This window comes from Protopterus annectens, chromosome 9.part0 (genome assembly GCF_019279795.1).
Source record: "Protopterus annectens isolate FY-2018-M chromosome 9.part0, PAN1.0, whole genome shotgun sequence".
Taxonomy (NCBI): Eukaryota; Metazoa; Chordata; order Ceratodontiformes; family Protopteridae; genus Protopterus; species Protopterus annectens.
The window spans coordinates 1,661,607,042-1,661,751,220 of NC_056743.1; positions in this window are offsets into that span (position 1 = coordinate 1,661,607,042).

Genomic DNA, 144,179 nt, shown 5'->3' on the forward strand with positions numbered 1-144,179 from the left:
ACTGGTCAAGCTTATGGGTCTGTAGTTCCATGGATCAGTTGATGGCCCCCCCTTATGCAGAGGGATGACTATCGCAGTCCTGAATTCCTCTAGGACAAAGCCTGTCTGGAGGTTGTTATTATAAAGAGTTTCAAGTGGCCATGATATATTCTGTTTTAGATATTTAAGAAGCATCCTGGAATGTTGTTGGGACCCATGGAGGCTGAGTTTTTGGCTTTAGTGAGGGCTGTTAGGACCTGTTCCCTCATAAGGACTGGTAGGGGGATGGTTGTGGGTATGGTTGTGGGTATTTCTCCTTGTGTGGAAGGCGATGATGGGGGGAGTTTGTACTGAACTTGTCATACAACAGGTATGCTATAGTTTCAGGGTGGATGTTAAATGTTGCTGTTCATGATTTGTTCAGCAAATTGCTGAGCATTTCCTCTGAGTTTACAAATGTAATTAAAAAAAAAGCCTTATGGTTATCTTTTAAGTGGGAGGCTATCTTTGCTTCATTGTTTGCTTTGTCAGTTTTGACTGACTCTAACTTGTTTGTTTAGACTGGTGAGTGTCTTTTTGCACTGTTTTGTTTGTTCCTTCTTGACTTTGGAGAGGATTTTTTTCCTTTTGTTGAATAGCCGGTTTATGCCAGGGATATACCGGGGTGATTTATTTTTCCAATAATCATAAGTTTGACATAAGGATACCACTGCAGAAAACATGTAAAACCACTTTAAATTTTTAAGAGATAATAAAAGTATTTGTGCTGCTTGCTGTTTGCATTAAATATATGTTAGTACTTTAAACCTGCTTGCATATACCTGCATTCATCCATAATGCCTAAACAATTCCAAAATTATGTGGGCAATTATGTTTTTACCTAGTACTTCCCACATACTAACTTTATGAATTTAATGGAAGTGGGCATTATTTAGCAGAAGCTTTTGTATTCATGTACTCTTCACAAATAACCTGCAATCAGTGCATTTGCATATAGGCACAGCAGCACTCTTCATGAATAACCTCTGTAAAAGTGTGAACCTTGTGATTATAAACACGACACCTTATCTCCCCCTTTGCAGCAGGGGTTCATGAAAAATAGAACAGGAAGCTCAGATCTTGTAAGACTATGGGCCGGATTCACGAAGGCTTGCACGGAGTAAGACTCCAGGCAGCCAATATTTCTGCCGAGCGACCCAGAAACAGCCAGCAGGTGCGTGCAGGAGAGCTCCTAAAACGACTCTTGCATGGACAGTGTTAAGTTATGCAAATTACCTCATTTGCTGCTGAAAGCTATGCAAATGAGGTAAATTTGCGATCCAGGAAACACTAAACTGTCAGAGTAAGAGTAGTGTTATTTGTAGAAATGTACTCGGTTGGTAACTGAGTACCGTTCTGCAAATAGCAAAACAGAGCAATGACAGCTCCAAATAAAGGTTGCATCCAGTTGAGGAAGCATGCCAATGGCTAAATATAAGGCCATTGGCATTTATATGTGTTGCAAAATAATAAAAAAATATATTCTTTTCCCCGATCTCTGATGTTTAAGCATAGCGCAGCATCGCACAAATGTGTGGCGCTCTAAACCCCCCCCCCAAAAAAAAATAAAACCAAAAATAGGCATTTTATCACAAATATCCATCTGCCATGCAAGTGAATGGCAGGCTGAAGACAACATGGCTACTGAGCAGTGGTTGCTAAGGGGGGAAGCTCAGTGTGAGAGATGTAACCAAGCATTAGTAGGCAATCATATGCAAATGAGTATAAGGACAGTGAATCCCAATTTTCCCTGCCATGTGAACCATGTCCCTAGAGTGTAAGAGTAGGATTAGGGGAGTAACAGAGTAGTAGATAGGTGACATCATGAGGGGGGTATGCATCAAACACTGTAAGCTTATTGGAGCAGAGTGGCATGTGTTTGCTGTGAGTTACACAGGACTGGAAGAGGCGTGTCTACAGTTGTCTGAACTGAAACCAAGAAACCGAAGGTGTATGCTGTGGCTACCACCAAAGTTTCTTGCAAAGATGCTTACACTGTGTATGCACGTGTGTGCGCGCCTGTACAGCCGTCTAAGCCTGTGTGCGCATGTGTGCACCAGTGTAAGCTTGTGTAAGGCTGTGTAAGCCTGTGTGCATGGATGTGTACCCTCCTAAGCCTGTGTAAGCCTGTGTAAGGCTGTGTGCATGCGTGTGTGCTTGTGTGTGTGTGTTTGCACTTGTTTGCATGGGGCCTCCCCCTGTGGAACCAGAAAAGGGAAAAGTAAGGAAAAGTAGTAGTAGGATGTTAACCAAGGAGAACTAGCAGAGCTGCCGGGTGAAATCAATCAGAATCAGCCAATTACACAGGCAGTACACTAGCCCAGCCCAGCCCAGCACTTAAAACTCTGCAAACAACATTCCCCCATGTTTTACTCAGAAATACTGTAACACTGCAGTATACAAAGAGAAGTGAAAACTTAAAAAGCTTAACTGAGAAAAAAAAATGTTAGGGGCTGCCATTTCTATTATAAGGCAACATGTTCAAGATGCTGAGGGTGGTGCCATTGCGGATGTTGCTGAGCAACCCACAGTGAGGAGATGGAGAAGAGTGTACAGACCCAGGGTAACCTACCAGGGGCTACATGAACTGGAGATTGTGGAGCGCTATAGAGTGGACAGAGAGCTCCTGCAGCAAATTGTTAAGCTGTGCAGGCCACGCCTCACATAGAACCAACAGAGGGGAACCCATCCCAGTGGAAACCAAGGTATGTGTTGGCCTAAGAATACTAGCAACAGGTACCTTCCAGAGACCAACTGGTGATATGATGGGGATTTCACAGGCATCAGCGTCCAGGGTACTGCACCAGTTCCTGAATGCCTTGTCAGCACATGTTGATGATCATGTATATTTCCCTAATTTCCATGAGGTATTGGCCAGCAATATGCGTCTCTTCCAGCAAATAGCAGAATATCCTGAGGTAGTGGGTGTAATTGACTGCACGCACATACACATCAAAGCACCAGCCGGTGAGTGGGGTAGGGCCTACATCAACCGCAAGGGCTTCCACTCCATCAACTGCCAGGTTGTGTGCGATGCCCAGGGCATAATACTGAATGTGTGTGCTGGCTGCCCTGGAAGCTACCACGATTCCCATGTCTGACATCTGATGCAGCTGTACCAGACATTTGCCAATGGGGACATCCCTGATGGTCACCTAGTAGGGGATGCTGGATATGCACTGGAGCCCTTGGCTGATGACACCCATCAGAAATGCACACACACCTGAACAAGAACTCCATAATGAGGTACACGCACAAACACAAAATGTAATTGAGCGTGTGTTTGGGATGCTCAAGTCATGGTTCCGTTGCCTGGACACATCCGGTGGAGCCTTGCAGTACTCACCAACTACATGTACCCAAATTGTCATGGTATGTGCCATGCTACACAATATGATGCTGCAAAACAGGAACAGCATTGGGCAGGGCCAAACAGCCCCCCCCCCCATTGCCAAGGCCTGCACAGGTACAGCGTGACTCAGAGGAGGAACAACCTGAGCCTGCCTCAGTAGGCAGAAGGAGGCATGCCCAGTATGCCTTGGCCTTGGCAAAGAGGCAATGCATAGCACATACACTGGCTCAGTAGGAACCCTAGAAATGATACCTCTCTCTGACTCGCACATAAAATAAAAGAGATGCCTAACTTGACACTTCCTGTTTCCAAACATGTATAGGGAGTGTAGTATGTGCATCCAACATAGGCAGCCCTGCAGCACCACCAGAGGCATGATTGCCATGTTTTAAACAATATAAAGCAGTGTTAAGCAGCATTTACCAATATTTAGTATATGTAAACAAAATTGCCCGTGCTAACTAGTGCAATGTTGGGCAATGTTGAGCAAGGTTGGGCAAAGTCGTGCAAAGTTGAGCAAAGTCAGGTAAACATGCTCATATTTGCTTTACTGTTCCTTAAGCAGTCCGCTCTGCCCAGCATGAAAATAAAAAGCAGTGACAGGGCTCAAACCCAGGACACTGTGCACTATAGTCACAGTACTGAACCACTAAGCCATGACAGCCTTTCAGTGGCACAGACACAGCAGGACAATTGTACAGTAATGCAAACACAAAGAAATGCTGTATCATGTCCCTAAAGAGGCATATGGGTAACCTCCCCTACAGGCCTATGCAGACAGAGAACATCAGGCCAGGTGGTGTGATGTGGGTAGTGTAGGCTATGAAGTTGCAATCTAATATATGTGACATTAGACGCTAGTATCTGTAGCACAGTAGTATGCCTCAAGCCAGTATGATAGGCAACAGTACAGACTGAAATGGTGTACGGTACATAGCAGTGCAGGCATAGCAAATGTGTATAAGTGTCAGGTGAAACCCTCATCCTATGTACACCCACAGTAACAATCAAGTGTGCCCCTGGGTAGAAATGTACATAGAATAGCTGCCCCCCCCTTGTATGTAGTAATGTTGATAAGTCTATGCAAAGTGTCTCATGGAAGCCCTGCAGGCACAGCATGATCCCTGTTGATCTATGACACAAAGGTGAGCCCTGCTGTAAAGATACAGCTTGACTTTCCATACACTTATAGTATACATGTCTATACTGGGAGTGCTCACACACTCCAACAAATGTAGTGGATTTCATTCAGCATCACACTGAAAGGTCATACTGGGCATGCTCACACATGCCAAATATGGAGGTGATAATAAGGGATCTATGGACACATGTGGATAGACATCTCTACTTCCAGAAACACATTCACAAAGTTGTCAGAAAATCATGCTATGTGTTCACACAAACTACCAAGGTCTGTGCATGTAGGTCAAAGGAGGTTCCCAGTACTCATCAGTCATCAGACCCATCAGAGAGTACCACAACACACTTGCGATGAATCAGACTAGGCATGTTCAACAGCCAGAAAGACCACTGAAGTACCCTAACAAGAGGATTACTGGCCTCAAACAGTTTCCCCATGCAACAAGACTGAATGTAACCCAATCTGTACTCTGTTGCATACTGTCTACTCAGGAGATCTCTGCCCAACAGACAGGTCCATGTCATGGCTACACTCAAATCTGTACTGAGTTACAGCTCAATGGTACTAAATATACAGACCCAACTGATATTGCCAACATCTTGGAAGATAGGATCACTGTTAACTGTACCCCCCTCTTACCCATGAAAGAGCACACCTCTATAATGGAAGACTGCAAAGTTGCTGTCATCATGGCTGCACAGGTAAAAAACACTCTCCAAAGCCAGTATCACAGCAGCCATGGGACCAGATAACTTCACAGGCTGTGTTCCACACAAACCACAGAACTAACAGGCACCACACTAACGTACCATATGCAGTCATAGCCTCACCTCATGCTTTGTGCCTGTTGAATAGTGCACAGTGACGGTTATCCCACTACACAAGGGTGGAGACACCACGGACCCCAGGAACTAGTGCTCCATCAGCCTGACAAGCTCACACTCAAGGCCATGGAATGTGTCATCATACAACATATAAACAATTAAATTTGTAATCCCCAAACCCTGGACCACAACCATGTTGGGTTTGTAAAATGCAGATCAGGACACCTAAACCTGATAGATGACACTGAAGCAGTCAACAGAACCATTGACAAGGGTAAGGTGGTTCACACAGCCTATGTTGATCTTGCCACAGCTTATAACACCACCCCGCACTCTGGAAATATAGATAAACCCACTAAACTAGGTATAAATTGCTATGTCACAAGATGGGTTGCCAACAGGCTTACTGACAGAACACACTGTGAAAGTAGCAAACTCAAAGTATGACTTTGGACCAGTGATGAGTGCCTCACTGAGACAGATGGCTGTTGTCAAAGCCATGGGCTCTAGCTCAATGGCAAAAGGTGCATTGTCATCCCCTTTGTTAAAACCTCTGTAGCCAAGAACTACAACATAGGCGGCAGTATACATAACACTGAAAGTGTGACAAGGGACCTTGGATCACAGGTGTACACTGGACACAAGTGTGATAATCACATCCCCACAGTAGTCAAGAAACCCTGCTATGTAGCACACCACATCACAAAATGTGTCTCATGCAGGATAGAAGAGGACATTGTTCCCCACTACTCATCACTCACTAGAACTGTAATAGAGTACAACGCCACTTTTGCAATGTACCTCACAAGACAACTACAACAACTGTAAAGCCTGCAGCAATACCTCATAAAGAGCATTAGCGGCCAAAAATACATGCCATACACAGACCGTCTCAAAATGCTCCATCTGTACTCCCTTGCATATCACCTACTCAGATGTGTTAACTGCCTAACATACAAAGCTATGTCAAATGCAGAGCTGTTGGACATGCTCCATGTAAAACACTCACAATTCCTCTGACCTTCGGACCCCAAACTACAAGTGAAATACAAAAGGAAGGGGTGTACCCATTTACCGTATGGATACCCACACCTTCAGGTTAGTGGCACAGCATGAGACCTTGGAGACCATGCAAGTGCAACTAACATTGGCCAAAGCTGCTCATCAGATTGTAGCCTGCTACAGATCACCTACCTTGTCACAGGAACCTCACTCAGTATTCCTGAGAACAGTGGAAAATATAGAGGTCTTATCATACACCATTATATGAGGTGATTACAACTTCCCAAACAGTGAGTGGGAGAATTACTTGTGTACAACGTCCTTTGCCCAATGTTTCCTAGAGATTAAAAGCTCTAACACCCTGGAACAGCTGGTCACCATGCCCACTAGAGGTGACACCATACTGGACATGATCATCCCCAACATGGGGTACCAGTGTTCCACAATAGAGATAAAGCCCTCACTGTTAATATCAGATCATAAAGTAATCACACTGGACATCCACATCCCGCCCCCTCACCCAGTCAATGAAACCACCGTGAAGACATTTTCAAAAGCAAACTGCACACGTCCCAAGACAAAAGTGGAAAGTTCAAAAGACCTCTTGCTGTAGGATAATGGTATACAATCTGCCGAATCAGTTACAAGTGAATCCTATGAGCATCTACAGGGATGCATGGATCGAGACATCACAAATAAAACCAAGATGCACTTCTCCAAAAATATGAAAACAATCTGGTGGTCGTTGCCCATAAATAAGCAAGACAACAGAAGGAGGAAACTAACACCTGATACAGCCAACTTCACTAAAGGAAAGGCATCACTGATCATTATAAGGAAGAAGCAATGATCGCTCATAAAATAATTCAAGGACACATTCAAAAGACAAATTGCCAAGGACTGTAAGAATGACAACCACAAAGCCTGTGGTAGCTATACCACACATGTAGGTGTCAACTTCCAAATATGCTTTTAGCTACTGACAAATGGCAAAGAATACACTGAATCAACTTTCATTGCCCACATCCTGGGGGACAAGTTCAGTGCAAATTTCCCCCCATCACCCCCAAAATGGCCTGTGTCCATCACAGAAGGATGCAGAGCCCCAGATGTCATGGACATGCAGGTAAGGACAGCCCTCTCCAAAGCCAAGAACACAGCATCAATGGGACTGGATGGTGTCCCAGGCTGCATCTCACACTAGGCTCAAAAGGAACCACACCCTCACCTACATTCACTGGCCAGACTCAATCATACCACAGGGTATGTACCCAAAGAATGGCATACACCAATAGTCATCCAGCCCCACAAAGGGGGTGCCACAACAGAACCTGGAAACCATTGCCCTATACGTCTATTCAGCCTGGTCTACAAAGCTATTGAGCAAATTGTCATGGAACCCATAAACAGTGACATTGGGGACCTCCAGACACTGGACTCTACACAACCCCACTTTGTTAAAGGCAGACCCTGCCTCCTAAACATAGCTGACTTACTACAAACAGTTACCAAGGACATAGATGGACATGAAAGTAGTCCACACAGCCCACCTGGACCTCACTAAGGACTTTTTACACCATTCCCCACTCTGCCATCATGGACACGCTTACCAGCCTGAACATCAACAGCTATGTCACAGGATGTGTGGCCAAGTGGCTCACAGATCAAACACACATGTTCAGAGTTGCAGGTGCCATGTCCGACTCTAAGACAGTCACAAATGGCATCCCAAAGGTCCTGGCCCTGGGACCCCACCTGTTCAGTAGACACTGCTCAGAGGTACAGGCAAGCATGGGAGGAGTATGGCTGAACAGGTTTGCAGATGACTGCTAACTGTGGTCCATAATTGACTCTATGACTGACACACACATCCTCCAGAAGGGGCTTACAGAGACAGATACCTGGTGTCAAAACAATGCCCCAAGAAGAATGGCAAAGAATGCATAGTCATCCCCTTTGGCTAAAACAAAGTGCAAACAAATCACCACATAGGTGGTACTCCAGTATGTATGAAGAAAGTCATGAAGGCCCTGGGAACACAGTTAGATAGTACACTCTTCTTTGATGATCACATGGCCAAAGTGTTTAGACATTCCTTCTATATAGCCCACCCAATGTCACCTAATGTAACCCACTTTGTCTAGTCTGATTATGTCACCAACCTACAAATATACCTGAAAAGTAAAACTCATAGTAATGTGTATAGCGCGTTGTGAAAATGCGTACTCTTGTAGTATCATAAACCAGTTAGGTAGGGGTTTGAATCCAGCACTTAATAAGTGTATGTGTGTGATCTCCTTGCAGAGAAGAAACCTTTTTGGAGAGTAACTCATACACCTTAAAAGTGGTATACTAGTCTTTGTCAGGTCTGATGATGTCACCATCCTTCAAATATACCTGTGGAAAAGAGAGGTTGCAGTAATGTGTATAGTGCATCATGTAAATGCATATTCCTGTAGTATCATAAACCAGTTAGGTAGGGGTTTGAATCCTGTACTTGAACAGTGTGTGTGTGTCTGTTTCTGTGTGATCACCTTGGAGAAAAGCAACCTTTTTGGAGAGTGCTCATACACCTTAAAAGTGGTATACTAATCTTTGTCAGGTCTGATGATGTCACCATCCTTCAAATATACCTGTGGAAAAGTAAACTCACAGTAATGTGTATAGCGTGTTGTGTAAATGCATACTCCAGTAATATCATAGACCAGTTAAGTAGGGGTTTGAATCCTGTGCTTGACACCTATGTTTGTGTGTAATGACCTTCGAGAGGAGAAATATTTTTGTAGAGTAGTAGAACACCTTACAAGTGGTATTCTTATCTTTGTCAAGTCTGATGATGTAACCGTCTTACAAATATACCTTTGGAAAAAAAGACATCCCAGTAATGTGTACTAATCTAGTATCACGAAGTAGTTAGGTAGGTGTTTGAATCCTGCACTTGGTGAGTGTGTGTTCTTTATGTGTGTGGCACTGTTGGTCAATGTGGAGTGGGTTTTGCTTTTACTACTGTATGACATGCCAGTATGCATTGTATATGTGAGGTAGCTGTGTGGCAAATACATATATGTACATGTTACCTCAATTATTGCATGTGTGTGAACCCTGCTTTCTCCAAGGACACAACTGTCATCTTTGTCAGAGTATGCTGCTGCTTCCCAGACCTTAGGTCACATCTGTATGCTTGTGACAAGGCTAGCCACTGCAGTGATCCCTGGCCTAGGTCATCCGTGTCACACACACTCATTACGGTTACTATTGAATTGTGTGAGTGAGGGTTTATGGCCGAGGTATATGTTAGACCTATTGTAACGCAACAAAGTCTGTCAATGATGACTATTCATTATAGGTGTACAACAACCTTTGTGGAGATGCATGCATACCCCTTATTGCTTATGTGATCCACCGAGGTATTTCAAAATACCTTAGGAAATGTGATTTATCAAAGGAGAGATGATGTAACACTTGGTTGCATGTACACATCGGTACCTGTTCATCATGTTGGTGGCTACTACCTATGTGGTACTGTGGGGATACTATGTTCCGTAAAGGTGGATGACTATGCTTAGTTTGGATAATAGCTTTACAGCATGGGTTTGAAAACAGTTATCTGTCTGTATGGTACCCTTGTGGAGGATGTGTGCGTCATCTGGAGAATGCATTATAGGCCACAGTATGCATTACCAGATGTGGACAGACATATCCCTACTGTGATTGCTTGTACCTAAGAGAGCTATATGCCAAACAGGAGTGGTCTCAGTAATGGGTGCATGTGAATACCACTGGTTACTGGCATAGTATAGTACCTGAAGGATGAAAATGTTGCTATGTTTCCTACAGTTGTGTGTCAGTCATGAAGACATCATCTAATGATTGGTTATGGTCAGGCTGTTGAAGTTATGTATACTACCAGAATGCAGAACAATGACAGATAGTAACAGTATCACCCACAGCACAGTGTCAAACCATGTCATACACACATGTGTAGTCAGGTTCCGAAATGTGTGTAGTACAATGCATACTGGCCACCAATAGAAACTATGTAGTGTTACTGTGTAATACAGGGCATGTCACCCTGCCCATGTGTCCACTATGCATGTATATGCAGACAGTGCACCTCCACCATGTTCACAGATGTACACCTGCAAATCTGTGCTACACACATCCCACATATACTGTCCACTCTCTAACACATGCTGCCAATACTACACACATCAGCCAAGTGGCACGTTGGCGGACAATACACTATTTTAACTAACACTGGTGTATACAATACTACAATGACAATCATAGCTTTAATGCATCATGCCTGCTTAGCTACATCTTCAAGCATCTCATTACACTCTACTGCTGACAACATGGTAACATTGCTGTACTGCTATAAAGTCACCCTGTGCATCAGCACCATGGTAGCCTGTTCCTGCATCGATGTTACAGATGACAGGAGGTAGCACAGGTTTCATCATATGCACAGGGTGTGTTGTCGGTTTGCCAGAGGCCTACAGTGAGCCATCCAATCGACATGTGTGTGTGTGTGTGTGTGTGTGTGTGTGTGTGTGTGTGTGTGTGTGTGTGTGTGTGTGTGTGAGGGGCAAGAGTACTGCTATGGGCCAATGTTGATGTAATGTGTGCGGGTATGTGTTAGCCCTAGGTGTCTGGTTCCTGTGTGTGTGTGTGTGTGTGTGTGTGTGTGTGTGTGTGTGTGTGTGTGTGTGTGTGTGTGTGTGTGTCTGCATGCACACAGTTCCACCATGTGGCTGCCATATACGGGTACTTGTGGGACAGCCACAGACTGTACCTGCCAGGCTTTACAGATCACCATCTCTGACCACGGATATGGTACCTGTGCCTGGCAGGGGTGCTACTGACACTATCAGGTACTAAGCCAGACTGGGTACTATCCCCAGAGGTAGATGGATGTACACTGGACCCAGGTCCCTGCTGGGACTGTCCAGAGCCATGTGCACATGGTCTTCTAGGATGTTCTATCGACAGCCCACCCCCAACATTGTTGGGGCTGGTACTGGCACTACGGGAGTGGCTGTGACTTGGACATCTGTGGCGACTGCCAGCTGCTGATGTTGCTGGCATATGTCCACATCGATGACTAAACCATCCCACACTGTCCTGACACATGAACATGACATTGCGGAGGACATCTAATGTCTCTCCCCAATGTCTATCTGTGACCTCAGTGTAATGACAGATGGCACCTGCTAGGTCAAAGATACTGTCAATTACGGTGGTATGTTCCCTCTGTGCCCTTATTCCCTGTCTGGTGTACCGTACCATACGTGCCTGTGCCTCCAAGACAGCCTGGAAGATGCGTGACGTTGTCAGACCTGTGGCAAGTCTGCCAGTGGCATTATGAGCAGCAGTGCTCTGGCGAGAACCCCTGGACATCTGCCTATGTGGTACACTTCCAGACATCTGGGTATGGCTGCTGTGTTGGGATGCATGTGCCATGGATACCACACTCTCCTGGCCAATGCTGACTGTATGCTGTCCCGCAACTAAGGGCATTGGTGATTTATGTATTGGCAGTATGACTGTGTGCATGGATGGGGTGGACACTTGTGTACTGTCGATTGGCGGCCCAATGACAGACCATGGCAAACATGCCTGTGCCTCAACACACCTATCATCATCATCATCACTATTTTGCTCAGTGGCATTGGTTTCCCCGCTGCATTAAACCAGCCCAAAGTCAGCACCTGTGAGAGGAAGACAGGAAACACACTTTACAACCTGTACATGATGTCGGCACACATGCACACATGAACACATGCACGCATGTACACATGCACACATGCACACATGAAAACATGCACACAAATGCACTCCTCACTAAAACAGACACACACACACACACACACACACACACACACACACACACACACACACACACACACACACACACACACACCACCAGCAATACAGAACATACACAATAGTGGGTGATGGTGGGGGTACAGTATCACAAGGCAATCAGTTATATCACACGTGTCAGCATGCTGGACGTGGGTTGCTCAACAGCATGCAGTGCGGGTGTAGACAACCCTTGCTAATAACAGTATACATGGCTTTGATGCATGTGTGTTGTTGTTCAGTGATCAGCCTCACCCTGGAACGCAATGTGTATATGGACACGACATTGCTGTGCAAGTATTAAAATCTGTGCAATGTCTTGTGCACCATCACTCACAGGTATACATACCATAGCTGGATGTGTATCTGTGTGTCACATAGATATCCATTTCTTATTAGTGCATCTGTGTCTTTAGCAGATGATTGTGGACACATGTGTAGCACATGCATGCGATGTATACACACAGGATGAGTTGTGCATGTATACCTGATGGAATACCATTGCTCAACATAGCCATTGTACAGTGGTTATGGTGAGTGTAGGACATATTGTGGATATACCAGTGCCAGCCATGACATGGCATACTCCAACACAACTGCAGCGTTAAACTTCACACATACACAGTGTGTGTCATGTGACCTATACACTCAATAGCATTACATGACATATATGTGTCACTGTACAAATGGTGATTGCTATGCATAATGTGTATCAGTCCATATGTTTGCACACACACAACATTGAGATGCATAGCAGTTAATGCTATGTGTGGTACTGTGGTCACTGTAACTGGATGGGGTGTAGTACCATGAGCCATTATCATGCAGCATCATGTGGTCACTCAAGGCTACTAATGTGTGTCAGACTGGCACATACCATGCTGTACCAGAACTGCAGTACCATGGCTACATTCACCATTTCACAGCCAGTTGTTACATGGATTTGTATGGTGCCCAATAGGGGGCATTGCCACAGCCACATGAGAGGCATCTATCCCTTAGGTATATCATGTGTGCTGTGTGGATGACATTTGGGATACTGGAGGGTGACCTTACAGCAGGTGTCTCAATACGCCATGTGTAGCATGTTAACGTGTACTGTGTATGACAATGTTGTGTATGTTGTGTGCATGTGTATCAACTCTGCCTATCCAATGTCCACTACAGTGTTGCCACAATTGTGTGTATATATATATATATATATATATATATATATATATATATATATATATATATATTTTCCAAATATATTATTTTTCAATATATTTCTTTTTGTCTATATATGTTTTTCAATATATTCTTTTCTTCTTTTTTTTTTCTTTCAATCTATGACTTCTTTCGATATATATATATATATATATATATATATATATGTATATATGTATATATATATATATATATATATATATATATATATATATATATATATTATTATTCTGCAGCTGTTGTCTGCATCTGTCTCTCTCTCTCTCTCTCTCTCTCTCTCTCTCTCTCTCTCCCTCCGTAGCAGCAATGAAATGATTGCATGTGTGGACAGCAAGTACAGCATACTTTTATGGGTATCTGCACATGTGCATGTGATGGCCTCTACACCAACTGGTGGCCACCATTTGGTAATTGCATGCAGCCTGCTGTGTGGTACTTGCAGTACTCAGTGTCATAGCAACCCAATACTATAAATTGCTAAGTCAGGTAGGCGCAGCCCTTTCAGCTTTCCAAAGTGGGGACCATGCTTGTTTGCTGTGGACACCGTTGTGTAAGTCAGAAGGTTGGTATAGTTCTTATGACTGATGCTAGGGGTGTAGCCAGTGATTTGAATGTTGTACTTAGACCTGAATGTTGCCACTTCCAGTACACAGTTGACAGTGTAGATTTGTACTCACCCCTACAAATGCTAACACGAGATACATGGGAGTATGTAGTTCCTTTTCTACTTATACAATTTGCTGCCATATATACGCAGTTATTGAGATGTTTTCATTTGGCACATGAACTGTTTGTGAACTGCTATACTGTGGATATTAATGTTCTCACTTCTGCACAGTTTGTGTTTCTTTTTGTTGATATTAGCACAGGATGCTCATGAAAAGTGGACAATTCCAGTACTGAGTATGCCTACCTACATCCTTACTGGACCTTGAACAAACAGGTATTTTGTACATTTGGGTGGGGATTGTCCTGCTATGATACTGGGTGGGGGTTGTAAAGTGCTGCTGTAACATTATTTACTACTAGAATGTCTGGTTCTATCACAGTCATGTAATGCAATTCCACAAAAACTGCTGGTAAAGTTCCACAAAACAGGTTTTGTGTTATGGCATTCCTATCTTTCCTTTACATTCACTCATTCTGATGCATGATATATATATATTTCAGCAACAACTTGCTGTATAGCTACTGCCAATTAGTGGTACTTCATGCAGTCTAGTGTGTCCAAGGTCCGAGGTTTGAGACTGACAGAGGTATTTTATTTTGCTGCTGAGCAGAACAAGGGCCCTGACATACAGAGTGACTAAGGCACTTTTAAGCAGTTATAAGCAGGTTTGCGCAATGCTCAGCAATACTTAGCTAAGCGAACACTCGCGGAAACCCGCTAACTACTGCTTAAAAGTGCTTACTCCCGCTAACCCCCACGCTCATTTCTTTGAAAGAAAAGAAAATGGGGAGATAGGAAAGTGGTGAAAAAGGGGCACAAAGAGGGAAAGACAGTAGGGAAAACAGCTCAGGATGTGCAGGACGGGTGTAGGGAAGGTCCATAGCTGCCCATTTCTTTAACAGCAACAGCTGTGCATATACTAATAATTTGGATGGAAATTTGAAACCTTCCACTCCTGAGAGAGGGGTGAGGACAACGAAATATGTTGTACTGCCAATTAAATTTCAGTTTATGTGTCCGGCGAACATGTGTGCAAAATGGGTAGCTATGTATGGGGCGTAATTTTTTTGTGGGAGTAGATTGCCCTTTTTTTTTCCAGGTGAGAGTGGAATGTGGGGTAGGGAAAGTAGGTATATTTGGGGAGGTAGGTTGGGGAGGTAAACAGACAAGACAAACAAGACACATACAGGGGCAGAATATGACACATGGGGTGTGTTGACACCATTGACGGGGAAGGGTGTTTGGAAATCGCAAGCCCATGAGCCCACAGATGGCAACAGTGGAACTGAGATCTCCACCCATGGGCAGTCACCACTGCACCTTCACAACCCGGTGGGTGGCTGGGCTGGGGGCTGCGTAGGAGGGGCAAGCTCACCCATGAGTCGCTCCACTTTTGCCTCGAGCTGGCATAGAGGATCATCGACTGAATGCTCAATCTCCCTACGCACCACAGCCCAGACCATTCGTAGGGTGATAGGTGGCCCTCCTCCAGCCACGCTTGCATGGGGGGATGAGCACCATCCCCTGCAGCACTTCCACCCGAAGGTGGCACAGGATCAATGGAGGAGGAGGTCTCGGGCTGGGCACCGGACCTGCTAGTGCCAGGTGCCATCGCCAGCTTAGGTGGGACAGGTGGGTCCGCTGGGACCGGCCATCCCATACATTCTATATTTAGGAGGATTTAATGACAATATGGGTTAGTAATAGCCAACAGCATTCCAATTTAGTTGTAACAGCATACAGTACTATTCCCATTAACCCAACACACCAGAGTTCCAACAGTTGAACAGCAAGTATAACACATGCATATATAGAACAACAGTGGACATTCCAACATCATGCAGGATTGATTGGTGGCAACAGGCCACCAAGATTGTGGTATGTGAACAGGGCTTATGCATCAAAGTAAATGCAGATATTTATAAATCAATAGGACATGTGTCCCAACAAATGTTATGAGATTCAACATACCCATTGAGTTGTGGAATTGCATTGTTTAGGCACATACAGTAGGGTGTAAAATGATACTTCCATTAACAACTTATATATACTTGTAGTTTACACTACATTCCTATTGACTGCAGTTCTATATCCCCTACATGTATTATTACACTCGGCAATGTCTATTAAATTGTAAAATGGGTTTTGCTAGTTCTTGATATACCTGACCTGTATCTGACATACAAACTGTCCTGGATGCAGATGTTTCTGCTACATATTTATATATTTCATTCATGTTTAAATATCTACATGTCTGTATGTGTTCAGGAGACATTATCAGGTATATGTTGACAGCCCCCTACATTTCTAGCAGCACACTGACATTTCTGGGGAACAGAATAACAAGTTACTCATGTGCCAGATTAACCTGTATATGCTGGCCATGACCCGACAGTTGAGGACTGTATATATGCTTAACAGCTACTGACACTCCCTTCATCCACTTTATATGGGCCTACCCATGTGTGGGTTGACTGCGTTTACTACAACAGTACTATTTCTATAATGCAAGGTTACAAAAACATATCGAAGAAAGTGACGCAGACACACTCCAGGAATTATACCTTTATTTATTACATTACACACTTTTCTAGTGGCTCTCTCATTTATTTGATATATCAGTGCATGCAGAGATCTTTTATTCAAGACATATTATACCTTTATTAATGGGTTACAGCACCTTTTCATGCTGTCTCACTTATTTTATATAACAGTACATGAAGAGAAGTTATTCAACACTCATTATACCTTTATTAATAGGTTACAACACTCTTTTCCAGGCTCTCTCACTTCTTTTATATGACAACACATGCAGAATAATTGCTAACCTGCCTGGTGGCGCAGCCTTAGCAGCCTATCTGTATAGGCTTGCTGATTCACAGCATGGACACCTGCAGCTATGAAGTAAATGAAGGGATATTGAGACATACCTATCCATAACATGGACTACTATAGCAATTCTTACATACTTCATTCCATGGCTACATACTCAGTAGTGTGGCATTTTCCATTTGACGGGCCTCCTGTATCCACTGGTTCAGTCGGTCCTCCTTGCGTCTCTTCAGGTCTGAGAAGTGGTGTCTGACCTGCTCACCAGTCCGAGGGATGCCTGTGGCACTGGTGAGATCATGTGCTAGATGGTTCCAGGCTTCCACTTTGTATTCAGTGCCCTGAAAATGGCCCTGCAGGAGTCTTGCATCATGATGATGGAAGAGGAGCCAAACCATTACTTTTGACTCCTCAATGCCCCACCGTTGCGCTCGAAAATGAGAGCCCTCTCCAACACTGGCCATACTGTCTGCAGATTGGAGCTACAACCAGTTATGGCAATTATTCCCACCTATGGAGCTTAAATATGCCTTATTTCCCTTACTTATTTGTGATTGGCCGGTTTTGAAAATTCTCAGCTAAGAGCAGACCTGCTTAGCAATGGGTAAACTTCCATTTATACATATGAGTGTGTTGGAAATGTATCCATATTTAAAGCTGTCATGGTGTAGTGGTTTATTATGGTGCACAGTATCCCGGGTTCGAGGCCTGCCTTTGCTTTTTATTTTACTACTGGCCAGACCGGCTTGGAGGTGTGGTTGTGTTCAGCCGACTTTGCTCACCTTTGCCCAACGTTGCTCGACATTGCTCTACGTTGCTGTACGCTGCCCGACATTGCCCAATGTTGTGCTAGCACCGCGCTAACATGTTTTGTTTGCGCTAGTTGGCATGATGCGCAGCTCCGCGCAAAATTATTGCGCTAGTTAAAGCAGTGCTCAGCTATGAGCAATTGAACTTAACTGTGCTTAATACTAGTAAACTTTGTTTAGTAGTGCTTCACATTGCTTAAGATATGTTACTTATGCATTTATCAGTATGCATGACCATTCCACATTCTTATATATATATATATATATATTAAATATCATTCCCTATCACATAGGCCATATCAATGCATTTTACTGAGATTTAAAAGGTAAATGTCAGGAATTCTATTTATGGACACATTTCCGACAGAAAACAGGTAGGGAAGTGGAGGGACTCGAACCGGGAATGCCTCCTCTTTGTGCGAGGGCTCTACCACTACGCTATTGCTATTTGGCTTAATTTGCATATAAATAGTTTATTATCCTCTTTGATGTCTACACTGCTAACTGTAGCTAAGCAATGGGCAAACCCACACATACACGCGTAAATATGAGCAGCTATATCGTGAATAATAAAAAAAGGAACCCTTACATTTATACTTGTACAGGGATTTAGAATGTGGGGGAGTGTAGTGTTGGGTATGTGGACATTTGAGAGGACTCGCTCATTTCAGTTGACATTTGCAGTTTAGGCACTTGCAGGGGCATGGATATTTGCACTGCTCGGCAGTCTGACATGCTCCCTGCAGTTGTGCACGCTCCGTGTAAGTCTTAGAGTTGTGTCAGTGCGCCCTCATGAATATGCATGATGCACTGACATCATACCCTTACACAGTCGTTTCCTTGTAAGACTTAGTCTTACATGGAGGATTAGTAAATACTGGCCTATGTCTCAATATCCAAAATGGTGTGTCAAACCAATATATGTGGAACAGAAAGTCTAATAGATTATAGGAAGGTATTTGACTTATTTGAATAAGATTTTATATGGGAAGCACTATATTATCTACATTTTGCAAAATAATTAGTTAGAAATTGCAAGCTCCTCTACAAAAAACTTGTAGCATACATCTCTGTGAAAGGAATCATATCAACAGCATATTAACTGCAAAGGGGCATGAGAGAAGATTTGCCCCTTAACCGCCCCCCCCCCCCCACACACACACACACTATTCCAACTGGTAACAGGTCTTTATCCAATTCTTAGCTCTACATTTGAGAGAAGTGGGCATAACACCCCTATACTCAGGACATTAGTGCCATCTTGGATTGCGGATGATTGTTTGGTGTGGATGTCACAGCCTCATCTTAATTATCCAAAGGTCTAGAATGTCTTAAAATACCTGGAACACTACATCGGATTACTGGTAAATGAGGAAAAAAATGAGTCTCTTCTCTTTATCAAAATCAACAAAAGATATGTTATGCTCCCACTCTGACATTAAGCACTTGAAGATCAGTATGATTTGCAGACAGTTGGGAATTCAGATGACATATGACCCAGTTAATACTATATCAGCCAGGTAAAAGCCACTAAACAGCCAAATCAGTAGTAAAATAACCTTTTCACTGTTTCCCAAGAAATTACAAATGATTAAAATGCTACTTCTTTCTAAGATATTTTTTCTTATGAGACACTTTCCCCACACATATTAATTTCCCTACACAGACAAATGGCAAAAGCTATGGGCCCCAGAATGAGTAGGTAGAAGTTATATCACCATGGTATGTTAGATGGAGTTTATCTTCACAACCTGCTGCTGCAGTGACTAAATATTCATATATCTGAACCAGACTTTATCCCAGACCACTGTGGCTTCTCATTGAGTAGGACATGATTAGATTTATTTATAGTGAGACAACCACCCCTATCTCACTCAAAATGTATGACTATGGAGGTCAAATTCATCATTGTGACCTAGTAACAAGACCTGAGGCTCTCTAAATTCTCAACAAAGGATAGCTGCACACTCAAGTCTGCAGAAAGCAATATACTGATTTCCAGGCCAGTATCCTGAAGTTGTAATGAGATATGCCCATTCTCATCCAAATTGCTTTCCACTCTGCTGTAAATTTTTTGAGAGCCTTCACATGCCATGATTGCAATGGCGATATCTGCAACAATAACAATAACGGTAGCTGTCAACAACAGTAATGGCACATGTAGGTCATGGAACCAAGTAAATTCACAACCTTACTGTTTTTTGGTATCTTGCTCATGAAATTCATGAACAAAAATGACAGGAAAATCTGTGATGGAGGACATCACTCAGGCTGAACAAATAAATTTGACAATACCTATCATGCAGACCCAACTCATTTTACTGATATATAAGTTTCAAAATGATGTTTCAGTGAATGCATACATTCATGAATGATGTAATATGCTTTAATTACAGTGACAATGCTTAGCACAGCTGTGGATCTGAGTATTGAATACATCACAATGTACAAACACACACACACACACACACACACACACACACACACACACACACACACACACACACACACACACACACAGGCAGTCACACTTATTTGAAGGGTGAAGCAGACTTTTCTCCCAGCATATTACTGCTACTCCTGGATCATGCCCAATACATTTTCTATGAAGTCACTAAAATCAATGTAGTGCATTCTGCTGAAAGTATAAAACACATAAGAATAATTACAGGTGCACTATTAAAGTCTAGTGCTACCTGAAGCCAGAAGGCACATATATTTAATATGTTTACTAACATTTGTCATTTTTATTGATCCATCCAGTTGTAGTTACAGGTATCCCATGGGTGTAGGTACGCTATGACTATCTCTGTAATTGATACAGGCATCGGTGTATATAGTACTTCTTTGCTTCTGTAAAAAATGTTTTCTAGCTGTGGTGAATATGCTTCATAGACTACTAATGGCTGTACAAGCTTCTCTTGTCTTTTGTCAGAAGGTTATGTGCTGCTTTACAAAATCCCTCCCTTGTTTCTTTTGTGAATACTGCTGTTGGGGCCAGATGTGAACTCATTAATGATTTTAAAACCGTATATGTACAGAGGATGCATGCTCTTCAGTCAGACTTTAGCAGGAAGGATCAACTTAAATCCTTACTTAAGATTTTACTTTTTTTAGAGCCAGTACAGAAATGCACTGTCAGCTTCTTTTATACCTCCACATAAGTCTGACCTATTTCATTCTCCTGAGCAGTCAAGTCTGACTACTTTTTAATTCAATATTTTTGTGACAGAAAATATTTACTTGTGTCAATCTGTTTCCTCATCTTAAAAACAAAATCCCAATGCTATTCTAAAATAAGGTTCAAATGGCACCCAAATAAATGTTTGGAAGGCAAAAGAATTCTGAAACATATTGCACTTGACTCATACTTTGTTGTCTGGCTAGCTGCTGTTAAGTGATTTGCTCTAAAACATTATGCCTGCTATTTCTGCTTTTATTTTTACCAAAGCCTGTTTTCTCTTGCATGCATTCATTCAGATGTCAAAGATCATACTGTGAGATCAGGTAAACGTCTGCTTTCATTGTAGATTATGACTATAACAATGGCACTAAATGCATGCAGGGAATATTTTTACTTTCTTGATTTGTACTATTGTCCTCTTTTGTTTTTGGCTTAGTCTGCCTCTTCTTTCATTGAAAGAGTTTTTAATATATTTATTAACTATTTGTTGATGGCATTAGTCTCAATAAGCCGTCAGACTCTTTTAAGGGAGACACATGGTGGTATTCGTACTGCTCAGGTGGAATTTGAACAAGGCATGGGGAACTTCCCTTGCTATTTTCTGTAAGTGCAGTGGGATTATTTACATTTACCTCAGCTAACTCAAACTCAGGCAGAATGAACCTTGAGTTAATATTTTGTCATGGCACACTCAAGAATTTAGCACTGCACAATGGTGCAGTGGTGTTGGTAATGAAAACATTAATCCAATCACGAGTGGTGGAATAGAGCACACAGCCTAATGATCTTTCAGCACCAGAGATAAGTGTTTGACTTGTCAAGATGGGGACACTTAATCCTTTCCTAATACACAATAGAAATTCAGTTACTTTCAATGTTTGTCTTTTCGACTTTTTCCCGGTTAGGAGTCGCCACAGGGGAACTCCGGTCCGCTAATGATTTGCAGTAGATTTTTATGGTGCCGAGTTGCCAGCCCGACACCCAACCTTCAGCAAAGGCACACCCATTTATGCATGTCTTTCGAATGCCACTCGACCACGGGGAGGACATGCAGACTCCACACAGAAGGCACTCCAACCATGAATCAAACAGGAGAACCTCTTGCTGTGAGGCAACAATGCTACCGCTGCACCACCACGGCTAAAGTCAATTCCTGTGCTACCTAGGTGCATAGGTACATAGGTTAGCACTGCCCTAACTGCCCTTGCCCACCATTTTAAGCCTAGTCTATTATCCCAATGTGTGCTTAAAATTAACCTAATTTGAGTTCAGATTCACTTAGCCCTTTTCACTATCTATATTTATATGTTGCTCCTGAAAATTATTAGCTCAAAACATAGATATTTGGATGGGACCCATGTGCTGGGATAAAGAATTTAGTTGCTGCCTCTGTCCATCAGTAAGACATGAGGGAATCTTCAGGTAAATTGACTATTTCCTATCTACTGATCCAAGTTACACTTGAATGTTGACAGGGATGAATGATTTGCTTTATGTGGATGAGGAGTCTGTTCTAGAGCAGTGGTATCCTATGCAAAATATAAGTTCCCCCAAGACTGTTCTGTTAATGTAGCAGAAGAGCTTTAGGTCCCTTGATGGAGTATTTCTGATACCATTTGACTAGCATTTGACTAGCAGATGTGAAATAACTCCATCATTAATGCTAGACACACATCTCTTAGCAGTCGGTAAAAGACTGAACATAGCAATAAGTCTTTGAGACAGTGCATGTAGGACATGCTGTTTATGCCTTGTAATTGTTTTGTAAGGAAGCTCTTTGGGTGTTCCAGCTGCTGCATGTGCCTGAACAAATACATGCAAAAAGGGGCATTATACTCAATGACTGGCCTAATGAGGACTGAGTAAAGAGGAGGGCAATGGCATCCATGGATCTAGAAAGAGTCCCCTTGCTTATGAGCTGCACATTATAGGACATCATTACCACAGTGTACACTTACTGGTCAAAAGTTGTTCAAAGTCCACATAAGTTTCCAAATCCTGTACTACTGGGTCAATTCCTTTGAGCGTGTTGTCAATATGGTAGGTCCCCTGGGGAGTCGACTTTCCAAAGGATACAATAATGCATTTTTTTTTTTACATTTAGCTTTAGTCCATGAGTCTCGCATAAGTAATTTGTTTGGGACAAACTATCCTGTAAGATCCAACAAAAAACTTGACAGAAATCCAAAAATCCGCTAACTGTCCTGTACTCTTTTATTCGGGAAACCACAACAGTTAAGCGCTTTCGTCAGCAACCACAGGCTGACTTCATCAGAACTTGTTCAGATAGATCACCCACATTGTTCAGACTGAGAAAGCTGCTAAGGTAGAGATTCAAAAGCTGCCAAGTTTTGAGTACAGGACTGTTAGCATTTTTTTGGATTTCTGTCAAGTTTTTTATTGGTTCTTGGTTTCGTGTTTGTTATTATACTGTAAGATGTCTGAGTCTTTTGGGGAACTGATGACTGCTCTTTGCTTGCAGTCATCTGCAAACTTAGTTATAGGGAGCCCTTTGATATTGGCTTTTACTTCTGAAAAGTAGATGCTGAATATAAGAGGTCCCAGCATTGAACCTGGAGGACTCCATTGGTGATTTTTTTTTTTTTTTTGTGGAAGGAGCCACCCCATTTTGATCTTCTGTGTCTAGCTATATGGCAATCCAGCATGAGATGAAGGAATTTATTCCTAGTTTAATAAGATGTTATACTATGCCTGATTGATGAATATGTTAAAGGCCTTGGTCGCGTTGAGGTACTGCATGTTGTGTGGATCATTTTATCTTCATTTGTTGCTTTGGTCACCCTTTCAAAAAAAGTCCACCAGGTTGCATATGAATGACTTGCCTCTGACGAGTGAAACTGATATGGATCTCATGTTTATTGATTAACTCCATGATAAATTCATGATAGTTCTTTCCATGGCTTTACATATGAGGCAAACGCATGGGTATGCAATTACCTAGGTCCATGAAAGGTCCTCCCTTATGCTGGGGAATAACTGTTTTTATTCTCCATTCACAAAACCTGCATGTAAGTTAAAGCTGTATGGTGCTGTTAGGATTGCTGTTAAATGATACCTCTTGCTATTCAAGATGCATCTAGGGATATTGCCAGGACACATTGATGCAGTATGTTTTCTGTTTGATAGTGCTTTCAGGACTTGGTCTTGTGTGATTGCTGGTGATGACTTGGTTTCAGATATTTCATGTGCGATAGACTGGGGGAGATGTGTAAACCTTGAGCTGAATTTATCAGCCAGAGGGTTAGATATATATTCAGCTTCAGTGTAGATAACAGCTTTTAAAATCAGCACAGTGCACTGTTGCATTGTCCTCAAAGACTATCTATAAAAAAGGTTTTGTAATTGTCTTTTGCTTGGGTAGCTATTTTTACCTCAAACTTGGCTTTGGAAGAATTAATTAAACACCTGAACGGCTTGTTTACATTACTGAGAAAGGTTCTATTATTGTTTGTATTTCTGTTTTTACTTTTAGCTAATAATCTCTTCCTTGTATTATAAAGTTTATTTAACCCAGGAGTGGGCAAGTGGCGTGCTGTGATCCCACTTCATAAAGTGTTCCACAGACCCTGGAAATTACCGCCCCATTAGCTTGACAAGCCTTATCTGCAAAGCCATGGAGAGGATCATAATGGAACTCATAAATAAAGACATAGGGAACTTGCAGACTTTGGATCCAACCCAGTTTGGCTTTGTCAAAGGCAGATCCTGCCTCTTAAACTTGGTTGACTTTTTCGAGACAGTCACCAAGGCCATTGATGAGGGAAAGGCAGTCCATACAGCCTACCTCGACCTGGCAAGGCCTTGACACAATACCCCACTCAGGTATCATCGAAAACTCATCAGCTTGAATGTAAACCCATACATCACAAGATGGGTTGCAAACTAGCTAAGCGACAGAACCCACAGGGTCAGAGTTGCTGGAGACATGTCAGACTCAAAGCCTGTCACAAGTGGTGTCCCACAGGCTCAGTCCTGGGTCCACTCTTGTTCGGCATCTACTTTTCTGAAGTACAAGCAAACACAGGAGGGTTATGGCTGACAAAGTTTGCAGATGACTGCAACTAGGGCATAGTCGAAACACATCTGACACAGATATCCTCCAGAAGGGCCTCACAGAAACGGATAACTGGTGCCAGAGCCATGGCCTGAAGTTAAACGCCAAAATGCATAGTCATACCCTTCGGGAAAAACAAGGTTACCCCTAGCTACCATATAGGTGACAATCCACTGAGCACAGAAAAGTCATCAGGGATCTGGGGACCCAAGTTGACAGTAGTCTTTCGTTTGACACTCATGTTGCTAAAGTAGTTAGGAAAACCTTCTATATCGCCCACCTGATCATGAAGGGATTCACATCTAGATCAAGGGGTCATCGCCCCTGTACTCATCACTCATTAGACCTATGATTGAGTACAATGCCCCGCTCGAATGTATCTGACCAGACACCTGATGCAGCTTGAAAGGCCCCAAAGTTCCTCACCAAAAGGATAAAGGGTCTCAAAATATGTCTTATGCTGCCCGACTGAAAGTACTCCAGCTTTATTCAGTCTCATACCGCTTGCTCAGAGGTCACCTGTGCCTGACATATAAGGCCATGTCAAACCCAGATTTGATGAATATGCTTCACCTCAAAAAATCTAGATCCCTCAGAACCACAAGGGCGGGAGACTTAAACCTTGACACGGTTATAAATAGAATGTGCTGGAGGGACAGATTCATCACCCAGAGACTCCCTATGCTGTGGAACAAAATCCGGTACATGTGAGGCAGAGCACCTCGCTGGCCTTGTTCAAGAGGAATCTTGACCAATGGATGGGAGATCGCAGATATATCCCAGGGATTACTTCAGTGTCACTGCTTGACAGAGGCACAGAAAAATGATAGGCATAGTTTTTATTCAAACTAAAGGGGTGGCGAAAGCCACATAACTATGGGCTAGGCTTATAAATGCCCTTGGGCAGATAGCCTAGTATGAACCTATGAACCTATGAACCTATAATATTAAAGTTCCACTGAGTTGTTTATATATGTAGTATGCCTTTTGCTTGTTTATACCTGGTATACCAGCATCTATGCAGCTATGTACATGTTGGTACATGCTTGTATAGTTCAGTGCTGTTTGTTTCAACATACATAGTAGAGTTAACTAGGTTTGGTGGGGAGTTGAAGCTTGCCACTGTATCACTTAGGAGTAAACAGTTTGCAATGGAAAAAAAGGATGGTGCAGTGGTGCAGCGGTAGTGATGCTGCATCACAGCATGAGGCTTGATTCTCAGGTGGAATGTCTTCTGTGTGGAGTCTGCAAGTCCTCCCTGCATCTGTGTGGGTTTCCTCTGGGTGCTCTTGTTTCCTCCCATGTTACAAAGAGATGCATTTGGAATGTTTCTCCCTGGGCCTCTGCTGAAAATTGGCTTCATTCCATGTTGGACTTTCCTGGTAAATAAATATTTAAAGGAACATGGGTTGAAAGTGGTCCCTGGATTCCATTTTATTTTGAAAGAAACAGCTTTAAGATCAGACCTAAGGACACGCTCTAAGATGTTATTCCCTCTAGTGGTACCCTGACTAGTTGTTTCAGGGCATTTGGATTGACAAAAGTCCAGGAATCCCTGTGCTTGTGCACTAGTGGTGGTGAAGGCTTCCCAGTCTGTAGTTGGATAGTTTAGAATACCCATGAAAATGGTATTAGATTTCAAAGTGGGTAACTCTAGTTCTTGTATGTATACACTGTGGCATTCATGAGTCAGACAAGAAGTTCTATAAGTAGCTAATATAAGGTACTGGACCTATCGCTAACTAATATATGATACAGGACCTTTCTGATGGTGATTTGGATATGAAGAAGCTGTGGTAGATCATGGTGCTAAGCAGCCCTGATGTGAGTCTCTTCTGGATGAAGACTGAGACACCTGCAACTTTTTTCCATCTTCTGCAGTGGCTGGTCTAAAAATGTGTAAGGCTTTACAGCCAGAGTACTCCCTCCCATTTTAAACCATGCCTCAGACAATACACAGATGACTACTTCCTCCAGGGTGAGGAGGGCTTGTATGGTGTGGTGTTTTTGTTTAGGCTCCCATTATTGATCATTGGTCAGTAGCACCTTCATATTTACCATTGCTTGTGTCATTATATTGTTAAGTATATCTAGTCGATACTGTGATAAAAAGGCAATATGGAGATTGAATGAGGTCTTTGCCAGTATTAAAGCATAGAGGGAGCAGGTGCAGGCTATCCCTGATCATGTCCTCCCAGGCTGACAAATACTGGACCCTTTTCTAATCACACCAAAAACAAAGCCATTTATTGAAGTGAATAATGTTTTGCTCATATTGTATCATCATCCTTGGAGAAGGTAGAATACCACTCGATGTTAGAATAATACCTACCTGGGAGACATAGTCTGAGAGTTCCATCATGCATCTCAGAAAAGGACTGTTGGCTAGTTTACCTTCAAGTATCTATGCACCAATATCTACTGCAAAAAGTAAATCTGTGAAAAGAAAGCATAAGATTTTTAAAAAGTGCATGCCTTTCAGCAAGAGACATTGCACATCTGAAACTGTAGTAGCCAGATATTAGAGAAGAGATTTGCTGTAAGCATTAAGGTAACTATATGAAAACTTGGTGGAGTGCTATCACTATGCCCCATAGAGCAAACAGTTAAAATTATTTCATTTCACCTCCACGCATATTAATTGCATTCATTACAATAATGTACTAGAAGCATTTATCTAATGCATCTCATTTCAGATTTACAATATAAAAGTTTAAGGTCTCATTCCAAGTAAAAGTATCATTCATTATTTGTCAAAGTAAAATGCTCTTAAATTGATTTCTCTAGTTATTCTACCAGACGGCAGTGAAATTAGTGTCTAAGACATCAAACCTATGAAACAAATGCTTGAACATTGGTTTTAAGCCTTGCATAGCAAGTTATAAAATCTTATAAATATTCTTATTAAATCATACTTATATTAATCTTCTTTAATGTCTCCTTTCTCAGAATGATAATGCCTTATGTGCTTAATAATATCCCTATCTTGTCTATATAGCAACTAATAGACTTGGTTTGGTCCAGTGGCTAAAATATTTACAAGAAATATGTTCATTTAGTTGTGACCTTCTGTTTACCTTTATGATTATACTCTAAAACAATTATTTTTCCATCCTGAAAACTGTAAGTTCATTCTGATTAATTTGTAATGAGTGTCAGAGCATACACAGTACATGTTTATACACACACACACACACACACACACACACACACACACACACACACACACACACACCACCCTTCTTGGTCTTACTCTGTTGTAATAAACACCTTTGTGTCCTTCTTGCTGTCTTTATATGTTTCTAGGTTATAAATAAGCTTGCAGTTTAAGAAGCCATACAAAAACTTATCCACCTCTCCTGGTGTTGGTGGTTGAGTAAGAGTGTCTCCCCAGTTAAGTAGATTGTAGCATACTAAAATTAGAATAGACTGAAAAAACAGACACGTTTGTTCATAGTAGAGCACAAATGGTTGTCTATTAATTCAATTATTGCTTTGTAGAATCTGAAATACATTAGTAGAGTTAAATGCTTTAGCATCTTAAGTTTGCATTTCTGCAAAACATTTAAATGCATTGGTACTTTAGTGTTTTATTCACTGCAGCTAAATTTTCATTCCAGGGGTGAATCATTCATATCTGGTGCTTTGTTTCTCTCTGAGATTAACCTCAGCGGCCAGCTACAGGCAGTCTTTACTAATTGTTCCTTATATTATACTCTTTTGTACATTTTTTATCACTGGATTTATATTCTTGTCATTATCAGAAAGGCTGCTTCTGTTCCTTATTCTGTCAGATATGTTGGAAACAAACACTATGAATGATACTACACCCATAACTCACGCTTGTTGTGCTGAACTATCAATTTCTCTTATTCTGACAGTTTGTTCCTTATCATTATGTGCTGTTGTTAACCATGCATAAATCCAGATCACCATTCTTGGTCCTAAGCCTCACTGCTCCAGTTTTCATATCAGCTGTAGCTTTGAGAGTAAGACAGAGGTCTTGATGATGTCCAGGCAAACTTAATCTTTTAGTACTTCGGTCAGTCTTACCTAACCTTCTCATAAAACAGTATCAACTAAGAATGACAGATCATTCTACTCATCAGACCAAGATGATTACTGTTCTTCCTTACCTTCTCTGCACACTCCCAATTGAAGGTAACACATGTGTTGTCCTCCATTCCCTGTGAATCTTACCTTTGAATGGCAACCTTTTGAGGATTTCTGTCAGGGAATCTGAGAGCTCACTAGTGATATACCTGTAGACTTTGGCAACTCCCATGTTTCTTGCACTTTGCAATCCTTCCTTAATTACTCTCACAATGGCAAGAGCAAGGATACATTTATGAAAACCTGATTCAAAGGCTTGGTCTATGCCTTTCCTTCATTTCTCTCATTGCAGGCTTTATTCCTAAAGGTGGGGATTCAAATATGGCAGTGATCCTGGCTGATCCTTATTGTTCCAGACAAATTCATCTCTCAGAATTGTAACAGTTTATTTAGCCATTCCATTTGGATTGCAGTATCACAAAGTCTTGTTCACTCACCCAGATATCTACTTCTTTAGTCTGACAGTTTGACTACTGCAGTTCTACTAGGTACTACAGTGAAATAATTTTTAGTTACTGTGGGCTCTGTCATCTCTTCTTCATAATGGCCTGCCATTAAGAAAATTTTTAGGGACAAAATGAAAAGTTGTTCTATATGGGCTTCTGCCAGGGATATACATCCTTTTCCTCATAAATGTTTGTGGTCTTTCATTATCTCTCTGAACTCTTTTTTTCTGCATTATATTCTGTTCCCATGCCTGGAGATTATCTAGCTACTTCCATTACTGCCCATTCATTCTCCATCACTGAGGCAAGAGCTGTTTATGGTACAGTGATCATCCAGGCAGCAATGAGTGGTATTTTCTTTTTCTGACCTATCCCCTTCTCTTGTTCTTAGCAGATGGTATGAGAGCATGTTTTCCCTTGTGAATGTGCAAATTCCGACCTGGAATCCATAAAGGCAAATACAAAGGCATGAGTTGACAGAGCCAAACATACATCCATGGCATCTTCTTTCTTCCTTCCTTCCTTCCTTCCTTCCTTCCTTCCTTCCTTTCTTCCTTTCCAGGAGGTATTAGTACTGCAGCAGGCTGCACTACTTATCTTCCTACAGGAGCTGGCATTGGCCAACTACTTCTACCCTCGCTTAGCAAGCTTCTCCAGAGCCCAGGCAAATAATTAATCTTGGGTCATCTGTGTCATAATATGGAACTCCTCACTCTGTACCATGGAGCTAGGCCTTCTCCCTGAACATTTTAATTGTGGGTGTAGTTATTTCTGCATAGAAGTCCATTTATCTGTTATTCATAAGTTTCATGTAAATCATGACTTATAGGTCTTAGCTACACTAAGTCTATATGTGCTTTCTTGATGGTAGTTTCTTCCTTCAGTGTCCAATTAGGGATCCAGCCCCCACCGCCAGAGATATACAATTTGTACATAAAAAAAAAAAAAACAAACAAAAAAATTTCTTCTCTCTCTGTTTGAACTTATTGTTTTAGCAGAAGTATAATCTCTTAGAAGTCATTATTTCTAGTGACATTTTACTTTGTTAGTCAAATTCCGCATACGTGATGTGCCTGTTATGATGTCTTTGTTTAAGTTTTGTAAAGAAGGAATTTCAGAGTGCATACCTACCCTTACTTAATGAATAAGCTGAGTATAGAGACAACTCAGGTACAGTGCAGAAATGATAATACCAATAATAAAAGATAATGTGTTTCTTCAGGACTATCCACAAATAAGTAAAAAAAATGAGTCTATCTTATCAGTTCATTTAGTTGGAGTTCTATACTATGATGTCCAAAATGCATGGTTGTTCTAGATAACATGGCATCTGTGAGAAGAACTCTGGCGGAAGGTATCATTCTGCCATTCCTTATCACTATATTCTGTATTTTCAGTACATTTCCAATAGTCCAAATCTTTATTGTTTTAATTATCTTGCTACCACTCTCCCCAATCATATGTAACTGCTGGACAGATAGTGCTAAAAATCCTTATTTGGGTAATCATCAAGCAGCCAAAAATATCCTAGCAGAGGACACCTGCATTCACAGCCAGAATTTTATCAGTTTCCCAAAATACAATAGAGACATCTTAGCACATAACACTACAATGACACTACAAAATGTATTATTCGTACCAGCCTCCTGCAGGATGTCCTTTGGGACTCCTAACCTCCCTGCATTGAGGAGGTTTTTAAATGGTGCATCTGCTTTCTAGGCAGGTTTGAATGGTTTAGCTCCAAAAAGAAAATTTAAGTTAAGGAAATAGTCTCAGCCCTTATGTGCAGGCAAGTTCAATGACTTAAAGGAGAGACCCAAAATAATTTAAAAGACCAGCAGAAAATGTGCCAAATTATGATATCACATGTCTTACAAATACATTGGACAGTCAAAAACATATGTATTGCTCCTATTAGAATTACATTAAATAATTGATTCACCTCCTAAGTAAGCTCATAAAAAAAAAAAAAAGAAAAAAAAAACAACCCTGTCTACCCTGTCTAAAAGGTAAAAATAACCAACGACACTCTTACAAAAAAACGAACCACAAAATACACAAACTGGCTGAAGATAAATCCTTTTTACTTCCAATAAAGAAACAAAGTGTCCAGAATTTAAAATGACACACAAACAAATTGAATAATCCAGTAAGGTAAGCGCTTTCATTTGGCGGTTGCCAAACTTTTTCAAACAAGTAGTCGTCATTTCCTGTTGGATAAATAACAATGTTCTGATGATGTAATACATTGTATTTCCCTTAAACTGTAAAGAAACAATGTATCTTATAAAGAATATTATCAGTAAAAACTATCAGAACATTGTAACAATCATCAGTTAATCGATATGCCCAACCTGTTGAAACGCTCTCAAAACATAAACATTTAAAACCTTTGAATTTATATACATGTTCAATAATCAATACATTTCAAGTAACAATATATTATGTTGTCAAAGTCTGGAAAGCAACCCACTACTACCCAAACTGTAAAAGGTTTTACCCAACGCGTGTTTATGCATTAAACCAAATAGTAACCAGATGAAACAGATGAAATACAGTTATATATAGTGTCGCTTATTTAACCATTTACTTTCCTGCATAAAAAAGCACATCATTTTACCAAATCGCTCCTATTTCTATTTAATAATAAAATCCTCGAATAATATATTCTGAAAGGTCTTACTAGCCTACCTATGAAAAACTGAACTAGATTTTAAATTAATAAAAGTAGATAAGGAAGACAAAATTATAAAAAAGACAAACTTATGTGGTTGAGAACCCAACCATATAAGATAAGGTGTTGTTAGTAATTATTAGTGTGTGCAGTATTGTATATTAATTCATTAAACCTTATGTCTTACATTGTTAATCAATTGATAACCAATATAAAATATATATAAAATATCAAATATTAAATATTATTGGTTGTAGAGATATCTATAAAGTGCAACGTGCATGGTAAACAACAATCAACTTTAATATATGAATGAATTACCATTGTAATCAAATGTATTCTACTAAAACAGTGAATACTATATAGTGGTGACAAATAATAAAAATAGTAATGATAATAGTGATGAATAATAAATTAAATCGACAGTAATTGTAACATTATAAATATGTAATAAATATACCCTAATGTATAAATAATAAAATGCTGACTAAATTCATGATGATCTTTTAGAAACAAATGCTTTTCCTCCACTCCGGAGTTCGGAAACACTGTAATAACGTCAACAAACAGCCCAACAACAGAATCAGATGAGAACTTGTGGGCCACAGAATCAATCATATGCACGAGGATCCTTTTCCAGGGGGAGGAACAATTATCACAGGGGCCAGTGGAGAGGACATTAAAGTCTGTAACATTACCATCAAGTTGCCCTGTCATTTATACCAACAATACTAATGACTTCCAAGTGTACAATTACTCTTATTATGACTTTGACAAATGTATATTGTTTGAAAAATATGTATTAGTAATATGCATGCTTAGTGCATTCGAGGTTTAAAAGGGTTAATACATTTATTCTGTTCACACTGCATGAATCTGCACAACTACTAGAGACATTCCAATCCTGTTTATGTCATGAAAATATGCGCAGCTATGATCTGCTTATGCCATGGAAATTAACAAGAAGCATTTGATTTCTGCTAATGTCATGAAAATAATAAGTGTTTCATTTCTACTAGTGTCATGAGACTTAACAAAGAGTTTTTGATTTTCTGCTTATGCCATGAGAAAGTACACAGTGCTGAAGCTATTGATAATGAAACCAAAGGCTGCTTGAAAGTATAAACCGTAGTCAGCATTACTTGTACCTAAGCTAGAAATGTACCTTGAATCTAGGCAAAATGTAACACATATATATTAGAACTGCACAATTGAAGAATTGAAAGATTGTGGTGGGCTAAAAATAAGCCCCAAGGTCAGGTTGTTTTTCTCAAATGTTTTTGTAAATCAACAATAATCCAGTCATGTCAGCAGAAAACCTAAGTAACATTTTCTATGTAACACATAGTGAGTTTTAAATCTGAACATGTCAGCAGGAAATCTAAGTAACATTTTCTGTAGAGTAATACAGAAAGCTGTGTCTAACTACGTCAACAATAGAATAGTAACATTTCATAGAAATGTATAAAAGTAGCATACTGCTCACTAGTAATTTAGACAAATCATTCTGCCTGCATGCTTTGTCTCCTTGCTGCAAGTTAATAAAGGGTGCCATACTTAAACTTACGTGAATTGGTCTTTGAAGTTTTTTCCTTTGATAGATTGGTCTTTCGGACTGGAACCCTCTCTTCACCTCGGATCAGATGGGCCAGGTGGTTGAAACCGTACGGGGAAGAAACCAAATTGGTTCTTCTTATTTAAAAAAGCCCTCAGACTGAATTGTCGTACAAAAGAGGCCATTCACTTTCTGATCTGCGACTGAAGGACGGGTCTCCGCGAATCAGGTGATCAATCACGTAGGCTCAGGTTAGGTGAATCTACTTTCCTCTGTTTTCTGTTTTAGATCAGGGACCAGATTTGTATTGTTTTTGTCAAGACTGTATTTTTGCTTACAAGTCAGGGACAGAAAAGATTACTGTCTTGTCATAGATGAGGAGAAACAGAATAAGTAGGCAGTCATTCTGAAGAGACTATAACAAAATCCATGGTACCACATTAAAAATAAGAGAAGTTACGTAAGGATCAAAAGGGTAGAACAAAATGGGTAATAATTGCACAAAAAGACCCCAAAATCCACCGTTAACAGAAGACGCAAAATACATGCAGTCGCAGTGTGCCGACAATATTAAATATTATTCAAAATGGGTTAATAAATATGAATTTGACGGAAAATTAGAAAAATCCTCACTTATCAAACTTGTCAAACAGCTCAAAACTGATTCCAAAGGTCGGGTAAAAAAGCAACGCAAATTAGGAATTCCTCAGGCACACAAGTGGATTGAGGAAGTAAACCGTAGGGAACAAAAGAACAACAATTCAAAAACAATGTTTTTAGACAAGGAGGACAATAACTTAGTAATAGCATCGGCCTCTCTGCCTCCCTTACCAGAATATGAAGCAAGTGAACAGGTTAGTCCACCCCCATGATATCTTGTTGTCACTGAAAATAGAGACATTGTAAAAGTAAAACCATTTATTAGAGATCCCATCGGGACCAGGTCTCGAACAAGGGCAGGTAACTCAAATGAAGGCATTGAGTTATATCAAATGGTTAAGAATTCACGATCTATGAGTGAAGAAGAAATATGTCCACTTATAGAAGTACCCAACCCTCAGGCAGGTCAGGACAATCAGGACCCAACTATTTTAGTGTATAGACCTTGGACTCAGGAAGATATCCGGAAAGCCACTGAGAGAATTCCCCATCCAAAAGTTAATTTTAGAAAATTCTCAGAAGATTTGCAAGGAATGAGGCTGAGTTATAACTTAAATGGAGAAGAGGTAGAAAAAGTAGTTAGACAAATTGTGGGGACAGATTGGCACATGATTAGTGGCAACTGGAATCCCCGTGACGCTGCACAAAGACCCCTCCCACATAGCAGCACAGAATTAGACAGAGTAAAAGGTCTTACAGACCGCATTTCTGAAAAATGGAAGCCTAGGGCAGACTGGAGTTGCATTAATCAATGCATCTAACAAGAAGGTGAAACAATTGACCAGTATTATGCCAGATTATTAGAATGTTTTAATAACCACTGTGGAATGCAGGTTCCTGAAGGTCAAACATAAGATTCCCCATATGAACAGCAGTTAAAGAATGCATTTTTAAAGGGCAGTATTGCACCTATAAGCAGTTTTATTACAAAACACATGGTAGACCATCATACAAGCAGTTACAGTCATTACTTGAATATGCTAGGCATGCCGAAAGGCATTTTAATAGCAAAAAGAAAAAGAAAGCTCAAGTATTTTCTGTAGAAGATGGAGCAGAAGTTTATGTAGTACAGTCCGGGAAAAAGGGCAAGAAAAACACACAGGGAAACAAACAATCTGATCAATGATCAGAGGACTTTGAAGGGCGAAAGAAAAGGGGTGAATGTTTCAACTGCAATAAAAAGGGACACTTGGCAAAGGATTGCAGGAAAAACAAGAAGGCAACAACGGAAGACAAGGAGGGTGAGGACTGACTATATGGTAGTCAGGAATCACTAGAAGGGGATAGCGAAGAAAGGACAAATGAGAATGTGATAGAGGGAGTAGAGGATGTGACAGAAGAAATAGAGGAAGTGCAAGAAGTTAGTGACAGTGAAGAAAATGAAATATTAGACCTAGCTTTATTGAGCTTGGAGCTCTATTTAGCAGAAACAAAACCAGAAGTTACACTCTTGGTAGAAGGGAGGGAAGTCAAATTCTTGTGTGACTCAGGGGCATCACGAACCCTGATACATCCCTCCAAACTGCCAGAAAACACAGAGTCACCTGATTACATACTGGTAAAAGCAGCTAATGGACAGCTGTATCGGGATCCCCTCTCCCATAACATTGCAATAACTGATCCTGTTTCAGGATTGACTCAGAAAAGCAAAATTGTTGTTTCTGCAAAATGCCCAGTAAACCTCTTGGGCAGAGACCTCATGCAGCTATTTGGAATAGCAGTAGTCCAAACCATGCTAGTCCTAACCATGTTAATGGAAGCACAGTGACAAATTGATACCTTTACAGTGCAATCAGAGGGTGAAATGTTTTATTGGTACAGCCAGGACTTGGTTACGACTGTTCCAGGGACTGTGACTGAAGAATTAATGAATGTAGCCATCAGCAAGTTCCCCTCCATTGACATTGATAAGCAACACCTGTTGCACTGTACCCTGTATTATTGTAACACACCAGGACCTGGTAAGGAATATGAGCAAGAATTGTTTAAAAATCATGCAAACAGATTGATATTACGTAACCTGTACTGGGACACAGAAGGGAACAGTGTAGCCAGCTGTTCATTGCCCCAGGAGTTCTTTACACTTTATAAATCTAATCGATTACCACATGTTAGCTTAACCAAGAACAAAAACATAGAATGGGCAGACCTAGGAGAAAAAGTCACGAGATGGGAGAAACAGACACAATTAGAACTGTCAGAACAGGGAATACAAATACAGAAGTTGAAATGGATAATGCAGACCCACCCAGCCGTACATTTGCAGTCTAGCAAGGACAGCTGATTAGCACTCCTATTAAAGGAGGAAGAGAATGCCTTACAGAATATACCAGAGACTCTCTGGTCAACAGGAAAATCAGATGTAGGACTTATTCATACAGCAGGACCAGTAACTATCACGCCAAAGTCAGTATTCAGACCACAAAAAAGACAGTATCCCTTAAGAAAAGATGCAGAGGCAGGGATAAAGCCTATTATAGCAGCCTTACTTAAAGGGGGAATACTGGTAGAATCTCCCGATTCACCATGTAATACACCCTTATTTCCAGTTAAAAAAGCAAATGGAGAATGGCTTATGGTCCAAGATTTACAAGCTGTAAATGATGCAGTAATACCAAGGGCACCTACGGTGCCAGACCCACACACCCTGTTGAATGATTTAAAACCTCAACAGAAGTATTTTTCTGTAGTAGACAGCAATGCATTCTTTTCGATACCGATACTCCCTGACAGCCAGTATTGGTTTGCATTCACATTTCAGGGGAAAAGGAATACATATACGCGACTACCACAGGGGTATTGTGAAAGTCCAACAATATTCTCACAAGAAATGGCAAGCAACTTGGCGGGATTTACCCCACCAAGAGGCAGTCAGATTTTACTTTATGTTGATGACATCTTGCTGGCGGCCCCCACCCAGCAAGATTGTAGAGAAGATACCATAGCACTATTACGATTCTTAGCCACTGAAGGACATAAGGTAAACAAAAATAAACTGCAGCTTTGGAAAAAACAAGTCAAATACCTGGGATATGTAATATCCAAGGAAGGTAGAACATTAGATGAGGACAGAAAAATAGCAATATTACAAGCACCAAAACCCACTACCAAGAAGGAAATGATGTCCTTCCTGAGTACAACTAATTTTTGCCGGAGCTGGATTCCAAACTATGCCTTGGAATCTGCACCTCTGACTGACCTGATATATAAAAAGCCTATGGCAGCACAGGATTTGTTACAATGGACACCAGAGGCAGATTCTATTTTCTGCAAACTGAAACAGTTAATAGCGTCCTCATTAGTTCTAGGATTACCAAACTACCATAAACGTTTTTTCCAAACTGTAGATTGTAAGCAAGGTTATATGACATCAGTGTTAACACAACAGCATGGGGACAAGCAAAGCCCCATTGCTTACTATTCATCACAACTAGACCCAGTGGCACGGTCCTTACCCCACTGTGTACAAGCAGTAGTTGCAGCTGCAATGACAGTACAGGCTGAGGCCTCAGTAGTTTTATTCCACCCTCTCACTTTGAGAGTGCCTCATGCAGCCGCAATTATTTTACTGCAAGAGCAGGTGGCATATCTTTCCCCTGCTAGGCATCTTTCCTGTATGACTATATTGTTGAGCCAACCTCACATGACAATTGAACGATGTACGACTTTGAACCCTTCTACCTTGCTCCCAACCCCTGCAGATGGCACACCACACCGCTGCCTGCAGGTAATTGAGCAAAAGACACTACCTAGAAAAGATCTCATGGATGTCCCCTTGGATGATGCCAAGGTGACATGCTACGTGGATTGCTCGTGCAAAAGGGGTCCTGTGGGACAGAACCTAGTAGGATAAGCAGTAGTTTCTGACACTGAGATTACAGAAGCAAAACCTTTACCACACAACTTATCTGCACAGTCAGCAGAATTGATTGCCTTGACATGGGCATGTACCTTAGCAAAGGGTAAATGTGTAAATATTTTTACTGACAGCCAGTACGCTTTTTCTACTATACATGTTTTTGCGCAACAGTGGAAAAACCGAGGAATGATAACATCTACTGGCAAACCTATCAATCATGCACAGTTTATTTTAGATCTTTTAGAATCTATTCAGTTACCTCAGAAAGTAGCTATTGTAAATGCACAGCTCACGCCAAGCAACAAGATAGGATTTCAAAAGGTAATGCAAGAGCTGATACAGCTGCAAAACAAGCAGCTTCAGAAGTATTTCTTTTAAATGAGGAACTACAACCCTCTGAGATTTTAGGCTTAGAAATGTTAAAAACAATGCAGACACTCACTACGCAAGCTGAAAAACAAAGATGGGTAAAACGAGGAGCAATTCTCAAAAGGGGGCTGTACATCTCTAAAGAAGGGAAACCGATACTACCATCTAATTTGTTTAGATATGCAGCTTTGTTGAGCCATGGGTAGTGCCATATCTCAACAGGGGGGATGGTACAGCTGGTGAACCAGGTGTTCACAACGTACAGATTTACAAACTACTCTAAAAAATTTTGTTTGATGTGCCAAATTTGTAACAAACATCATGCGCAAGGGGTGTTAAAGCCCAAGCAAGGGAGTTTCCCTACACCACCATATCCATTTCACACTATCTGTATGGCTTTCATAGAATTGAACAAATGTGAAAATAAGAAGTATTGTCTTGTCATTGTAGATATGTTTTCCAGATGGGTGGAAGCCTTTCCAACATAAAATCCAGATGCAGCCAAGGTAGCAAAAGTACTTGTCAAAAAAATCATCCCTAGATTCGGCATTCCGGAAAGGATCTACAGTGACAACGGTACACATTTTGTAAACCAAACCATACAGCAGTTAAGTAAGCATTTCGGTATTTCTTTAAAAAATCGTTGTGCATACCATCTGCAATCTGCAGGGCTAGTTGAGAGGCATAATGGTATATTAAAGAATAAATTAAGAAAGTTAATAGCTGAGACAGGGGAGAATTGGTTGTATTGTTTACCCCTGGCACTGTTGAGCATGAGAACTGTTCCAACTGCAAAAGGATTGACTCCTTTTGAGAAACTATTTGGAAGGGTTTATTATACACCCCAGTGGAAACTTCTCATGTCCTCAGACTAGGAAGCCGATTATACACTAGCTGAATATATGAGAAAAGTCATGAATTCTAAACATCTGTTGCAGTCAAATTCTGTTTCAGATAAAGAACAAACCGAAACATCGGAAGTGGCAGTGATCCCCGGGGAGTGGGTGTGGGTGAAGAATATAAAGAAGAAAAGCTAGTCATCACCAAGGTGGGAAGATCCATACCAGGTGCTTCTTTTGACACCCACTGCAGTCAAGATAGAGCGAGCTTCGTGGATCCACCTGATGCACTGCAAACTAGTTAAGAACTTTGAACTGGACAAAAATCTTACCTCTCCATCAGGGCCCTCAGCACAAATTCTGGCTACAAAGGGGGGTCATATCAATAGGACTGATCTGTCTCAACCCCAGTGAAGAAACCATCAGTGCTAAAGGTCCTTTTAGGGCAGAGAGTAAGAACGCATGCCTGAAATAAAGATGACAGGATCCAGTAAGATCCAGATGTACCTATTCGGAAGAGTCTGAGAAAACAGGAATGCAGAACAACAGTTTTCTCAGAAGTATTGCATAATCATCCTGTTGACTGTACTAGTGACAATAATCTTTTTGTTGTGGCCATTCCTTTTCCCCAGCCACACAAACTGAACTGAATAAACGTGGAGAGTTGCATGTAGAGTGGCACCCAGACTTCAACGCTTACCAGGCAATCAAATATGTGTATGCTGAGACCTTCAATGTTTCGAATTGCTGGATTTGCACAGCTTTGCCAACAGCATACGGGGGGCTGTTGTTAACTTCAGTCCCCCTAGGAGCCAACAAGACCTGGGAAAATTTAGTCTATGATACATCAGATGTTACATCACAAGATAAAGTAGCATTGCACTTGTCTGTTTGACAGAAGGGGACTGTGTGTTTTTACAAAAATGATACAGTTCAGGTGGGTTGGAACAATTGCAATGTGACTGTTCCCTATAGATGCTACAATAAAACTGATAACACAGGTTCCTATTGCAACACAAGCTATGATTCATTTTTTGAACTGATGCATAGGACAACTGATGAAGTAAAACATAATGCTGATCTTTGTAAACAACTGATTATAGTTGACAAAAAAAATGTTTCATCCAGAGCCAGGACATAGTAAAGTTACTACCAAAGTAGAAGACTGTTATTTTGTATGTGGTAGGAAAGTATACAAGTGGTTACCTGAGAATTGGTCCGGCAGTTGTTATTTGGGGTACCTGGTTCCGGCCATACGACACACAGCAGTTTTACCTCAGGGGAAAATTCAAAATGTTCGACGAGAAATCAAGAAACCTGTCAACCCAGTGGGGCAAATCAATGTGGGCAGGAAAAACCATCATGCTGTGAGCCTAGAGAAAAATGGACTGTCACATATGGACTTGGGTGATACCATCATCTCATGGGCAGGTGTACTGCCAGCATATGGAGCAACGAAATCAATCTGGGAACTGAGAAAACTGTCTAAACTTCTTGAATTAATGAGCAATGCAACCTTTTCCGCTCTAGAATTGGTGACTGATGAACTGACTGCCATGAGAACTGTAGTGCTTCAAAACCGCATGGCTCTTGACTTCACCCTAGCAGTGAGAGTAGGTACTTGAGTGTTGTTCGTATATTCCTGACCACAAACACAAGATAGACTATCACCTTGAGGTAATTCAGCAGGTGTCAGCTATGACCAAGCCAGGACCAAATCCATTGACAGACTTTTTCCAGAGATTGTTTGAGGGGTGGGGCAGTATCCTAATGAACATTCTGATTGCCATCTGTGTAGGAATGATCCTGCTGGTGGTATGTGTGTACTGCTGCATCCCCTGCATGAAAAGACTGATTAAAGACTTTATAGACATGTCAGTTTCAGAAACCTTATACCAAGGTGCTGAACTTGAAGAATTGTTGAAAAATTGAAAATGCTTTCATAAGTTTAAACTGAATGACTCTCTTAACTGCAAATCCTGAGTAGGAAGAGGTTAGGGGAAGAAAAAAACTGTTTATGCTTATTTTGAAAGTAGAATAAAAGTATTAAAAGGGGGGAAATGTTAGAAAAATATGTATTAGTAATATGCATGCTTAGTGCATTCGAGGTTTAAAAGGGTTAATACATTTATTCTGTTCACACTGCATGAATCTGCAGAGACATTCCAATCCAGTTTATATCATGAAAATATGTGCAGCTATGATCTGCTTATGCCATGGAAATTAACAAGAAGCATTTGATTTCTGCTAATGTCATGAAAATAATAAGTGTTTCATTTCTACTAGTGTCATGAGACTTAACAAAGAGTTATTGATTTTCTGCTTATGCCATGAGAAAGTACACAGTGCTGAAGCTATTGAAAATGAAAACAAAGGCTGCTTGAAAGTATAAACCGTAGTCAGCATTACTTGTACCTAAGCTAGAAATGTACCTTGAATCTAGGCAAAATGTAACACATATATATTAGAACTGCACAAATGAAGAATTGAAAGATAGTGGTGGGCTAAAAATAAGCCCCAAGGCCAGGTTGTTTTTCTCAAATGTTTTTGTAAATCAACAATAATCCAGTCATGTCAGCAGGAAATCTAAGTAACATTTTCTATGTAACACATAGTGAGTTTTAAATCTGAACATGTCAGCAGGAAATCTAAGTAACATTTTCTGTAGAGTAATACAGAAAGCTGTGTCTAACTACGTCAACAATAGAATAGTAACATTTCATAGAAATGTATAAAAGTAGCATACTGCTCACTAGTAATTTAGACAAATTATTCTGCCTGCATGCTTTGTCTCCTTGCTGCAAGTTAATAAAGGGTGCCATGCTTGAACCTTACGTGAATTGGTCTTTGAAGTTTTTTCCTTTGACATATATGTGACTTGTTGTCACGAGGGCTAACATTTATTCCTAACAAGAAAATTAATATTGTGGATTCTATTATAGATCTAAAAATTTTTGTATGGAAACTAAACTTAAGCCTTTTATTTCAAAATACAGAACAAGTAATGAAGCCTTTTTACATGTCTAGCTCTTATAACACCCCATTGCATCCGACCTTGGAAATTTTTGAAAGGATATGTGAATTAGATTTCCGTGCACTTGATTCTTCAGGAATAAGAAATAATAAAAAATATAATACAACTAAACAAGAAAATGAAACATTAAATATGTTAATGGAAACAAGAAGTATTAGACTTATAAAGCCAGATAAGGGAGGGGGTATAACTATATTCAATATTGAAGATTATAATACTAAATGGAAACTATATTAAATAGTAATACATATATAAAAAGCTCTATCAATGAATTAAATGGAGCATACAGATGTAGAAGGGGTACCCTGTATGACTTGTTCATTGAAGGAGACATTGATATAGATGCATTTAACTTTATGAATGTTAGTTACCCAAGGACTCCAACTATGCTTGGAGTCCCAAAAGTGCATAAAAAATTGAATACACCTCCTTTTAGACCCATTGTGGATGCACAGGGTTTGATTACTAACACAATAGCAAAATTTATTGATAATAAATTAAAATCATTTACACAGGCAGAACAACATCTATTAAAAGATTATTGGGATATTCTGTTCACAATAGGGACTATGACTTACAATGAAAATTATATATTTTTAACCATAGATGTCAAAGACTTGTATTCTGTTATACCACATCAGTGGGGAATGGACTGGGTAAATTTATATTTGATGGAAAAGGGACTAACTCAAAATATTATCAATTTATTTGATCAATTATTTGATATTATTTTAAAGAATAATTTTATACTTTTTAACAACAATTTATATTTACAAAAAGAAGGTGTAGCTATGGGGTCTCCTTGTGGAGGCCTCTATGCTAATATAGTAATGTGTGTATGGGAGAAAAAATATATTTTTAAGTCACCATTTTTTAGTTATTGCAAAATTTACTTGCGGTTTTTAGATGATATATTTATTTTGTGGAGTGGAGAGGAAAAAATAATTGATGAATTCTTAAATTATATTAAAACAACTACCTAATTTTTAAAATTTACAGCTGTAAGAAATAAAAATTCAATAGCTTATTTAGACGTATTATTAGAAAGAGATCACAATAATAAGAGATATACATCAAAAATATTTTGAAAAGAGACTTATAGTAATAGTTTTTTACATTTCGATAGTTGTCATCCCTACACCCAAAAGAAAGCTGTTTTAAAAAGCCAATTTGTTAGAGTAGCAAGAATAGTTAGTAATAGGGATGACTTCATATCTGAATACTTAAATTTAAGCGAGATGTTTAAATGTAGAGGGTACCCCAACAATTTGGTAGATAATGTCATGTTTGAAGTAATAACGAAATGTGATAATTTACATTTTAAGCATCTATTAAATTATGAACTTACTGTAACTAAAGATCCAATTTTAAGAACTGCAGTACTTGGTGAGGCAAATATTTTGGGAGTGAGTGAATCACAGTTGAATATCCCACGTTCAGAGAACTACTTCTCACATAATGTTATAAATGCACAAGCAAATAGTGAGAAGAAAAGGTTTAGTAAAAGTTTCATCAATACTTTCAACACTGACAGCATTTCTATTTGTGAAATTTTTATGAAAAATTGGCAACTTTTAACAGCTGATTTGTCATTACACTACCATTTTGACTACACCCCACCAATAGTGTACAAAAAAGTTAAAATTTAAAAAAGTGTTTGGAAAGTACACAAATTACTAAATATGGGAGAATGCACAAATGTGGTAGGTGTAAATATTGCTGTTATGTGTTGGAAACTACTACTATAACAATTAATGGCGTGAACATTAGAATAAAGGAAAAAGCTAGTTGCATTAGTGAAAAAATTGTATATTGTGCCATATGTTGTGCCTGTAAGGGGTTTTATGTAGGAAAAACTGAAAGGAAATTAAAAGACCGTATGGGCGAACATATTAGAGCTATACGTGATTGTAATGAAACTAATGCTCTAGCGAAACATATTAATACACATACATCACATTCCTTTAAGTTTATTGTTCTTGATGTATTAAACTTGGATGCTAGGGGAGGTGTGTGGCAACCTTCTTTAGAAAAATTAGAATTATAATGGCAAATTAAATTAAATGCACACAATTGGCCAGGATTAAATGATGACATTTCAATTGCCAGCATCCGAAAATTAAAAACTCTAGAAAGATAAAAAACTTTTTTGTTCACACCTTTACTTCGAGGTATTACTGTATTCTAATTGTATTCTAACTTATTATATTTTTAACAATACTTACAGCAGTTAAATTACATACAATACTTTGTTAGCTAGCTATAAGCATTAAGCATATATTATACAACTTAATTTAAAAATAAAATATTATATACATTAATCGTGAATTTAATCAGCATTTTATTATTTATACATTAGGGTATATTTATTACATATTTATAATGTTACAATTACTGTCGATTTAATTTATTATTCATCACTATTATCATTATTATTTTTATTATTTGTCACCACTATACAGTATTCACTGCTTTAGTAGAATACATTTAATTACAATGGTAATTCATTCATATATTAAAGTTGATTGTTGTTTACCATGCACGTTGCAGTTTATAGATATCTCTACAACCAATAATATTTAATATTTTATATTTTATATATATTTTATGTTGGTTATCAATTGATTAACAATGTAAGACATAAGGTTTAATGAATTAATATACAATACCACACACACTAATAATTACTAACAACACCTTATCTTGTACGGTTGGGTTCTCAACCATATAAGTTTGTGTTTTTTTTATAATTTTGTCTTCCTTATCTACTTTTATTAATTTAAACTCTAGTTCCGTTTTCCATAGGTAGGCTAGTAAGACCTTTCAGAATATATTATTTGAGGATTTTATTATTAAATAGAAATAAGAGTGATTTGGTAAAATTATGTGCTTTTTTATGCAGGAAAGTAAATGGTTAAATAAGCGACACTACATATAACTGTATTTCATCTGTTTCATCTGGATACTATTTGGTTTAATGCATAAACATCCGTTGGGTAAAACCTTTTACGGTTTGGGTAGTAGTGGGTTGCTTTCCAGACTTTGACAACATAATATATTGTTACTTGAAATGTATTGATTATTGAACATGTATATAAATTCAAAGGTTTTAAATGTTTATGTTTTGAAAGCATTTCAACAGGTTGGGCATATCGATTAACTGATGATTGCTACAATGTTCTGATAGTTTTTACTGATAATATTCTTTACAAGATACATTGTTTCTTTACAGTTTAAGGGAAATACAATGTATTACATCATCAGAACATTGTTATTTATCCAACAGGAAATGACGACTACTTGTTTGAAAAAGTTTGGCAACCGCCGAATGAAAGCGCTTACCTTACTTGATTATTCAATTTGTTTGTGTGTCATTTTAAATTCTGAACACTTTGTTTCTTTATTGGAAGTAAAAAGGATTTATCTTCAGCCAGTTTGTGCATTTTGTGGTTCCTTTATTGGTTTTACCAGTACTCTTACAAAAAAGACCAACCATTCATCCCTCTGTGGCCATCACTGCTGGAATGGAAATTTTACAATGACAAAAAGTTACTGTTGAAAAGTGTGCATGTTAATTGGATAAAACAATTAGCATGACCATTGTAAATCCAGCCATAACCAAAGGAACTTCCGTTAAGTACAATTCCATAACCAAAGTACCACAAAGGAAAAACAGAGCAAGCAAAATAAATCCTTGCAGCTATAGCTACTAAAAATCTAAGCTATCACAGTCAAGCTCTCTGTATTGCTAAGCCGAGAAAATGAGACTGAAAAGCAGTGCAGGAAACACAAAATATACCTATATCTTCTAGGACATACAGCATTGCCCCTCCCTCCCCATCACAACAATGTCTAAAGCTTAAAGAAACATTGAAAAATCCTTTTTGAGCATTTCAGGACTGAGCAAATGCCATAACATAATCACCTTAATCCATGCACTATCCTCCTTCCTTGCAGAAAAAAAAACATGCCAGAAACTGCATTTTGCTGATGACAGTAAACACATGTTGGAATTATGCACACTATGTTAGTGATATGTCCACTAGTGAATAAAAGACAAAGAGAGAAATTAAAATGCTAGTCAGGCAAAGACATTATTTAAAAAGGAACTACATTTATTTCTTAAATACTATCTTTGTATAGTAGCAATGACTGATGTTTGGGTGTGATTAATACAGGGTTTACTTGTGATTAGCTGACTGAGTGTTCAGACAAAGTCAGCCATGGATAAGCACAGCATTACCCACACCCAAATATAAGTCAGTACTAAATGTCTGAATATTTTGTTGTATATATTCTTACATTTAATGACAAGATATCACATTTCTAATTCTAGTGCTTCACTCTACCTCACCTAATTATGTTTTAAATCAACATGTCAGTTAACAATAAAACTAATTAATAAGCCAAGAAAATGATGTTGAACCCTGATAATATGGAGTTCTTTTGTTGGAGAGATGACTATGGAAGCAAATAATTCAGTGGGAAGTAACAACTTTGCAGTAAATGTAGAATACCAACGTGTTAAATGCCCCTACTAAGAGTCCTGCCATAGTGAGAAAACATTCAGTCCTAAGGGAGTTGATACATCTGAAATAATGAATGTGGGCTACAAGAACCAGGTACTCTGAATGAGAAACTAGAAGCCAGTCTACACAGCCTGAAGTTGGTCCATGAGAATCAGTGCTCAAATCCATTCACACATAAAACAAACAAACAAATAAATATATAAATAAATAGTCATATAGATAGATAGATAGACATCTGGATCAATTAATTAAATAAAAACACAACTGAGTCCTTTGTGTTAGAAATGGGCCCACACTTTTTTATAGAAAACTACTATTTTCTCTGATGCAACGGGTTTGCAATAACTTAGATTTAATAGAAACATCCTTAGTTATTACCCCTTGTTTGGTACAGCATGCATTACCTTGCATTATATGTAGCATATTCTGTTAAATTAACTTATCAAATCTTGAAACAGATACCACAGTGGAAGTGGAATACTCCAATGACGAATTGTCATTTTGGTGCTGGACAACTAAGTACAGAAGTGTGTGCAGTCACAGTTCATTAATGGGGATTATAAACACAAGATGAGCTGAAATAAACATTTCCTGAATGACTGCTGAGATATTTAATGTCACAGCCTGATGCAAAAAAGGTAAGACATTTTACTTAGTTAAGATATCACTTTTTTGAGGGGCATTCACAATGGTTGCAAAGTTAAATGCCACAACCCTTTCAGCCGTATGGAACTTGAGGATCAAACAATTAGTGTCCCATACCACTAACAAGGACACCTTATTGGCATAATATTCAAAAATATAGCTCTGATGTGTTTATTTATTTACTTATTTTATTTTACATTTGTTAACCGAGGGTGTCTGACTGAGCCGAAAAGGTCCTTTTTCAGCAGAGGCCTGGGGAGAAAAGCTCCACATAGAAAAATTACAGATACATTTAGTTATTTAGGCATGATCAGTATACACACAGATTACAAAAGGCATGTTTTTACAGTGGTATGCAGGACATCAACAGTTACAGTGGAGAGAACAAACAACAAAATATTAATTTAAAAATAAAGGTAATTAATAGATTTGTGGTGTACAGCTGAAATTTAGAACATAGGTAGAATACATATATGGTACACAGGTACAGTACATACATTGTAGATTAGCCAGTATTTGTGAGTAAGCTTGAAAATTATTATCAAGTACTCTAGGTTTAGTATGTGTACCTTATCTGCTTTCACTAGCCTGTGGAGCAATCATGGCACTGCCAACTCTGCTTGAGATGTTACCTGATGAGGTCTTTAAAGGAGGATTTGGACAATGTGTTTTGAATGCTAGTGAGGACAGAGTTCCATTTTTTAGCCACTGAACTACTATATAGTGCATCTCCAAAGCTATTGTAGCTGTTGGTGACTTCTAGTAGTAGTTTTCTTGATGATCTAAGAAGCCTTTTGGCTGAGTGATGCTGTACTAGGTTTTTGAGGGCAGAAGACTTATTGGGGAGGTAATAGATCAAATGAAAGAGACAGAGCTGATTGTAGCCTAGGAGGTTGTGTAGTTCAAGCCAGTGGAGCTGTCTCAAAGCAGTGCAGTGATGAGTTCTATTTAAGCAATTTGCAGTAAAGCAGGCAATTCTGTTACAGCAGGCTTCCATTTTGCTTAGTTCAGTTTTGTTGCGATTAATCAGAATGGGAGATGCATAGAGTAGGGTGGATAGAAGATGGGAGTGAGCAATGGCTGATCTTGTGTTGTTGGTAAGAAATGGTTTGATACGGTAGAGTGATCCCAGTTTGGCATGTACTTTTTTAATAGTTACGTTGAGATGACTATCAAATTTTAGGTGGGAGTCTATGGTTATTCCCAATAGCTTAGCCTGTGCCACTGGAGTGATTGGAGTAGCATTTGTGGAGTAGATAGTGAACTGACTGTTATCAGTGTTTTTGTTAGAACTGGTTATAATCATAAACTGAGTTTTCTTTGGATTGAGGATAAGTTGGGCTTTGGTCAGGTAGTTTTCAACATCGGAGAATGCTGGTTGAGCTGTTTGCATGAGGGTGGGAATGTTTTGTGTAGCCCAGATTAAGGTAGTGTCATCTGCATACTGAATGATAGATGCATGCTGTGTGGAGGTATGGAGGTCATTTGTGAAGATTGTGAATAGTAGTGGTCCTAAGATAGAACCCTGTGGGACTCCTACAGTTATGGGCAGCTGATGAGAGAGAGAATTTTCCCATTTCACAGCTTGGTACCTGTCAGTTAAGTAGCTTTGGAACCAGGTAAGAGTGGAAGTTGTGAGGAAATTTTTCATCAGAAACTCCATGAACCATTAACTACTGTCAATGCTCTCGTGTCTAACAGCTTTGTGGCTTATTTGCGTATTAAGTTAATGAGAAACGTATGCAGTTATACAATAAAGTTAATGGAAGGTCACAATGCTTGCCGTTTGAGGTGTTATTAACTTATAATATAAGTTAATAAACTAGATCATTTCTGCTCATCATTTCCAAGAGTCTCACAATTGCATGGACCTTTTTCAGGGGCAACACCAAAGACATTGCCTGGAAAAAAGTTACATCAGGTGTGACATCCTAAGTATGGATAAACGTAGCTGGAAAATTAGTATATCACGCAATGTGAACTGCCGTGATTCACTATTTTGCTTAAACAAATTTTGAATCTGACTCCTCATTCTTGTTCTGCTGCTCTGAGCATCCAGAAGTTTCTATGGTAAGGAGTATTGCTGTTATCTTCAAGTCTGAATTACATGTGAAAGATTTGAAACAACATTAAACACAGAACCCAAGACACTTAAGCAGAGAGATAAAGTTATAATGAAAGCAATTCTTCAGATTTTACCTCACTTGAAGTATGTCTAGTGGACTACAGCAGTGAGATAGAAGCCAAAGCCTGGGATTTATTGCTTGTGATGCTTTTGGGCATACCAGCTAAAGAGAGGTAAAATTCAACAATTCTTTAGACAGTGGCCGAACCAGATAAGTAATTAAATAGTTTTGTTTATCTTCAGTCTGCTGAAACCCATGATTTTCTATTTTGTTGTATAGGTATATAGCTGTTTGCATGTTGACCCTTATTTTGAGAAAATGGGGATAGGTTATTAGTATAAAAAGGTATCTGTGTAGACATGAAGACAACTCAGCTGTCTGTATTTGTCTTTTGAAAAGTGGCTGTTTTTAATTATTGCAACTATACAGATCTTTAACTGTTGGCTTTGCTAGGGGTAAACATTAATTGAATTCTTGTTTTTCCAGGTTACCCTGGCTGGTGGCATTGTGCTACCTAGAAGTCACTATCCCCACCTGGAAAACATTGTTTGACTGTAGTGTCTGTGTGTGTATGTGTGTGTGTGTGTGTGTGTGTGTGTGTGTGTGTGTGTGTGTGTGTGTGTGTGTGTGTGTGTGTGTGTTATTAACATAACATTGAAAACCTTTCAGCTGTAAGCCAAATGGGTTAACTTTTTGGAAGGCAAGGATGTTAAGTCTACTCTGCAGTTGGTCAGTTTAATGTTTAAACTGAAAAGGTATTCAAAGCCAAACTTACAGAAAGTCCAAAGGAAAACACGAACATGTTGGTCCAACCTATCATCACAAAGTTTACTCAACAAGTTTAGCGCTCTCATTTCATAAATGTTATAGAAGTCTTTAGAACTGAAAGTTACATCCCTGAAAATCAGGGACAGTTGAGGCATATTTATCTCTTGCATTCTAAAAAACTCTAAAAATTCTTCTTGTTATAAAAAATATTCATCACCATGCATGCATAATTAATAATTTATATAAGAGTTTGAGCTGAAGTCAAGTGGAAGTAGAAGACAGTGAAGTATGTCCTTAGAATTGGTGACAGACTCAGTGAAAAGCTAAGGCAGTCTTCATGATCTAAGCCTACATTCCATAACAGGGCTGTGAAGGTTATGAAAATAGAGAATTCAGGAAGCATTGTGAGACAAAATGGGTTTGTCTTAATAATGGGGTACCTGAATGCTCATACTGAAACAAACACACAGACAGAGCAGTCTATGAGGATTACTTGAATCCACATGATTACAGCTTTAGGAGTAATGGTGGAGATGCTGTTTGCAACTTTCATTTAGTCTTAATGATGGCCAGCACATTGCTAGCCTAGAGAGACTGTCCCAAAATCACCGATATGATGTTGACCTGCGACTCAGATAGACTTCCCCTTGGTACAGAAAGGGCATTTGAGGTCAAGACAGAGAGTGCAAAATCATCTGCAGAGAAACAGGTGACCCCTTCCATATACTACAGCTGTCCACAGTCAGCTATAAGTAGCAGTGAAAGAAGGATCAAAGTTAACCAGAGAGTAATCCAAATGAAAAGCCATTAGATTTCTTCTTATATTAAGACACACCAAAACCTCTCTAACGCCTTGGCTTAACAGCCTTCCAGGAGATAATACAAACAGAGACAAACATCTCTTATAAAGATGCATCAATTACATTAAAAGTCATCAATAAAACAATTAACCAATTTTATCAACACTTTATAATAAAAACTTCCAGTTACATTCCTGATTTATTCCACCAGGAGTTAAAGTATTATACTTTAAAATAAAAACTGCTTCTTTAGACAGTAATCTATTTTTTAAACAAATAATGTTTATTGCTGAAACTTGTTCCAAGATACTGCCTTTTAAACCTTCACATGACCCGCCATGTATTTCATTAAAATGAGTGGCTACAGGGCTTTCTAATTTTTTATTCTTAATATCATGAATATGCTCTTGTAGCCTAACCTTGAAAGACCTCTTACTTTCACCAATATAAAATAAATTACATGGGCATTTAAGAGCATAAATAATACCCACTGTATTACAAGTATACTCTGTTACTGGTCTATATTTTATACCATTAATTTTATCAAAATATTTCACTATAAATGGACAAACAGAACAATTTCCACATGCCCAGGTACCATCCCTACTAATTTCATGACTTATATTAATATTTGGTAAAGAGAAACTAGCATGAACTAACATATCTTTTAGATTACGACCTCTCTTAAAAGAAATCAAAGGTGAATGCCATACATTATTCAATTTGTATCTTCCTTCTCTCAAAAATGACCAATAACATTTTATAACTGCTATAATATCATCAGAGAGTACATTATATGATGTGACAAAATAAATTTTATTATACATTTGATTTGATTTTTCATGAAATGAACTACTATTTTATTGATTCTTGTTTTTAATATCCATTTCTGGCCAACATAATTTTTCTAAGGCTTTTCTAATTACTTCTATAGTATACCCCTTATTTTTAAACATCCGGCAGGAATTTAGAATTTCTCTCTCTAAGATATCAGACTCATTACAAAGCATGCTGACTCTTAGTAATTCCCCGTATGATAAAGAATTCATAATATGTGTCGGGTGGCAACTATGTCCATCCAGGAAATGTTCACCATCATCAAATTTTCTATGTATCCTAGTATTAATTTTTCTTAGTTCTACATTTCCTTTTAATATTAAATCTAGAAAAATAACTGAATTTCCACTTTGTAAACCTTCAAATTTCAAACCTAGTGGATTAGAATTCAACAAATTCACAAAAGTAATTATAAATTCCCTACCTCCTTTACATAAAAAAAATTAAATCATCTATGAAATAATGAGTCACATATTTCTTAAAAAAAATCTAACCTATACAAAAAAGTGACTTAAAAATAACCCATAACCAGATTGGCATACATGGGGGCAAATGGTACCCCCATAGCTGTGCCTTGTATTTGTTGGTATATTACCTGATTAAACTCAAAATAATTATTAACTAAACTAAAATAAATAAATTCTATAATGTAATTTGACATAGGACTATTTCCCAAAAAGAATTCAAGAGCTTTTAAACCTATACAATGTCTAATACTTAACCAGAGACTAGACTGAAAAACTTGAAGATGAATGGAATGAAATCAGAGCATTTCAAGGAAATATTCATGGCTCTAGCACCTCACGAAGAAAATGCAATAGCAGTTGAACCAGAATGGCAGCATCTCAAAGCATCATTTGTATAGATGATGCAGTCAAGCCAGATATGTACATAAGGTACATAAGGAGAACTTCTGCTGGGATAGAGAGTTCCAAGAAGCTATCCAAAGAAAGAAGGGGTGCAGGAAGAAGTGGAGGGTAGAAAAGATAGATCACAAATGGCAACACCAATAACATGCACACTGACTTTCCCACTATATTTTATCACAGAACTAATTTTATCTTGATTATTAATTCATTTTCTACACAGTTTTCTCACATTGCTTTGTAGAGCTTACCCTCAATCCCCTCAGAGGAGGGGATAAAAAACATAGACAAACAACTACAGGTCATAGGACACCAAGACCAAACTCTTGTCACTTCACTGACCTACGTGCCCTAGAGTTGCAATTTAAGACAAGTTACACATCAAATGAATTGTAACATAGGTTTCCCTACCCCCCAGAATATTTAACAATTGCAAACTAAAGTATTCATATGCACAAAGAGTTTCTTCTTCAGAAACAATATCCGCCTGCATAGTACTCCCATCCTAATTTAGAAAAAAGTCTCCAGAAAGTTTTACACATCATTAGAGATAGACTGCTAAATACTGAACACACTCAAATCTATGATGCTGAAATTGTTATTTATTAATTACAAATGCATAATAACATACTAAAGTGAGTAAATCCATTCACCCACAACCCCTTTTTCCCATTTTAAACATGAGGTTGGGGTGTCACTTCAACAGTGACAATAATATAGAGCCAACAATCACACCTCTGGGTGGAATGCCTTGACTTGACTGTTCTTCCATACTATGCATACATACATGCATTCACATCAACAGCCAATTTACAGTTTCCAAAGTCCAAACAATATCTTTAAAACATATCGATGGGTGAATTTTACCTGAATATGGTGCAGTTGCTCCTCAAATGCAAAGCTGCAGCAACTTAAATGGTATAGATCACCCAGTAAAATAGTCAACAGAATCTACCTTCGCCATGTATTACCTAACATGTCACAAAGATGGCAACAATTTTACCTAATTCATTAAATGCGCACTGGTTAGAGATAATAGTCACACCTTTTAACTTACTTAGGAAACCTCCACAGATTATTGCAGGGGGTACAATGTCTAAAAGCAAGAAATTAATCATATACATTGTGCTGCAGACCATTAACTGGTCATCCTTATTTGTGAAAACAAATCCTAACAGTGTTTGTTTTACTTTATGACCCAGCTGTCAAAATACATGATACACTTTTCCCACATACTGACAGATAAATATGGGGAAACAAATATGATCCTGGATAGTTAAAGATAAAAAAAAGGTCTAATCAACAGCAAGCAAATGAAAGAGTATAATCATCTCTGGCAAATCTTAGGCCATCATACAAGCAATGGATATCCATTCCAATTCTCTGGAGTCTTCTATATTTAAAGGGCCGGATTCACGAAACCTCCGAGTAAGACTTAATATGTCTTACTAGGAGGCTGCAGTTGAATGGTATGACGTCAGCATGCCATGAATATTCATGAGGGCATGCTGACTCATCCGTAACTCTTACATGGACTGAGTAGGCAAGCAGGGGGCGTGTCCGACTGCCGAGCAATCTAAAAGTCCACACCCCTGCAAGGTTTTAAAAAGCATAATGTCAACAGACAAGAGCGAGTCCGCTCAAATGTACATGCACCCAACACCACACTCCCTGACACCGTAAACCCCCGTCAGAGTTATAAAACGGAAAAAATTATTATTATTTTTTAAATCCATGATATAGCTGCCCGTATTTGCGCTTGTTTGCATGGGTGTGCCCATTGGTTAACCACAGTTAGCAATTGTGACATTGAAGAGCATATAAGAACTACTTATGCAAATTAATCCAAATAGCAATAGCGTAATGGTAGAGCATATGCACAAAGAGAAGGCATTCGAGTCCCAGCACTCCCCTTCTTATTTATGTTTTAAATCAGTATTTGAAATAATACCAGACAAATATGCTTAAAATTTTATTAAAAGCAGTGACATGGCCAATGTATCAGCGAACGAAATATATATTTTTAAAAGACCCAGATATATAATAGCCTGCTGTTAAGCAACGTTTTACACTGCTAAACAGAGGTGTCCATAGTTTAATAGCGCTATACCCATCTAAACAGAGGTGCCCATAGTTTAATAGTGCTTTATCCAACTAAACAGACTTACCCATAGTTTAATAGCGCTTCACCCAGCTAAACAGAGTTGCCCATAGTGTAATAGCGCTTTACCCAGCTAAACAGAGTTGCCCATAGGGTAATAGCACTTTATCCAGTGCAATAGACTTGCCCAACATTTAAAAATGCTTTACCCAGTGCAATGTGTTTGTGCAGACGTGCGCACCGTGTCAACCAGGGCACCATAGGGCACAGGGGAGCAACGTAGAGCTAAGTTGCTCGAATGCAGCCACACCCCCTAGCCTGTCTAGACAGTATTAAAATAAAAGAATAACAAGGTTTGAAACCAGGACCCTTTGTATCATAAGCAAAGTACAGAACCACTAAGCCATGACAACATAGGGGAAACAGCCACTATTAATATACATAAACATAGGACTGGTAGTTTAACCATTACTAAGCAGGTCTGCAGTCAGCCGAGAACTTTACAAAATGGCCAATCACAAAAAAGTGTGGGAAATGCAGCATATTTAAGCCCCACAGGCGGGAATACATGCCGTAACTGATTGTAGCTCACACCTGCGGTCAGAATGTCTGGTGTTGGAGAGGGAGTGCACTTCCGAATGCAGAGATGGGGCACCGAGGAGTCCAAATACATGGTTTGGCTCCTAGTCCACCATCACGCGGCAAGACTCCTGCAGGGCCAGTTCCAAGGGATGGAGTACTAGGCAGAGGCTTGGAACTGGTTAGCGCGTGACCTCACCAGTGCCACAGGCATTCCCCGGACTGGTGAGCAGGTCCGTCACCACCATGTGGACCTGAAGAGATGAAAGGAGGACCGCCTGAACCATTTGATACAGGAGGCCCGTGGGTTGTGGGATGCCCCACAACTGAGTATGTAGCCATGGAATGCAGTATGTAAGGATTTAAAATGGAGTATGTATAATGGATAGGAATGTCTCAATATCCCTTCATTTACTTTACAGCTGCAGATGATCGTGTTACGAATCAGCAAGCCTATGAAGATAGACTGCTAAGGCTGCGCCGCCAGGCAGGTTAGTGATTATTCTGCATGTATTGTTATATAAAATATGGGAGAGAACATGAAAGAAAGTGTTGTAGTCCAATAATACAGCCATAAAATGGACTGAATAAGTCCTCTGCATGTACTGTCAGATAAAAATGTTAGAGAGGCAGAAAAAGAGTGTAGTAACCCATTATGAAAGGTAAAAAATGTCTGGAATAATATCTCTGCAGGCACTGTCATATAAAATAATATGAGAGTGAGCCTGAAAAAAGAGTGTTCTAACCTATTAATAAAGGTATAATATGTCGTGAACATGTCTGCCATATATACCGTTAAAACAAATAAAGGAGTGAGCCTGTGGAAAAGTGTGTAATGTCATTAATAAAGGTCTAAAACCCAGAGTGTGTCTGTTTCACTTAGTATGAAATGTTGTACCCTTGCATTATACAAATAGTAATGTGTTAGAAAGTGCTGGCAACCCAGAGTTCTGCAGTCCCATCTAAAGTGGGTGATGGAAGTGCTAGTAGCTGTGAAGTAAATATACAGTCCTCAACAGTCAGTTACTGGCTGGCATGCATAAGTAAATCTGGCACATGAGTAGCATGCTAATATGTTCCCCAGAGATGTAAGTGTGCTTCAATAAATGCAGGGTTCTGTACAATGTGAAGTGAAAATGTCATGTGAAAACATCCAGATATGTAGATAAAGAAATATAAATGCAACCATGAAATATGTAGCAGTAACATCTGCATCCTGGACAGTTAGCATGTGAGATATAGGTCAAGTATAGATTGAACTAGCCAAACCCACTACACAACCTAATGCATGGTGGCAAGTGTAATAATACATGTAGGGAATATAAACCTGCAGTCACTAGGAATGTAGTGTAGAGTAAAAGTTAATGGAGGTTTTTTCTACACCCTGCTGTTTGTGCATAAACCATGCAATTCCACACCTCAATGGGTATGTGTAATCTTAAATATTTGTTGGGATATATGTCCAATTGTTCTATAAATATTTGCACTCATGTTGATACATGTGCCCTGTTCAAACACCACGTTCATGGTGGCCTGTTGCTACCAATCATCCCTGCCTGCGGTTGGAATAACCACTGTTGTTCAATATATGCATTTGTTATGTTTGCTTTTCAACTGTTGGAACTGTGGTGTGTTGGGTTAATGGGAATATTACTGCATGCTGTTACAACTAATCTGGAATGCTGTTGTTTATGTTGTAATGAAACACACCTAATCACAAAACGTATGGGAAGGCCGGTCCCAGCGGACCCACCTGTTCCTCCTCAGTTGGCGAGTGCACCTGGCACCAGTGGCTCTGGTGCCCAGCCTGGATTCCCCTCTTCCATTGGTCCTGTGCCACCTTCGGGTGGAAGCGCTGCAGGGGATGTGGCTCATCCCCCCGTGCAAGTGTGGGTGGAGAAGGGCCACCTGTCTCCCTTTGAAGGGTCCGGGCTGTGGTGCATAGGGAGATCCAATGCTCAGTCGCTGATCCCCTATGCCAGCTTGAGAGGCGAGCGTAGCGCGTCTCTCGGGTGAGCCTGCCTGTCCTACTCAGCCCCCAGCAGAGCCACCCTCGGGGCTGTGAAGGTGCAGTGGTGACTGCCTATGGGTGGTGATCTCAGTTCCACTGTTACCATCTGTGGGATCATGGGCTTGCGATTTCCAAACATCCTTCCCCTTTAATTGTGTTCACCCACCCCATGTGTCAAACTCCACCCCTGTATGCATCTTGTTTGTCTTGTCTGTTTACCTCCCCAAACTACCTCCCCAAATATACCTACTTCCTCTACCTCACATTCCACTCTCACCTGAAAAAAAAAAAAAAGGGCAATCTGTTCCCACAAAAAAATTACTCCCCATATATAGCTGCCCAATTCACACACATGTCCACTGGACATGTAAACTGATAATTCTAATTGGCAGTACAACATATTTTGTTGTCCTCACCCCTCTCTCAGGGCTGGAAGGTTTCAAATTTCACACCAAATTTCATACATATGCACAGCTGTTGCTGGTAAAGAAATGGGCAACTATGGACCTTCCCTACACCCATCCTGCACACCCCAAGCTGGTTTCCCTACTGTCTTTCCCTCTTTGTGCCCCCTTTTTCACCACTTTCCTATCTCCCCATTTTCTTTTCTTTAAAAGAAATTAGCGCGGGGGTTAGCGGGAGTAAACACTTTTAAGCAGTAGTAAGCGGGATTAAGCGAGTGTGCGCATGTGTGCACTTAGCTAAGCTTATCTAAGCATCGTGCAAACCCACGCAAACCAGCGTACAACTGCTTAAAAGTGCCTTAGTCACTCTGTATGACAAGGCCCTTGTACTGCTCAGCAGCAAAATAAAAAACCTTGTCAGTCTCGAACCCAGGACCTTGGACTCACCAGTCTGCATGAAGTACCACTACACCACATCAGATATACAATAACTTAGTGTTGAAAGCAATTTATCATGCATTACCATGAGTGAATGTAAAGGGAAAATAGCAATGGCATATCACAAATCTTGTTCTGTGGGCCTTAACCAGCAGGTGTTGTTGAATTGCATGACATGACTGTGAAAAGAGAATCAGCCATGCTAGTAGGGAATAAGGCTACAGTAGCAGCTTACAAACCCCACACAGTATCAGGGCAGGATAAACACTGGCATATTTGCATAGGTCACAGGCCAGACCTCCCAACAGTAACTGCTGTACAGTGATGACCCTGATTTGTAAACAAATGTTAGCTTGTGCCCCTCTGACTCCCTGTGAAATGTACGCACACTAGGCAGAAAGGTGTTGAATCTCACTTAATAACAAATGTCAATAAGTGTGAGTAGACACCGCTTGCATGTCAGAAAAGGTGTAGTAATAGAAATGCTCTGAATCACCCAAAGTCTGAACTGCAAAATGTCTGAACTATATGACAGGTGTATCCCAGTTATATGTACCTTTCCCTGAGGCTGTTCAAATATATACATGAGAGTATCTGAGGCCTGGAAGAGTCAGAAACACACAGGCATATCAGCTTGTCTGCTGTTACACATTCTGCAAATAGCTGTAGAATGAATCCCACAAACATGCCCATATGTAGAAGTACATAGCAAAGTAAATAGCAATGGATGTAGCCATGTACTGCTAGCAACCACCTGTGGCAATGTCATTGTCCAGGTGCTGAAAAGACTGATGTGGTGCACAGTCAAAGAATACTAGGCTGACCTCTGTCTACCATCTGGATATGACCACAGGTGGGAGCTACTCAGACAGACTACAAGCCTTCATAGACTTACAGGTACACAGCAACTCTGCATGTTCAGTAAGATAAACATCACACGATAATAAATAATGTACACTGCAGTTCTGCACCCCTACCTAAAGGTACTATATACCCGTGTGGTCAGGCACAGCCAAGGGTGTAGGTAGGCATACACAGTACAGAAATATGGCCAGTCGTCCTGAGCAGACTATGCTAATGCCAACACAAACCACAAACTGTTCAGATGTGAGTAACATACTAATGACAGTATAGTAGTTCACAAACAGTGCATGTGCCTGATATTCATAACTGGTAGTACAACATACTTAGATGTCCTCACCACTCTCTCAGGGGTGGAAGGTTTCAAATGTCCCACCTAATGTGTTGCACATGCACAGCTGTTGCTAGTAAAGAAAAGGCCAGCTATGGACCTTCTCCACACCCATCGTGCATAGCCCAAGCTAGTTTTCCTACTATCTTCCCCTCTTTTAGCACCCTTTATCACCACATTCCTATCTCCCCATTTACTTTTCTGTCAAAGACATGAGCGTGGGGGTTAGCGGGAGTGAGCACTTGTAAACAGTAGTAAGCGGGTTTGCACCAGTGTGCGCATGTGTGCGCCTAGCTTAGCATTGCTAAGATATGATAAGCTACGCCAAGCTTAGCTAACTATTGCTAACATAAAATAAGCTAAGCTAAGCTTAGCTTAGCATTGCTAACATAAAATAAGCTAAGCAAAGCTTAACTTAGTATTGCTAAAATACACTAAGCTAAGCTAAGCGGTGCTTAGCATCACTAAGCATCACGCAAACCCGTGCCAACTCGCTTACAACTGCTTAAAAGTGCCTTTGTCACTCTGTATGACAAGGCCCTTGTATTGCTCAGCAGCAAAATAAAATACCCTTCTCAGTCTCAAACCCCACAACTTGGACTCACCAGTCTGCATGATGTACCACTAAACCACAGCAGATATCCAATAGCTTGGTGCTGAAAGAAATATAACATGCATTACAAGGAGTGAATGTAAAGGGAAAATAGGAAAGCCATAGGAATACATTGCAATAAAGAAATATGACATGCATTACAAGGAGTGAATGTAAAGGGAAAATAGGAAAGCCATAGGAATACATTGCAATAAAGAAATATAACATGCATTACAAGGAGTGAATGTAAAGGGAAAAGAGGAAAGCCATAGGAATACATTGCAATAACTACTGTTGTATGCCAGTTAATTCCCTAATTCCAAAAGAAAGTACATACTCCCATGTATCCAGTGTTAGCATTAGGAGGTGTGAGTAAACTTACACACTGAGAAGAGTGTACTGGAAGAAGCAACAGTCAGGTTTCAGTACAACATGCATTTCACTGGCTACAACCCAGCTTCAGATATGACATATACCAACCTTCTGACTGACACAACAGTGTCCACAGCAAACAAGCATGATCCCCACCTTGCAAAACTGACAGGCCTATGCCTACCTAACCTATCATTTTATAGCAGTGTCCTGAAATCACAGTGAGAACTGCAATTACCACACAGCAGGCTGCATGCAAATACTAAATGGTGGGCATCAATTGGTGCAGAAGGCATCACATGCACATGTGCAGATACCTACAAAAGCAGCCTGTACTTGCTGTCCACACATGCAATAATATCATTGCAGCAACTGGAGAGAGAGAGAGTGAGCGAGAGAGACAGACAGACAGACAAACAAATAAACAAACAGAGGCAGTTGGAGACCAACCCAAAAAATAACAACAAACAGAGGCAGTTGGAGACACCAACCCAAAAAAAAAAAAAAAAACAGGCGGTTGGAGACACCAACCAAAACAAAAGAAAAACAACAAACAGAGGCAGTTGGAGACACCAACCAAACAAAAAAAAAAAGAAAAAAACAAACACAGGCAGTGGAAGACACCAACCTAAACAAATAAAAAAAAAAAAAAAACATCAACAGGTACAACAGACTGAGGAGAGAAATATAAAGGTAAGGTATGTACCACAGATGTATTTGCTGGCATCTGAATGATGTGTCTGAAGGGTACTCTACATTCTGTGAACACTCCTTATGTGGAAGCAGTCCGTATCTATATGTATATGCAGATGTGCATAGGGCAAGGGACATACTCCAACTGTTAGTGAAGGCTGGACATATATATGTATTTGAAGGTTGCTATGTGCACATATCTATGTAGGTTGTAGTGTGTGGCATTGAAAACAGCAAGCAGTGCAGGTATATGTCATGTGGTGGTTAAATGCTGTGGGACTGAGTTACAGCCATTGAGGTCTGCTACAGCTATACGGCCTGAGGACAGCGAAATGCATTCTGCACAACACTGTACAATATTATTACATAATTGTATGTCTCACAACTGTTCCACAATTGATATTCCCACAATGAAAGGTGGACAGTATATGTGCATATATGTGCATGTATATGTACAGCAGTGGCTATTTACAAGTATGTGTATATATATATATATATATATATATATATATATATATATATATATATATATATATATATATATATATATATATATATATATATATATATATATATATATATATATATATATATATATATATACATATACATATATATATATATGTGTGTGTGTGTGTGTGTGTGTGTATATATATATATATATATATATATATATATATATATACATATATATATATATATATATATATATATATATATATATGTATACAGTGGAGGAACTGCTGCTAAGTGTGGTGGCTCCTGGCCTACAGCAACAACAACATCAAACATGTGTCGTCATGGAGGCTGGAGCCACTCAGCATGGTGACAAGAACCATGCAGGTAACATGCCCTAGCTGTAGACTACTGTTACCTGTATTGTTGGAATATGCATGTGTGAGATGTGTACTGTGTTTAGCAATTGTGCTGCCTATTGTGTGCAATACTGATAATTTGAATAGTATCTGTACACCTATGCCTGTTGTTCTACTGTAGTTTAGCACACTCACAGTAGCAATGCCACAGTTGTGGCCACTGACAAACTGTGTCATATTCTTGCAGGTCCCTCTGCTGTATCAGCAGGGCAACATTACATGCTGGTGAGTGTGTTAACACTTTAAACTTGGTATTGAACTGTGCATGTCATAGGTGAGGTGTAGGCCATGTACACATAACACACCTATGCATAATGCATGCTGTGCATGTTTGCTGTGAGACGTGAAACATCTCAGTAATGTCAGTAGCTGCCTCAATCACATGCAATACACAGAGCATCAGACACAAATGTGGCAACACTGTACTGCACATTGGATAGGCATAGTTGACACACATGTACACAACATAACATGTTTGTCATACGCAGTACACCTCAACATGCTACACATAGTGTAACCAGACACCCGCTGCCAGGTCACACTTCAATATCCCACATGTCATCCACACACCACACATACTAGACCTGAGGGGTAGGGGCCTAGCATTGGGCTGTGCAACACTCCTCAACACATAACACATCCATGTTAGGCAATGCTCTTTATTGGACACCTCACACACCCAACAACAGCACTGCGGTTCAGGCACAGTATGCTAGGCGGTGGTCTAGCACACTTTAGTGGCCTTGAGTGACCACATGATGCATAATGATGATGGCTACTGGTACTACACCCCATACTGTTACAATGGCCATGTCCAGGATTGGTACCCCATCACGTGTACATGCACCACTCATCCCGTGTGTGTACATAGCATGTATGTGCTACACCTGTGTCCACAATTATCTGCTACAGACACAGACACTGCAATCAGTCATGGAAATACATGTGACACACAGATAACACATGCAGCCATGGTATGTATACCTGTGTGTGATGGTGCACAGGACATTGCAAAGCTTAAAATACTTGCACAGAAATGTCATGTCCTTGTACACATTGTGTTATAGGGTGTAGGCAATTACTAAACATGTACCCACATACACCACAGCCATGTACACTGTCATTAACTATGGCTGTCTACACTCACACTGCATGGACTTGATCAACAATTATTAGGCATGCTGACACGTGTGCATGAATGTTTGCCTTGTTATACTGTCACCCACCTTCAATCAGTATTGAGTATGATTTGGATTTCTGTTGTGTGTGTGTATCTGCTGTAGTCAGGAGTGTGCATGTGTTCCTGTGTTCTTGTGTGCATGTGTTCCTGTATGCATGTGTTCCTGTGTGCCTGTGTGCCTGTGTGCATGTGTTCATGTGTTCAAGTGTGCGTGTGTGCATGTGTGCATGCGTGCATGTGTGCATGTGTGCATGTGCAGGCCGTAACGTGTGTTTCCTGTCTTCCTCTCACAGGTGCTGAGGTAGGGCTTGGCAAAAGCAGGAGGTGACCTGAAGCCACTGCCACGGATAGTGGTGATGATGACACGTATTTTGGCACAGGGAGATTTGACAGGGTCTGTCTTTGGTCCACCAGTCAACAGTACACAGCGTTCTACCCCATCTATGTGCACACTCATACTGCCATTACATCCCCGACCACCAATGGCCATAGGGGAGGGACAGCATACAGTTGGCATTGACCAGGAGAGTGTGGTACCCATGGCATGTGCATCCCCTCACAGCAGCCATAGCCATAGATCTGGAATAGTACCACATAGGCGGAGGTCCAGGGGTTCTCGGGGGAGCACCACTGGACGTATTGCCCCTGTCAGGCGTACCCTCACAGGTCTTATGACAACCACTATGTTCTGGGCTGTAATGCAGGCTCAGGCACATATGGAATGGTACAGCAGGCAGGGACTTAGGGCACAGTGGGCACATAATACCACTATCAATGACAGCATCCGTGACCTTGCCGGTGCCATCCGGACATACACCGAGGTCATTGACAGACATTGGGGGGAGACAATAGATGCCCTCCACAACATGTCTTCCTCAAGCCAGGACCGTGCGGGACAGTTGTGACGTCAACGCAGACGCATGCCAGCAACAGCAACAATTGGCAGTGGTCGTGGATGGCCCACAGCTCACAGCTGCTCACGTAGTGGCAGTACCAGCCACAGCAATGCTGGGGCTGGCCTGTCCATTGTCCATCCCAGTAGACCACGTGCACATGGCTCTGGCCAGTCCCAGCAGGGACATGGGTCCAGTCATCATACCTCTACCTCTGATGACACTACCCAGTCAGGGTTGGTACCCGATACCATCCATAGCACCCCTGCCAGGCACAGGTACTGTGTCCGTGGCCGGAGACAGTGATCTGTACAGCCAAGCAGGTACAGTCAGTGGCTGTCCCACAAACCACCGTATATGTCAGCCACATGGTGGAGCTGTGTGCATGCAGACACACACACATTAAGCAAACAACTAGGGCTCACACATACACATACACATTACATCAACATTGGCCCATGCTCTACTGTTGTCCCACACACACACACACACACAGACATGTTGATTGGATGGGTCAATGTCAGGCTCTGGCAAACAACAAAACACCCTGTGCATATGATGATACCTGTGCCGCCTCCTGTCATCTGCATTATCAATGGAGGGACAGGCTAACAAGGTGCTGATGCACAGGGTGACACTAGAGCAGTGTAGCAATAATAGTGAGTTGTCAACAAGGAAGTCTAACTACATTCTTGTAGGTATATCTGAGCAGACATTATGCATCAAAGCTCTGATTGTCAATGTAGCATTGTTTACACCACTGTTAGGTCTGAGTATGTATTATCCACCCATGTGCCACTTGGCTGATGTGTGATGTGTTGCCAGCATGTGTTAGCGAGTGGACAGTACGTGTGTGATGTGTGCAGAACAGATTAGCAAGTGTACATCTGTGAACATGGTGGGTGCGCACTGTCTGGATGTAAGTGCATAGTGGACACATGGGACATATGGCATACCCTGTCCTACACATTATTAACATCCCATTGCATCTTTCAATGGCCAGTATGCATTCTACTACAGTTATGTACTAACATGGGTAGATGTGTGTATGACATGGGTTGACACTATGCTGCGGGTGATACCATTAATATCAGTCAATGATTTGCAGTCTGGTAGTATACACAACCTCAACAGCATGACTATAAGCAATCATTGGATGATGTCCTGACAAATGACACACAGTAGTAGGGAACCCAGTATCAATTGGATCCTTCTGGTGCTACACTATAACACTAACCAGTGGTGATGACCACCACCCATTACTGTGACCACACCTGTGTGTCATATAGCCCACTTAGGTACATGCAGACACACTAGGGATGTGTCCATCCAAATCTGGGAATGCATGGAATGGCCTACAATGCATTCCCTGGATGGGACGCATACCCTACACAAGGGTATCATACAGACAGATACCTGCTGTGTGATACATGCTGTATTGCAGTAAGCTGACTATGGCATAGTCATCCTCATGTACTATGCATACTATCCCGTCAGTACCACAATGGTGGTAGCCCTCAACATGTATGTCGGGTACCAGTGTGTACATGCAGACCCATGTTATGTCATGTGTCCCTTGGTATCCACATATCCATAGGTATTGTGGAGTCCGAAGGTGTATCACAGACATTAGAGGCCTGAATGCATATTCACAAGGCAGTCGTACACCTATAAAGACTTTGTGTATGACCATGTCTGACATATACCCTCACTCACACTACTCTTAAGTAACAGTCATGGGTGTGTGTGCCACAGATGACCTTGGCCACAGAACACGACAGTGGATGGCCATGCCACATACATACATATGTGACTTACGATCTGAGTAGCAGCGGCACAACCTGTCAATGGAAACAAATGTATTCATGTAGCATTCAGGCTTCACATCTATGTAGTGATTGAGGGGACATGTACACATATGTATTTACCACACAGATACCTGATGTCTGCAATGCACTTGCTGTTGTCATCATACTATGTCATACCATAGTAAAAGCAAAACCCACCCCCTGTTGGCCAACTGTGACACACACACAGACAGCATTCGTAGGATTCAAACCCCTACTTAACTACATTATGATACTAGGGAAAGACACATTAACACTGCGTGCTATTTGCTTTACTGGCTGGTTCCCCTTTTCCTGCTGTATTTGTAAGATGGTGACATCATCAGACTTTCCAAAGGGGAATGCACCTCTTTCAGTGTGTTTTCACAGTCTCCAAAAAGGGTACTCTTTTCAAAGACAATTGCACACACTCACAGTTTGCAGGATTCAAACCCCTACCTAACTATGGTTATGATACTAAAGAGAGACAAACCAACACGGTGGGCTATTTACTTTACTGACTGGTTTTCCTTCTCCTGCAGTATTTGTAGGATGGTGACATCATCAGACTTTCCAAAGAGGAATGCACCTCTTTTAGTGTGTTTTCACAGTCTCCAAAAAGGGCACTCCTTTCAAAGACAATTGCACACATACACACAACCCCCCCCCACACACACACACTGTTATGTTACGATACTAGAAAGTGACACATTAACATGGCGCACGATTTGCTATACTGGATGGCTTTTCTTCTCCTGCTGTATTTGTAGGATGATGACATCATCAGACTTTCCAAAGAGGAATGTACCTCTTTTAGTGTGTTTTCACAGTCTCCAAAAAGGGCACTTCTTTGAAAGACAATTGCACACATACTCTCACTGTTTGCAGGATTCAAACCCCTACCTAGCTACGTATGATACTAGAGAAAGATGCACTAACACGGCGCGCTATTCGCTTTACTGACGGGTTGTCCTTCTCCTGCAGTATTTGTAGGATGATGACATCATCAGACTTTTTATTTTTATTATTTATTTTATTTGCAGTTGGTTTACCAGGATAGTCCATTGGGCCAAAATGAACCCGTTTTCAATGGAGTCCTCGGGAGAAAAGCTCCAAAACAATCTAGGTTACGGTAGGTTATTAATGATAATTATACAAAAATTAAGATCCACTTAAACAATTTCAAATAGTACAGGAACATTAGGTGTAATACAGACTTGTGATGAAACTTACAGATGATACAGACTAACAAGAGGAATATTGCAATGTAAATACTGAGAAGTCATTGTGTATTAGGAAGCATACACATTAAGAGGTGCAGCCTAGTGCATTTTTTGGAAATACCATAGGAATAATAATAATAAAGTATGAGTTGGGGGAAAATAATAAGGAAAATTTCTGGTGTAAACAGGGGAAAGGAGGAAGATGGACATTAGCAGTGTTAGTTATGTGGGGTGGGAACAAGAGCATTCCCACTGGGATACAAGATGTGAATGAAGAGATTTTTTGAAAATAAAATGGTTACAGGTTGTGCGAATGGGCGGTGGTAGGGAGTTCCAGAAGCGTGCTAGGCCATAGGACAGAAGATTTTCACCTGGGGGACAAGTTGGTTTGTAGACTTCTAGTAGATTTTGATTGTTGGACCTTAATACTCTATCAGGTAGGTGCATTTTAAAAGCAGTAGAAAGGGAGGGACAGAGGGAGGGGTTAAAAATGAGCTTGTGTGCAAGACTTAGTTGAGTATAGGTTAGGTGACTGGGTAGTTTTAGCCATTTTAGTTTTTGGAGAGAGGAACAGTGGTGGGTGGAGGACTTGTGGCTGGTAGAGAATTTGGTGATTTTGTTGTAGCAAAAGGAAAGTTGTGTTTTTAGAGAGGACTGTAGATTACTTAGGAGTGGAGCTCCATAGAGAAGGGAAGGGATAAGAAAAGAAGTAGAAAGAGTGATTTTAGTGGCAGGTGTAAGGTAATGGTTTTGTCGGTAGAGAGTACCTAGTTTTTGATGTTTTTTTTTATATTTAGTTGTAGGTGGGAGTTGAATTTGAGCTGGCTATCAATTTGGACCCCAAGTAACTTGGTCTCTGACACCAGTTCCAGAGGTGAGTTGTTTTGACTAGTAATAAAGAATGTGTTTATATCGAAAGAAGTGACTTTAGAGGGGGTAAATAACATTAATTTGGTTTTAGAGGCATTGAGTACTAAGTGATTACTTTTCATCCATTGCTCAGTGGTTGAAAAGGCATCTTGAGTAAGCTTTAGGAGTGTGGGGATGGATGTGGCAGAGCAGATAATAGTTAAATCATCTGCATATTGGATGATGTTTGAGAATGGGATAGAGTTGCAGAAATCATTTATAAATATATTAAAGAGAAGGGGACCCAGTATGGAGCCTTGGGGAACTCCGGTAAGGGTATTAAGAAATGAGGAGGGGGCCTTTTTCCATTTTACTACTTGATATCTATTGGATAGGTAACTGGAGAACCAGTTTAAAGAGGAGGGAGATAGGTTAAGTTTTGAGAGTTTATTTAAAAGCAGGCTGTGTGAGATAGTGTCAAAGGCCTTAGAGAGGTCAAGTAGTAGGGTAGAAAGAATTTGGCCAGAGTCGCGGGCTTTATTTGCAGTTTCAAGGAAGGAGAGGAGGGCTGTCATAGTGCTATGATTCGGTCTGAATCCATGTTGTGTGGGAGTTAGTAGGTGATTATCTAAGAGATGTGGTAGGAGTTGAAGTTGGATACACTTTTCTAGGAGTTTGGAGATGGGAGACAGGATAGCGATGGGGTGGAAATTAGTAACATTGTTATTGTTGCCACCTTTGTTTAAAGGCATGATAAAGGCCTTTTTCCAGATTTGGGGTACTATACATTCTTGGATAGAGCGGTTGATTAGAATGCTAATGAGGTAGGCAATTGCTTCAGCAGCTATGCTGAGAAAGTAAGAAGGGATGTTATCAGGAGCATTAGTGCATGGCTTCAGTTTCAGAAGGAGTTTCTTTATAGTAGAAGTGGGTATAGTTTTTAATGAGAATAGAGGGGAGTGGGAAGAGGGGCTATTAAGGGGTGATGAAGATGTTGAGGAAGTCAGAGTATGAGAAGAGGTGGAGGGTAGAGAGTTACTAGATGGTAATGAGGGATTGGTAGCAGTACAGGGTAGAGTGTTGGTAGGGGAGGGTGGTGGTGTGTTGGAGAATGTGGTGGTGTTAGAGAATGTTGAGGTTAATTTGGAAATAGATTCAATGAAAAAAGAGTTAAATTGGGTAGCTAAGTCTAAATCAGGAGCATTAGGGTCTGGGGTGGGGGTGTCTGGTTTGCTGGGGTTAAGGAGAGTAGAGATACCTTTCCAGAATTTCTGAGGATTTGTTTTATTATTATTTTGGAGTATGGAGAAATAATTTTGTCGATCAGAGATGATGAGCTTTTTTACTTTATTTCAAAGTGTTTTGTATTCATTATGGACTATGGGACTCCTGTTTTTTCTGGTAATGTGCCCAGACTTTATCTCTGTGCCGCATGGTTGATAGTGTGTTTTTAGTAAGCCAAGGGGCAGTTTTAATTTTTATTCTCTTTGTCCTTAAGGAAGCATGGGAGTCTAGTAGTTTCAAGAATATTGAGTTGAAGTGGGCAACTGCGTTATCTAGAGATAATGTTTTAGACAATTCCAGTTTATTGCTTTTAGAGAGTTTGAAAAGGTTGTTGGGTTAAAGTTTTTTTGGTTACGGATAGCAATATAATTATGGGTTTGATGTAGAATTTGGGGGAGTCAATGAGTGAAGATGGGTATGTGGTCACAAAGGGGATCGGGAAGAGTGCCACTGTCAGAGAAATAACGGGGGATGAGAGACTAGAATCCAATACAGAATACTGCCGCTAGAGAGGTTTTTTGAGGGGCGTGTTGCAGAGTTGATTAGCTGTGAAAAATTGTAGAGGTTGATGTTAAGAGGGTTTGTAGAAGACTGAATGGAGGCCCAGTTAATACTCATGTCCCCTAAGATTATTGTTTCATTGCTAATGTTATTGGAGAGCCAGGAGAGGATATCTTCAAGTGTAGAAATATTATCCCCTGGAGGGATGTAGAGGGAAGTTATACATATGTGTTTGTTAACTTGAAGTAGTGTGATGAGTAGTTCAGCGTTGTTAAAGTGTGGAATAGGTTTATTATAGGGAGTAACTGATAAGGAGGATGAGTATAGGAGAGCTACTCCTCCCCCTTTTTTGTGGGACCTGTCTTTTCTAATGATAGAATAGTTTGGTGGAATTATTTCAGAGTCTTTTATATGGGGTTTTAACCATGTTTCATAGATGGATAGGATGTCAGGTTTATTATGTATGAGCCAGGCATGGAGGTTTGGGACTTTGTTTACTATACTTTGGGAGTTTAAAGAAGTAAGTAATACGGACTTGTCTGTAGTGGATGTGGTGGGGGGGGCAGGGTTGGGATGGATATCACCTGATAATAGAGTGGTTATCAGATGTAGGATTGGGTTGGATAGGTAACTGGACAGTTTAGTAAATAGATTGGGTTCTATTATGATTCTGAAGGATTTACTAGTTACTATGGGGGTAGAATGATTTAGAGAAGTGATAAGTTTGTATGGGAAGAATAGGAGTTTTTTTATAGGATATAGATGGGGAGAAATAGGAGTGTGTGAGTATGAGAGAGGGGAATTAAGATAGCTGGCTATATGGAAGGATTGTGAGTGGTAGGAGTTAATGGGTTGGGTGAGGTAGTAAAGATAGGATAAATTAAGAAGTAGTAGTAGTAAAAAGGAGATGAATGAGGGTTTTGAGAGCATGATGAAATGGGTTTACTTAGAGGTGCAGTGTTGTTGTTGAATTATATATGGATATAGGTTTATAGGTTCATACTAGGCTATCTGCCCTAGGGCATTTATAAGCCTAGCCAGAGTATGTTTGGCTTTCACCACCCATTTTAAATTAATTTTGCTATGCCCTTTCTCGAGGTTAGTATACTGTGCCTCTGTCTAACAGTGACACAGAAGTGATACCCGGGGTAAACCTACGATCTCCCATCCACTCATCAAGATTCCTCTTGAAGAGAGTCAATGAGGGACTTTGCCTAACCTGGACTGGGATTTTATTCCAGAGTGAATGGAGCCTCTGGGTTATGAATCTGTCCCTCCAGCATGTCCTATTTATTTCAGTGCTGAGGTTCAAGTCTCTCGAGCGTGTAGCTCGATGGGATTTGGATTTTTTTAGGTGCAGCATGTCCCTTAATTCCGGGTTGGACATGCCTTTATACGTCAGGCACAGGTCGCCTCTGAGCAGGCGGTATGCCACTGAGTAGAGCTGGAGTTTCTTTAACCGGGCAGCATATGGCATCTGTTTGAGCCATTTGATCCTCTTAGTGAGGTACTTTTGGGGTCTTTCCAGTTGCTGCAGGTGTTTGGTAAGGTACATCCCAAAAGGGGCCTTGTACTCGATTATGGGCCTGATGAGGGATGAGTAAAGAGGCACGATGACCTCCCCTAATCTAGATGTGAATCCCTTCATGATTAGGTGGGCTATATAAAATGTTTTTCTAACCACTTTGGCCACGTGGTTGTCAAATGAGATTGCTATCAACTTGGGTCCCCAGGTCCCTAATGACTTATTCTGTATTTAATGGATTACCACCTATGTGGTAATTTGTGGGCACTTTGTTTTTGCCAAAGGGGATGACTATACACTTTTTGGCGTTTCGCTTGAGGCCATGGCTCTGGCACCAGTTGTCTGTTTCTATGAGGCCCTTTTGGAGGATGCTTGTGTCGGCTGGAGAGTCGATTATGGCACCCAGTTTGCAGTCATCTGCGAACTTGGTCAGCCACAGTCCTTCTGTGTTGGTCTGTACCTCCGAGAAATATATACCGAACAAGAGAGGTCCCAGGACTGAGCCTTGTGAGACGCCACTTGTAACTGGTTTGGAGTCTGACATGGCTCCAGCAATTCTAATCATGTGGGTTCTGTCCTTGAGCCAGTTTGCAACCCATCTAGTGACACAGGGGTTTATATTTAAGCTGGTGAGCTTATCTATAATGCCAGAGTGGGGTATTGTATTGAAGGCTTTTCTTGAGGTCCAGGTAGGCTGTGTGGACCACCTTCCCTTCGTCAATGGCCTTGGTGACTGTTTCAAAGAAGTCGACCAGGTTTAAGAGGCAGGATCTGCCCTTAACAAAGCCGAACTGGGTAGGATCCAGTGTCTGTAGGTCCCCAATATCTTTATTTATGAGGTCCATGATGATCCTTTCCATAGCTTTGGAGACCAAGCTAGTCAGGCTTATGGGGCAATAGTTTCCAGGGTCTGTTGAGGCACCACCTTTGTGGAGAGGGGCCACTGTTGCTGTACGCCACTCTTTGGGTACATATCCTGTAGTAAGGCTGAGATTGAACAGTAGTTTTATGTTTGGGTTTAGCTCTTCTTGGAGTTCATGTAGGATGCAGCCCGGGGCACCGTCTGGTCCCATTGATGCTGTGTTTTTTGCTTTGGAGAGGGCGGCTCTTACCTGAGCATCTGAGATGTCAGGGGGCAGCACTCTGCTGGGATAGATGTTTGCCCTTTTGGTGGAGGGGGGAGTTTGCCCTGAACCTGTCAGCTAGGATGTTGGCAATGTCTGTGGGTTCGGTGTATTTTTTGACATTTTGGACTAATTCTGAGCATATCTGGGAATTCCCACCCAGGTTCCTAACATAACTAAAGAAAGCCTTGTGATTATCCTTAGTGTCCTGTGCAATTTTTCTCTCGAAGCTGGCCTTAGACGATTTTATGAGTGCCCTTAATTTTTTGCTAATACTGATCAGAGATGCCTTCACTTTTTGGGATTTTGCTCTATCATGTAGTAGCTTCCTCCTTCTATTGTACAGTTTGTTTATGGCTGGGGTCCACGAGACAGGACGTCTGCCTTTGGAGGATTGGGTCTTGGTTTTATTTGGGATTGCATGATCCATGCATTCCTGAAGGTGTTCATAGAATGCATGTATAAAGGATTCTGCGGTCTGGGACGTATTTTCCACAGGCCCGGGGGCTTTGAAGGATTCCACCTCAGTTTTGAGGAGTGTGAAATTTGCTTTAGAGAAGTTTTTTACTGTGGTTTTCTGGGCAGGGGGTGGGGTCAGGATGTGAATATCCAGTGAGATCAGTTTATGGTCTGATCTTACCAGTGAGGGATACACTTCTGGTCTGGAGCATAGAGTCCCCATGTTGGTGATGATCAGGTCCAGTATGTTTTCCCCTCTTGTGGGAGTGGTAACAAGTTGTTCCATAGCATTTGAGTTTATGAATTCTAGGAACCTTTGGGCTAGGGTGTTGGAACTAGAGTAATGCTCCCATTCTATGTTTGGGTAGTTGAAGTCGCCCAATATAATGGTGTTTGGAGAGACCTTCATATTTTCCAGTGTTCTCAGGAAGGCCGAGTGGGGTTCCTGGGTTTGGGAGGGTGGTCTGTAGCAGGCTATAAACTGGAAGACAGTTTTACCCACTGTTAGTTGCACATGGATAGTTTCTGATGCTTCGTGCTTTGCCACCAACCTGGAGGTGTGGGTATCTTTGATGAATATCGATACTCCCCCTTTTTTTGTGATTTGGTCCAAGTTTTGGGGCCAAAAAGCATAGTATGAGGTATAACCTGGTAGTGCTGGGGTGCTCTCGGGAGCCCTGAACCAGGTTTCTGTTACTGCACAGATATCAATGTTCTCCATGCTAAGGAGAGTTTCAAGTGCATGCATCTTGAGGTTTAGACTTCTGGTGTTGAGTACCATTACTCTTAGTTTCTTATCCCTTGTGATACCTATGGAGGTGGGTTTGTCTTTTGAGCCTTGCCTAAAAAAGGCACTATGGGGGTAGCAAGAGCCTTTGCCAATATCTGAAAGCCCAGGGGTGACAGGTGCAAGCTGTCCCTAGCGAAGCATCGTGGCTTGTCGAGCATATCATCCCAGGCTGACAAGCATTGGATCCCCTTTGAATGACACCAGTACTTAAGCCAATTGTTGAAATTGATCTTCTTGTCTTCATATTGTGGCATCATTCTTATTGAGGGTAAGATGCTACTCAAGGTCAGGGTCATACCAGCCTGGGCTACATGCTCAGAGAGTTCCTCTATGCCTCTTTTCATGTAGTCCAGGGAGGTACGTCTCAGGTCATTCACACCAGCATGGACAATGACTGAGTCATATTTGTACTTGCCTTGGAGTGACCTGAGTGCTTGTGTTATGTGGCGGATCCTAGCGCCCGACAGGCTGCTCACTGTGACCTTCTCCTTGTTCAGCCTGGTGAGCGGGACGTCAGTGTGCCTGATGATAGAGTCACCTATTACAAGTGTATCAGGTGTGTTATTTAGCCTTAAGGGCTGTGACTGTTCGGCACACTGGCTTTGTGAGATATGTGTTGCATGTGTTTTGTTTTGGGGTAGCGGTTGCTTGGGTGTCTGCTTTGGAGGTCTCTGCTGCTTAGGCAGATCTTTATTTAGAGCCCCCGAGTATGTTTTTGTGTGACTATGTGTTTGATTTGCTGTCGTGGTAGGTCTATGTGAGACTGGAATTGTAGTGAGTGTGGTTTCCTTCTCCTCCTGACTGGTTATGCCAATACTGAGTTGAGAGAGCTTAGCCACCAGTTTGGCTATATGGTTGCATCTCTCACATGTGTTGGAATTTGTTGGGAGGAGAAGAGGGTTGTCTGGGTACATGAGGCAGTTGTAAAATTGCCTCAAGATTCCCAGGTTCACCAGCTGGACCGGAGAGGAGATTGACAACTGACCTTTGGACATGCTAGATTAATATTGGGAATTCCTTTATAATTGAAAACAAGGGCCAACAGGGAGTGAGGGTGTAGTGCTTTTAATTTTTAGTGCTGACTTATATAATTGCTTTAGTGAGCAAGTGCCAGGTAACTTAAGTGCAATGTGTTACAGGTAACTTAAATGCAAAAATGAAAAACAGTAACTTTCTTTCAAGTGAAACGAGGAAATAAGTACAGTAAGCAATGCAAATATCACTAGGGATCCACAGAAGCACTGAGAAGCCGCGTTTTAGGTGGAATTAGCATTCCAGGGAAATAACAAGCAAACAAACAACAAGCATACAAACAAAGCTAGATTCAGCAGGCCTGGATCTAGTCTATGCTACAGCAAACAAGGTGTACCAATTTCAGTAAGAAACAGTTCAAATATGCAGGCACTATAAACCTTTAACCGGAAATTCCCAGCTCAGAAGGGCAGAGTCCAGCCTCTCCTCCCACAAGAGTGCAGACCACAAACCTTCTTAATGTAAAATAACTGGCTTGAAGCCCAAGTGCATAAACCAGAACTAATACACTTTAGGAATAACAGACACTTAGCTCTCAATCAGCAGTTCCCAACTTAGAAGGATGAAAGCTACCTGTCCTGCCACTACAGTGCATGCCACAAACCTTCCTAATGTAAAACAACTGGTCTGAAGCCCAAGTGCTTAATCCAAAACACTTAGAATGTTAGCTACACTTTAATCAAGTTACTACCAAGCAGTAATAAATACAATTGAATACTTTAAAGAATGCCTGGATTAGTGCTCAAGTTATACAAACAAAGCTAGATTCAGCAGGCCTGGATCTAGTCTATGCTACAGCAAACAAGGTGTACCAATTTCAGTAAGAAACAGTTCAAATATGCATGCACTATAAGCCTTTAACCAGAAATTCCCAGCTCAGAAGGGCAGAGACCAGCCTCTCCTCCCACAAGAGTGCAGACCACAAACCGTCTTAATGTAAAATAACTGGCCTGAAAGCCCAAGTGCTTAAACCAGAATTAATACACTTTTAGAATAACAGACACTGAGCCCTCAATCAGCATTTCCCAACTTAGAAGGATGTAAGCTACCTGTTCTGCCACTACAGTGCAGACTACAAACCCTCTAAATGTAAAACAACTGGTCTGAAGCCCAAATGTTGAAACTAAAAGGATTAGAATGAGTTACACCAAGCAGTAATAAATACAATTGAGTACTTTTAAGATGACGCAAAAGCAAAATAAAGTAGGAAGAAACACAAGTACAGTAAAAGCAGATGAATTTTTTTTTTCAGAAAAGTAGCAAAAGCAGTAGTAAATACAATTCTCATGCAGTGCAAGCTGGCACACTTGAATATGTAGCAATATTAGTCCACACACAGTTTGAAAAAAATGTAATTAAATTAAAAAGGACTAAAAGCAAGTGCAGAAAGGGTTAATTAGGTAGAATGCGGTAAAGAGATGGGCCTGGGGGAGTGTCTTAGATCAAATCTACAGTGGGGCGGGCACTGCAAAAGCCACTAAATTTAAACTGCAACCAAGAACTGGGAGGGGAGGTGGGGAAAAGCAGTTTCAACACAGATGTGAGGAATGTGCAAATTATAAAGCCAAAAAATATATACTGTTCTCTCTCTCTCTCTCTATATATATATATATATATATATATATATATATATATATATATATACAACAGATATCTAAGCAAACAATTTAGCTCTATAATACAGAATAATACAGAAAAGTATACTCAGCTCTATATATTTGCAGACAGTTCTGTAAGGCTGTCTCTCAAACTAAGGTTCCAGTTTGAATGCAGATTGTTAATTAACAGGACACACAACACTAGCTCAATTATATAGCTGAAGACAAGGCAGGAAATGAGGGGGGGTGGGGAAAAAGTTTCAACACAGAGTTGAGGAATGTGCAAATTATCAAGTCAAAAAATATATACTCTTCTCTCTCTCTCTCTCTCTCTATATATATATATATATATATATATATATATATATATATATATACAACAGATATCTAAGCAAACAATTTAGATCTATAATACAGAATAATACAGAAAAGTATACTCAGCTCTATATATTTGCAGATAGTTCTGTAAGGCTGTCTCTCAAACTAAGGTTCCAGTTTGAATGCAGATTGTTAATTAACAGGACACACAACACTAGCTCAATTATATAGCTGAAGACAAGGCAGGAAATGAGGGGGGGAGTTTCAACACAGATGTGAGGAATGTGCAAATTATAAAGCCAAAAATATATACTGTTCTCTCTCTCTCTCTCTATATATATATATATATATATATATATATATATACAACAGATATCTAAGCAAACAATTTAGCTCTATAATACAGAATAATACAGAAAAGTATACTCAGCTATATATATTTGCAGATAGTTCTGTAAGGCTGTCTCTCAAACTAAGGTTCCAGTTTGAATGCAGATTGTTAATATAAGACAGAAATATGTATAGAGGAGCTGGTAAGTATCTAAATAGTGGTGAAGGAGTGGAGAGTATATTATGTTTGGAGAGGGCGTGGTTTGGGAGTGGGTGTTGAGAGAAAATGGAAACCTATTGGCTAGGAGAGATAATCTTGGGGAGGAGAATGAAGTTAAATTTGGGAAGGATAGGGAGTGGGTGTTTCCCAAGTATTGAAGAATAATTGGCCTAGAATGGCAGTGGGTGTGGTTTTGGAGGAATAAAGGTAGAGGTTGTGGGGCGGGTGAGTTTTGGGGGCAGGGTAGGGGAGTGGAGTGAGCCCGCAGGGTGAACGGAGCAGGTGGAACCAAGGAGGGCAGGGGAAGATCGAGAACCTATCAGTGGAGTGATGTTTGCAGAAGGGTAAGTTTGCAGAGGGTGAGTAGAGGAGACCTGGAAGTAGTAGGTTAGAGTGGGCTGTAAGTCTTTAGGAGAAAGAGTGAGAAAAAGAAATGTTAGAGCTTAGAGAGAATACAATAAGTGAGTGAATTGAAGTCTATATTAGTGGGGAGAGGATGCCATCCAGTGGACAAATGCTGAAGTGCACCTTGGCCCACCAAGGCAATCTCTGGATTAAATTGGACTAAGGGAGAAGGGAGTAACTCAGGGAACTAGATGAGGGGGAAGAACTGAGATACAGAAATAAGAGGGATTTAGGTTGCTGGCTTTCCTGGCAAGGAGTGTATTGAAATAGTTGGCAGGGCTTAAAAAGTATAGTAGGTTAAGGCTTAACAGCAGATGCACATACTTCCTTAGATTCTTCTGGGAGAAGCTTAGATCAGTTTCCAAAAAGGGGAAGAGGCAGCAGAGTTGTTATGATAGCTTGAGCAATTGGATGAGCTTGTATAATTTAGTTAGGTCTAGGTGTCCACCCAGGTGTAGTCACAGGGGATAATTCAAGGCAAAAAAGCTGGAGAACAGGAGAGAAAGTTGAGAGAGAAATAGTACTTTAGTAATAAAGAAAAACACCTTATCTCCTAGTAGCAGAAATAGACAGGTATCAAACATGTATTAAAAGCAAAAAATCAACAAAGTTCAAATAGCAATGAGTTGAAAATAAAATCCCTTTGCCTAATAGTTTGTTTCAATTAAAAGCAGCTGTTGAGAATCTATCAGGACAAATAGTTTACCTAATAGTTTGTTTCAATTAAAAGCAACTGTTGAGAATTTAACAGGACGAATATAAGCTTCTACTCACTTATCTAAAATACATTAGCAAAGAAAAGGTATTGCATTCATTTAACAAAAGGTATTGCATTCATTTAACAAAAGGTATTGCATTCATTTAACAGACTACATATAAGGCAGATTGTTAAACATACGCCGCTAATATAGATTTATAATGTGATGGAAGTTGGTGTTAGCAGAGTACATTTGAAGCAGTTCAAAGCATCTTAAACACTCAGTTTACCAATAAGCACTACCGAATAGGCAGTGCTCATTTAAAATAGTACAAAAGCATTTTATAACAGTCAGTTTTACAATTAGAAACTACTAAAAAATAGACAGGGCAATGTCACAGTACACTGTGCCCTACAGCAACATCTAGCTAAGCATTTGAGAATATAGCACCTCTCTGAGTAATACGCATGTAGAAGTTGGCATATTACAAAAAAAATGTAGAAAAAGACTTTCCAAAGAGGAATGTACCTCCTTTACTGAGTTTTCCCAGTCTTCAAAAAGGAAACATCTCTTAAAGGAAACTGCACGCATACACACACTTTGCAGGATTAAAACCCCTACGTAACTATGTTATGATACTAGAGAAAGCCGCACTAACACGGTGCAATATTTGCTTTACTGGCTGGTTTCTCTTCTCCTGCAGTATTTGTGGGATGGTGTCATCATCAGACTTTCCAAAGAGGAATGTACCTCTTTAGTGTGTTTTCACAGTCTCCAAAAAGGGCACTCCTTTCAAAGACAATTGTACACACACACACTGTTTGCAGGATTCAAACCCCTACCAACCTATGTTATAATACTAGAGAGAAATGCACTAACACGGCATGCTATTTACTTTACTAGCTGGGTTCTCTTCTCCTGTAGTATTTGTAGGATGGTGACATCATCAGACTTTTCAAAGAGGAATGTACCTCCTTTACTGAGTTTTCCCAGTCTCCAAAAAGGGAACATCTCTCAAAGGAAACTGCACACATACACCCCCCCCCCCACACACACACACTTTGCAAGATTCAACCCCCTACCTAACTATGTTATGATACTGGAAAGAGACGCATTAACATGGCACGCTATTTGCTTTACTGGGTGGTTTCCCTTCTCCTGCTGTATTTATAGGATGGTGACATCATCAGACTGGACATGGTGATGTGTGTAAACTTTGTTTTATGCCATTCCAGGAATGGTCCATGTGGGTCAGCAGGTGTCAACAGCTTGAACATGACCTCAGTATCCTTACCTTGTGTGATCTATCTGTGGACACATTGACATTCCGTCATATGTCAACACATATTTATGCACAGCTTCTTGGTTTTGTGGATAATACATGTGTCTGGGATGTTGATAAAGGGCTATTCAAAGTCTATGTGACACATGTGTAAATGTGTTCATTGATGTATGTCCTGGGTGGCTGCCTTGCAAACAGTCTAGCATGTTTAGGAACCATGATCTGCACATGAACATACCACATTTGGTAGGGTTGTGTGTGTGTCAGCCTCCAATAGCTCTGTTTATGACTACAACCATGATGGACTCCATGACCAAGCAGATCAGACCTCATAGGCATACTGGGCTTGACTTCCCATAGTGTGTTGTGCACCAACACTTGTGGGGAGTGCCATATGTAGCTGTGACACATTCAACGGTTCCACATCCTGTGTAGGGGGTGCAGCTCCACTTACTGTTCAGGTGCATGATCTGTTTGTTCTGTAGTTTGTGCATGACACATATTGGGAATCAATGTATTCCACCTGCTGCCATGCTTTTGGCAGTGGGGGTAGCTGATCATCCATTCTACATGTGATATCTCCTGGTATGATGATGTGGACTATTGTCGGTGGGGGATGGGCATGTACATATGGGCCTGTCTGTCATGATGTCGGCATTGACACTCAGGTACAGTTGGCCCTGACTCAGGACATATATGTGTGTACATTGATATTTATGACATAGCTGAAGGAGGTGTCATGATTCAGTCTGAACTCCTTCTCAGCTCCTCTTTACAAAACATTAACGAACATGAGCACTAATCCCTGTTATTCTCTTTTACATGCTTAACACCCTACTGATCCTTTGTGATCAGGCTACAGAGTATGTCATGATAATATCCTGGCATGTCCAGGGGTCGGTTTTGTGTGTACTCTTCAGTCCAGCTGGTGGATATTGTGATATTGACACAAGGTCACATCTGCCTCATGTACGCAGACAACCCTCTCCTCCTCCCGACAAACTCAGATGTATGTGTGAGATGCACCTATATAGACATACAGGGAGCTGAACTCTCTTGACCTATGACTGGCACAGTCTATCAGGTGGTGAAGGTAACCACACACACACCACATATCAGTCTCACATATCCTCTAGCAACAGCACTCAAACCACATTAGCACACATTGACATACTCGGATGCTGCAAATGTACTCTACTTAAGCAGCAGAGACCTCCAAAGCAGACATAAACACACCTGCTACCCCACTACAATACCCACATATCACTAAGTTCACAATGTCAGTGTGCCACACAGTCACTGCCCTTCGGGCTAAACAACACACCTAATACACTTGTAATAGGCAACAGTTATGTTCCAGACACACTGACTTACCACTCACCAGTCCTGACAAGGGAATAGTTACTTTGGGCTGTCTGTTGGGTGCCAGGATCTGCCACATAACACAGGCAGTCAGGTCACTCCAAAGCAAGTACAAGACTGGCACCATCATTGTCCATGCTGGTGTGTGTAACCTCAGACATTACTCCCTGGATCATGTGACATGATACATGGAGGTACACTGTGATCATGTAGCCCAGGCCAGTATGACCCTGACCTTGTCTAGCATCTTACACCCACCAATTATGATGTCACAGTATACGGACACACATAGCACATTTAACAGTTGGCTAACAAATTTGTTTCATTCATAGGGGATACAGTGTCTGTCAGCATATGGTGACATGCTCAACATGCCACGTTGCTTCACTATGGACAGCTTGCACCTGTCACCCTTGGACTTTGGTATGCTGGCTAAGGCTCTTGCTACCACCAGAGTGCCTTTTTTAAGCAGGGCTCAGAAGACAAACCCACCTCCATAGACATTACATGTTAAATGAAACTAAGGGTAATGCTGCTCAACAACAGCTGTGTTAACCTCATATTGTGGCCACTCAGGACTCTCCTCAGTATGGAGGAGAGCAATATCTGTGCACTGACAGACACCTGGTTCAGGCTCGCTTATGCACACCAGCACTACCAGGTTATGTTTCATACCATGCTGTCTGACAACAAGACTTGGAACAGACAACACAACTAGGGGGATTATCCATATACATCACAGATACACACACCTCCAGGTTAGTAGCACTGCACAAAGCATCACAGACCATACATATACAACTACCATTGTGCAATACTGCCTTTCAGTTTGTTGCCTGCTACAGAACACACTCCCAAACTCAGGAACCACACTCGGCTTTTGTGGGAACTCTGGAGAATATGAAGGTCTCCACAGACACCATTATATTGTGTGACTTCATATACACACATATTGACTGGAGATACTACTCAAACCCCGACAACCTCAACCAACAGTCACTACAATTTGTGGACTCATATGCTTTGGCACAACAAGTCAGCACAGCCACAAGGGGGGATACATATTGGACCTGCTCATCACCAACATGGGGACTCTATGTTCCACACCAGCGATATACCCCTCATTGGTAAGGTCAGAACATACATGTATCTCACAGAACATACATATACCCTTCACACACCCATCCTGGGTAATCTTGGTGAACTTCTCATGAGCCAACATCTCACTTCACCGAAGCAAGGTGGTATCCTTCAGAGATCCTGAGACATTGGCATATACGGCTCACACTGCTGCATCCTTTACATACACATTCTATGGACACCTAGTGGACTGCATGGATTGTGCTATCCCAAATAACAACAAGAACCACTACTACAATGGCAGGGGACCTGTCTGGTAGACCCCAGCCATTAATAAGCTGTAGAACATCAGGAGGACGCTACTACATGATAGAGCACAATCCCAGACTGGGAAGGCATCTGTGATCTGTACTAGCAGACAGCTACAATCACTCATGGACTTTTATAAGTGCCACTTCTACCAGACAATTGCACCTGACACCTAGGACTATCACACGGCCTTCTTCAGTTATGTCAGGAACCTGGGTGGACACTCACTGATATGCTGTGAGTTACTGCATACTGAATAAACCTACCCTGAACCCACTGGCTTTGCCTACATCCTGGCAAACAGGTTCAGTGCAGATGTCTCCCACCCATCCCCCCTAAGGAGCAATTATCCATCCCAACAGAGTTGAACCTCCCTGACATCACACAGTAACAGGTGAGTGCTGCCCTCCCCACAGCATACATCACAGTATCAATGTGACCAGATGGTGTCCCAGCCTGCATCATACACGAGCATCATGACAAACGTAACCCTCACATTGCATCACTGTTCAATTTCAGAGTTACCACAGGATATGTACCCAAGGAATGACGTACTGGGATAGTGGTCCTGCTCCACAGAGTTGGTGCTTCAACGGACCACAGACAATATTGCCTATAAGCCTATGTAGCCTGTTCTGCAAAGCTATGGAGTATATTGTCATAGGACTCCTACACATAGACATCAGGAACCTACAGACACTGTGTCCTACTCATTTCAGCATTGTTGTGGGCAGATCTTGCCTCTTGAACCTGTAGGTATTCTTTAAATGGCTAACAGGTCCATCGACATAGGGATGGCTATCCACACAGCCTACCTGAACCTTGCAAAACCATTCAACACAATAACCCACTGGGCCATTATGCATAGGCTCACCAGCATCAATTTGGACACATATTTCACACAATGGATTGATACCTAGATCAGGGATAGCACCCACATGGTCAGGATTGCAGGTGCCATGTCTGACTATACACCAGTTACACATGGCATCCCACACAGCTTGGTCCTGGGATCTCTCTTGTTCAGTATATATTTGTCTTACGTACAAGCTAACACAGGGGGAATATGGCTGAACATGTTTGCACTTGACTACAAACTGGGTGCCATGATCATCTCTCCAGCTGCCACATGCATACTCAATCAGGGTCTCTCAGAGATGGATGACTGGTGCCTGAGCCATGGCCTACAGCTAAATGCCATTAGTTGCATAGTCATCCCCTTTGTGAGTAACAACATGCCCACACATTACCACATAGGTAGTACTCCATTACATATGGTAGGAGTTGTTAGGGGTTTGGGGACATCACATTTTCGTACTGTCGCATTTAACATTCACGTTACCAAGATGGTTGGACACACCTTCTATGTGTGCCACCTTATCTCATATGGTTTCACATCTAGATCGAGTGAGGTCATTGTGTCCCTATACTCATCACATCCATGCTTTGTTACAATGCCACTTTTGGGGTGTACCTTTCCTGACACCTGCTGCAACTGTACTGGCCATGGACTGTCCTCACCAAACAGATCTAGGGACTCACACAGATGCCCTGCATAGTTCAGATGCAGTAACTCCAGCTCTACTCAGTCACTTACCACCTACTCAGATATGATGTGTGCCTGTTGTTTACAGCTATACCCAAACCAGAATTACTGGACATGCTCCACCTCAGGATATCCAACTCCCTTGGAGCTACACACTGCAGGGACATATACCTCAGCACAGATGTTAATAGGACATTGTGGAAGGACAGATCCTTCTCCCAGAGGCTCCACTCACTACAGAATGTAATCCCAGTTTCACATAGGCAGTGCCACCCTCTGACCACCTACTGGAGACATCTTGACGACTGTATGGGTGATTGTATATTTATCCCTGGGATATCGTCTGTGTCCCTGCTAGACAGAGGCACACTAGCATAAACGTACATGGGCTATCTTGTCTGACCTACTATTCACACACACAGTGTAGTAATCTGACAGGGTTGTGAATGCCAAACACACTCTGGCTAGGCTTGTACATGCCTTTGGGCAGATAGCCTAGTATCGACCTCTGAACCTATGCTAATGTTCAAGATGCACAATGTTTATTGCTGATACTGTTTGCAGGTCTTTATCATCTTTGCTTTACCAGTTTCCATGAAGAACTTCAGTATCTGCAGAACATATTTGATTAAGACAGGGTTCCACTATATTATAGATGTGTCTGTTGTCATATAACTGTGTGCACAGGGTAGATTGCTGTATATTGACAGGTTCCTGGGTTAGCACATGCAACTACCAGATATGCGTGGCCCACTGCTGTACTCAGACATGGCGTTAGTGTGTGAGCATGCCCAGTTCTGACATTACATGTTTTGTTGCCTGACATTTGTCTCATTTATTCAAGTGTGTGAGCATGCCCAGTGTGACCCTTCAGTATGTTGCTATCTGAGGTCCACTACATTTGTTGATGTGTGTGAACATGACCAATATTAGCATTTATACTGTGTGTGTTGGAAGTCAGGTTCTGTTCTCACTGCAGGACTCACCTTTGTGTCTTATCTCAACAAGGATTATGCTGTGCCTGCAGGGTTTCCATGGAATACTTTGCATAGACTTATCAACATTCCGTCATACAGGTGGACCACTGCAATACTGTCATGGTTTAGTGGTCCAGTACTTTGGCTATAGTGCACAGTATCCTGGGTTCGAGGCCCATCACTGATTTATATTTTCATACTGAGCAGACCACACTGCTTAAGGGCCTGTTAAGCAAATCTGAGTATGCTGGCTTTTGTTAAGCTATGCCCTACTTAGACCATGCTTGTCCGACATTGCTCAATATTCACCAACATTGCTGGACGTTGCCCAATATTACTGAACATTGACCACAGTTGTGCTAGTTGGAATGTGGGATTTTGTTTGCATATACTACATGGTGGTAATTGCTGTTTAGCACTGCTTTATATTGCTTAACACATGGCATTCATGCCTTAGGTGGTGCTGCAGGGCTGCCTATGTCGGATGCACATACTACACTCCCTGCACATGTTTGGAAGCAGGTAGTGTCAACTTAGGCATCCCTATTACTTTATGTGTGAGTCGGAGAGGGGTATCATTTCCAGAGTTCCTACTGAGCCAGTGTATGTGCTATGTGTTGCCTCTTTGCCAAGGCCAAAGCATACAAGGCATGCCTCCTTCAGCCTACTTGGGCAGGCTCAGGTTGTTCCTCCTCCGAGTCCCGCTCTGCCTGTGATGGCCTTGGCAATGGTGGGGGGCTGTTTGGCCCAGGGCTATGCTGGTACTGCTGCAGCTGTTTTCGCAGGATCATATTATGTAGCATAGCACATACCATGACAATTTGGGTACATGTAGTTGGTGAGTACTGCAAGGCTCCACAAGATGTGTCCAGGCACCAGAACCATGACTTAAGCAGCCCAAACACATGCTCTATTACATTACGTGTTTGTGCATGTGCCTCATTATGGCATTCCTGTTCAGGTGTGTGTGTGTTTCTGATGGGTGTCATCAGCCACGGCTCCAGTGCATAGCCAGCATCCCCCACTAGGTGACCATGTGGGATGTCCCCATTGGCAAATGTATGGTACAGCTGCGTCAGATGCCAGATATGGGAATCATGGTAGCTTCCAGGGCAGCCTGCACACACATTCAGTATTATGCCCTGGGCATTACACACAACCTGGCAGTTGATGGAGGGGAAGCCCTTGTGGTTGAAGTAGACCCTACTCTGCTTACCGGCTGGTGCTTTGATGCATATGTGCGTGCAGTCTATTGCACCCACTACCTCAGGGTATTCCGCTATTTGCTGGAAGAGAAGCATATTGCTGGCCAATACCTCACGGGAATTGGGGAAATATACATGATCACCGACATGCGCTGACATGGCATCCAGGAACTGGTGTAGTACCCTGGATGCTGATGCCTGTGATATCCCCATCATATCACCAGTTGGTCATTGGAAGGTACCTGTTGCTAATATACTTAGGCCAACACATACCTTGGTTTCCACTGGGATGGGTTCCCCTCTGTTGGTTCTGTGTGTGAGGCGTGGCCTGCACAGCTCAACAATTTGCTGCTGGAGGTCTCTGTCCACTCTATAGCACTCCACTATCTCCAGCTCATGTAGCCCCTGGTAAGTTAACCTGGGCCTGCACACTCTTCTCCGTCTCCTCACTGTGGGTTGTCCAGCAGCATTTCCATTGTCACCACCCTCAGCATGTTGCATATTTCGCCTTATAACAGCAATGTCAGCCCCTAACATGTCTTTGTCTCAGTAAAGCTTTTTCAGTTTTCGCTTCTATTAGCTTACTGCAGTGTCCCTTGTGAGAAACATAATGGACTGTTGTTTGCAGAGTTTTAAGTGCTAGGCTGGGCTGGGCTAGTGTACTGCCTGTGTAATTGCCTGATTCTGATTGTTTTCACCTGCTAGCTCTGCTAGTACTCCCTGGTAGCTTCCTACTATCTGTTGTGCTTCCTTTTTCCTTTCTGTTTCTTTAGGGGGGAGCGCCGCGCACACAAGCGCAAACACTCGCACAGCAGCTAACACGCATGCACACATGCTTACATGGACTAAAACTTGCTTATTCATGTTAAAACATGCGCACACCAGCGCAAACGCACTTACAACTCTTTACACAGCCTTATACATGCTTACTCCAGCTTAAACGCACGCACTCATGCTTACACGCGCGCACTCTGTCTTACTCTGGTTTATGCTCGCATGCACGCTCAGCAAGAAACTTTGGTGTTATCCATGGTATACCCCTTCCATTTTTTGGCTTTCCCTAACCTACTTGTTGACACACCTCTTTCCATGATGTCTAAATGACAGCGGACACATGCCACTCTGCTCCATTGAGCTTCACTTCTTTCATACATACCCCCCTCGTGATGTCACCTATCTTCTACTCTGGTACTCCCCATATCCTACTCCTGCACTCCACTGACTGTGCTCATTTGCTATGTAAACTAGTGATTCACTATCCTAACACTCATTTACATAGGATTGCCTACTAATGCTTGGTTACATGTCTTAGACTGAGCTTCCCCCCTTAGCAACCTCTACTCGGTGGCCATCTTGTCTTCAGCCTGCCATTCCCTTGCATTGTACATTACCACTTTCAATAAAATCCACATTTGTGGGTTTTAATTTGTAGTATTCTGGTTTTTAGAGCACAGCCCATTTGCGCGGCGCTGTGCTATGCTTAAACATCGGAAATCGGCAAAAAAATTATTTTTATTTTAATTTTGCATCAGGGAACATTTCCAATGGCCGTATATTTGGCCATTGGCATGCTTCCTGCACTGGATGCAACCTTTATTTGGAGCTGTCACGGCTCCGTTTTGCTATTTGCAGAACGGTACTCAGTTGTCAACTGAGTACATTTCTGCAAATAACACTTCTCTTACTCGGACAGGTTTGGGTTTCCTGAATCACAAATCTACCTCATTTGCATGCCTTTCACCTGCAATTGAGGTGATTTGCATGTCCCAGCCCTGTCCGTGTAAGAGCCATTTAAGGAGCTCTCTTACACGCCCCTACAGGTTATTCCTGGATCGCTCGTCGGACATGATGTCTGCATGGAGTCTTACTCTACTCTTAGACTCCGTGCAAGCCATCGTGAATCCGGCCCAGAGTCTATGTCCTTATTGGTATTTATTGCACTTAAACCAAAACCAAAAAGCTGCTTCCATTAGTAGGCAACAAAGTAATCATGTTCATGGTAGTTGCATCTCCTTGTCTATCATTTATTGTGTGCTTCTATTAGTAGGCCACAAAGTAAGCATGTTTGTAGTAGTTCCATCTCCTTGTCTGTCATTTATTGTGTGCTTCTATTAGTAGGCCACAAAGTAGGCATGTTTGTAGTAGTTCCATCTCCTTGTCTGTCATTTATTGTGTGCTTCTATTAGTAGGCCACAAAGTAAGCATGTTTGTAGTAGTTCCATCTCCTTGTCTGTCATTTATTGTGTGCTTCTATTAGTAGGCCACAAAGAAAGCATGTTTGTAGTAGTTCCATCTCCTTGTCTGTCATTTATTGTGTGCCGTATATGGAGTGATACTCTTATACTTCAAATCTGGAAAAGGAAAACTTTGTCCAGCACCTTTTTGATATATGAAAAGTGCTTAGTAATGTCTTGTGAAGAGCCCTTTGGCACTATTAAGCTCTAGTCTTTTGCCGGGACATTAACAGCAGCCAGTGCTGGTCACCAGAGATCAACAGCAAAACGTGAAAACAGTTTAAATGTTGTTATTACACTTTGATGTCACACATAAATGTGGTAGGGAGAAATGTTTAACAACTGCTTTTAAGGACATTTATATTCATTAGATGGATACTTAGGGTGGTATTCATAATCCCAAGGTTCACATCTGAGTGATATTTATTTCCAAAGAGCACCACTACACCTTTATGCAAATACAGTATCACAGGTTATTTGCACAGATCATGCAAATGTGAAAGATTTTTTTATAAAAAACATCCAATTTCATGAAATGCATGAAGATGATGATGTGAATCCTTAAGGATGTGTGATATACTATGTGAAAACCTAAGTGCTCTTTTAATTTTGTACGTATTTGGGTATTATAGATGAATGCGGCTATATGCAAGCAAATTATAAATATTTAAGGCAAGTGGCATGCAACACAGCTATTTAAATTAATTTTAAAAAATATAAATGTGCTTTCCTTATGGGTATCCTTATGTGGAGACCCTGATTGGTTCTTTAAAACAGTGGAAAGGGAAATACAGGAAAGACTGGGATAGGATAGCCTTAAAGAGATAAAGACCAAAGGGACACAACAAGAGGGTTGTACTGGATGACATGGGAGAGGAGCAGTACTATATTTTTGGTGGACAATAGACCCACCTATTTTTCTCTTCCTTTCTTTTTTTTTTTTGATGTAACAGGGCATTTTTGATAGAAAGTAGTATAGAGGGTGCAGGAGGGAGGATGGAGGCCTATGGTGACACAATGGTTGGTGCTGGCATTACAACAAGTATTGAGCCAGCTGAAGAGCCTCCTGGGCTGATTGAAGATGTCTCTCTTACCTGCTCCACAATATCCTCAACCATGGCCTGAAGCCCAAGTTCTGTGTGATTTATTAGGTTGCACTCTGCCTTCAGGACTGTTACCACTTCCCCCATCCCTGTGAGGATGTCAACAGATGATCAGAGAGTGAATGTCCTCTGACCTGGGAGAAACATGTTTGGGCTGCTCCTAGGGATTCTGGTCCTGGGGAAAATTGATTAGAAATGTAAAGAAAAAGATAAAAATGAAAGACAGCATAATCCATAATTAAAATAAGAAAATGAGAGAGGAAGTATAGAAAAACATGCAAGAAATTAAGACAATAAACTGACTTGTAATACATCAGTGCAAACTTTATTAACATCAATTTCTAATTTTTATTATTTTTTTTATTCAGAAAAAGTATTTTGTGAAATGGTACTGGAAAACTGTGAACAACCAGTGCAATGATATCAAGTGGTGGTGAGTTTTACATTTGTAGTCTGCTGATACTAAGGAGATACACTGGTATAACATAAGAAATGGGAACACATTTGAAATAGTTTACTGTAATGAATTGTGCTGCAGTTGTATACTGAAAGCAGATTACTTCTTGTATTATATGTGTGTATAAATGATATCTGGGTTATATTTACAGCATAAATTTAAATAATCAGTTACTATTCAACACTTTTCTTTGGGGAATGAAACATTTTTTATTTCAAAAACATGTTTGCATACTTGAGCATTCTTGGCCAGTCTCTTATGGCAACTTTGTTCCTCTCTCTGGTTATATGAAATGTCATCTTATGCTATATATAGAAGATACAGAGGATGGTTGCTTACCTATAACAGATTTGTATTCAAATCTCTCTTACATGATCATGTTTAATAAAAAGCAGAGCACAACATTTTTCTTGTGCTGAATATGTTTGCTTATTTTGTATGCATTTGTTGTGAATTTCTCTCTCTTATATGCTTATATTTACTAAGCAGGAATGCAGCAAAGCACAACTTCATAAGGTATTTCTACTGAATCCATCAGTAATACTATATATGCCTTGTTTACTGCAAGTTAAACTACACAATATCCTGACTTCCTTTAAAATGTTGTATTTGTTTGATGTTTGTGTACAGCTTGTCTCTTTTGGGGATGGGTACTTTCTTCTACTTTTGCAAGTATTCCACTGAAATCACTGCATTACATTATGCTATGCAGATCTTACCTGGATTTCTAAGTCAGATCATGTAAAGATTCTGTAATCAACCTACTTTTAAATTATGAAAGAAAGGCATTGAGCAGTCCATTTCTCATCAGTCCCTGTGCTGATTATTCACTTGCTACTTTAACCCCTACCCCTACCTCCTCCCTGCACAGAGTATGGTGACTAACTGAGATCAGCCATCTTGTACACGCAGTTAACACTTCAGAAGAACTGACTGCCTTATACAATTAATAAATAAAAAAGTTAACGTTTTTTCAACAACAACTATGAAAAATGAAAAAAGAAAAAATTTACTATGGCCAGGATTCCAAAGAATGAACTCAGGCAATCAAAAGTTCATAGGTTGGTACTAGGCTATTGGCCCTATACAAGCTTAGCCATAACAATTCCATGGCTATTTCTTCCCATACTATTTACTTCCCTGGACCTCTGTCTAGCAGGGTGACTGACATGATCTCTGGGATGAATTTCCTTTCTCCCATCCAATCATCAAGTTTCCTTTTGAAGAGGGCCAAAGAGGCGGTCTGCTTGACAGGTATAGGCAGTCAATTCCAGAGTCTGGGGAGTCTCTGGGCCAGGAACCTATTCCTCCAGCATGTTTTGTTTATTGTGATGACAAGGTTTAGATCCCTGGAGCATGTGGCTCTGAGGGATTGGGATTTCTTTAAGTGTAGCATGTCCAACAGCTCTGGGTTTGACATGACCTTGTATGTTAAGCAGAGATCGCCTCTGAGTAAACGATATGCAACAGAGTATAGCTGGAGTTTTTTAAGGCGGTCAGCATAAGCCATCTGCTTTAGACCTGTGATTTTTTTAGTGAGGTATTTCTGCAGCCTTTCCAGTTGCTGCAGGTATCTTGAGAGGTACACACCAATAATCTAATTTAATCCAGCAGGTTAACAAATATGATCATGAACAAACATAAACAAAAAACTCTAAAAACACTCAATAAACTGTGTTACGAATGAAGCGCTTTCATCCACTCCCACTGTGGACCTCATCAGAATACGTAGCACATAACTAGTTATTTGAATATTACTTTTTGGTGCCAATGGGCTAATTCATTTACTCCACACATTTAAAGCTGTACACTCCCTTTGTGATATTATAAGCAACTATATAATGCTACCAATACAGTGTATGCATGCTTATGCACTGGAACAGGATTAAACAATTATTTATATAAAAAGTTATTTATATAAAAAAATAAATGACTAAATAAAAATATTCATACAGATTTACCTCATACCCTAGCTAACAAAATGGGATTAACAGGAATATTGTCATTTAGACCCTGAGAGGTTGTGGCATCAAGCAACAATTGCCACTTTACCTTCTTCTGGCCCAATATAGCCCTAATATTACCACCTCTAGGATTTGCCCTAACTTGTTCTAAAATACCAAATTTAAAGTTGTGGCTATTCCCCCACTTCTCAACATGCCTATATAAGGCATTGTTTTTATCCTTTTTCCTAATCCTATATAAATGGTCATAAATACTATTTTTAAGACATCTGTCAGATTTTCCCACATAGTATCCAGAACACACTGTACATTTGGCTAAGTATATCACATGTTTAGTGTTACAATTCCCTGATTTGAATATTACCATGGTTTTATTATTGTCTCCCAAAATGAACTTATCATCTTCTAATATTGTGTGGCGTTGCCCACATGCCCTACACTTACTGGTATGACCTTTTGTGCTATTCATCCTAGTGATTTCCCCACGATTTTCTAGGCTGTTCTACAAATTCCACCCGGTCATGTATAGAAAAACTGGTGCCTCACTGACAACTTGTGTGATACCCTCATCTACCGTTAGAATATTCCAGTTATGCATAATAACTTTTTTAACTTGATTAACATATTGTATTTTAATATACAAGCACGGTTAAATTGCGTTTCAGCACCAACAGATATAGAAAAAGGGGGTGGATTCTGTGCCATCCCTGTCCCTAATAAAGGTTTGTATTTACAGCCCCATTCCCTTATAACATAACTGGTAATGTCATTAATTAATGCTTTAGGGTATCCCTGTATTTAAACATACATCCTATAAAATTAATCTCCTGCACCATATCTTCATATAGTGAAGTCATTCTGGCAGCTCTAATATACTGCCCTTTTAGTATATTTATCAATTGACTTCTTGGATGATTACTTAAAAATTCTAAATAGGATTTACTAAATGTATCCCTCCTATGAATACATGATTTAAACCCAGTAGGTGTGTTGCTGACAAAAGTATCTAGATAAGCTATACCTTCAGTGTTATAATTGAATGTAAATTTCAAATATGTACTTGCATTGTTCAAATACAATAAATTGCTTGAATTTGTCCAGAGTCGTTCCATAATATGAATATATCATCCAAAAAAATGAGTGTAGTATTGAATACTACCAGAAAACTTGCTTTTGAACACATAATTATCTTCCCGATCAACCATGACCAGGTTGGCAAAGAAGGGGGTGCAAGCAGTCCCCATCGCTACCCCTCTGGTCTGCCTATAATGTTCTCCTTCATAGAAGATATAATTGTGTTCCAATACAATAGACATACATTCTAGTATGAGACTAACTCTGTCCCACTCCATACCGGCATACTTCCTTATGCTGTTGCAAAAAGCATCCAAACTCTCTTGCTTCGGTATGCATTAAAAAAGGTCAATCACATCAATAGTGATATATATATATATATATATATATATATATATATATATATATATATGTATATATATATATATATATATATATATATATATATATATATATAAGTTCCCTTTCCATATATTAGGTGTTAATCTACTCAAAAAATTCCAGAAATCATTTATTATATGTGGGACTCTATCGTATACATGCTTCAACCACCTATCAATCACTACACCTATAGGGAAAGTCTTTGACTGGTTGCTTGAAACTATAGGTCAGAAGGGAGGATTTTTTATAGTTTTATGAATCTTTGGGATGCCTACTGTAGTGGCTATTGTGGGAAACTCAACTTTCAATATATATATATATATATATATATATATATATATATATATATATATATATATATATCTGCTAATTCTGTTCTCCAAATAAATTTTTTCCAAATGCATATCTATGCACCTATACACAATATGTATCTCGTTAATAGATACTACTATATAATTTCCAGTCTGATGTAATATTTCATACATTTTGTTCACATACTCCAGAGAGTCATAAATTATCACTCATCTGCCCTTATCAGGCTTCATGACCCTGATGTTATGGTCAGATTGTATTTGCTGTAAAACTTCAGTTTCTTCAACGGTCAAGTTGCTTCTAACTTTTGTACCCTTGAAATTATGTTGCAATTTGTATATTCCCTTAGTGACTACTTTTTCATATGTAACAATGCTGGGGTGAGTAGGGGGAACAAATGTACTTTTTTAAGTGTCTCACTACTATAGTGAGGTGTCTTGTCATTGAAAAATACAGCTAAATTAAGTTTTCTCAAAAAAAGCTTAAATTCTATTAAGTTGTTCACTAAATTAAATTGTGTCTTGGGTATGTATTTCATGCCTCTGGACAACAACCTAAAGTGCTGATGTTCCAGCTTGAAACTGGTGTAGTTATAGATGTTAAAATTACCTAAACTGTAGACTACTCCATCAGTAACCTTAATTACCGATGCTGCACTTTCCTTCACCTGGACTACTTCCATTGTCCTCTCTGCTCGACCCACTTTTGATTTGTTCTGTTCCAATATGGTCTGTGAGAACTTCCTGGTCCCTGTTCCAATCCTTTTTTGACTGGGAAAAATGCTGATGTAACAAATCCTTCCGAAAGTTTGGTCTATAATACTCTGTTCTAATGCTGTTGTCAGAATTAAATGGAGGGCACCCATCATCTTACACTTTGTGGTAATATTCTTGTTTGCGTGTATTCCCCCTAACAATTTCCCTCCATCCATATAGCCTGTGAAGTCTGTATTGCTCCAAGTCCCTCTGTAATTTTTTACATTTCTTCTTATAAATTTTTCAGACTTACTATCAGCAATATCAAACTGCTTATTATATAATTTATGCCATTAAAAATAACAAATCATTAACTATAGCAACATTCAATTTTTCGACTTCATCTAATAAATAACACAATTTTTGATCATTGTATTTTATAACTAACTTCATATATTCAAAACCAAAATTATCAAACAATGCATTAAATTCATTGCGAGTCTGTTCATTTATGTTAATACGTATTGGCACTTTAAAAAATTTAAAACCTACTGGTACAATTTTAATTTGCAAACATTTGTTTAAATAAGCATTGTCCAATTTGATGCCTATAATAACTCACAATTTCTTCCCAATGGAGTAAATTAGTTCCGTTATGGTTATTCCCCTCAGTACCATTGTAGGAGTCAGTCTGGACAACACCATTATCATTGTGCACATTAAATTCATAATTGGAATTAAGAAAGTCATTTAAATTACGATTGCTTGAAAATTATTCGCAGAGTTAACTGTATTAATCCCACTAGGTACACCTCTCCCAACAGTACCTGTCTGAGCCACTGCTGTAGAATAAGTCTGTGTAGGTATGGCTCGTTTGGGCTTAGCCCCTTCTCTTAAATACTCCTCCTCCAGATTGCTGTGCAGAGAAAAATTAAACATAAATTCCTTGTCGGTTCCTTTACTTATGCCGCAGTATCGTTGAAAGCATTCACTCTATTACCTTCCACTTGGCCATTAGGAATCTCTGATTGATTGTCGGTGCCTGCAGATGTACGTGCTAATGTCTGAGGGTGAGGCACGCCCCCTGTATTGCCTTTTGGTTGGGAGAATAGCTCGAACAATCTGGTCAATTCTCCTTTTAATATCACTACTTCTGAATGAAGTCTCTGCATGTCATCTCTCCTCACCAAAGAGAAGATGGATGGTATATCATCTAAGGAATCCATGAGGCCAAAACAACCAAAAAATTAAAAAAGTTAACGTTTTTCCAACAACAAATATGAAAAATGAAAAAAGAAAAATATTACTATGGCCAGGATTCCAAAGAATGAACTTAGGCAATCAAAAGTTCATAAAAATTTAATCCAGCAGTTTACAAATACGATCATGAACAAACATAAATAAAAAACTCTAAAAACACTGAATACACTGTGCTACGGATTAAGCAATTTCATCCACTCCCATTGTGGACTTCATCAGAATACGTAGCACATCAATCTAGATATTTAAATATCACTTTTTGGTGCCAATGGGCTAATGCATTTATTCCATACATTTAAAGCTGCACACTCACTTTGTGATATTATATGCAACTATATAATACTACTAATACATTGTATGCATGCTTATGCATTGTGACAAGATTAAACAATTATTTATATAAAAAGTTATTTATATAAAAAAATGACTAAATAAAAATATTCATACAGATTTACCTTATACCCTAGCTAATAAAATGGGATTAAAAGGAATATTGTCATTTAGACCGGGAGCGGTTGTGACATCAAGCAACAATTGCCACTCTACCTCCTTCTGGCCCAATATAGCCCTAATATTACCACCTCAAGGATTTGTCCTAACTTGTTATAAAATACCAAATTTAAAGTTGTGGCTATTCCCCCACTTCTCAAAATGCATATATAAGGCATTGTTTTTATCCTTTTTCCTAATCCTATATAAATGGTCATAAATACTATTTTTAAGACATCTGTCAGATTTCCCCACATAGCATCCAGAACACACTGTGCATTTGGGTAAGTATATCACATGTTTAGTGTTACAATTCCCTGATTTGAATATTACCATGGTTTTATTATTGTCTCCCAAAATGAACTTATCATCTTTTAATATTGTGTGGCGTTGCCCACATGCCCTACACTTACTGGTATGACCTTTTGTGCTATTCATCCTAGTGATTTCCCCACGATTTTCTAGGCTGTTCTTCAAATTCCACCCGGTCATGTATAGAAAAACTGGTGCCTCACCTACAACTTGTGTGATACCTTCATCTGCCGTTAGAATATTCCAATTATATATAATAACTTTTTTTAACTTGATTAACATAGGGACTGTATTCTAATATACAAGCATGGTTAAATTGAGTTTCACCACAAACAGGTATAGAAAAAGGGGGTCGATTTTATGCCAACCCTGTCCCTAATAATGGTTTGCATTTACAGCCCCATTCCCTTATAACAAAACTGGTAATGTCATTAATTAATGCTTTAGAGTATACCCGTTCTTTAAACATACATCCTTTAAAATTAATCTCACGCACCATATCTTCATATTGTGAAGTAAGTCTGGCAGCTCTAATACACCGCCCTTTTACTATATTTTTCACTTGACTTCTTGGGTGATTACTTAAAAATTCTAAATAGGCGTTACTAAATGTATCCTTCCTATGAAAAGCATGACTTAAACCTGGTAGGTGTGTTGCTGACAAAAGTTTCTAGTTTCCTTGAAAGTATCCTTGAAATTATGAAGTAATTTATATATTTCATGCTTGAGTGGGAAGATAATTATGTGTTCAAAAGCGAGTTTTTTGGTAGTATTCGATACTACACTCATTTTTTGGATGATATATTCATATTATGGGAAGACTCTTTGGATAAATTCAAGCAATCTATTGAATATTTGAACAACACAAGTACATATTTGAAATTTACATTCAATTATAACACTGAAGGTATAGCTTATCTAAATACTTTTGTCAACAACACACCTACTGGGTTTAAGTCATGTATTCATAGGAAGGATACATTTAGTAATGCCTATTTAGAATTTTCAAATAATCATCCAAGAAATCAAGTGAAAAATATACTAAAAGGGCAGTGTATTAGAGCTGCCAGAATGACTTCACAATATGAAGATATGCTGCAGGAGATTAATTTTATAGAATGTATGTTTAAAGAACAGGAATACCCTAAAGCATTAATTAATGACAATACCAGTTATGTTATAAGGGAATGGGGCTGTAAATACAAACCTTTATTAGGGACAGGGCTGGCACAGAATCCACCCCCTTTTTATATACCTGTTGGTGGTGAAACGCAATTTAGCCATGCTTGTATATTAGAATACAGTCCCTATGTTAATCAAGTTAAAAAAGTTATTATGCATAACTGGAATATTCTAATGGCAGATGAGGGTATCACACAAGTTGTAGGTGAGGCATCAGTTTTTGTATTCAAGACCTGGTGGAAATCACTAGGATGAATAGCACAAAAGGTCATTCCAGGAAGTGTGGGGCATGTGGGCAATGCCACGCAATATTAGAAGATGATAAGTTAGTTTTGGGAGACATTAATAAAACCATGGTAATATTCAAATCAGGGAATTGTAACACTAAACATGTGATATACTTACCCAAATGCACAGTGTGTTCTGGATACTATGTGGACAAAATCTGACAGATGTCTTAAAAATAGAATTTATGACCATTTATATAGGATTAGGAAAAAGGATAAAAACAATGCCTTATATATGCATGTTGAGAAGTGGGGGAATAGCCACAACTTTAAATTTGGTATTTTAGAACAAGTTAGGGCAAATTCTAGAGGTGGTAATATTAGGGCTATATTAGGACAGAAGGACGTAAAGTGGCAATTGTTGCTTGATGCCACAACCCCTCAGGGTCTAAATGACAATATTACTGTTAAGCCCATTTTGTTAGCAAGGGTATGAGGTAAATCTGTATGAATATTTTTATTTAGTCATTTTTTTTATATAAATAACTTTTTATATAAATAATTGTTTAATCTTGTCACAATGCATAAGCATGTATACAGTGTATTAGTAGTATTATATAGTTGCATATAATATCACAAAGTGAGTGTACAACTTTAAATGTGTGGAGTAAATGCATTAGCCCATTGGTGCCAAAAAGTGATATTTAAATATCTAGACTGATATGCTACGTATTCTGATGAAGTCCACAATGGAAGTGGATGAAAGTGCTTAATCCGTAGCACAGTGTATTCAGTGTTTTTGGAGTTTTTCATTTATGTTTGTTCGTGATCATATTTGTTAACCTGCTAGATTAAATTTTTCTGAACTTTTGATTGCCTGAGTTCATTCTTTGGAATCCTGGCCATAATAACGTTTTTCATTTTTCGTTTTTCATAGTTGCCTTATGCAATTATCATATTACAAGTAGTTTGAAACCTACGCAAAGCAAAGCATTTTTTAAGACTGTTTGCCTGTTGTAGAAATAATTAATAAACCAATACTTATTTTATATAAAATTTTGTGGAAATGCAAATAAATTCTTGTGTGTGTGTGTGTGTGTGTGTGTGTGTGTGTGTGTGTGTGTGTGTATGTGTGCATGTAGTTCAGCATATTTACACTTTTTATATGTATACTTATATATTTTTACTCATGCATATACATTTGCTTTCATACACATAAGCTTGTCTGTACATAAGCATGCCATATTTGTACAAAGATGCAAAGCTGTTTTCAGATATGATTTTATGCTACTCATACCTTTGGATTACATATAAGTACATATTTGCATTTATATTTACATTTCTTATTGCATTTAGCTGGATTTTTTTCAGTATTTGTCAAGCTTGCTTTTAAAACCTGTTTTTGGCAAGATTTTAAAAAAAAGTGTCAAAATACTTATTGTAGAACTGTGGCCTTCATGCTCTTACCTGATCTACTGACTCAGCCAGCTGGTCAGGCCTGCACCTTTGCAGGTCTTTGTACCACTGTTGGCACTGGGGACCAGGGTGGTTGATCACTATCAGGGATGGCAAGTGCTCACCCAGCTCTTGCCTTATTCCTCTCTGTGTCAGGTACTGTTCTACAGTCTTGCTCAAGTACAACTTGTGCTAAAGGTAGAGCATGATTTTGGTCTCCTTATCAGATCCGCTTGGAGCTCAGCATCATGTCTTTGCAAGTGCTGCCATCCTTTGAAGTGCCTTTACCATTGTGAAGAATATAAGTACAGAAGTTGGTTTACAGGGTTGGAAACATATGGCAAGTTTGTTTTTTTAGATTGCTTGCTATGGAAATGAAAATCAGTTATAATTCATTAAATTTACATGTGCTTATCTTTGCTTATTTTTACTTCTATGCAGTAACATACTGTACCTCTTAACCTCTTAGAGCAAGAAATCTGGTCAAAGCCATCAATAAAAGTGGGGCAAAGGCCCAAATATAGTGATACTTTTTAAATATTGCTCTTGCAGACTTAAAAAGTTGATAAAATAACAGGTTTTGCATTAGCATTAATTTTTTGAAGGGTATGAAGTCTTAAACTCAAATGTCTGTCATTATTTTCTAACTTCAGTCTTTGATGATTTGCCACTAATCTGCCAGAAAACCACAATTTTATGAAAAATGGACCCAAAATATGAAGCAAAAATCTGGACATTCTGGGAAAATCTGTACAGTTGAGAGGTATGTCCAGTAATGTTGTAATCTTTATTTGTACAATTGACTTTAAGGTCATGCATTATATAAGTCTGCTGTCTAAGTATTATATCAGTAAATAATGCTTTCTTTCTTACTTTAGATATAAATATTCCAGTCAGTGTCACTTTGCTATAATATAAACTACTGAATGCTTTGAGGTGATAAGGTATGTCACAATATGCAGGGTAGGCATGACATGGGCTTCACAATTATATAACCTAAATGTTATTCACACCATTTTACCCTTTCTGTGCATAGGAAAAGGTGAGATATATTAGGCTTGTTTATGCATTCTCAAAACTATCTTGGCTCAACACTGGTCAGCACAACTCGTTCAAATCAACCTAAGGTTTCTTAACTTGAATCTGTTGACAAACACTGATGTATTACTGTAATTCACAGAGATAAGCATAACTCAGCCTAATTTGCACATAAAATGTGTAAATGAGTCCAATTTTACATAATTAAGTTTAATACCACCATATTTAGTTGCAATCATTTGAGTTAGAAGGCAAATGTATTGGGATAGCACAGAATTCAAAAAGTAAGATATAAAGAGCAATATGGTTGGTGTCATTTATAAGTGGGAATTCATAACAGTAGTACTGGAAATGTATGGGGAAGTACTACTGAAGGCAAAGAAAAAGATAAATTATTGCATTTTTTATTTTTTACTTTTGCATGCTGTTTTAGGTTAGTGAATGACACAGCAGCAGGGATCCAGAGAAAGGGCCATTTTTAGGAGAGCTGTATCCTCATGACATCCCTTAAGGCATATGACAGATGCCTTTTTGGAAAAGGGAGACTCAAACAAACAGAGAAGGCTGAGGTCTGGAATAAAGTAATTATGGATTTAAATGCTGCTTGCATAGTGCAAGAGTAGGGGCAGTGATATGGTGGCATGTGCTAAAGCAGAGGCAAGGCAGAGTGCTATTGCCCATAGCACCACTGTGGGGGGGGGGCTACAACACTCATTCCTGTAACATCTGGTGAGGAATACCTCCTCTCCATTCAGGGGATGACTGTGAAACAGATGATGATGATGATGATGACACAGACATAATCAGAGGTGTTGTGGATTCTTGCTGTTACCCATGTCTGAACATCTGCTCTAGAAGGTTGGTTTGACCAGTGAACGTATTTACTTACAAAGACTACTTAGACTGCTCTAGTGAAATGATAATATATAAAATACAACAATTACTCTTAACAAGTGAACCCTCCGCTTCTGCAAGTTGACTAGAGTTTGCATGGTTATTGACCTCTACACCTTATTTCGCTGCATATCATAGTGTACTCCAGTATCTGAGTATTAATGCAAGCAATTCACTGGATTAGCAGCAGAAATGAACAGTAGTTTAACTATACTAGTACATTTAAAGGATATCAGCAGCAGAATAGCTGATGACAATAATATAGTCATATTTACAAGACAGCCTGAGTAAGGAGGCACAAAGCCATCAAGTTTAAATGCAAGATCTCACACCCACACACACACACACACACACACACACACACACACACACACACACACACACACACACACACACACACACACACACACACACACACACACACACACACACACACACACACACACACACACACACACACACACACACACACACACACACTATAACTCTACAGGATGTGACACTGGATCACATAGTCAAGTACATTGTGACATTATGTTACAGGTCTTAGGGAAAGAAAACCCATTTCTTTCATTATTAAATTCTCCAGACCTACAGGAACACCTATATGATGGCAGAAACTCAGTAGAAACAGTGTCCACTCTCACACCTTTACAAAGGAGTGCAATCCACAGGCATATGTCACAGTTACCTCATGAAATATGTAAAACATTGACTCCCCAGCAACAAATGTGCCATGACATTGTTAAGGAGTTGCAGCAGTACATGGAAATGGTAGAGAGTAGAAATAATGCCATAATCATATTGATCCATATTATGATGGCACATCAAGCATCTATGTATGCCTCCATTTTTAATACTAGTGAGGATTTACCAAACACAAATAGGAGCCTGTTTTAGATGGGAAAGAGGACAGGGTACTGTCATGCAACTTTGGGGGCATATCACATTCCAAAAAGTGCTTCTAAAGATGGTAGTGGAAATGGTAGGGGGGAACAAACAAGCAGACTTCATGTAGGCCAGATCAGCATTCAACTACACATAGCAGAATGTTTCATTCATGGTCTTTGTCCCACAGTACTGTGAGATCAGTGCCTATAGGATCACCTTCATCAAGTAGGCCACGGCACTGCAGCAAGTCACAGCCCAGCTTGCGTGATAGCCCCTCTTTAAGATCACTTGCACCTTCACTTACCCTATATTTACAAGATGTCATGTATGATACATTTATCCTGAACCTGTTGTGTCTCAGGCTAGACATGTCAGGTACTTGAAATATGAAACAAAGCATTTGACTACCACACCATTCAATATACGGATGTCAATGTTTAACTTTAAAGCCAATATGTTAAAAAATAAACAAATAACTGTAGAATAAGAGGGTGTACAATGTAACCCATTATAAATAGATGTTGCACATTCATATATTTCATTTCAATAATGGTGATGCATACAATTAAAGAAAATAATCTGGAAATAAAGGTGAATGATTTAACGTACAAAGTGCAATGCTTAACATTATTAGGGACTCATCTATTATCAAGAGTTTCACTTTAGCAATGGTAAAGATAACCATACCTTTCAACTGTGCAGATTTTCACAGAATGTCAAGATTTTTTGCTTCATACTTTTTTTCTTCTTCTCATAAAACTGTGATTTTTCTGGAAAATCATTGACAAATCATTGAGGCTTGAAGTTAGAAAATAATGACAGATATTTGAGTTTCAGACTTAAATACCTTCAGAAAATTCATGCGGAAGCAAAATCCGTTATTTTATCAACATTCTAAATTTGTAAGAGAAATATTTAAAAAGTGTCCCTATTTGTGTGCCTTTGCCCCCCATTATTTATGCCTTTGTCCAGATGTCTTTGCCTAAGTGGTTGAGAGGTATGAAGCTGACAGTTACACAGAACATGCAAATGTTGCAGACTATTAAGAGAACAACACACACCTAAAAAGTACATGAGTATTATCCTGCTATCTACGCTAACATGGCTACCGCTTCACCCTCAGCACAAATGATGGTTTCTGTTTCTGAGGGCACAACTTGCTGTGTATGACATAATGAATTAATCTGAAGAAAGAACAATGAATCATTTCTAATATGTCATACTTAAAGCTGAGGAAACATTTCGTAATAAAAAAGCTACTGATACATTTTCCATTTTAGTGCAAGGTATGAGCTCATCTTAAATGGAATTTTAGAGATTGTAATACCTACAGTTTGGAGAAGTCCAAACAGTCAGTTTTGAAAATAACAATAAAAATCTTCTTACTAATAAAATGACCAATTGGCATCCTACCACACAGGAAGGGGCAGCAGAGTGAAATGGTGTGCCAGATACGGGGATCATGGACACTGCCAGCTTGTCAGACCCATTGGGGTGCACCCTATGCATTACACACTACCTGGCAGCTGATGGAATATTAACCCTTCCTATTGTGGTACCTGTCCCCCACATGGACCTGATCAAGCCTTAATGCAATCTATTGTGTTGAGCTCCTTAGGGAAATGTGCCACCCCACAAAAGGCTTGGTGAATCGCAAACAGGCAGGAAGACGGCTTATTAGCATAAGAGCTTTTATATCATTTCTCATTTCCATCTCATTATTACTTCATTTGCATAAGTTTATTTGCAGTATACTGTGCTAGCATAAAAGGCTTTTAAGAATCATGCTGATTGCCTTAACATGGTTGCATAATGATTATAAATGCCACCCTTCACTTCTGGTCATTGTGTGACATTGTTAGGTGTTTTTGTGATTTTTAAAGCTGTAAAACACTTTGCAATCCTATGACGAGGCCTGTCAGATCATAAATCAGTTATTATTTTATTTATTTATTTATTAAGAACTAATTTCCAGTAGAGGCTCAGGTAGAAAACTCCATATACATTGAAATATAGCACAACACAAAAAGAAAAAACATAGTGTAAATGGAAGAAGTTGAATGGGGGTCAGCTTCCCCCGGTACAAAGTGTTAGGGAGTGTGATCAGAAAATGCTGAGTGAGTGCAGTGCATTACCAGCATTCAGAAAGAAATACCAGCATTGCATTTGGGACCAAAACTGTAACACTTAGCCAACCTACCAATCCCCCAAAGACAAACTCAAATACCTTGTCTACCCCAATACTGCATTTAGCCTTATTTATGAATCCTGCCACCAATACCTCCTTGGCCAGACTAAAACAAAGCAAGACATGATTCTACAATTATTGTCAAAAGGGCTTACATGATCTGTGCTTGCTTTTTTATACTCCCTAGTTGATGTCTCAATGTCCTGTCCTCTCGAGGCCCTTCTCTGGCCTAATTGACATCTCAGCCTTGGCCTGGATATGGTCCCACTGCTTCTAGGTTTCTGTTCCACTCACTCCCCAAGAAGAAGAATGGGAACCGGGTAAATTAGTCTGTTACCAGACTACTCTACAATTGATTTTCTAAATTCAGAAAACACATGAAAATACATCAGCTTCCTATCACCCTCTGAACTATAACCTGTCTTGTCTTGAAATGGAATCTTGTATCTGTGACTGGTTTACTACAGTGACACCTCTAAGCAATATTAATGATTTTTGTAAGCAATATTAGGTTCTCCAATATAGTTTCACCACTTCAGTAACTTTTCTTTTCATCTAATCACTGGGTGAAGAAATATTTGTGACTGACTGTTTGAGTGTCTGCGCCTTTTGTACACATTTTTGTTAAACACTAGAAAAGACATTGGTAGTTACCATGCATTTTCAAAGTTGGCTATAAAAAATGTTGGTTATGCATCATGTGTATTGCCCATCCAGTCTGTTTGTCTGCCTCTTTCTCTTTCACAGTTAATTGTGCTTTCTCTTTTGTTAATTCTTTGTTTCACAAGCTCTAGCACTAACTTTGTCCCTTTCACTTCCTTCATGCTCAGTATTCTAATGTATCTAATAATATTAGCCTTCCTATATCTTACGGTATAGGCAAGTTATTTAATATAAAAATCTGCATGATTTAATGTAAAGATGTATGTTTCTTAAGTGAAAGTATATTGCACCTTTAATAATGTAGCATTACATTAAATGAAACTGTATTTTCTAAGCAACACAATCTGAACAGTTATCTTCATAAAATTCCAGTCTTAATGCTTCTGTAAAAAGTACTTACATGTCAAATTCCAAGTAATTTATTATGCTTATCTCTGACTCACATTCTCACAGCCTCCATAGACTCATACCAGGATTCTAGCAAGCAAATTTCATATTGTACTCACAAGATCTTAATGCTACCCCCTCTTGGACACCTATCACTTAAAAATGGACACATCTCACAAAAATGTTGCCCCCCAAGCACTTAATAAACATAAGTAACATTTTCAGCTGTTCCCCCTAAAACTATTAAAAATATTGTTTTTACATTAGCAATATTGTATCTATTGTTAAAGGCATTCAGTTAGACAGTTGTAGACATAATGTGACCTGAAAAAAGGCATGTTGATTTGATCTCCGAAAAAAATGTACTCAGTAGATTACAAACAGTATGCCTGGTTACACCCTTGACTCAAACTGGTAGTAAACACCAGAAAACAAATTTTGGAAAATTCTGAAAAAAAAACATTGTTTTGGTAGCAGATATCGTCAACTATGCACCACTTTTGGGAAGCTATATTTTATACACTTCTTCCACTTATATGACTAAGTCAAAGGCCACCTCAACTTATAAGATAAAGTATATCCTTTGCTGTCATCATCTCAAAGAAATCATTTCTTCTGAAAAGAAAAGGAAACTTCCCAGACTAGCTTTTAGTGAATACTGTCACAACATAAGTCATGCATACCACTTCTTAATTATTTTTCCCACTCTTGCAGCAGGCCATCACCTGCCCACAGCTAATCACCTTGCTCACTTGGTTTACTGAACCCAACATAGCCGCTCCAGGGCTCAACTCAATTTTAGTTAGGGTTTGGTGAGAAAATCAGTGACACAGATATGTTTTGCAGGATGCCAGGGAGTGTGCCTTGACAGCTCCATAATCACTGTCCTCAGGAGGTACATGCATACTTCTGTGCATGGGTAGCCTCCCAGCTAATTGGCTTACCACTCATGTAGCATAGAGCTAGCTAGGCCCATATGCTGCAAATTGCAGTGATTCTTTAGACTGTGTTCCTTCCCCACAATGGGTGAGACAACACCAGCCACTCACTTCCACACTTCCCCTGAAGCCTCTCCACACATGCCACTAATCAAGGTCATCTGGGGAGGAATAAGGATGTAATCCTTCTGCTCTACTTGATCTACCCATTCTTAATTGTTGTAACTTTTCAACAATAAAATGCTTACAGCTTAGATGATTTACAGTTAGACAACGTTATTGTTATATACACCCTGCAAATGAAAAATATTAGAAATGTCAGTAGAAGTAGTTGCTCACAGAAGTTAAATATTTCATCATTATGATTTGTTACACAGTATGATATAGTTTTTTACCAACTTCTATGGCTTCTAGAATCTGAAATGACATCCCATTAAAGGGATAGAACAATTGAAAGTAAAAATGACAAAGACTAGGGTGCATAGCAAGGACTTTTGGGATTGCACACTATGTTTTGTAATGTAGCTCTGCCCACCATAAGTGCATGGTGCACCACTACCCCCATACCCAGCATTGTTCTGGACAGATTCAGTATTGAACAAATGTCTTCAAATGATACACTTAAATAATAACAGTTTTATCTAATCTTCTAATTTGAACAAAAATTGTTAACAAAATATATTGCAGTGTTAAAGTTTGCACTGCATTTTATTTTTTTTGTCTATTTAGTTATTTCATTGAATATTGTGATCTGTGTCTCTCTGTAGCTATTTATTTTTTCTGTTTAATAGTTTCATAGAACACTGTGGTCTTCCCTGTCTCTGCAGTTAGTTTCCCACCTGCCCTCCCTGTCCTTGTTGTGATATTAATCTTGGTGGCTTTGGAATTGCCCACCCCTCCTGTAAATTTGTGTTTGGGTCTATCTCATTTGCTCACTCAGCCGAGTACAGTGAGATCATACTTTGATTTCAGACACTCCTACCAGTCCCATCTGTTCAGCTCTGTCCCAGCTTTATTTCAGTGTAGTGTCACTAGATCATTTTACCTAATACAGAGAGAACATTTATGAAGGGCAAGCCACTTAGGTCCTTAATTTTGAATTATCTTCTGTTTCTCCTTTCTCCCTTCCCACTTTCAAGAAAAAAAAATTCTAAGCGTGTTTCCTTTCCTGTAACTAGTCTAGTCCAGATACAGATTTGCTGTAACCAGGACTGTTTGTAAGCTTCTCAGCCCCCAAAGCCTTTCTGTGTTGGAGGGAAGCCTTTTAGCTTTTCAGTGGAAGTGGTAAGCACGAGGTAGCCTATCTACTACAAGAGTGGTTTCTAGCTCAGAAGTTGTAGTTTATTGGCCATTTTGGCGTTTTTTCCATCTCTTTCAATGTTTTGGTTTAAAAGCCTGAGTTTGCGCTTGTTTCCCACCTTGTCTGTAGCTAGTCTAGGCCAGATACAGATTTGCTGCATCCAAGACTGTTTGTAAGCTTCTGAGCCCCCAAGCCTTTCTGTATTGGAGGGAAGCATTCTAGCTTATCAGTGGGAGTGGTAAGCACTAGGTAACCTATCTACCACAAGATCCAGGTAAAGATTCTTAGTTTTAGCATTCAAATTTTCTTATTCGTGCTCAGCACTTGTCAGAACTTGTAAGCACTAAATAAGCTACAAATTACTACAGCACTCAATCTTCCTCTTTACCTATAGGAAAACAGTTTTTGTACTTACTTTCCTCACTTGCTTAGACAAAAACAGCTCTTACACTCACTTTCCTCACTCATACATAGGAAAGTAGTTTTTTATTCAGGCATGTCCAAGGGTCAGCTCCCAGTGTTCTTTCCTGTCTATCTGATGAATCTGGGCACCTTGGAGCAATGCAGCAATTGCCTCATGTACACAGACAACTCTCCTCCTACCACAGAACTCCACAGCCTGTGAGAGATGCACTTATCTAGCCAAACTAGAGGTAAAGCTCTCTTTAACCAAGACTGAACTTGACAGTCAAGAGGAGAAGGTAAACACTTGCACTACACCACACTCATCACATAGTCCCACTAAACCTACACCACCAAAATCCACACATAGAAACAGAAAATCATTTGCAGATGCTCTCAGTAATAATCTGCTCAAGCAACAAAGACCTCCAAAGCAGAAATGCAAGCAATCTCCACCCCCCAACACAACCCAAATGACACATAGCCCACAGACTCAGTGTGCCAATAAACCTCAGCCTATAAGGCAAAACAATGTACTCAGCACACTAGTCATAGGTGACTCTATAGTCAGGCACAATGATGTACCACTCACCAGGCTAAACAAGGATAAGGTCACTGTCAGCTGCCTGTCAGGTGCCAGGATCCACCAAATAATCCATGCATTTAGGTCACTCCACAACAAGTACAAATATAACTCTGTCATTGTCCATGTTGGTGTGAATGACCTGAGATGTACCTCCCTGGACTACATGAAAAGAGACATGGAAGAGATCTCTGATATTGTAGCCCAGGCAGGTATGACGCTAGCCCTAAGAAGCATCCTGCCATCGCCCAGAATGATACCACAATGCAAGGACAAAATGATTGACTTCAACAATTGGCTAAGCTTCTGGTGTCATTCTAAGGGGATCCAGTATCTGTCTGCCTGGGATGGCAGGGATGACAGACCATGATGCTTTGCCAAAGATGGCCTGCACCTGTCACCTCTGGGATTCTGGATACTGGCTAAGGGTCTTTCCGCCCCTATAGTGCCTTTTTTAGGCAAGGTTCAAATGACAAATTCACCACCATAACAGGAACAGGCAAGCAAAAACTGAGGGTAATGCTACTCAGTGCTAGAAGTCTAAATCTCAAAATGCACTCACTCAAGGCACTCCTTAAAATTGAGAACATTGATATCTGTGCAGTGACTGAGACCTGGTTCAAGGCTCTAGAGAGCACCCCTACATTACCAGGCTATAAAACATACCACACTTTTTGGCCATCTAACCTGGACCAGAACACCAAAGGCTGAGGTGTGTCCATATCCATTAAGGATATCCAGACTGCCAGGCTAATTGTGCAGCATAATGCATCCGAGGTTATCCAAGTGCAACTAACTCTGGGCAAAACTGCAATCCAAATTGTAGCTTGCTACAGATCCCCCACCATGCCTCAGAATTCCCACTCCTCTTTTCTTGATATACTGGAAAATATTAGGGTTCAACCAAACACCCTAATAATGGGTGATTTCAACAACCCCACCATTAACTGAGAAAACTACTCATATACCAACTCCTTCACTCAACGCTTTCTGGAATTCATAAATTCCAATGTCCTGAATCAACTTATCTACACCCCCACCAGGGGCAACAATATCCTAGACCTAGTCATTACCAACATGAGTGACTGGTGTTTCACACCTGAAGTCAACTCCTCGTTGGTCAGATCCAACCATAAGCTAATCACCCTAGATATCCACATGCTGCACCCACCCACCATTAAGGAAACCATGGTAAAAAATTTCTCCAAAGCCAACTTCATGCTTCTTAAGACAGAAGTGGTGAACTTCCTGATACCCATGCAGATGGACAAAACAGTTACGACTGCTGAATCTTACATAAATACACTCTATAAGCACTTACACGAGTGCATGGATCATGCTATCCCAAACTGAACCAATATGCTATCCTCCAAAAAAGGAAGCCAATCTGGTGGTCCCCTGCCATAAACAAACTCTACAACAGAAGAAAGAAACTGTTGCAAAATACAGTAAAATCCCATGAGTGGAGGAGCTCCCTGGTCAGCCTCAGTAAGAAGATGAAATCCCTTATAAGATCCTCCAAAGCTAGCTATAAGAACAAAATCACCACTGATTCTAAAGGCAACCACAAAGCATTTTACAACTATGTCAAGAATCTCAATGGCAACACCCAGATCTGCTCTGTGTTACAGCACAATGGCATGAAAATTACAGAACCAACTGATATTGCCAACATCCTGGCATATAGATTAATTGCTAACTTTACCCCCTCTCACCCCCTAAATGCCCCATATCTATACAGGTAAAATGCAGAATCCCTGTAATCACATGTATGCAGGTAAATGCTGCACTCTCTAAAACCAAAAAACACAGCATCCATGGGACCAGACAACATCCCAGGCTGCGGTTTACATGAGCTTCAGAACAAACTGGCTCCCCACCTAAGCACCATGTTCACATCAGGCTTTGTGCCCACTGAATGGCACACAGCAACAGTTATCTCACTCCACAAAGGGGGAGCCACCACTGATCCTGGGAACTATCACCCTATTAGCCTGATGCATCTGGTATGCAAGGCCATGGAACGTATCATCATGGAACTCATAAACAAACACATTGGTAACCTCCAAACTCTGGACCCCACCCAATTTGGATTTGTGAAAGGCAGATCATGTCTTCTGAACATGATCAACTTCTTTGGGGCAGTCACCAAAGCCATAGAAGAGGGTAAGGTGGTTCACACAGCCTATCTTGACCTCGCCAAGGCTTTCGACATCATCACCTATTCTGGAATTATAGCTAAACTCACTAAATTAGGTATAAATCCCTAGGTCACAAGATGGGTTGCCAACTGGCTCACTGACAGAACCCACACTGTAAAAGTTGCAGACTCCAAATCTGACTTCAAACCAGTGACAAGTGGAGTACCACAGGGTTCAGTCCTGGGACCTCTGCTGTTTGGTATCGACTTAAGTACAGGCTAACACAGAGGGCCTCTGGCTAATGAAGTTCGCAGATGACTACAAACTAGGAGCCAAAGTCGAGTCCCCAAATGATGTGGACATTCTACAGAAGGGCCTCACTGAGACAGATGCCTGGTGTCAGAGGCATGGCCTCAAGCTCAGTGCCAAAAAGTGCATTGTCATCCCCTTTGGTAAGAACTCTGTACCAATGAAGTACCACACAAACGGCAGTCTACATATCACCGAATCTATAATAAGAGACCTTGGGACCCAGGTGGACAGTAGTCTCTCCTTTGATAATTACATCACCACAATAGTCAGAAAATCCTTCTATGTGGTACACCTCATCACAAAAGCGTTCTCATCCAGGAAAAAAGAGGTCATTGTTCCCCTCTACTCGGCACTCATTAGACCCATTATAGAGTACTATGCCCCTTTTGGAATGTACCTCACAAGACATCTGCAGCAGCTGGAAAGGCCACAGAAGTACCTCACAAAGAGGAATACAGGCCTCAAACAGATGCCCTACACTGACTGTCTCAAAAAACTCCAGCTTTACTCAATAGCATATCACCTACTCCAAGGAGATGTCTGCCTAACATATAAAGCTATGGTAAATCCAGAACTGTTGGACATGCTACACCTAAAGAAATACCAATCCCTCTGAGCTACACGCTCTAGGGACCTCAACCTTGTCACCACAATAAACAGGACATGCTGGAGGGATAGATTCCTGTCCCAGATACTTCCTATACTCTGGAACAAGTTACCTATCTATGTCAAGCAAAGTTCTTCATTAGCACTCTTGATGTGTGGATGGGAAATAGGAAATACACTCCGGGGATCACTTCTGTGGATCTGCTCAACAGGAACACAGGAAATTAACTTTCTTGGGAGGCATAAGCCAGGGGACCTTGCTGGTTAGGCTTACTTAGGCCCTTGGGTCAATAGCCTAGTACCTATCTATGAACCTATGAACCTATAAACCATGACAAGACTTTTTTGTTTTTTAATTCTACACATTTTACAGCACAAAATTGTTAGTTCTAAACAATATATATATATATATATATATATATATATATATATATATATATATATATATACACACACACCATGGTATATCATATTATTGCCTACTCCTTTGCAATTTTGAAAATTCTTAGCAATAAAAAAGGCAGAAATTACATGAAACCCAAAATGTCTACAACTAAAATACACACAGTATAATAAAATTCTATGTGAAGTGATACAATCCTCTTAATAAAACACCAAACTTGTTTGGGAAGGGCTTTCCCCATACCTTCATATTATTATTATTATTATACTAAAGACCAAAGTTGCATAATGTTCATGAAAGCATCACTTTCACTTTGATAACATCACCTCAGCGTGTATAACATAATAGTCTTCTGTCTGCACTGTATCTACATAGTTCAAAACCATACTGGTTTATGCACATTTACACATCACAATTGCTTTACATTTGTATCCAAACATTTTTCCACTCTCAGTTACAATCGACAGACCGCATTCTTGTTAAGTCCCCAGGCAATCGCAGAACATTATATATACCAGAAGCTTATCAGATGCTAAGGAACATGAACTCTGGGCATTAATCCAGGGAACTGACTTGCCCTCGATTTACCAAGATGGCTACATAACAACTATAATCACTCACTTTACGTCAATCCTCTTTGTTATTGCCAATAAACTCTACCACCTGGTGTATATTATTCTTAGTGATCATTGCTGCCCCTGGGCTATTTGTAGCCTAAAAAGAGACAAAGAATGGCATACTTGGAAAAGGACCAACAATTCAACAGATCATTGTATTTTTTACACTACTAAGGTAGAAATAGAAACCTGAAATTAAGCAAGATAAATCTACTTACTTTAGAACTAAACTGGATTAAGTGTCTTCATACCTCTGCCAAAGAAAAAAAAGTGACACGGTAAAAGATATCACATATTCAAAACAGCACTCCTCAGAAGTAGTCAGTCCATTAGCCCCATTCTGATGCCTCAAATGAGATAATTCTTAATAAATTCTTCTATGTGTGACATACCAGTCACATTTACTTCACAATCTTTAACTCTTAAAACTTACACTAATGTCCTTACCATTTTATTTTTGTGTTATACTTGAACATCAAGTTAGGGAACTTCTGAAAAAATATGACAAAAAATCCCATCCAAATCCTAACTTTATGCCATCACCAACTATACTTTATGTAGCTGCTTCAGTCTCATCCAGAGTTCTAACTACATTTCCAGTCCATCCCTTACTACAGGAATTGCCTCACACCAGTAGAGACTTCACTGACGATTTCAATCCACAAATGCTCTGCTTAACAGAATCACCAAGTTTTTTGTTCCATATCTATCCTTTACCCTTTGACCAAACTGTAGAGAAACTACTACACACAGATTAATGAACACATATGGACTCTTGACCTTGTCACAAAGTGGATTATATGTAGGCGATGTTACTCTTAACAGCCTTATACTCAGTAACAGAATAAGATTCACTCTAGAACTCAAAATAATAATATGCCATGTGGAATCATTATTGAATGTAAGCTAGAGAGTGTCAGTCATAAAATACTACCGTTCAAACTCAAATGTCACTGCAAAAGTATTAACATGAGTTAATAGTAACCTACCAAGTATATATTTTAGAATACAGTGGTAGGATACACTTTGTGGTTCTGGGATTGTCAGTGTTGCAGTTCCTCAGGTATAAGTATTAAGTCCGCTGTTATTCATTCTGTTTATTAACAGCATCACTCATGAGACTCCTAAAGATGCTGCAGTCCTGTATGCAGATAATATTTTTCTACACGGAGAGGGCCTCACTACCCAATATGTGGTGAATCATCTACAAAATAATTTTACTTCCATGTGTCACTGGTTCAGCAAGAATAGTTTTGCAAAGAAAGCCACACTGCTTTTTGGGTCTCAGCGGGAGTTTAAAGATGACTGATGTATCTAATATTTACACATAACAGACAAAAGACTATTCTAGTTATAAGCTATAAACACTTAGGAATTGTCTCAGATCTCATGTTAATATTCACAAAAAGTCTGTTATTTTCCTGTGGTATTGCCACCTGACAATAAAAGCTAGGCATGGTATGGTCTTAATGTACTTAGCCTTCATGTAGAATATACCCATCCCTTAATACTTTTAAATTCCAGTACAAACACCTCACCTATCCGAACTACCATCAACAAAATTTTCAGAGTTATAAATCTTTGCCATAGATACAAGCACCATTGTGTCACCATGGAAAAAAAAGCTAAATGACCGTCTCTATCCTCAAGAACCATTTTGCTGTTGTTAACATTTATATTTATGCTTGCTTACATCCACTTTGTATTTCCATCTCAAATAAGCTTTAGACCAGTACCTTATCTAATAATGTAAAGGGACAATAGCAACAAAGCATTAAACCAGTTCTGCCCTCAGTTTGGAAACTCATTGCTGAAATGCTTTGATAAGTTAGTTCCAACCAAATGGAATACCTTGCATTTGGGATTTCATTATTTAGGAAGGGACTAGTTAATCATCTAAAAAATTACAAATGCTGTTGCTTTAGAGACAATAGCACACAGAAGTATAATCTTTAGCTAGCACAATGCATTCCACTGCTAAACATTCCTAGTTATCCACATCTCCTGCAACACTGAAAAAGCAGACCTCTTCTTTCATACTGATATAGATACTTAAATAAGTGAATGAATAAGTCTGAATCCACTTTTTTTTTAATTCTGTACAAGATATTTACTTTGTCTGTTTACAAGTCTCATGAAAGTTAAGTCACTGATCCTGTTATGAAAGATTTCACTAGTTACATGAATATTAAACATTTGAAAGACTACCTGCATTTTTGTCTGCTATCACATTGACTCTGAATGTATAGCATTAAAGTCATTTGCCTTTAGCATGAGTTGTGGCTAGAAAAGGTCTGCTGATCAATCATCTATGTGATGAACAAATTAAAAAAAGTCACTTAACACTCCTTCAAAGAAATGCATATGTCACATTATTCTGATACATTCATTGCGGTACTCCATTCATTTAAATTCTGATTTAGTGGTGTGTGATCTGTGGGTTATAATTCTTTGAATTTGTTATCCATGAATTGCTGTAGCCACATAAATAAATACTGCAAATCTATTTTACTATGTTAAAATTTTAGAGGAAATCATTTCACAGGACAGATCCTCAATAAGAAATATTCAACCTCAGAAATCTACTTGTGAGATTAACATTCAGTAAGTTTCATCATACTCAGATGTTCTTTTGTGCACTGCCACTATAATTGTGCAATGCACCATTTAGCACTCATGTCACTGGATCTTCCCTGACAAATAATATCATGCCATAAGGTGGCATTACTTGTTTGATGGCCCCTTAACACAGAAGCTGCTACATCTCAAAAAAAAGGATGCTGCAAATTTGCTGAATAAGTGATTCACACAGTCAGCCAAGAGTCACAGAAGCAGTCCTCATGAAAATGTTAAGTTCCTGCTCTAAATTTAAGTGTTACATGGGGTGGTTGCTTTTCAGTTGATAGTACTGTCAACAAGCCTGGTAACTGAAAGAGGTATAGTATAGACATAATGCCAGGCATTCATTTATGTACAGAACATTTATCAATAGATTATTTGATTAAATTACAAATTGAAGAAAAAATAAAACAGGTAATCTGATGATACCCATAAAAGGTATTTCATTGTTAGTAAGTCCATACAATGACCTGAAGCCTGACCCTCTGTTTCTAAAATCGTGTTTTCTATGAATGTTTTTTTTTTATTACCTTTTTAGACTCCCCTTATCATTTTTTCACAATGGCAGCTCAAGATTACAACTCTGCCAAATGTATGGATGTGACGTTAACAAAAACATCATACAGTATTGCAGAAGCCGATTTCAGCTTTCAGGTTACATAAAGTCCTTTATGAAGTGTGTCTGATTTCTACTGAAAACCATCTTGCAGACATTTTGGACTGTGTATTCTGCAGATATATTTTTTTTTCAAAAAAAAAAAACAAAGCTATCATGGCCAAGAGTAATGCTCTAATGTATCTGACACATAGCAAAGGCAGACTGTAAGGTAGCAGCCTATTATAAATTGTATCATGAAGAGTCCTTTCTCTGAGGATGGGATGTCACAGTGGGAGGCCTATTAATGTAAGAGCCTTTTTCTACCACTTTTACTCAGCTGACAGTAGTTCATAATCTCTGTTCGATTTATAATAAATCTTTGTGTTTCACAGGTTCTGCCTTGTAGACATTTGCTTACTTCCCACTGTCAAGTGATGCTTCTTTATATAATCACTACTAAAGTCAGGTACAAATCTTTATGAAATTTGAATAGTCTAATTTTATACCCACTGTTTATGTCAAGGGGAAATCCATGTCTAGTCTGAACACGTGCAGCAATTTCTTATTAGCCTAATGAATTAGTGAGATTATGCTTTTTTTATTAGTTTTATATTTTTTTCTGTAAATGTTAACATAGATCAATGCATCTTTAAGATACACTCTGAAAAACAAAAGCAAAAAAAAAAAACAATTTAAGTAATCTTGCTTTTAATCATACATCACACACACGCACACACACACACACACACACACACACACACACACACACACACACACGCACACACGCACACACACACACACACTACCAGAGTAGTGCTGTAGTGTTTACATATAGTAAGAGAGCTACACAGATTAAAGATTAAGGAACCAGTTAATTCTGGTCAAATTGTTTCATAATCTAGCCTACAGACTTCAAGTTATGATGTTAGGTAGGCTCAGTGGGAGCCAACTAAAACACAGATACAAATCTGCTGTAAACTTCTAATGAATTAGAAAGTATGTGATTTGGCATGTGACATTGTGGGACTTCAGTTCAGCAGATACAAGGGAGAAAAACAAAACATACACCTAATTTAATCTTGAAACCTGGTCACAATATTGCACTTCTGGTCAAGTTTTAAATTTTCATTCTATACTGAGACCCTGAGTTGTACTTTCTGTCATAGCTTTCAACCTGTTAGCAAAAGAAATCTGGACAAAGCCAACACTATTGGGGAACAGACGTCTAAAAATAAAGACAAGTTTTAAATATTGCTTTTATAAACATGGAAAGTTGACAGAATAACAAATTTTGTGTTCACATGCATTTTCCAAAGTATATAAAATCTGAAACTCAAATGTCTGCCATTATTTAATGAATTCAGTGATCAATGATTTGACAGAAATCCACAAACTCTATGAGGTACTCACCAAAAATACCAGGCAAAAATATGGATATTCTGTTTAAACCTGGACAGTTCAGATTTATGCTTTCTGTCAGAAAGAAGTTTGACAGTTGGACACTGAATAACAAGATGTACTGACACACACTCATTTGGTGTTTTCTTTTTTTATTATTATTGTTTAATGACCCAAAAAGCAAGTCTGTGTCTTAAAGTTCTTTCATAATAGACCATGTGCTGTGTGAAATATTGCAGTGGATGGTACAGTTAACTGATTTTCTTGTAGTAAAACTGCAAATGATAGCTAACAGCCATCCTTGTCACTGACTGAAAACATGTGAAACAGTATATTTCACAGTGCTGGCAGTATAAGATTAATGACGAGTGAAATTTGTAGTTAGATATACATTTTAATATACTAAGCGTATTATGATATATGCTAAGTCATTTGTTTTATTTCACTAAAAAGTATGTGAAAGTCGGAAAAAGTACAAATATGACATATCAAGTAAATCAAGTTAATTAGTGACTTTTGTACTATATAAAAACATGCAAAATTCATGTCACCTGACTTACTTATTAAAATAAATAGCATGGTTACATCAGTGGTTGAGTTTTATGTCTTATAACTTCAGGTTCTGAGGTTCAACATTGATCTCCATTCATTGTCTATTTACCTTGAATGTTCTTCCAGTTCCTGCAAAGGATTTCTAAGGGTACTCAAGTTTTGCCCCCAAAACCTGTTAAGCGCCCATATACATACTGCCTCACTTTAGTTTTTGGGGTCCAGGTCATGGCTAAAAGGGTCCAAAGTGATAAATTCACTTATCCATTTATGAAATGAAAAAATATATACTTTTCTGATGGGCATAAGCACAAACTGAGAAAATTGTGAAGACATCCATTTACTTCAATCATCTGATATAGACTTTGATAATAAGAAAACTGGAGCTCAGTTGAAGATGCATTACAATGTTTAGAAACCATGATGCAGCTTTACTTCTTTACAACAAAACTGACCAAAACCTTTCAGTATACAAGAGGAAAAAAGTGTTTAAACATACATGAAACATTATCAGTACAAGATGAGAGAGAGAGCAAAATGCAGTAGAAAAGGTATGCAACCATTCTGATCCTGAATTACAAAATTTACCATTAGTAAAGGCATACCCACCACATCAAAAGAAGTAATTCCCCAGGATTTAATAAAATCCATGTAGGTACCATGTAGACCCTACATGGACTGTTACCATGTCGGTGTACATGGTTCCTCCACGGAAGTGCACTATGCATATTAATGATGGTGTGATGTTGAGGGAGAGCTGAGGAACACATTTATTGAATGAGTATAGGGAGAGGTGTAGTGCTAACTGTGGCTGTAGATGAGTATGAGACTCCCTCCAAAGTCCTTTGTTTTATTCTTATTTTTTTTCCTTTGTTATATTTGTTATATTTTCACCCAAAGACTCCCTATGCTGTGGAATAAAATCCCAGTATATGTGAGGCAGAGCACCTCGCTGGCCTTGTTCAAGAGAAATCTTGACCAATGGATGGGAGATCGCAGATATACCCCAGGGATTACCTCAGTGTCACTGCTCAACAGAGGCACAGCAAAATAATGGGTATAGTTCCCCATACTAAAGGGGTGGCGTAAGCCACAAAACTATGGGCTAGGCTTGTAAATGCCCTCGGGCAGATAGCCTAGTGTGAACCTATGAACCTATGAACCTATTTTTATTCTTTTTTTTTTTTAAAGCATGATTGCACTGTGTGGTATGAAGCACAGCAATACCACCAAGATCTCACATATAACATAGCAGAGACCTGCCAGATATATAAAAATAGAAACCAGATGTAATTAATTATTTATGTAAAAGTGTGTTTGAGCATGTCTAAGCCTATTTGTGTGATGCGGTGCGGTGCTCAACACTGCTTATAGGTCGCTCAGTAGTAGACGTGAAGGAATAACGATTTTCTTAATACCCTTATAGCTAAATGGGTAGAATTACACCTTCATGTGCAGCAGAGCCAAGGTCTGAAAACATGGAATGGAAAATATGTATTTGACGCTTATTTGTATATATATATATATATATATATATATATATATATATATATACATATATATTATGCATTTGTTAAATAACATATGGCCTTGGTGTGCTCTGCCAAGCTCTACTCAGCTATGCTGAGACTTGTTAAGCACTGTATAAATATGGTAATGGCTGATGATGTTTGTGCGCTGCTTGGCTCTGCTTGGCTAGTTTGTGTGCTGCTAAGCAACGAGGCACTTTTTTGAATGTTGCCCAATGATGTGTAAGGGTGAGAAAACAACATGCATTAAGCCCAATAGACAGACATACAACAGAAACTATTATAGTTCTTTTTCTGACAGTCATTATGGCTGGTGTTGGTGAAGGTAGGTGCTTTTGGGTGCAGTGTTGGGACATTCTGGAGTCCAGAGTCATGGTTGGACTCCTAGTTTAAAATCATGATGAATGGCTACTGCAGAGTGGTTTACAGAGCTCAGAGTGTGAGGTGCAGGCTTGGGAGCAGCTGGCCAGAGAACTCAACAGTGCTAATGGTGCTCATATAGGTGAGCAGTGTCACCACCAGACCTGAAATGACAAAAAAGGGGGACTCTTGGACACTGGTGTCACGGAAGCTCGGGCAGGGAATGCCCCACAAGTATGTAAGTAATTTTGCCTCTGTTTTAGCAATATGTAACCTGAATGTCTGCAAAGCTGGTATACATAATGGTGTGCTTCTCTCCCAACAGTAGTATCTGATAGGACTTATAATGTCGAGTCGCATAGCAGGCACTTGGACAGGTTGCACCATGAGTATGGTGAATACAGATTATGCTAACTGTAGTGAAATAAGCAAGAAAAAGTAAAGTACAAACTGCATTAAAGTATATACAATAAAGTGTGTAGTGTCATAAATGTGGGATTACAGCTGTATTGCAAGAAATGAATAATGCCAACTGCAGTGCAATAAAAACATGAAACAATACCGGTAACTGCATTAAAGTATATAAAATAAAGTCTGTAGTGCAATAAATGTGGATTTAGAGCTGTATTGCAAGAAATTAATAATGCCAACTGTTGTGCAATAAAACATGAAATAATACCAATAACACCAATGAAAATGGTGTACATCAGGAGTGTCTTGTTGTAACCATTGCAGTAGAGCTGTATGCATTCAGACTATAAGGTAAGGTGCTGCAGTGAAGTATAACACTGTCATAGCTGTAGAATCGAAATTCAATGGATACAAATTGTATTGGTTAACTCATATTGTACTGTTCAAGGCTGTCCCTAGGCCAATATTGTTCACATAATGCTCTGTCATCCACAAACAGAAGGTAATAAAGGTATATGGGTGAGGTAGCCCACTCCATGAGCTGGTATTGTTTATTGACTTCACAGATATTTCAAACCACTAACAATAAATTGTGTATACCAGCATTGTTTCTACTGATATATAGCTTACCCACTATCTGTGTTATGCTTGTATTTCATGCATGCATGTTCTACTGTCACTGCACTGCACATTAGTTAAAAGGTGCATATCCATATGTTAAAACACCAGAAAAAGGCTACAATGTGTTAAAAATATGCATATATTATGCATATATTTTCAATACCTTTAATAAAAGAAAAGATAGTGCATACTTTTTCATTTGCACCTGTCACATTTATTTAATTGCATTTGATTACCAGGAAAGTCCACTGGGCCTGACAAATCCATTTTCAGTGGAGGCCCAGGGAGAAAAGCGCCACAATTATATATACAGAAAATTATGAAACAGTACAGTAAAATTATAACTGGAGAAAAGCTGTACAGTTATTTACAGACAAAAGTTTTCAAGACAAATTTTAAGACAATACAGTAATCATATGTAGTCAACATTATATACAATACAGGGAATAATAGACATTTAGGGATATAGCAACTATTTGATTTTATACAATGAAGTGAGAGTAAGAGATCTCCAGAGGTGACAAGCAGAGAGAAAGGCGGACAATCTGACATAGTGATAGTTAGGATAGAGAGAAGAGAGCTAGGGAGAGAAGAAGAAGTGTATGGCAAGTGCTATAGGGGGAAGAAGAGATAGTAAGTTGGCAGGGTCACGTTTTATGGTTATTGGTATAGCTACAGGAACAAATCCATTGTGTAGTGAGATGAGATTTAAGTGATTTTTTAAAGGTAATGGGATTATTGATTGCTCTAAGTCCAGGGGGGAGATTGTTCCATAGCTTGGAGACAGAAAAGGAGCATAACATATGTCCAGCGGAAAGCTTAGGTTTATCGACATTTAGTAGTAGTTTATTTTCAGATCTAAGTTGCTGGTTTGGGTGGTAGATGGTCAGTTAACTAGTGAGGGATGGACAGGCATCAGGGGAATAAATGAGTTTGTGGCCAATAGTAAGTTGTAGATATGCTAGATGTTGGGGGAGTTCAAGCCAGTTGAGCTCTTGTAGTGTAGTACAGTGATGGGTGGATAGTTTAGCATTGGTGGCAAATTTGGCAATTTTGTTGTAGCATGAATTTAGTTTGTTTTTTTAGAGAGGATTGTATGTTTGTAAGGATGGGTGCACCATAAAGGAGGTTGGAAGCAAGTATGCTGAGGTGAGAGCGTGTTTTGCCAGAGGAGTAAGATAGTGGTTATGTCTATAAAGGGATCCTAGTTTCTGATGGGTTTTTTTGATATTATTATGGATATGAAGGTCAAAGGTTAGGTTCTCATCAATGATGACACCAAGCAGCTTAGTGTTGGGGACAACGTCTATGATAATTTTGTTTTGGGATTGAACAGTGAGTTCTGACTTATTTATTGGGAAGTTTTTGGTTGGAGTAAAGATAAGGAGTTTTGTTTTGTTGGGGTTTAGGGCTAGATGGTTCTTGGACATCCATGATTCAGTGGAGGAAAAAGCTTCTTGGGTAAGCTGTTGTAGTAGGGAGGAAGATTTGGAGGAGCAGATGATAGTGATGTCATCTGCATATTATATTAGAGTAGAGTTTGAAAGACTAGTATGGTAATCATTGATAAACACATTGAAGAGGAGGGGTCCTAATATGGAGCCTTGGGGTACACCTGTTTTGGTATTTATGAATGGAGAGAAGCAGCTTTGCCAGTTGATAGACTGTTGCCTGTTGGTAAGATAGTTAGAGAACCACCGGAGAGTAGAGGGAGATAGGTTAAGGTTGGATAGTTTGAGTAGTAAGGGGGGGTGTGAGACTGTGTCAAATGCTTTTGAAAGATCAATAAAGAGTGCAGATACTATGGATCCAGAGTTATTGGCTCTATTAACAGTGTCTAGGAATGAGATAAGGGCAGTGTTGGTACTATGTCCTGGTCTAAAGCCATGCTGGGTGCGGGAAAGCAGTTGTTGTGTGACTAGGTGATTGAGTAGCTGGGTTTGGATATATTTTTCGAGTATTTTTGAAATGGGGGAGAGTATGGCAATGGGTCTGAAGTTAGAAATGTCAGAGTTGTTGCCATCTTTATGAAGTGGAAGAACATATGCTTTTTTCCAGATATCGGGTATGCATGATTCTTAGATAGATCTATTGATGAGGATGCTGATGGGATAAACTATTGAAGAGGCTGAGTGTTGTAAGAATTCAGTAGGAAGGTTGTCAGGGGCAATAGTGTATGGTTTTAATTTGAGAAGGAGTTTTTTTATGGTTGAGGTGGGTATGGGAGAGAGAGAAAAAGTAGAAATAGAAGTGGAAGGCGGATGAGATACATTTTAGTTTGGTGGATTGGTGTCAATGGGAGGGAAGGTGGTAGTGAGTTTATTGATGGATTCTATGAAGTATGAGTTAAAGAGTGAAGCTAGCTCGGAGGGTGATTTGTCAGGGTTTGGGGATGGATTGTGGTGTGTCCCAGGGTGTAGAAGGGCATTGACTGTGCCTCAAAATCTTTTTGGGTTATGGTAGTATTGATTTTGGATTCTTTGGAAGTAATCTTTTTTATTTTTAGTAACTAATCGTTTGGCTTGATTGCAAAGTTGTTTTTACAGAGTCAGGTTGGAATCTGTTTTGTTTTTTTGCCAGGATTTCCAGGCTTTGTCTCTAGAGGCCATGATTTTTTGTGGCCAAGGTAAGCCAGTTAGCTTGGTTAGCTTTTACTCTTTTTTGTCTCTGGGGGGCTAGAGCATTAAGGATACTGAGAAATGTGGAGTTAAAGGACTCTACTGCTTCATTTAGGGGGAGAGATTTTAAGGGATTCCAGCTGATTTTGTGCAATACCTCATTGAGAACTGTGGGGGAGAAATTGGATAGATCTCTGGTATACTTGTATTGATGTAAATTTGGTATATTGGTGGGCTTGCATACCATAAATGCTGGTGAGTGGTCACTGATACTATCTGGGAGTATACCTGAGGTGGAGATTATTTTTAGGGTCTAATACCATGATCCAGTCTAGAATTGTACCTTTGCTATTTTGTTTGTTTGGTCTTGTGATATCTGAGATTAGTTGAGTGTAGGTGTGAAGGTTTAAGCCTAAGGATGATATATCATTGGAGATATCTGGCCAGTAAATATTGACATCACCTAGGATGATTGTTTCATTTTTTATGTTTTTGGCAGTCCAGGGCAAGGATGTCTTCTAAAATTGGAATGTTATTGCCTGGTGGGATATATATTACTATGATGCATATGTTATTCTGATTGTTTAGTTTTAGGAAGGAAATGAATAATTCTGCATTGGAGAAGGTGGGAGAAGTCTTAGAGTAGGGAATCACTGTGAAGGTGTTTGGATATAGTAGCGCTATGCCCCCTCCTTTTTTGTGTGGCCTGTCTTTTCTTAGACAGGAGTAGTTTGGTGGTAGAAATTATGTGTCTTTTATATATGGCTTTAGTCAGGTTTGAGTGATGGCTGTAAAGTTGGGTTTGTATTGGCTTAGCCATCCATGTAGTTGGGGTATTTTACTTCTTATACTTTGGATGTTAATATTAGTTAAAAAGAGGGACTTTTTGTCATTTAGGGTATGTTGAGAAGTGGGAGAAGGGCTGGGATTAGGGCTTATATCACCACTTAGGAGTAGAATTGGAAGGGGGAGGTAGGATTTTGGATGAGGAAAATGTTGTTGGTTTTTGGATTGATACTGAATAGGACTAGGTAAAGTATTATGTGTGGAAAGGATTATTAATTTAGATTGTAGGATTAGGTTGTTGGTGTACAGACTGGACCAGACTGCCGAGTAGCTTTGGAGGAAGCTGAAGTGAGGTGTTGTTGAAGATGACGGTGTGTGAGATATAAGACCTTGGTGAGGAGAGGGGAGGTAAAAAAGTAAGGAGAGATAGGATGTTAATATAATAAGAGCCAGTTTGTGCATGAAGGACATAATGAAAGTAGTAGGTTAAATTTAGGAGAGAATATTTTATAGGGGTAGAAAATTGTTATGTAGGTGAGATAGGTGTGGAAGGTATTTGAGGTGTAAGTATAGGAGTAAAGGTGTAATACCGGAGTAAGTTAGAAGGGTGGATATATGATATAGGGGTGGGGAAGTATCTAGAGTGTAAGGTGAAAGAAAGGGGATAAACTAGGAGGAGAAAAAGTGTGTGGGCGTTTGTTGCTTGGGGGTGTGGTCCAATTGAATGTGGGGGAGGATTCTGTATAAGTATAAATGTAATTGATGTAGGGGTGGGTGGGAATGGGGTAGGGAAGGGGAGTGTAGAGAGCCCGAGCATAGCGTGGGCGAACGGAGCGGGGCAGCCCCAGCTGAGCAGTGAGCCTGCTAGAAACAATCAGGAACTTTACCAATAATGTCGTTCTCGTAGGCTAAGGTTGGGTTGTGGGAGAAAGGGAGAGTTTGGTAAATGTAGTTAATTACAGGGGCAGTAAAATTATATTGAAAGTATTTCTTAGTTGTAATACCTTACCATATCTCTTCAAAGTCAGGTTTGGTATTTAGTATTTCTTTTATTTGTTATGATATTATTTATTGTTTTACTTCTTTTAAAGTAGATTGGTTATTTTGTATTTAATTGGGAAGTAAGAGCACCCTCTCGTTTAGGCAGGCCTAAATCCTGCTTGCTATAACAGGAGTAAGATGCTACGAACGCCGTATATTTTATGGTGTTCAAAGTTCCGTAATTCAAGTTGGGTTAAGTAGGTAGTAGGCTTATTCAGTGGTAATAGACTGCCACCTGGTGGCAGTAAGGGGATGCATTCTAAATTCACAAATGAACCGAGTGATTTAGAAAGGTCAGCGTGGTCTGAGCGAGTGTACAAGCCAGATGAAGCTCTAACAAAATCTTTAAAAAAAACAGAGTAATAATACCAGTAGAAAAGAAAAGTAGGTTAACACCTACACTTAGTTTTTTGGTTAGGTCACCTTAAATTGGAGGGGGTGGGTGTCAAGTATGAAGTGCTCAAGAGGTTCTGAGTGGTTGTATAGATAGGGCAGCATGTTTATAAAAGAAAACACTGGCTTTCTGAACTGTAAAAAAAAATGAGAATGACTGTGCTCAAATTAGCAGTACACACTGACAGGAAGAGGTATTGGCTTATAATAGTAACATGCAGAGAGCAGGAAGGTATAGGCAGAATAAGGTGGATAGGCAAGAGGCAGAGGGGTGTTCAACTGAAAGGACAGGAGAAAAGAGAGCATAGTCCAAGTAAAAAGCCGAGGCTTGTAGAGTGGGGAGAGAGAATGGAGGAGAAATGAAGAGTGAGCGTATAGCCTGCTGTAAGCTGTAGCCGTATCACTTAGAGCCAGTTTATCAGCATTTAAGTAGATGCAACCGCAGCGCTACATCAGACAAGAATTCCAGATAGTGAGTTGTAAAACAGTTCTCCCGTGGGAGTGAATAACATTAAAAATACTCAAATCAGCTATGCGTTACATATATGAAGTTAAATCAATTACTGTGGATAATGATCTTTAACTCAGTGCTCCAGAGTAATCATATACATAATCACTGTAGTTTCAGAAGGACCTAGAAGCAATAGCTAAACCACAGTTTGCAATTGTGCGTGGAGCATTAACAGACTCAGGTAGGTTCCAGCACAAAAACGGGCAAAAATGTAGGACAAATATAGCAAAGGATAGGTGCTCTATCTGACTCTATTGCCCCAACTGGATAACAATTTAACAGAGAAAAACCTTAACATTCCATTATAACAAACAACATCTGGCGATATACCAAAGTGCAGTACATACTATAGACATTAACATACAGCATATATTCAGATTATAAGCTCAAGGTAAGTGAGTTGCTTAATAAAATCTAATGTAGGTTGGAGCATAAGATTAATTAAACGCTCCCATACAGCTTATTCTAAGGTAAAGGACATGAGTATTTTACATAAAAACAGACTAAAAAAAAACAGACTTACTGGCTTGTTCACTGCGCATGGACCAAGGGACGCCTAGGATGGGAGTAAGTTATTTAAAAATGGCACCCATGTATAGGAGGGCTTTTCATAGAGTTACTGTTGGGTGGGGTGGGGGGAGGACTATGCACGTGGGTAGGGGTAGGAGATAAGTTACACAAAGTGCAGAGTCCCGCCCAGCCGAGAGGTGAGCCTGATAGAAACAATCAGGAACTTTACCAATAATGTCGTTCTTGTAGGCTAAGGTTGGGTTGTGGGAGAAAGGGAGAGTTTGGTAAATGTAGTTAATTACAGGGGCAGTAAAATTCCTTTTATATTGAAAGTATTTCATAGTTGTAATACCTTACCATATCTCTTCAAAGTCAGGTTTGGTATTTAGTATTTCTTTTATTTGTTATGATATTCTTTATTGTTTTACTTCTTTTAAAGTAGATTGGTTATTTTGTATATAATTGGGAAGTAAGAGCACGCTCTCGTTTAAGCAGGCCTAAATCCTGCTTGCTATAACAGGAGTAAGGTGCTCCGAACGCTGTATATTTTATGGGGTTCAAAGTTTCGTAATTCAAGTTGGGTTAAGTAGGTAGTAGTCTTATTCAGTGGTAATAGACTGCCACCAGGTGGCAGTAAGGGGATGCAGTCTAATTCACAAATGAACCGAGTGATTTAGAAAGGTCAGGGTGGTCTGAGCGAGTGTACAAACAAGATGAAGCTCTAACAAAATCTTAAAAAAAAAAACAGAGTAATAATACCAGTAGAAAAGAAAAGTAGGTTAACACCTACACTTAGTTTATTGGTTAGGTCCAAACCACAAATCGATAAAACACCAGAGGCCAGCATGTGCAACAAATAAATCTTTTATTGAAAAATAACTATAAATAAGGCATGAAATGCCACAAAACACTAGTAACTCATTCAAACCGGTTTCGGCTATTCAGTCTTCCTCAGTGAAAAAAAAGCATTTGTCGTGCAGAAAATCTCATGAATATTTATATATACCACCTACCAATGGAGAAATTGTATAGTACAACCCTTAGGCTGGTTATACAGTATCATTCTATATAGGTATATAACCATAGGAATCATCATCAGAAGACTATAAACATTTAGCAAACAATATAAAACAATATTGAGAATGGCATGTGTTATAAATAATATACAAAGACCATAAAGATAATAATATATAAATTATATACATAAACAGTGATAAACAAAAATGTCTATAGACTTCCAATAAAATACTATACTGGGGACATGCTGTAAAAAACATGAAATCCCCATTGACATGAAAATTAGTATAATATGATACTTTTAACAAAAGATCCATAAAAGTCAGAATATAGTACATAATAATCCTCTACACAATAGAAGGATATTGTCAACAGTGTATTGCATATTAGGACATGCTGTGGGCAAGGTACACAGTATCCAGTGTCATGAATAGTGAGATTACAGTAACTTATGTAGATACTCTAGTATGTTCATGGTACCCCATATCAATATTCATAATATGTATCTACTATAAATGATAGTGTTGGATGTGGGATTAATAAACTCAATAGAACCCCCAAAACTAGGAAGTGGGCTGGTTTATAGAGCCCTTTGGTAAAACATTTTTTATAAACTCTAAATGAGAAAGAGTTCTGTAATATATAGCTAGACAATGTAGCCTATAACAAATTAGGAATATACAACATAAACTATGTTATATCCTTGATTGGATTCATGGTTAATAAACCAATATGATCCATATCATACCTGTGAAAGTGTCAGTGAAATAATTGCAAATTCTTCCCAATCGTACCACATTTGTGAGATGGTTGCAACCTTTACAGTGAATCACAATTATAAATGGTCATTAAGGCCAGGGGGAAAAAGAGCCCCAAGGTGAATGATCCAATATTTTTCTTTCTGGTTCAATATGCTATGCCACCCCTGTTGGTTACTCCTGTCTCCGGTAATTTTGTCTAAAATCATGAACATACATTTTGCATTATTGTGTTTTAGGATATGTCAATACAGAGCATTGGTCTCTTTTTTATTTCTGATGTCAATTTTATGTTCCCCCATCCTGACTCTGAGTGAGCGGGATGTCTGTCCTACATAGAATGCTGAGCATTGACATGTTGCCAAATATATAACCCAACTACTACTGCAATTTCCAAAAACTGTAAGATCATATACTCTGCTTGTGTTTGCACTAGTAAATTGTTTTAATTTACTTACTTGATTGCAGGATGTACAGTGGCCACATGGAAAAGTGCCAAAATGTTGGTCTCCAGACATGGTCATCTGTTTATAGATGGTGCCCCCCACTTTCTTTATGCTTGTAATGTGAGAATAAGGCTTCTAGAGTTTTGCCCCATCTGTAGGAAAACTGACATTTGGGGCCCAAAACATTTCTTAGTTGGTCATTGGCTAGTAATATGTTCCAATTGGCATCAAGAATGTTTCTAATAACTTTATGGTTCCTGCCATATGTAGTGGCAAACCTTAGTGAAGACCCCTGAGCTGTTGATTGATGTTTTTTATATTCCAGTAGTGTGTTTCTGTCCTGGTTATCTGACCATGTACTAGCTGACATTCTGTCAAATCGATGATATCCCCTGTCCAAAAATCTATTTTGGAGATCCAATTTGGCATCCTCAAAATCCCGTTTGGATGAACTAATACGTTTGATTCTCAAAAATTGGGATTTCGGTATGTTGCGGATGGTGTGGTGCGGATGCATACTGGATGCATGGAGTAAGGTGTTGTATTGTGGGTATTTCCTGTAGGTCTTGGTACTCAAGGTGTGATCATTGTTCCTATAGACCATAACATCTATTTTGGAGATCCAATTTGGCATCCTCAAAATCCCGTTTGGATGAACTAATACGTTTGATTCTCAAAAATTGGGATTTCAGTATGTTGCGGATGGTGTGGCATGGATGCATACTGGATGCGTGGAGTAAGGTGTTTTATTGTGGGTATTTCCTGTAGGTCTTGGTACTCAAGGTGTGATCATTGTTCCTATAGACCGTAACATCTAGAAAATCAATGGTATTGGAATTATAAGTTATGGTAAATTGTATGCCCCAAATGTTACCATTTAAATATTCCACAAACTCTTTCAGATATGTGGAATCTCCACACCACACCATCCAACAATCATCTAGGTATCTACGCCAAATATCAATTTCCACCATATATATGTTGTGCAGTGGGTTATATATGAATCATTCTTCAAATTATGCCATAAATAGGTCCACATATATTGGGGCAAAGGATGCCCCCATGCCAGTACCTTGGAGTTGCCAATAACACTCTCTTTGAAAGTAGAAAACATTCTTCTTAAGCATGTGTTCAGCCATGCATATGATAAGAGTATTGAGACCTGGTGGATATAGATTGGAGTGTTCTAACCAATATTGTAGTGCCTGTAGCCCTGCCCAGTGGGGTATACTGGTATATAGTAATTTGACATCCAATGTGCACATGAGCCAATGTGGTTCAAGTTGTGTATCTTGTATGATTTGTAAGAACTGAGTGGTATCTAGTATTCTGGCCCTGACCACTTTCAATAATGGTTTGAGATGTTGTGTCAAAAACAAAGATAGTGGTTCTGTAAGGGAGCCAGTACCTGACACAATTGGTCTGCCAGGTGGTTTTGAAATGGATTTATGTATTTTGGGAAGTAGATACAGAATTTGTTTTTGGGGGTCCATCACTGTTAGGTGTTTATGCATGTTTTGTGTAATTATACCTTCTTCCTCCGCCAGATTCAAAAATGTGTCAATTTCTTTCTTGAAATTCATAGTGGGATCAGTTGACATGTGCATATAACATTTAGTATCCGATAACTGTTCCAAACCTTCATTTAAATAGCAGCTCATGTTCATGACCACAACCGCCCCTCCTTTATCCGCTGGTAGTATAGCAATATTATGATTGTTTCTCAATTCAGTTAGAGCCATTTGTTCAGATGCAGAGATATTCTGTCCCATGATTTGTGATTCAGAATGTGGGAAATGTAAATCCCTTAAAACTGATTGTTGAAAAATGGACACATGTTTGTTCATTGGGGGTTGGAACTGAGATTTATGAAATTTGAAATCATTAGATCTTTGAGATGTTTCTGAGGTTTGATCTAAAAATAATATTTTGAGATTAAGGTTACGAGAGTGTTATTGGCAACTCCAAGGTACTGCCATGGGGGCATCCATTGCCCCAATATATGCGGACCTATTTATGGCATACTTTGAAGAATGCTTCATATATAACCCACTGCACAACATATATATGGTGGAAATTGATATTTGGCGTAGATACCTAGATGATTGTTGGATGGTGTGGCGTGCAGATTCCACATATTTGAAGGAGTTTGTGGAATATTTAAATGGTAACATTTAGGGCATACAATTTACCATAACTTATAATTCCTATACCATTGATTTTCTAGATGTTACGGTCTATAGGAACAATGATCACACCTTGAGTACCAAGACCTACAGGAAATACCCACAATACAACACCTTACTCCACGCATCCAGTATGCATCCACGCCACACCATCCGCAACATACCGAAATCCCAATTTTTGAGAATCAAACGTATTAGTTCATCCAAACGGGATTTTGAGGATGTCAAATTGGATCTCCAAAATAGACTTTTGGACAGGAGATATCATTGATTTGACATAAAGTCAGCTAGTACATGGTCAGATAATCAGGACAGAAACACACTACTGGAATATAAAAAACATCAATCGACAGCTCAGGGGTCTTCACTAAGGTTTGTCACTACATATGACAGGAACCATAAAGTTATTAAAAACATTCTTGATGCCAGTTGGAACATATTACTAGCCAAAGACCAACTAAGAAATGTTTTGGGCCCCAAATGTCAGTTTTCCTACAGACGGGGCAAAATTCTAGAAGCCTTTTTTTCACATTACAAGCATAAAGAAAGTGGGGGAACCATCTATAAACAGATGACCATGTCTGGAGACTAACTTTTGGGCACTTTTCCATGTGGCCACTGTACATCCTGCAATCAAGTAAGTAAATTAAAACAATTTACTAGTGCAGACACAAGCAGCATATATGATCTTAGAGTTTTTGGAAATTGCAGTAGTAGTTGGCTTATATATTTGGCAACATGCTAATGCTCAGCATTCTATGTAGGACAGACATCCTGCTAACTCAGAGTCAGGATGGGGGAACATAAAAGTGACATCAGAAATAAAAAACAAACCAGTGCTCTGTATTGACATATCCTAAAACACAATAATTGAAAATTTATGTTCAAGATTATAGACAACATTACCGGAGACAGGAGTAACCAACAAGGGTGGCATAGCATATTGAACCACAAAGAAAAATATTGGATCATTCACCTTGGGTATCTTTTTCCCCCGGCCTTAATGACCATTTATAATTGCGATTCACTGTAAATGTTGCAACCATCTCACAGATGTGGTACGATTGGGAAGAATTTGCAATTATTTCACTGACACTTTCCCAGGTATGATATGGATCATATTGGTTTATTAACCATGAATCAAATCAAAGATATGACATAGTTTATGTTGTATATTGCTAATTTGTTATAGGCTACATTGTATAGCTATATATTACAGAATTCTTTCTCATTTAGAGTTTATAAAAATTTTGTTACCAAAGGGCTCTATATACCAGCCCACTTCCTAGTTTTGGGGGTTCTATTGAGTTTATTAATCCCACATCCAACACTGTCATTTATAGTAGATACATATTATTTATTTAACATTTGTTGACCGGGAATGTCCGACTAGGTTCCACAGAGCCTGTTTTCAGCGGAGGCCCGGGGAGAAACGCTCCAGATGCATGTCTTCTATTATGAATATTGATATGGGGTACCATGAACATACTAGAGTATCTACATAAATTTCTGTAATCTCACTATTCATGACACTGGATACTTTGTAACTTGCCCACAGCATGTCCTAATATGCAATACACTGTTGAGAATATCCTTCTATTGTGTAAAGGATTATTATGTACTATATTTCGACTTTTATGGATCTTTTGTTAAAAGTATCATATTATACTAATTTTCATGTCAATGGGGATTTCATGTTTTTTTACAGCATGTCCCCAGTATAGTATTTTATTGGAAGTCTAGGGACATTTTTGTTTATCACTGTTTATGTATATAATTTATATATTATTATCTTTATGGACACTGTATATTATTTATAACACATGCCATTCTCAATATTGTTTTATATTGTTTGTTAAATGTTTATAGTCTTCTGATGATGATTCCTATGGTTATATACCTATATACAATGGTACTGTATAACCAGCCTAAGGGTTGTACTATACCATTTCTCCATTGGTTGGTGGTATATATAAATATTCATGAGATTTTCTGCATGACAAATGCTTTTTTCACTGAGGAAGGCTGAATAGCCGAAACCGGTTTGAATGAGTTACTAGTGTTTTGTGGCATTTCATGCCTTATATATAGTTATTTTTCAATAAAAGATTTATTTGCTGCACATGCTGGCCTCTGGTGTTTTATCGATTATTGGTTAGGTAGCCTTAAATTGGAGGGGGGTGGATGTCCAGTATGAAGCACTCAAGAGGTTCCGAGCTGTTGTATAGATAGAGCAGCCCATTTATAAAACAAAACACTGGCTTTCTGAAACTTAGTTTATTGGTTAGGTCACCTTAAATTGGAGGGGGTGGGTGTCCAGTATGAAGCACTAAAGAGGTTCAGAGTGGTTGTATAGATAGGGCAGCCCAATTATAAAACAAAATGCTGGCTTTCTGAAACTTAGTTTATTGGTTAGTTCACCTTAAATTGGAGGGGGTGGGTGTCCAGTATGAAGTGCTCACGAGGTTCCGAGCGGTTGTATAGATAGGGCAGCCTGTTTATAAAACAAAACGCTGGCTTTCTTAAACTTAGTTTATTGGTTAGGTCACCTTAAATTGGAGGGGGTGGGTGTCCAGTATGAAGTGCTCAAGAGGTCCTGAGTGGTTGTATAGATAGGGCAGCCCATTTATAAAACAAAACGCTGGCTTTCTGAACCTAGTTTATTGGTTAGGTCACCTTAAATCGGAGGGGGTGGGTGTTCAGTATGAAGCACTCAAGAGGTTCCAAGCAGGGGGGCGTGGCCAAGGATGAACACAGGATAGCAGCAGATTTCTTCAGCTCCACCAATTTCATTACACTGACAGGAATTAATTACTTAAAAAATTAAATTTTGAAGTAATTTTCTTTCTAAATACGTTTGTTTTATATAGTTCTTGAACTATATCTAAAAAAGAAAGGAAATCTTAACAATATTCCTGTCAGAAATCACTGTGGAAATTTTCCTGTCAGTTTATCAGTCTGAAATGAGTTCCAGTAAGACAAATTCTCAAGACTCCAGCATCAAGAAAGAACTTCAGTCTCTGATAATTATAATCCAGCAACTTACTGATAAAATGGATAAAATGGATACTAAAATAGACACCTTCATAGAAAAAACTACAAAACAAATAGACCTGTTACATACAGACCTGCAACAACAGAAGATCCAGATTGCAGGCATAGAAGAAGCTGTGAATGACATGGAAAATAGAATCCAAGAAGATGAAATCAACATTGAGTTTCTGCTGAAACAAAATACACATTTACAAACAAAGCTGGATGACCTGGAAAATAGATCTAGGCGCAATAACATTAGGATTTTTGGACTGCCAGAAAATATTGAAGGTAACAATATTACTTTTTTTTTAACAACTTGGCTCCCTGAAACTTTAGACTTACCAGAAGTATTCTCTTTTGGTATCGAAAGAGCACATAGATCTATAGCTAATACTAACTCTAACAAAAAACATCCTAGATCAGTTATAGTTAGATTTCTATCATCTTTTGATAAAGAGATGGTTCTTAAATCTGCTTGGGCTAAAGCTCCTGTTAAGATTAATGAGACAACTGTGCATTTTGACAATGACTATTCTTCCATGGTAATAGCTAAAAGAAAAGTTTTTCTGCCACTAATAAGGGAGCTTAAAAAGCACAGTTTAAAACATACCTTCTGTTGCTTAAAATCTTCCTTCCTGATGGTCCTAAGGTTTTCTATGATTTAGACTCTGCTTTACTGTTTGTCAAAGAAAAAAGGATTTTGGATAAAATAGAAGAAATGGAATGGGCTAGTTCTTCATTAAAGAGATTGGCAACTGAAGCTTCGTGGAAGACTTCAGAGAAGAAGAAGAGACTAAAACAAATGATTTGTTATATGTTTTTTTTCTCTCTCATCATTTTAGTTCATTATTAATCTTTTTGAATATAGTTCCTGCATTTCCAGAAAGCCACAAATATTTTGGAAACGATTTAATCAAAGTTATTCTCTATGTGCAAAGAAATGTTTTGTTTCATAACCAGTCAAAATACCTGAAGATTTAATGGCAAGCTGTGATTCAATTCGTTTCTCTTTCTGAAAAGAAGTAAGGTTAGTAATTTGATACATTTTTTTATCTTTACCTTTTTTTTTCCTTTTCCTTTTATTATTTTCTTTGTTTAAACAATGACATTCTATTTAGATTATTTAGTGGGTGGGGGAGGGCAGGGAGAGAACAGTAATGAAAATATCATTAATAGAATAATAACATATTTATTCCTTGTAAAAGTTTTTATAAGTTCTTCAAATGCTATTTCTAATTATACTTTCTTGATTATACTGCTTATGCTTGTTTGTAAATAATCTGTTATGCTTTAACTAATAATAATCAGAACTAAATAAGATTAAATAATATGTTTTATTTTTAACTCTTTTAATATAAACAGTAAGTAACATTCCATTGTATATACTTCTTACAGCTTTCTCTTACATTTTTTTATTTCTGCCTCACTCCCTTTTATTTTCTACTCTCTTTTTCTTTTCTTTATTAATATATAGAAATGCTTTTGATTGTGTGGGCACAGTGAATAATAGGATTTGTATGAAATTTGAGTTGGGAGAAGAATGTTGAGTTTTATTGCTTGTTGTTAATTTTGGGCTTAATTTCACTTACATAGAGGCTGTAATGATCTGTGGAATACATTGTGAAGGTTTTGTCATGTTTAGATGCATTTACACTGCTAAATGAATGTTTGTCACTAGTTTTTAATAAGTTTCTCACCAAAATGTTAAGAGAGACAATCTGAGATGTGGGCTGTCTCATGCACAGTGTTCATGAGTTACTTCAGAAGCTTCAGCTCACAGAATTCTCACAGAGAAACTGAAAGCAGTTAGTATAACCTTTGACATAGTTATCACACTGACACACCACAGATTCAGGAAAATACTCTATTCATAAAATATGTCAGTTATAATGTTTTGTTTCATAACCAGTCAAAATATCTGAAGATTTAATGGCAAGCTGTGATTCAATTTGTTTCTCTTTCTGAAAAGAAGTAAGAGGCTGTAATGGTCTGTGGAATACATTGTGAAGGTTTTGTCATGTTTACATGCATTTACACTACTAAATGAATGCTTGTCACTAGTTTTTAATAAGTTTCCAGCCAAAATGTTAAGAGAGACAATCTGAGATGTGGGCTGTCTCATGCACAGTGTCCATGAACTACTTCAAAAACTTCAACTCACAGAATTCTCATAGAGAAACTGAAACCAGTTAGTATAACCTTTGACATAGTTATCACACTGACACACCACAGATTCAGGAAAAATACTCTGTTCATAAAATATGCCAGTTATAATGAGTCTAAATGATGTAGTTTCTTGTAGTAAGTAAATGTCTTATTTTAGAAGGCATAGAAAATGAAACATTTATTTAAATGTTTTTGAAAATCTACTTAACAGCAGCATAATAATCTGTGTTAAAAATTTGTGTTCCAAACATATACTTTACTATAACTCATTTAATTCATCTGATTGACAAGCATAAATAATCTTATAACTCTATTCTGGAAGAAATGTCATGTGATATATTTTAAAGCAGTAGGTTAGCATGATTGTAAAATCTGGTTACTAAAATGTGTTTGCTGTGCATTATTTTGTAAAAAACAGACAGATTTATTCTAGGGACAGCAAGTAGGATAGTGCTCAACAAAGACACAACTAAGTGAGATCAGATATATATATATATATATATATATATATATATATATATATATATATATATGTGTGTGTGTGTGTGTGTGTGTGTGTGTATGTGTGTGTGTGTGTGTGTGTGTGTGAGTGTGATGGCTTTTTTTTATATAATAATGCAAGTGTTTCTGAGAATCTGCATAACTATCCACTATGATTTATAATAATTTCTATGAATACAATATTTTACTCTATTGACAAAATGAATGTTTGCCACAAGTTTTAATAAGTTTCCCACCAAAATGTTAAGGGAGGCAATCTGGGATGTGGGCTGTCTCATGCACAGTGTCCATGAACTACTTCAAAAGCTTCAACTCACAGAATTCTCACAGAGAAACTGAAAGCAGTTAGTATAACCTCTGACCTAGTTATCATACTGACACACCACAAATTCAGGAAAAATACTCTATTCATAAAATATGTCAGTTATAATGAGTTTAAATGATGTAGTTTCTTGTAGTAAGTAAATGTCTTATTTTAGAAGGCATAGAAAATGAAACATTTATTTAAATGTTTTTGAAAATCTACTTAACAGCAGCATAATAATCTGTGTTAAAAACTTCTGTTCCAAACATATACTTTATTATAATTCATTTAATTCATCTGATTGACAAGCATAAACAATTTTATAATTCTATTCTGGAAGAAATGTCATGTGATATATTTTAAAGCAGTAGGTTAGCATGATTGTAAAATCTGGTTACTAAAATGTGTTTGCTATACATTATTTTCTATAAAGCAGACAGATTTATTCTAGGGACAGCAAGTAGGATAGTGCTCAACAAGGACATAACTCAGTGAGATCAGATATATGTGTGTATGTGTATGTGTGTGTGTATGTATGTGTGTATGTGTCTGTGTGTATGTGTGTGATGGCTTTTTTTTAATAATGCAAGTGTTTCTGAGAATTTGCATAACTATGCAATATGATTTATAATAATTTTTATGAATACAATATTTTACTCTATTGACAATAATGAGTTTAAGTAAATGCTCATATACAAACAATTCAAGATTTTTTTTGGAAGCTGTTAATAGTATTCACATGACAGAAAATAGATGCATCTTAATATATGTAATGTCTGAATCATATTAGCCAAAGTTTTTGATTTAAATGAATGTTAGAACCTAATTTTCTCTCCTCTTGATTTCTAACATCAAGATTATTTGAATGCTATTTGAATACAAGTGTTATATATTACATAGATCTATATAGTAGTATGAACAGTTTAAAAAAGTTTATTTTAGTTTATATGATGCTGTTTTACCAAATGTGTAGTTTTGTCTTGATAGATAATTGAATTGAAAACTGTTAACCTCAGTTAAATATAACTAGTGTTAAATTGATAAGGTGGTAGCTGAGGTACCGCTGCTTAGGGGTTAACTTGAGTAGTAAATACTACTCTAAGTTGGAGTTTTCAACTCCAGGCTGGATGCAAGGTTTAAACCTTACATTATTTTCACTTGTTCATTGTTATATGTATATAGTTTTGACATCCACAATATATTTTGTACACTCATTGTCACTACAAACAAAATTGAATCCTATACAAAATCCCATAAGAGATTTAATAAATACAGCTATATTTAAAGGTACACCTAAAAGAGGAGATGTAACATTATTTATCTTGTTATTTGTTATTTCGATCATAAGATTCTTGAGTTTTAAAAATGCCAAATGACATCTTTAAAAGGAATTTCTTTAAACATTAATGGATTGAATAATCAGTGTAAAAGGGCAAGCCTAATAAGATACATTAATTTACACAAGGCCAATCTAGTCTTCCTGCAAGAAACCCATCTCTTGAAAAAAGATATTGATAAACTAGCCACTAATAAGGATACAGTATTGGTTAATTCAGAGCACACTCAGAAAAAAAGAAGAGTGGCTATTTTATGGAATAAAAGTATGCCCATTCCTAAAACCATTAAGTCTTATCAGGATGACAAAGGAATGTTTTGTATGGTTACAATACAAATTAATGGGAAGACTTACACTTTAATTAATGTATATTGGATAGCTGGAATTGGTGTTAATACAGTGAAACATCATATTGATAAGATCATATCATTCTCTATAGGGGATATTATTTTAGCTGGTGATTTTAATTGTATACTACATGAAAGTGATACTACCACTATAAGGAAAAGAAGAATTACATCTAATGCAAAACATTTAAATGATTTTACTAATTCTTATCATTTGAATGATATTAATAATCAGATAGATTCAAAATCATTACCATACACCTTTTTTTCTAACAGATACAAAACTTATTCAAAAATAGATAGGGTCTTTATTTCTAACCAGATGGTAACAGATTTAATTAATTCCAAAATCATTTCATGTCCTATATCTGATCATAACTCAATTGTTTTTGAATTCATGATAAAAATACTCATAATGTTCAGATCAAAAGGATACCAGCATACTTAACTCAGCTAAAAGACTATAAAGAATATATACTTTCAGAAGTACAACATTTTCTAGACATAAATAATTCTCCTGAAGTCTCCATTGTCTATGTTTGGGATGCCTTAAAATCATATCTATATGGACAAATTATCAGATGGTATAATAATAAAAGGAAATCTTGGGATAAGGAATTGTTAGATATTCAAAGTAAATTAGACTCTTATAAACATAATAATAAAGAAAATATTATGGACAAGAAAGTTATTGAAGAAATAAACAAACTAAATGAGAAATACAAAGAAATTTTAACTCATAAAGTTAAAATAACTTTAGAGAAATACAAGTTTTGTCTTATTCAATAAGCCCCAAATACTTACATAGACTTAAAAATAAAACAAAAGATTGAATAAACAAAACCATATCAAAGAAATCTTTTCTCTAAGGAAAAGAAGAATGTTTCTAGTATACCAGAAATACTGGATGAATTTAGAAATCACTTTCACAAGATTAACCATAACAACATTAACATGGAACCTAAAAATAAAATAAAGGAGTTTATAACCACAAACATGAATAAAAAGCTTAATAAACAACAGATTAAACTATTGGACAAGAGTATTTCATATACAGAAGTTATTACACAAATATATAAGCTTAAATCAAACAAAGCACCGGGTAATGATGGTATTATACCAGAGATATATAAAATCCTTTCTAAAACTACATATTCATTAATACATAAGGTTTTTATTTTGGCCCAAACTGAGTTAATAGCCCCCCCATCTTGGCAATATACATTTATTTCACCAATTTTAAAACCTAATAAAGATCCAACTAGATGTTCTTCATATCAACCCATCTCATTACTTCATGTTGATTATAAAATGTTTATGAGTATTTTTGCTGATAGATTGAAGATAATCATCCCCATTATAGATATAGATCAGACGGGCTTCATTGTAAATAGAAATACTTTTGATAATATAAGAAGAACTTTAACATTAATTGATTTTGCAAACAGGAAAAAGAAAGATTTAACACTTATTAGTCTTGATATAGGTTCAGCATTTGATTCAGTAAGTTGGGACTATCTGTTTACCTTACTGAAATGCACAAACTTCTCTGATGCATTTGTAAATTTAATTGAGCATTTATACAAAGGAACGCTGGCTTATATTAAGGTAGGAACATATGTTTCACAAAAATACCCATTCTTAAAGGTACAAAGCAAGGATGTCCACTTTCTCCACTATTATTCACTTTAGTAATGGAGCCTTGGGCTAATTTGATTAGAAACAGTACTGACATAGAGGGTTTTGAAATAGATGAAAATACAACATCAAAAATTCAACTTTTGCAGATGATGTTCTAATTACATCAGCAGGATCTAATTCTTCTATGCAGTCTTTATTTGATAAAATGATGAATTTTAAAAGTATTTCTGGTTTAATATTCAATGAAGAAAAAACTAAAATACTACCTATATATACACGAAAAAATATTCTCATTAGTGATTTTACTAAATATGTACCCAATTCAGGTCAGATAACTTATTTAGGTATAATACTATCTAAAGATATTAAATCGATTATATATAATAACTATAATACCTGTTTTCTTAATATACAAAATCTTTTTAATACCTGGAATAATATGTTTTTTACTATGGAGGAGAAACTTACAATTATTAAAATGATAATATTCCCCAAGATTTTATACTTAATACAATCAATAATACTTTCACCTACAAAAATAATTATCAAGAAACTGAATACACTAATGTTCAATTTCTTATGGGCACCTAATAGACCTAGGATTGCATTAAAGAAACATACTAATAGCTGGTCTCAAGGGGGTATTTCTTTTCCAGACTTTAATTGATATATTATCTCTTCTATTATAAAAGTTATTACTTTATTAATAGATCAGTCATATATCGCAAAATGGAAAGATTATTGGGAGCTAATTAGTATGCACTTCATGAAAATCTCCTTAACACATAAAAATATGATTGTAAATAACTCCATGTTGTGGTTGCTAAAAGAATTTTGTACTTCACCTATTACACCTAAACATATGGTTTGTTACCCATTAAATATTATTATTAGTTATCATAACTTTATATTCATGCACCCTAAGTATAGGGAATGGAATTTTATTGTATCTATAATGTATACTCAGGGTATGCTTATGTCATCTACTTCTGAAGGAGCTCATTTAGCTATAGATAATGATCTAAAGTACTGGTATCAGCTGATATCTGATAATAAAGTTAAAATCTAGATTTCTTAAAACAAGAATTTGATCTAAGAGAAACTTGCTGGTTAGAGGTTCAGATCTTTAGACAACATCTCATTGATAGAATAGATCTAATGTCTATAACAGTTAAAGAATCTATTCCAAAACTGATTGATTACTTGATATTAAATTTACAGCATAAAGTTTCTGATAAAGGTAAACTTTCATATATACATAAAATTATCAGACAAGAAACTTTTACAGTGTAGATTCATACTGGAATTATTTCACCTCTATTAATGGGGACCCACCAACTCAACAAGATAAACAATATGTATTGGAATCTGCTTATAGAACTACATCTTCCATTGTCTGGAGACTTTATACATGGAAATTTTTACATAGATCTTTTATACACCTTTGATGATGAATAAAATAAATAATAAAGATAATCTATGTAAGAGATGTAATGTAGAAATTAATGCTGACTGGGCTCATATGTTTTATGACTGTATGAAGTTGAAAGAATACTGGAAGTCAATTAATGAATTTTTGCAGGCTCTTTTTACAGATAATTTCATTATTTCTAAGTCTCTTATATTATTCAACACACCTGTACCTCAATGTGTTAAAAGATTAAGCTTCCCTTGTTATGGTCTATCCTAGCAGTGGCCAGGAAAATAATAACTAGAAATTGGATTTCAGATACACCTCCTTCGTTCAATGAATTTAAAAATGTTATGAATATAATGTGCCATATGGAAATAAGCACAATTAGAATGAGAACAACTAGAAAAACATCATATTATATTGTATGGGATAATTTACAAAATTTGTTAAAAAAATTCTAATTTCAATATATTTTAGTTTAATTAATTGATCTGATTGTAGTGGATATCTTTGTAAATACTTTAGTTGTTTTGTTGAATATTATAATAATACCTATTTTTAATTACTTGTATAAAATTGTTATGATATTTCTCTTATATGTTAAAACAATAAACCTCTTTTGAAAAAAAAGAGGTTCCGAGCAGTTGTACAGATAGGGCATCCCATTTATAAAACAAAACGCTGGCTTTCTGAAACTTAGTTTATTGGTTAGATCACCTTAAATTGGAGGGGGTGGATGTCCAGTATGAAGCACTCAAGAGGTTCCGAGCGGTTGTATAGATAGGGCAGTCCATTTATAAAACAAAACTCTGGCTTTTTGAATGGCTTGTTCACTGTGCAGGGACTGAGGGACGCCTAGTATGGGAGAAAGTTATTTAAAACATAAACTCTAATTAAATAACTTTATAAATAACTGCTGCATTCAACCCAGGTGTGTTATAAGCATTGAACATGACTTGCCACCAGATTTCTCTGTAGTTTAACTCAACCTCTCTGTCTACATGTCTATTATAGGGTCTAATCCAAATTTTATTAACAAGAGGGCCAAGGATTTTAAAGAATTGTTAACAGAAAGAAAATTCTGCTTGTGAGAGGGGAGGGGAGAACTAATGTGAAAGCATTTCATGAAAGCAGGAGTGTTGCTTTAACTGGAAGTTTGCACATTGTATTGTCTTTGATGAAGTACACTTGTTGACCACTATTTAATTAGATAGGGTTTAAAATAGGTTTTGATTACAAGTTTTCTTTAGCTCTGATGAAGGCCTTTTTGATGGTCAGAAGCACTTATTCTGAGCAACACTGTGGATTTTTAGCATTTTTGTTGATTTCTCTGAAGATTAAAGTCCTTATGTATGGAGCTCCTTGTGGTACCTCATTGTTTTGGTGATTTATGTGATATCTTCTTACATTACCTATTTTGTTGGTGTTGTGCTGTAACTGTTATTGACATGCAGTTAACATACTGACTGTTCTGTTATTTATTCTTCTGTTTCACATAATATGCATTGATATGTAATTGGGTTATTTCCAATTTTCTACCATGATGTTATTACTAACAATGATTTATTCACAACTAACCTATACTCACTGCTATACCTTCATTAATGCAGCACGTATGGTTAGGCCAGTTCTGGGTGATCTGCCTACCTTGTTTCAACTGGCCATGGCACTGGGTCCTTGCACATTTAGGACCCAGACCAGTAGTGCCCTCTCCACTGCCCCTGCACAACCTGTGGTGTTGGATGGGGTCTAGCCTACCCCTGGGAGCGGTGGTGGTGGGGGCATTGCCACTCAGGCTGAACTGCCAGTCATGGTGCACAGGATTGTTCATTGGAGCTATGAATGCTACCTGTGCCAGATTGAGGGCATGCTGGCCTACCTGGTGGGGCACTCTCACCCTGGCACCCAACCTCCAGCACAGTCACCATTGAGACAGTGAAGGAGCAGTGTTTCCTATCCTAAGGGTGGGGATTTGAGTCACACTGCTGCCATCTGGAGGCACGTGTGACTTGGATTCCACAAGACCATCCACATCCAAGGAGTTCACCCACCTCATGTGTTACACACCACCCTTGTCTACTGTCTTGTCTATCTGCAAATGCTTCTTCTCCTACCCAGCTTACCTTCCCACATGTACCTAAGTCCCTTCTCCAACATTCCACTCTCACCATAATAAAAAAAGGCACTGTCCCCCCAAGAAATTGGAC